The following is a 144,179-nucleotide window of genomic DNA, read 5'->3' on the forward strand; positions in this document are numbered from 1 at the left end:
TGCATAGCAAGAAATTGTATAAAAAGTCCATAGCAAAGACATATTTTCATCATAAGACCATCAGCAACTCAGTCATGCCCAAGTTCTGTTCAATTGTCACACAGGTAATGAAGAACCAAACCCATACTATGGTGCAAGGGTAGATTAAGATATGTGTCTATATAGATGATAATAGATACACAGCTTAAATATGTTGCCTTGCCAATGTGTTATTTTTGAGTAATGAGGTACCTCTGACTTTCTCAAAGCAGAGGTGGCAGTGGTCTCAGGAGAAACTGTCAGTGTCACCAGTGAATTAAAATGCCTACACTTCTCTGTGTACCTGGAACTGTACCATTACTTGATCTGGTGAGCTCAGGCTGTATCACTTCTGGTGCACCATCCTAGAAGTATTTGCACCACAAGAAGAATCAGTGGGAGTCATTGTAAATCCCATAGTATTAGAAATCCCGTGGCATCACCTGGATAAATAAAATGGTCACAGAGGAATTGATGAAGAGCTGATCTCATAACAATGTGTTACCTCTCTTGGAAGAACTGCTAACATAAAATAGATTAAGATACTTCTGTCATGAATCCAACAATGTGTAGAAGTGGATGAACTGCCCAGTTCATGATTTGGCAGTAGAGATTAGTTCTGCACAACCTCTGTGAGTGTCTGACATGATATGGTGCTGGTGCTGAAGCAGTGGAAATGGTCTTGGCCTGACATTACCAAGGAGAAGGATGAGGACCCAAGGTGCAACACAACTGGAAATCAGACTACCCTGGGCACCAGGTCTCACTCTCAACCACTGCTTTGCACGTAGGTAATGCACATGGTGTGAGCCCAAGAGCTACAGTGCTGTTACTGTTAGTAATAGTACACTTGGTTGGCATAGTAGCATTTGCTGTTCAAAGTATCACAGAAAGCTGGAAGAGCAATTCTGCCTCACTTTAAGTTTTACTGAGTGGGCAACGCATCCATGCAGCTGCCTGGCTGTGGTGTTCAACCAGGATGCTGACCTGGGTAAGTGACAGCAGTTATCAGCTGATGTGCAACATGAATCACAGGAAAAAACCCTAAAGCTGGGAAAATAAAAATAGCTTAATTATTAGCAACATAACTAAAAGGTGAAGAGCATATTTGCAGAGGGCACAGAAGTTTGCCTTTTTTCTGATTACTTATAACTTCCTAAGCCATCTAAATGGGCTATGCTCTCTAAAAAAAAATTAGCAACCAGGGAGGAAATCTAAACAGAACAATTAGGAGTTGAAAACTAAACTAAAGTAAGTGGGGAAAAAAACCTTCCAGAGCAGAATTTTTACACTATCTGAGAGTCTGACCTCTGGGGTCAGGAAATGGTGCTATATTTGTTGCCAGTAACTGGTGAGCATCATACACAGATTATAATCTAACACAAAGATTTAAACTCCATTGTCATGTGTGGCAAAACAAATAAACTGAAAACTAAATCCAACAAACAAAATAAACAATAAACAAACAAACAAATCACTTCAGTCATTTGCAAGGAAAAAAAATAAGCATAGTAAAAACGCTTCCTAAATTCTAATGTGTAGTTAGTCAACTGAGATCATGTGTATGTAGGGGATTTATATCAAGCATTGGTAATATCTAAAAGAGCTGTGCTTCTTAAAGACACTAGTAAGCACTGTCCAAGTTGCCACTAGAGAGAAGCACTCATATCACATGTTCCTTTTTTCTTGCATATACATTTGGACTTGTTAAAGGTCGGAATTTTTATTTCAAACTAATTTGAGAGAAATTTAAGAGAATATTACTCTGTCTAAAGAAAAATAAAAATGCAGCATTCAATCTGGTAAAGTCTTTAGGATCAGTATTTTATCTTGCTCCACAAACTAGCAAGCATGAGAATGACATTTTTAAAGGCTATTTCTGAATCTGGCCATCCAAATGCTTGTATTGTAGTAAGTTACTGAGACTTAGTAAGCAGTATGTCAAAGTTACTTGTCAAAAGTAGTAAGATGTTAAGTGCCTCTGTTCTTTGCCAAGAAGGAATCTAAACTACCAGTTGAACCTGAACGTTCAGGAAGAAATTATAATCTTTCCAACACAAGTGCTTATTGCATTTTTAGTAATGAAAGAAAAACTGTGAGTCTGTTACAAACATTGTGTAGGTGGAAGAACTTTCCAGAACAATCAGTGGCATTATTGACTCTATCTTTCAGAAGTGTCATGGGGGAGGGCAAAAAGGTGGGAGGAAGAGGAATTTGAACACTCAGAGCATAACATGCAAAGTACTCACAGCTTTATTTAAGTCAAGACTATTTAGTAGCATATAGGAGACTTCAAACTCTGAAAATAGACTCTGAAATCTTCACTAACCATATGTTAAGGGAATTAAAAAGCCAAATCTTCAGCTTTCTCTTAAATAATTGTTGTTTTCTGGTATTGCTGATACCATATTCTGTGACTATCGTGGTAGAGGTTTGCACCTGTAGCAGATACATCATAGCTATACAGAACAAGTGATTTTGGTATTGGAGGCTTAATTGCCATCAGCCTGAAATTATTTTCCCAGAATCTTAGGAGACTTTCAGTAAAGCCTACAATATTAAGATGCTTACATCCCACAGAACTGCCATAAGGACAGTTGCAACAACTTCATATGTCCCACAGGAAATTCAATGTCATTTTTTTTAACTAAAGATTATATTTTTATATGTTAAAGGTACTGATGCAGTTCAAAAGTTGCAAGTATTATTTTGTGTTTTAGTAGAAATAAGCACAGAATCCTGGGTAAAATATGCAGTCACACTTGTCTTGAAGGCTATAGCAGCAAAGGGGAAGATAGGTTGAAAAACAGATCCATCTCCCCTTAACCTGCATCATTCAGGTGTGACACCACCACAAATACACTCTTCAGCTTAAAGCAGGCATAATAATGTTAGGGTTTCAAGAATGAATGCTATGAGACTGACTTACCCAAAAGTGAAATAATGTGCAATATGCATGTCACAAATATTATGTCAGCATAATTAAATTAGAAAATTTAATTAATCTGGCATCTCAAGTAAATCTGAACGGATAATTTTAATTTACACCTGTCCAATTTCAATGTAACAACAGCCTACTAAATAGGAATGGTAAACTATTTGCCTTTCACATTGGTTTAAAGGTCTTTGGACAGATTACTTACAGATTTACTTCAATATCCTTTAATACTGCTGCTAATTCATCTGTAACAGGTATGATTCATTGAAATATTTGTGAAGAGCAATTGCTTCAAAGTGGATTTAGTCCAGATGATCAGAGATGAGTACATGAACCTTACTGAATGGGATACAGCATGGTGCTCTACCTGCTTTGTCTGTAGTCTAAAGACAAGCTTGGGATCAACACCTTGAAATTTAAATTCTTAAAGTGTTAAAAAATTTATGTGCCTTTCATTACACATATCAAGTATGTTAATTCCTCATACAGCTAAGAAAAAAAAATTTGGTTTAGACAGAAATGAATATGTACAATCTTTCATATGTATCCACTATGGTAGGGACAGGCTGAAACAAATTAGGATATTAATAATTTTTTTATTATGCTAGTGCATGGAGGTATTTCTTGCAGTCTTTAACTTCCTAAGGGACTGTGGTTTTATTGTTGGTTAGGAAAGGACCTGAAATGCACTGCAATTATTTTTCAGTTCCCTTATCTCTTATAACTTTCCTGTTACTTCCAGAACATAAACCATGTAATTATTGACAGTTAAATTTTTAAAAAGCAACCCAAACCAATAACTGAATAGATAAACAGAGCAGGTAAGAGTATGAGAGTTAGGTTGGGTATGTCTGATATTCTCAAAACCAGTGAATTCCAAGCTTCTTTTCAGAAAGGTGTCTGTTGCCCAGTCTGTGGAACAGAGCTAATGGAAAGCAAATGCTTTTTCCTATTGAAACAAAAGAAAGAGTTAAAACACTCAACTTACAAGAAAAATTATTTCAGGTGAGACCCCATCTGAACTGAATTCAGCCTTCTCAGTCTTTTCAAACTCGCCATGTAGATAATACAGTTCAGCATATTGAGTTGGGGTTTTTTAAGTGAGACATAATTATAATAGAAACATATTAAAATAGGACTGAATATTGTGAAATAACTAATGCAGTTCTGCTCTTCTGTGGACAAAATAAACTTTGGGTACCATTTTCCACTTTTGAGGACAACTTTTAGTTGTGCTAATACAATTTCCAGTAGTCTCTAGGACATCACTGTCTTAACATTTTATTTATATGGTCTGTTATTTCTACAAACCTTCCAACTTCTTGTACTTAGTGCCTCTCAACAGTACACCCTTCTTTTGAGTGATGTGTCATTTAGGTTTATGCCCATGTATGTGTATGTGTGTTTGTGTGTGTGTTGGAAACAGTAGTATCAGCCAAGCAGCCAAGGTCTCTGCCCTACTGTCCTTATATTTTCTAAGGCAAACCAATTTTACCTATTTACAATGGGAGTCCAAGAATCTCTGCAAAGAAACATTCTTGAAACACAGCTGCTGAACGGGTGAGACTTTGAAATGAAATTAAAGTACCTTGTTTTAAAAAGCACCCTTGACTTGCACCTGGTTAGAAGTAGAAGGTCTAGTGTGAAGTGTATGTTCAGGCCTGTGCTTAGAAATATGGTGCCATATATTCACTGCAGGAGCAGTTTAGTAATTTTACCCTGAATGTTTTTCTTCACAGTTATTCTTGTTCTCATCTTTTTTGTTACAATTTTGTTCATGACAATAAACTAGTAAGCTCTTCTGAAAGGTAATCCCCTGTTAGCTTTGCAGCTTCTATGTTAATCTCTTGTTAGCTTTGCTGCTGGTATTCCTGAAGCTGATTTGCATTTCCTAATCCAGAGCTGAATCTCTTTGCTCTGGGTACTTACATTTATATGGATATGTATTAAATAATTAGCTGAAAGATTGTCCCCATAGAACCTAACACAGATTGAAGACATTTTGTGTAAGACGATGTTTAAACGGCTTTCAAATCAAATATGACTTTTTTTTTTTCTGATTTATCTTTTGATCTGGGAACAGACAAACCATGGAGAGACAGCTGTGCCTCCACAGCCCACGGAAACCCACAGTGGAGCAGAGATCCACCTGCAGCCCCTTGCCAGAGCAGGTGGAGTCCCAGAAGAGCAAGATCCTGGCAAGACCTCTGGACCCATGGGGAGAGGAGCCTGTAGCTGAGCACATGGGAGGGATCTACTCAAGAGTAGCTTGTGAATAACTGCAGCCTGTGGGAAGGATTCAGGTTGGAGAAGTTGGTGGAAGACAGTCTCCTATGGGAGAGTCCCCATGTTGAAACAGGGGAATACTGTGAGAGGTTCTCTCCCTGGAGAGGAAGGAGCAGCAGAGATAGTGTGGGATTATGTGACTGCAGCCCCCATTCCCTGTTCCCCTGTGACACTGCAGGGAAGAGGCAGAGAATTTAGGAGTGAAGTTGAGCCCAGGAAGAAGGGAGGGATGTCAGGGAAGTGTTTCTAAGAGTTGGTTTTATTTCTCATTACTGTACTCTGAATAGATTGGTAATAAATTGAACTAATTTCCCTAAGTCTAGACTGTTTTGCCTATGACAGCAACTGGTGAATGATCTCTTCCTGCTCTTATTTTGACCCCTGAGCCATTTGCTATAGCTGTGGAGGGCAATAACAGCGGCATCTAGCCAAGGTCAACCCACCAAAAGCATAAAAAGTTTTACATTTTAAGCCTGGATATGTTCTTACACTACACTGATTTGGCTCTCATAAGTGTCTTTTAAAAAAAAATTGTCCAAAAAGGTCAACAGACACTAATACACCTCTTGATACTTGAGGCAGTAACACCACAGTGACTTAGAAAGCAGATTGCTTATTAGACTAGCTATAAATTACACTTCTTATATTTCTATGTGTACCAGAAAATATAGTACTGATTGAGAATATAATTTGTGATGATTAGATTAATTAGACTGCCGGGATTAATTTTTCAAGATATTCTATCCTTTTCATGCTTATAAACCCTAATTTGTGATTAAGCTATCATATTAATACAGAGCTAAAGAACACTTGCATTTCAAATTTTTGAATACCCCCTAATTGGAAGAGATGATTCAATCTAAAATTTCCATTAAAGTGCTTAATAAAGAGTGCAAATTCTTTTCATTTGCTGTGATAATGGTAAAAGCATGACATGATAGGTACCTTAAGTATACACCCACATGAAGGTTTAAATCTTTAAATATAATATATATACTAATAAAATTCTTGGTTATGCTTAGATTGCTGTTTTAGTTTCCCTGAATATATGGATTCTATTCTGTATGTGTCTGTTTATCCAAGATAACATGCAATGCATTCATCATAATATTCTGAAATTCATTTATGAACAAAGCAAAAGGAAAGTTTACAAACAAACAAAAAAAAAATAATGTATGATGTGTTGGTGTAGATGCAAATTATTTCATGTTGAATATCCAATTCCAACTATTAATCCCTTGTATAATATTTCTTGGAATCTTTGTTAAAGTCAGTGAAATAGGAGGATAGAAATATATACACAAATAAGAAGTTTACTAAAATTAAATGTAATGGAAAATACTGAAGCAATGTTGCTACAAGCCTTTCTAGTCAATCTGGCTTCATGGTACTTATCTTTTATATAAGGGGTATAAAGCATGCTATTAAATTTATATGCAAAATAAACACAGTGTGCTTTGTTGCAAATACTACAGCTGTATTCCCAAGGAAGAAATTGGTGTATCTTTTTCAAAAACAAAATACTATGAAAAAAATTTGTTCTCTGGCTTCAGTTTAGGATGGTGTTTTTCAGTATTACCAGCCTGGGCAACTGTTGCCTTTCTTTTGGTTTTTTTTTTTTCTAATTTGTTTTTGTTTCCTTTTTGTCTTGGCTTGCAATACAGTACGTGGCCAGAATTGTGTATTTTATCACCACCTGTTGAAGCAGATTGTTGGGGCAGTGATCCTTATCTCTGTAGCACATACCATCTGCTAATGAGCCATGTTTAAAAACAGGTGGGGCAATCATCTTTATCTTTTCCGCAACCCATCCTCCCTCCAGGAAGATATCATCTGCTAATGGGCCACTGAGTCCCACTGTATGGCTGATAAAATTACATCATCCCATTGGGAAATGCTCCACCCAGGGGGAGGAGCCAAGCCTTTCCTACCTAGATAAAACTGAGATTTTGGTCAGCAAGATACTTTCTTTCCACTGGATTCCAGAGAGGAAGTCAGACCTTTCCACATCATCCCTGGACCTTCAGAGGAAAACTGCACCTTCTACAGGAGCACTGCTTCATCTGAACCACATCTGCCACTGCAGGGGGACTGCAGCCACCATTTAATGGGACTGCCACCAACACCCTGACTGACAAGTGTCAGGTTGTATTCTGACTCTGGCAGTGTTTTGGGGTTGTTATTTGTAATACTGTACTTATATTTTAATTTTCCTAGTAATTAACTGTTATTACTAATTTCCATATCTTTGCCTGAGAGCCCCTTAATTTCAAAATTATAATAATTTGGAGGGAGGGGGTTTACATTCTCTTTTACATTTAAAAGAGAAGCCTCTGCCTTTATTGGCAGACACCTGTCCTTCAAACCAGGACATTTTCTTTTCTTTCTCTTGCTTCCTTTTCTCTTTTCTCCTTTTTCTCTTTTCCCTTTTCTTCTTTTTCTTCCCTCTTCACTCCTCCCTCCCCAAAAATACCCAAACAAAACAGAGGGTTGAAATAGGTCACACCATAAATTGATAAGCTGGGATGGCTGACACGTAGCTAGGCAGTTTTATCTTATTTATTGAGAGTAAACAAAGTTCAGAACAGAAATCAGCAGTTGCTACACTACTGCCAACCATATGCACGAGCAGGTTTTTTTCTAATGGCATGCATCAAGATCTGTGCAGTGCCAAAACCCTAGAGCCTCAATATCTTGAAAAGCACATCTGTGAGAAGTAATAGTCCTATTAACGACAGCAATTGATTAATGGCAACTTGTCTCTCTGGGAGGCAGCTTCTCTCAGCAACTCTTAAGTTTTGTTTTGCACGCTTCATCTTCAACAGCAGAAAGAGAATATATAACTCAGTACACCACCCTTCAGACCTGAATTGGATGTGATGTGGCTCATTGGGTAGGGAGAGATCAATGGGGCTTGAATGAAAAAGGGCTCTTTGAAGGTTGATGGCTGAAAGCCAAAAGAGGATATCTTTACATTTTATTGTAAGAGTAAATCCATTTTTCAACATTAAAGTTTGCAACTTCTGACTTGTGACTGTTAAATGACCATATAAAAGTAGTAAAAGATTTTCCTTAAGAAACTGTGTTTGTCCAGTAGTTTGCAATATGTTCTCCTGAAGAAGCCCTTACTACCACCTTTTACACTTCACCTGCATCATTACCTACACCCACGCTTATCTCCTTAGGAGCAGGATTATACTAACTTGGTGCACTTTGCAAGCCTATTGTCTCCACAAATTTCAGATGCAGGGATTAGAACAGAAGTCTGAATTTTTTGCAGAAAGTTCTGACACATTATTTTGATCCCAGATCACGATGAAATTCATAATTTTTCTTTCCACATCTTTGCAGTCTTAATGCAAAGCATAAAAACATTTTAGCATTGTTAGTTTTAAGGAAACACATCAGCATTCCCAGAGCTAATATGGTTCATCATAGTTCAGTAAAATGATCAAATTGTATCATTTCATGTCATTTAAATGTTAACTTATGCCTGACAAATGCAAATCTTCTTTCCATGAAGCTGCAGCATATATTTTTAATGTGACATTTCTCTCATTGGGTAAGGCTGCTACTGTAAGTAAATAATCCATAGATGGTCTTCATAAAAATGAAAATGTCTGAATAAGTTTGATGTTTTGGAGCATGTAATGCTGTATTGGTGCAGAAAATATTTGTAGGGTAGTGGAAGTTTTTCCAATTGCATTTGTAAAATGATGGCACCTGACAATCAGAGCAGTAACTTTTTTTAATATGTCTAAATATGGCTAGCCCTAATTCCTTTAAATCTTCTGCAGGACTTGATTGGTTATAACAAAGGTCAGAATTAAATTTAAGGCAGCTACTTTAAAAGAAAAAAAAAATACTAGCTTGAGTTCCACCTATAAACATTTGGATCATTATATTAAACTTTCCAGTTCTGTGAGAGCTGATTGTCTTCACTCATTAATCAATAAATATTCTTATTAAATAAAAAAAAGACAAAAATTATACACGCAAGATAGGAATAACTAATTTTCAAAGCCTTACTACAATGCTTTTAAACAGTTCATGTTTTTTTAATTTTTTCTCCTAGGCAAGTGTTAGGCTAATATTTCCCCTTCATGCAGCTATCTTCAGTCTTTAAATTTTTTTAAATGTTTCTGGATTGCAAGGTCTGATCTGAGTTAGTTATCTGTGGACTTGTCATGTTCATGTTAGCTGCTTCTCATTTCATTCTCCCTAGCCAAGCTTCACAATACTCCTTGTCTCCAGAGCCACATGTCGAGCACCTGATTACTGCTGAACCTTCTTTTCATTTGCTGTTGTTTCAGGTACCCTCACTCCATTACCTGCTCCTTCATTCTTCCTTTCTCTGCTATCTGAGCCTGACATTTCCTTTTTTTTTTTTTTTCTCTGATAACCCCCCTAGGCAATCCCCACAGCTCTTCTCTGGTTATTCCATCACATTTTAGGAGGGCTGTGTGATACTATGAAAGGCAGTCTTCCACCTCACAGGAGGCTTTTAAATACTTTTATTTAACACATCTCAAAGGAAAATTTAAGTTCTCAAGACATGTAGATCACATTGTTTTCTTTATTAAACCTTTAGAGACTTTTACCCAAACTGTACTTCCTTGGTTGTCCCAGGGTCATTTGCATTGCATTTGCATTTCAACACCCAAAAATGTTCTATTTTCTAAGGTAAGAACACCCATTCCCCTCATTTCTCTGTTAACAGAGCTAATTCTCAAAACCAATAACACAGCAAATGTAAAGCAGTCAGGGTTCATGTAATCCTTCACATTAATCTCACCTTCTCTAGAACTGAACCGCTTTCCAAGCTTAAACTCCTTCCTCTGTCATTCCTTGAGGTAAGAATAGAGAGATATTTCCTTTCACTTAAGGCCTTCCTCCCCAGGTCCATGTTCATTCACACCATGGTGCAGCAGCTGAGCTGCACACAGCATCTGTGAGGTTCATTCTATTGGCATCAACTCCAGACAGCCCCAGAGTATCCCATATGTGGGAAAACACTTTGCAGTTACAAGTTACCTGGATCACTTTTGATATCCAAGTGCATCCTGGTTACTGCATCAATTGTGTGAAGTCTTCTTTATCCAGTGAGCTAGACAAAAACAGCCAGGCTATGAAAGTTCTGCTCTATATGAAACTCTGAGCAGAAAAGAAATAAAACAAAAATAAAACAAAAATGTCCATGTTGCTGCATCCTGCTTAAGGTATGAACTTCAGGTGCTTGAAAATTGAGATTACTGATTGAAAATAAATATAAGAAATTTGGCAGTTAAAGTTTTGTCAAATGAGTTTTGTAGTCTTTTCAAGGAATTGAGAGCTCCGAGTCGTTTTCATATTCTCAGTAGTTTTAATGCTCTTTTCATACAGTGACAATGTGAAAGGTCCATAGTTTATTAGTGAAATCACCTTCTGGATTTAGCAAGAGTGGCCTGAGATTTTTCTAATGAAATGTTATTTTTTAGTGCACTAATTCCAGTGCAAAGTTTCCATTGAAATTTTATCTCCTACCTAAAAAAAGACAAGGAAAAAAGTGTTTTTAAAACACACAGTGCTGGTCAATACATACATCCTGTCTCTTTAGAGCAGAGATCTTAGAAATCTCTGTAATCCAATGTCATGGTTGCATACCATTTTATGGTTGCTACTATTGCCCAACAATAGTTAGAATCTGATGGATGTGGACAATAAATGGTCTGAACTCTCTTGAACTTATTAAGTGTTTGGTAGTATTTGAATATGTTCTATTATTATAAAACACATAAAACTTTCTAATGATACAGCAAGATCTCTAAATAAATGAATAGTTCTGCTTTTCTGAATCTTCAGCACAGCTGTGAGTAAATAACTGAGGAAGCATAGAGACTGTACTTGGAATTCTAGGGAAAAAAGAAGTATGTACTCATTAATTTAACATCACCTATCCTGTGCACTGCAGTGTGCACTTTCAAGAAATACACAATCACTTATTTGAGGACTGTATCATGAATCAGACTATCAATTTAGAGCTGCACAGTCAATGCTCTGGGAATTAAATACGGAATAATTGTATCAGCATATTGCATTAATATTATTTTCTGCAAAGATGACTTTGTGTGTGCATAGTGAAATACGAAGAGTGTGTGCACTTAAACGTGTAAGAAAGAAACCTTTATAGTTTGGATGGTTTTTGGTGCGTTTTTTGGTGTTTTGCCTTGTTTTACAGCCCCGATTCAGGATTGCACTGTGCGCTGCAGGCAGCCGGGAGCTGGGAGCAGCAGCGCAGCTGTGAGCCTGGGCCGGGCAGAATCCCCCCGGGACAGGCAGAACCCTCCAGGCCGAGCCGAGCCGAACCGAACCGAGCCGGGAAGAATCCCCGGGACGGGACGGGCCGAGTCGAGCCGAGTCAAGCCGAGCCGAGCGCCATCGCTGCCCGCGGCACCCGCGCGGAGCCGAGCGCGACCCTCCCCCGCAGAACTACATTTCCCAGGCGGCGCCGCGCCGCGGGGCGCTGCGATTGGCTGGGCGCGGGCCGGCTCGGCGTGGCGGTGCGGTGCGGCAGGTGCCGCCGGCGGGGGCGGAACATGGCGCTGGGTGCCGGGGCAGCGCGGTGGCTGCCACACCTGCCGGCCGGGGGCTGCCTCCCCCTGCTGCTGCTGCTCCTGCTCCTCCTCTGCGGACAGCTCGGGGGAGGACAGAAAAAGAAGGAGGTAGAGACGTTCGCTTCTTTCGCCATCGCGCCCGGCCGGGGTGCCCTGTCGCGCTGCCTCCCTCCCCGGAGTCCCCGTGTCCCCGTCCGCCCGGCGCCCCCCGCCCGGCCTCCCCCGCGCTCCGCCGGCCCCTCTCCCTCCCAGGCCCCGGCGGGGCGCCGGTGGGGCGGGAGGCGCCGGGCAGCCGCTGCTCGTAGCCCTGCCCTGCCCTGCCCGGGAGGTGATGGCCGGCGTGGCGTCTCCAGGGCAGCGGCAGCGCAGCGCCGGCATCGCGGTCCCAGCGCGCTGTCCCTGCCCAGGCCCGTGCCGTGCGCTGTCCTGGGCCCGGAAATCACCGGTTCCGAGCACGGGGGCACGGCCGCTCTCCTGCGCCGGGCACGGCTGTGCCGGGCTGCGCTGGGCTCCTGTCTGCGCCGGGCCGAGGGGGCCTGGCGGACAAACCGGGCGAGGAGACGCGGGGGATTGAAGTTAAACCCGGTGTTTGTGGTGCCAACGGAACGAAATGCCCAGAGTTAATAACTAGCATCAAAGCGATGGCAGCAGGTGTGTGTGTGAGTGCCGGTGTAGGTGATGGTCCTCTCTTCGAGGTGTCCTCTGGGTGAGAGAGACCTGGAGGAAGGAGCAGTTTTAATTCAGATTCATGTCTATCAACAGCTTATCTTCACCAACTTTTGTATTTAAATAGGGAAATGTACAAAAATGTGTAGTGTACATACTTGCCTTTTCCAGATTTCAATGCTACTGGAGCTGGCTACACTTCTCTTCCTAGGCTGCCCTAGATTTCAGGCCAGGCTCTTGTTATCAAGTGCTAGGACACCCAGCAGTGTTTTCACCATTTCACTCTAACTTTGTTTATGGGTGGAGTTAGCATTTTACCAAGTGTAGACGTTTTGGTTTGGTTTGGTTTGGTTTAGGTTTTTTTGTTTTTTGGTTTTTTTTTTTTTTTTTTTTTTTGTTTTGTTTTTTTTTGTTTTGTTTGTTGGCTTTGTTTTTTTTTCCATCTCTTAGTGTTTTGGGGAGGACTTGGTTTTGTGGTGGTGGAGGAGGAGAAAGGAGCAGTTTATGTACCTGATTCTTTCTCTGAACTACCAGCTCAGGCAAAGAGAAGGATGGGCAAAACTTTTTAGGTTTTGCTTGTTTTGTTTTTCTTTAAAGAACTATGTAGGTTATTAAGGCCAAAAATAGAAAACAACAGGGATGTCTTCCCACTGGTATCCAGTGACAATATTGGAAGGAATGGCTGAAATCTACTTCAGGGAGAGTTGAGATGTGGTATTAGGAAAGAGATCCTAACTGAGAGAGTGCTTGGGGACACAGTGAGGTACCCAGGGAAGAGTTCATTGTCCCAAGCCTGGAGGTGTTCAGGAGATGGATGGACAACATTTTTGTGTATATGGTTTGACTTTTAGATTGCCCTGTGTGGAGGAGGGTGTTGGGCTCAATGTCACTTACGATGTCCTTTCCAACTCACAGTATTCTGTGATTTTACAAGGCCAAAGTTAGTATGTAAAATTCTTATTTAAGTATCTAAATAATCGTCTGACTGTGGTCTTACCAAAATAAGTAATCTGATCATTGAAATAAATCCCTTGGGCATCACTGTGAATAATGAACACCTTCTCTCTAGGCATTCATTGTCTTTTCCACTTTTTCTAGAATGAGTAAGCAGTAAATGTGTTGCCCTGTATTTATGCTGCTGTATTTTAACTTATTTTCAAAACTTTAGCTTATTAGGTTTTCTTAATAAAATGAGTTTAATCTTTGACACTTGATTCTCTCTTGCTGTGATGTGCTGGCACTGCAACTTTTGTTGACACTTTCATGTGGAGTACCAGCTGTGCTACAAAGATAGCTGAAATCTTTCTTTTAAGTGAAATCCTTTTCCTAACAAGTAAATAATTAAAATGGACATGTACAACTGCTTTTTAGAAAGTTTCCCAGTTCTGCTGTAGAGGTGGTACATAAAAGGATGGAAATGTTTTTTTTTCCCAGGGTTTTATATGTTGTATATATCTGTGTTGTCTATGTTCGAGCTAAAGTCTGAATCTTCTCACCTATAACCTTCATGTTAAAAGCTGTAGTAGCTTACCCAATATACAATGAGGAAATAATAATAATAATAATAATGAGGAAAACATGTCTATGTGAAAAATGAAACATGTATTTACAGTAAGAAGTTTGGAAATAAAATTTTTAAATTGTTCTGAGGAAAATTATGTGAATTAAAAGAGTGCATCAGAAAATTGATGTTCACACCACTGTCCAGAAAGACAATGGTAACAGGTAAAGGTGATGGAAGTTAAATGTATAAAGTGAACTGAATATTTTCTGTACAAATACTGATAAGGTTGACATAGCTTTTTTTTGAAAGTTGGAAAAATGATTGAACACACAGATAATAGTTTCAAAGTGAACAGTGCAAGAGAAAAGCTAATGTAGTAGGGTTGAAATGTGTATCTCATGGGATAAAACCAACTCACATCTCAGTTTTCTCTTTCCTCTGTGCTTTGTGTATGTCTTTGTTGACATTGTTGTGCAGAAGGTGAGGTAAAGGACTAGAGAGAAGAAATTGCTTTCCCAATCAATTTTATTTTAAAAAACTTGGTTAATTGAAAAGCGCTTCAAAATTGCAAGAACTTGAGATACTGAGATCTTAAGGAAGGAAAGTATTCTTGGTGAAGACAATGATTTAATTTTTTTATTAATTTATCTTTTTAAGTGTTGACTACATAGAAAAGTATGCACAAAGTCTGAAGGATTGAAGGGGTCTGGATTAGTTGTATGAGCCTGAGAGAGGTAGAGATGACTTTGCAGGAAAGAGAGGACTGAGTTAAGATATTAGATGTTTCTGAAGGACTTGATGCTAGCAGAGAAAATAACCAGGGAAACTGGAAAAGTTGTAAATTTCTGTGTTGGTTGTGAAATACTATTAATACTAATTAAAGCTATATTTAGAAACTATACATATTCTTAAATTGCTAAAATACATAGTCCTATATAGTAATATATTTTTAATGGTATCTAAAGAAGCTGTCTTCTCTGACACATTACTGAGAAGTGCTGTTTGGTTTTAAATTTTATTAAATCTGCAGGAATTTAAAGAGCTATTTGAAAATAGATTTTAATTAGTAGATTATTAGTCATATGATTTCATGGAAGCTATTTTTAGAATGACTTCATGAATTCATAAACACACAAACAATCCTATTGCTTTGCTTTAATCTTGCTTTATCTTTTCCATATGATGGACATCCATGACAGCCTTCACAAATAAGGAGATAAATAGGAAACATTGGAATGTCTAATTTGAAAATGAGATGAAGAACAATACTGCAGCTTTACCCCATAGCTCACACTTAGAAGCTAACTGGACGTGAAAAGCCTGCTTTTATGATTTTAGTTATGGTGCTGAAGAGTGCCTTTACTTAAAGTGGAGTAAAGAAAAGTTCCCAATTGTGAAGAAACAACAAGAGACTGGAGAAGGTCTATTCTTTAGGAAACTGTATGCATAGTAAGAGAAAATAATAATTGACTCTTTCCACGGTATTTGAGATAATATAGTTATATTAACACACATGCATTTTCTGTTCCCAACCCTTTCATTGCTTTTTATATATCTTATACAAATTTGAGGTGGGTCAAACTATTAAAAAAATAAAAGGAAACAGAGTAATTCACTTTGAAAGATACTGCTTGGTTTTCTATTATAGATTTTTTGTGACTGAAACACATAGAAAGAGGACATTTGGTTTGCAGTATTAAAAGCATTTGTCATAGATGTTAATGTTTATTTTTGAGTTTTCAGGTGGGTGGCTCAGAAGCTTAGTTAAACCACTGATATGCAATTGGAGTAACTTTTTCTGTAGATAGTTTGTCATTGCTGCTAAATCTGCTAAATTACAGGGAAGGTATCTGTTTAGATCAACATAGAAGCTTTCTTTTTTGAACCTGTCATTTCTTGTCCTCATCATGACCATAAGGAAGAGATTATTGGTTGGTTGGTTTTAAAAGATAAATAGAAGCAACTGTTCATTTTTTAAGGCTTAAAGTATTAAATATGATAATTTTTCTGGGAGAATATTCAGAACCTGAATATACTTTTCTGTTTTGTTTGAAATTAACTAGGATAGATTGGCACTATCCCCTTGTTTCTGCACCATGTGTTTTTGTTTTCCTTTAGGTTTTCATGGTGAGCCTGTTGTGTTTATTCACAGTTGCTATTACCATGTTGTAGCCAGAATGGCATCTTCCACTTTAAAATGTCTTTCCCACCTAATTTCTGGTAGTGGTTCACCATAAAGGTAGCAATTCTAATCCATTTAGAGCTAGAGCCAGCAAAACCTGCTGTCCTCGGTCTTGCTTCAAAATTAAAAGAATAGTACTTAGTTTCTTGCTCTATCTCTTGGTGCTGTTTTCAATGATCTGTAACATTCTTCTGATCAATGTTCTGCATGCATATTTAATCAAAAGAAATATTAAGAAACATGGTAGAGCGAGCAGAGAAAAAGAATAGAGGAAGAAAAATTTGTGATGAATGGGGAGTGTTTAACATATATTCAATTTCTCTTACAGCTTAAAAAAAAAATTTTTCCTTTTTCAGGATCTTTGATACTATTTAGAAAACATAATGATAATTAAAACTTAAGTTTCTTCTCTTGGTCTACTAAAATTCTGTTTAACATTAAACTTGAATATAAAGCCTTCTTGTTTTTATAATTGTGAAAATTTTGGGTTCTCCAGACCATGGAGCACTGCAGGTTTTTGACACAAGATGCATGCAAGCATTTGGCTGTTATACCAGTTACAGACTCCTCTTAAAAAACTTTATTAAAAATTGAGATGCGGCAAAGGTTGAATATCTGGAGGGAGACTCAGGCCTGACTGTAGATTTGCCTTATTTTAAATGTAGATTTGATATGCCTTTGTGTAATTGGACATTTTAACTATTGTTACAGTAGAGAGAGGTTCTTTCGAATAATGCTTAAAGCTTTAAATAAGTGTTCTAGATTTGAAGTGAAATAACAGTTCTAAGCCATGCCTGAAAATGTAAAATTTGTTAAATGCAACTCTAAATGTATTTCTCTACTCTGTCCTAAAATGAATGGGGACACTGTAGAGGAAAAAAAAGTTACAAGAATTCCTCATTTTCTGCTGTTTTCTTACAACCCCATAAAACATCCATATCCCTCTCTCCTTTGTTTCTAGTTAAGTAAAGTTTTTGCAAAAACTTGGCAGAATTGATGAGGAGTTCTGACTTTAACCAATCTGTATAAAAAACTGCAGTAGCTGCATACAATACATGAAATAAAGGATGCTTATTGTGGCCTGATAGCATTTTGTGATTAGATTCCTGAAACTTTTCTGTCCCAGATGTCTCTGTTTGGCATCCTTGCTGTCATAAGACAGATCAGTGACATAATTGATCTTTTTCCCTGTTCTGTTCTATAACCATTTATGCAGCACATCCTGTGCAACCACATGGAAAATACAGATTGTATCTGCTTGAGTTCTACATGCTCTGGTCAAATCAGTCAGTAAAATTGGAATGGGAAAGCACAGGATTTTTTGGATATTGATTTGGGTCTTCAGATTTATTCTCTTAATTTTTAAAAGTGTTTTCAAGGTCACATTTTATTGGGTAAGATAATGGTCAAAGTTAAAGGTCCTTTGCCTGGTATTTGGTTTAGGCCTCGTTCTCTTGCCGTGATAAATCTGAGAGCAGCTAAAATTACAAAAAAAAACCCAGTGTTTTCTTTCTGTCTAATGCTATGAGGTTTTATAAAAAGATTCATTTTTGTACATATAAAATGTAATACCTTTCTTTTGTTACAACTTTTATTAATGAGGGCTTGCCATTAACCAAATGGAAAGATATTTTATACTGAACCTGAAAGCTACACTTCAGACAGGGAAACTCATATTTTGATGTGTGATTATCACAAGTCATATTCCAAGGTAGATAAACAAATTCAAACATGCATTGAGCGGATTGCTTCTGACAAAATTAAAACAAAGGCCTGACAATAATTTGGTTACAGAAAATAGTTCTGTGACATGGAAAAGGTTTGCGGGCTTCTTCATGAAAACATTCTTCTTCCTGATTGCTAAAGCAGTGGTAGGACTTGAAGCATTTCTCTGGACAGGCTGTTCTACCACCTAATAGGATTTGCTGTTAGGATTTTATTTCTTCTCATGATTGTATCTGATAATACCATTCTGGAATACCCCAAATTCATAATCTGTTCTTAAGCAGTTGCAGTCCTTAGTCTAACTGTGCCATTCCATTATTTTTTGTCATTCTTTGCTGCTGAATCTAAAGCAGCTGATTTTTGAATTTCAGATGAACTGGTCATTAAGCTTAGCAGAGTTTGGCTGTGTTGCAAAGAACATTTTGTATATCAAGTTCATAACATAGGTGGTGATTACAGTTATGCAGTCCCTCCGGAATGACATTTTGAGTTCACAGAGCTGCTCAAGGTTACAGGCTGTAGCATCTGCTGGTTGAAGGATAGAAGCAATTTTCTATTCTGCTTTTACTTTGGCTTTTTAATAATTTTAAATCACTATTGCTGTCTACTATTACAAAATTAGCTTGTTGAGCTGCTTTCGTTCTCCAATTGCCATAAAAAGGCCAATTATGGCAGTCCATTGAATCTTGGGTATTGACGTTTCTGTTCAGCTTTTTGAGATTTCACTGTGTATGTATTCATGTCTGAACCATGTAAATATCTCTTCAATGTAGATCTTTAAGCTTATCAAGCAAAAGTTTAGGTAATACTGTAAAAATCCCATTTTTAGTTTAAGATTCATTTCTAGGGCTTTTTAAAAATAATTTGTACTAAGTACTTTTGTCAGCTTGATTTTTTTGGGAAGTCTTTTGATACTTATCCTGTTTTTAATAAAAATTAATTGACTGTTGTTCAGGTAATTAATTAGCTAATTCCCTTTATATTTTCCTATTTTCATGTCATACATACACATTCATGCTTTTCTCATATATTTTGTTTCTCAGATCTTGTCAGTGGCTGGGGTGCATTGAATATAAAGTAAGGCCTTTAACTCAGAACTTTGCTCTCCTGCAAGTGTCTGTTTAGTATAATGAATTGTTATATTGCAGTGGTTTTTCTGCACTAAGCCAAGGAATATGGTTATTTTAACTATAAAGTAGGTGAGGTGGTTTTGGTTAATACTGTTTTAAACTTTCCTCGGTAATTGTAGCTGCTTTGTCTTTTGCTTCAGTGGTTCAAATTGTACTTTAAAATATTTTGTTCTTTTTACTTCTCTTATTTATTGATAGCAGTCCACTAACTTCTTTACTGGGCAATTTATTAGAAGAAAATGTAAAGTTATTGATACCTGCTGGACAGACTGTAGATATTATAATTGCTTTTTATTTCCTTTATGCTTTTATTTGATTTTGGGTTGATACTGAAATCAGCCAGATAATAATCTTTCTAGCACAATTTGAAGTATTAGAAAGCAGACATTTTTTATTACAGTGCTGCCCACATTCTGAGGTTTTTTTCCTTTATTGAATGTGTGTCATGGAATTTTATAACGGGGTATTTATTCCATCATGACCATACATAGACAATACAACATACTTCCACACTAATACATAAACATGATTTTTCCTAAGATGAATTTACATGTCTCTGCCCCTTACTGGAAGTCATTTTGTGGTCTTAGAGGGTCATCTAAAGGTGGTATTTGCTGAGAGCCTCCAAATTGTAAGTGACCTTGCCTTGAATTTTTCTTAGGGCATGCATTGTTTCTTATCGATACATGACTGCCACAAAACCACTTGGGTTCCTCATTATCTCTATATGGACTGGTTCCAGCTACATTTGCAATCTGCTGTCTACTTTTACATTCTTTTAACCTAATTTCCTAGCTACTTTTTAAGCTTTATTTTGCAACTTCAAGGGATCTGAAAATTTTGCCCTATAGGCTGTCAGGGGCATTGCTAATAATTTTCTATTTCAAATGCATCATAAACTTTCCCATTTTTCTGTTTCCTGTAAGCTGAATAAATCAGTGATATGGGGATATGTGCCTGTATATGCATGCACATTGATTTGCCCTGGTCTAGATGAAATAGCATTTGACTTGGTGTTGACATCTTTGGGTTTTTTGTCCTATAACTCTTTTGCTATAAATTATCAAGGTGCTTTAACCAGATTTCATGGAGAATGTAGCTTTCAGAGTAAAACTTTTAACTAAAATGCATATTGGTTCATGAGGCTGCTAACATAATGCAATTTCTTTAAAAGTAATAGTTACCTGAAGTTCTACTTGAGTACATAACGGACAGTCCTCATCTGATTTGACATCTTGTGTTTTAGCCCATCCTGTGCACAAAAACTAAGGTCATTGTATTCTATAAACTTGTAACATTCACAACAGGAGTTAAATTTTCAATTCAGTATGACAACTCAGTCTTTTCTACAGTAGAATTACGGTTAAAGCATGTCTGGGAAACTGATAAAGTGGGAGCAATTGATATTAATTTGATTTCTGGGAAATTTTATGCTGCTTCACATAAAGCACCCTGAACACTTGTTTGTCTTTTCCTTTGGGTGCTTGGATCCTCTTAAGATGTTGTTCATAACTGTATTAATTCAAAAAGTTCCTGCTCTGAAGTGTAGCCGTTGTTTTCCCTCTCTAGAGTATTGTTTGCACTCTGAACTGTCCTCTTACACCCACACAGATTTGGAGAATGTTGCAGAATTCACTCGTCCACAGAGGAGTGACAAGAGGGAAGATAATTTTTCAGCTGAATGATGATCATTTGAAAGAGGAAAGTCCTGGGTTCCCACAGCTATGTATACATTTAATCCAATAACTGTTCCATGTAAAACATTGTAATACAATCTGTTCAAATAGGTTTACTTGTCCACCATCTGGACATGATACTGCCTGCCAAACCAGTTGGGAGGGCAGTGAAAGAAATCATGCTTCCTTTAAAGTAGTGAGGGATTCTCAGGATAACCTCTGTACACTTGCTTTCTCTATTTAAGCAGCTGTCACCTTCCCAATTGTAGCTTTCTGTGACAGCCGAGGTGGCTGAAGGAGCTAAGTACAGAGTGCACTATGCCTAGCACTCAAAAGAGCCAGCCCTGGAAAATTTGAAGGTAAGAGGTCGTGGTGGGAACATAAAGTTATCAAATCTGCATTTTTCTTTCTATATTCCACACCATTTTCATATTACAAAAATGTAATATCCAAGCAAGGGGAGATTACACAAAATCTATGTATGTTTTGTAAGTACCTGATGGCAGACAGGAAGAGCTTGTTCAGCTTTAAAATTACCCACTCTGGTTTCTATTTGTTTGCTGTAGATCCAAATTTATTCGATTACCTGCTCTGTGTGGATTAATCTAAGTACCTCATTACTTCTACAGATACCAAGCAAAAGAGTATAGCACAAGATTGTAATGATTTCATCTATAAGTGGTTGAATACCATGTTATTTCACTTCATTTTAATGAAGTTATAAATGAGGAGAAGCATTAAAGCTGATTAATTTTAGTGCAACATTTTTTATACTGTAGAAAACATATTAGCAAGTGAGCTACACCAGAAAGTAATGAAGCCTAAAGTCACCCCACTCCAGAATTCTTTTGTGTTAAATATTGGAGCTTTAACCACCTGTAGGGCCATCAGTAACAGTGCTGATGAAGATGGTCCCACCTGTGTAAGAACAGAATAGGTCACACCTTAGGTGTGTTCAGTTTACAAGAGCCTCAAGGTATGTTAGGTTGTAAATTCAAGTATGCATTCCACATTCAGATGACACTTAGAATCATAACAAATAGAACTTTAATCTTTCCTTCCATTTTTTTTTGTATCACCATATTAAAGTGATATAGCAATGGTTATGTTAATGTATTTCGCTATTGGCATGTGTCTTAAGTGATTGAAAAATCTAGCTGAGGCTGTTTAGTTATAATGACATCATGTTTTTTGAGCAATGAATACATTGTGCTGTCATGCAGAGCTCATTCTTGTTTGTTTGTGAGAGACAAAATTATGAGTTAATTAGCTGATACAGCAGCTTTGTTTTCAAAAGTAATCTGATGTCTGTACTTCTCCCAAGTGAAAATGGAGCTTTCCCTGTATCTAACGAATTATTTCGATAGTAAAAATGTTCTGGGGGAAACACATTTTTACTCAAGTCTTTACACTAAATCTTGACTCTACAAAAAATTTCAAAAATGTGCTTTCAAATGGGCTTAGAGAGACACTTTTATCTGGTTTCCATTATTTGAACTATAGTCACTTTTTCTAGGAATGAAAAATGCATAGAATTAGAAATTTGATTTTTTGTGGATTTTAGAAGCTAATTTCAGAAGGTAAAAATTTAGAATTCATGGTATTATGAGTGTGAAATGTAATTTTGGTAAGCGCATCATATTTTTATGTTTCTAACATAGCCATCAATTCCACTTCCAATTTCCTCAATGTGTGTTACTGAGTTATTCACTGTAAGGTACCTGAATTTTTAATATTCAGCTTAGAAAAGAATGCTGAGTATTAGTGTTTAAATAGCACTTTCTTAACATATTTAAACCTTTAGGTTTTGCATTAAAACTTTTGGCTGCTTGTACTGTCATGATTTAATATTCCACAATGAACTTCTGCTTTAGTCTTACTAATCACTTTTTTTCAAATTTAGATAAAAATTATTTGCTGGTATCTTTGAATAGTTTTTTTCCTTAAACTACTCAGAAACAGATCTAAATTGCAAAGTAATTGTTTTATATTAAAAGGATTAAGAGCTTTATCTGCCACTGGAGATTGTCTACCTCCTGTTGAACCACTGAATCCATTCATTAACTTAGCACCATACTATGTCCTTTCTCTTCTAATGAACTTACTGGGAAGGTGGTATTCTATCTAAAGGAATTCCTGCACAGGAAGCTGTGGTGCTTCTGTTTCTTAATGTATGGGTAAGTGGCAAGTGTGCTAGAATCTCATGTGGATGGCTGAGAGAGGTAAAAGGTTTTGGTGTTTGAAAATACTAGTACTAGGCATGAGGAAAAATGCTAAACTTAGTCTTTCTGTCATATTTATTTGTGTGCTTTTACCTCCTGAGAAACAGAATTTGCTAGGGTACTCTGACAATAAAGTGTCAGGAGAGTGAATGTCAGAGGTGGCAAAGAATTTATGAATAATCATTAGCAATCAAATGACAGTGAAATAATGTGAGAGTAGATGAAGCTTTCTCTCACAATGACCATGAGTCGTGATGAAAAGTTTGAAGAAAGTATTAGGAGGCATAGTACCAGAGTACTATGTACATTAAAATAGGTGAAATGGCTGTAATATACAAATTACCTGATTTTTAAAAGTGAAACTTACACTCAATTAATTGTGCTGCCTTCAAAACTTTCTCTACTGCCTACTTTTCTAAATTTTAAAAATTGCTTGTAAAATCTCTTTACTGAAATGTTTTATCATTAAAAAAAAAAAAGGAAAAGGATGGTTTTGCATATCCTGAAAAGAAAAAAGGAAAAATCAACAGTTTGAGCTTGCATCCAAATTTTAGTGATTAAATAATTGTGTCATAACAGCATTTCTGTGTTACAATTTGTCATTTCTGGCAAGAAGAGAAAATGTGAATTTTCCTTAATATGAAGTAGGATTTTTATTAGTTTCCATGCTTTCCTTTGGACTTTTCTGGTATGATAGGAGGTTGTCCATTAAACTGACTAGATCATGTTGCTACTATTAACCATCTAAAATGCTGTATATATTTTTGTTTTTCCTTGATAACTACTGTTAATATCCTGAAATTGTATATCTCTTTAGAGAGGCAGATTGACTGATATTTGGAGAAAAAAAAATTAAAATAATTTCTTCATCCTGGAAGAGTCGACCTTGAAACCAAAGTGGGCATTCATTAATTTCATGTAAAACAGTGAAACAAGGCTGTACTTTGTGAAATCCTTGTAGAAGAAAAATTTGCTGTCTTACCTTATCAGTTTGAGAGACAGAGACATTGGTAGGATAGCCCCTAATGCTAAAGTCATGTGCAGACTTCAGGAATTTTAATTCAGTTGTTAGATATGTAACTGGTTTCCTGTGTAAATTCTTTGGTTGCTTGTCCATTTTATAAGCTCTAAAGGTTGGTACGTCCCTTTTTTCTTGCTTTTTAAATTTCATAGAAAAGAAAGGGTTATACATTGTGTTTTTTTTTTTCTCTCTCTTTTCCTTGTTATTTTTGAGGTATGGCAGCATAAATTGTTTTCAGTTCTTCTTGGAAAAAGTCTTTATGTGCTCTGTGCTCATGTTAATAGCAAATAATATGTCAAATTTAGTAAGCTTAATTTTGGAAAAAAATTGCTGTAAGTGTCCATGATAGATTTTATCAATCTGCAAAGGTCTGTTAGACTTAAAAAGATTTATGAAATTTAGTTCTGTATGTTATGATATTTTCTGAAAGCAGAGCAAACTGAATATATAATAGAAATCCATCAAATATTTTTGGTTGCACATGGTCAAAAAAACCCAGTTCCCTGGTGTCTTTTGAAACTTTGACAATGCCACCATCATATGGTCTTGAAAAAGTGTGGATGCAAGGGTGCATATTTTTCTAATTTTATGCAACTCTAGCCATAATACTCATAAAGTAAAAGTATAATAGTAGGTCTGTCTCTTACAGTCTTGTATCCTTGTATTCTGCAGATTTTTGACATTTGTAGTCATCTTCATACAGTTTTTCATTGCCTTTTCCAGCTATTTTTTTCTTTTGTTTTTCAAGGTATAACTTGTTTTCCAAACCCTCTGGGTTTTTACAAAATGCAGATTCACCAGCTGCAAACTCAAGTTGGTACAGGAAAAGTTACTTTTTTTCTTCTTTTGACTACACTCATATTCTGTTTAACATAAGTCTCCTTATTTCCTTCCTGTATCCCAGATGGTGGGGTTTTTTTATTTGTGTGTTAATTGATTCTTATAATTTAGTTCCTATTATTTTAGTTTTTGTTATTATCTTAGCTTTTTCTGTTTTCTCTAGAAATAGAATATTCACATATATTGCTGCAAACTTAAAGCCTCTTCAACTCAGAGAGCAGACTTCATCCTGGAACATTTGTGGCTGCCCTGGGGAAAGTTATGAATGTATTTTCTGCCAAAAATAGTTCTCTAGTCTGTTCAAAGTCAAATTTCAGAGTGCCTACATTCACTTCCTGTATTAGGTTATATGTCTCTTGCCCTCAGTGTAATACTGCATTATTTTTTGTCCAATCTGTTTATCCATGTTGTAACTCCCTGTGATTCTAGTTTTTCTTTATGTAATGGTTTTCCTTCATATGTTTTTTCATCATACTTCTTACACAGTGTCACACTTCTGTGATTATCTAGATATTTTTCCTTATAGCCTATAGATCTTTTCTACAATATTTGCAACATTCTTCTCAAGAATTTTTGTATTTTTTACTTTTTCCTTCGTTTTGATATTCCACTCTTCTTATATGTACAGATGGATTTTAAAAGTATTCCCACAATCTGTTTTATCTGTTGTTCTGAAATAGATTGTCATGTTTCGTTCTCCACTAAGGAGAGAGATGAATGAAATGCAAAAATAGGTTGAGTAAAATTTTGATCTCTCTGAAGAGATCTGTATTGTTTAGAAATTTTTCTTTTGTTCTTTCCTGTAAAACCCTCTGGATTTCTTTGGCGTGGGAGAGGAAAGCACATCTCTAATCATTATATCTGGTGACAAATGTAGAAAGGAATCAAGGGTTTGATTTCATTATTTGGTACTCATCTTTTCTCTTACCTTCTGATTTGTATGATTTATTCTAACTGCTGGTGTTTATACAAATATATCCTGTCAGGACTCAAATGGGTTCAGTTGACAACGTTCAAGAAAGACTAGATCATACTATTTTCTTCTTCCTCCTAGTTGCTATCAGCCTATTTCAGCCACTATTTGAGTTCCTCCCTACTGCTGAGTTTACTGAATACTGTATTCATTTTGAATTCAGTTATTTGCCTCATGTCAGCTTTCATTCCAAGCCTATAACCCTTGCAAGTAAAAATAGAAATTTAAGAATTCATTTTTTATTTATTTTTCAGCTTTTAACTTTTTGAACTTGCCCTAAAATCAATCATTCATTTGCTTCCAGGTTGATAAATCTTTGTTTTAGAAAGTTATCTTGCAGCTCACAGTGTGGAAGGAAATACTCAGTTGCCATTTCATGTGATTCAGGTTTTCTCTATGAAAATTCCTACTGATACAGTTCTCATTGTTGGCATATGCTTAAGTGTTATGTACTCTCCTCATGTTTCCAAACACTGCAAAGTTACAACAAGGATAAATTCCTCAGATACCCCAATTACTATTTCTAACCATAAGATACTAAAGGGCATTTAGTTCTACAGATATTCAGCACAGATTGTTATTCTGTTGAACCTGACTTGTCTAATCGTGGCATAAAGTGTAGTGGTTTTCAGAGACTTAGCACAATTCTTTTTCTCTGTTACATCCTTTTGTCTTTGAGATTTAATAAGTTCCTTGCTTTTGGCTTGGAGGTCTTCATTGTGCCTTGTAGGTTTTGAGTTTGCAGTTCTTCCCTGAAAATTCGAACTAGTCTGCATGAATTAGCTCTATAAACTCTTCGTACTTTGCTACACTTGGAGAAGAAAAATGGGATGACATGGTGTGAAATGCTATCAAAACAGATATGATCTCTTCCCCAGACAGGGGAAGCATTGTCTCCTCACCAGCCTGTAATCTTCCACCCTTCTACTGTTTTCAGCTTTGGTTTTCTTGAGCTGTTTTCCACTAATGGATATCTTCATGAGGAATGCTCAGTTGTGAGTGGTTCATCAATCCTAGGTCTTGCACCACTCCTTCCATGCTTTACAGAATGATGATGTTAAGGAAGATACATCTGTAGTTATGACTGCATTGGGAGAGGATTGACAAGTCTTACATTTCATGCTTTGTCATTTTATTAATCTTCTTTGCCAAGTATTTTGCTGTCAAAGAAAGCAAGTGCTTTCCATCTCTCCTACTATCTAAAGTAGTATTGTCCATTTGACATAATTCTGCATTTACTGAGTAGAGTTACTGTTCAAAAGCTACCTTGCTTCATAGTTAATTTGTTCTTTTACAAGAGCTGCTTCTGGCCTGAAGTAGATTTTTTTTCTGTCTCTTAGCCATGAATAGTGAATGAAGTGAAACTGCCAAATCAGTTATATTCAAACTTATTATGTCATCGGACCTATATTTTGCCATGCACAAATTGGATTGCAGTGATGATTTTGCTGTCTCTTTTGAAGGGGTTTGTTTACATCTTAACCAGTGTAGTATGGAAGCATGTTCTTCACAGTGGGTCAGCATTCTTAAAAGTAACATTCTCATTTTCCCACTGTATACTGCACTAAGACTCTACCAAATCTTGGCCTCTGTTCTGCAGATGCTTAAGAGCCCATTCTCTTACTGTAGCACATACTTCTTTAATGATAATTGGGTTGATGTCTGGACCTTTTATTGATGATGGTCTTAGACTGTGAATGCAGTTTTAGCTTTCTGGGACTGAGAGTAATTAAGTAACATTGACCTAAGAGTGAATCAGTGATTGTTTGGCCTTTAAAATGGACATTAGCTGTCTGAGTTAGAAGAGATTGAAATTTGCTGAACTGAACTTGTATGTTACTATGATCATAAACATGTTTGGTTCTTTCTATGCACACAAATAGCTGATAATGGCATATCATACTTGATCAGTTTTTCAGATCATATAAGTTTTATATTGTAGGTGCTTTGAACTGGGATTCTTCCATTCTGTGGATGACTGTCATTATGTAAATCACACAGTTTCTGAATTGGTGAAAGATTGGAGCTCTTCATTTTTTTCTTAAGTTTTTTTTTCCAAGAAACATAAGGAATGGATGTGCTGTTCACAATCTAGTACTTTGCATAGTGAAATGACAGAGAGCTGGATGGTGAAGGAAGAAGGAAATTTTCAGTGGTAATTAAACAGAAAAAAATAATTAATAATGAATAGAATGCCTATAGAAGTTGCAGAATCTCCATCCTTGTAGACTTTAAAAACTCCACTGGACAATGCCTTTAGCAGCCCAGTGGAACTCCTCAATTTAACCAGGATTTGAGGTGAACGTTGAATAGGATGACCTCTTCAACATTTAAATTTGTAAAAACAATAACTAACAGGAATGTATGATTTTTTAAAAACATTTTAATTGAAACGACATTACATCTTAATAAAAAGAATGGTGCTGCAGTGCCTAGTCATTAGATCTTGGAAGTAATTAATGAGATGCTTGTTTCACATGACTGTTTTGAATGAGATGATTCTAGAAGTCTCTTTTCTGTCTAATGTATTGGTCATCTCCCATCAGTCATTTGGAGAGAGACAAGTAGGTTTATGCATGACATGGGTTATTTCCTGTGATTAAAAACTAATGGTGCAGTATTTCTCTGTGTTGTACTCACGCACCTGATTGCTCTGTGTTCTTGGGAACAAAGTGTGAAGGTCACTTCTATAAGACCATCCTGGAATACTGAGATGAGAGGGGATGAGGGAAGAATGGCAGCCATTTGAAAATGAATGCCAATTCTAAGCTGATGAGGAGAGGGCAATTTTTGAACAAAGAAATGAGGAAATAATTAGCTGATTATGTTATTACTCATGCTTATAGTAGCACGGGATAGACCATCAATAGGTGATAATAACCATTTCTTATATCACTGCTAAAGAGCAAAACATGCATTGCAGAGTGATAGACTATATTCACTATCTTGTTAATCATGGGCTTTGGGTATTTGAAAGGTGGTTGGATACAGTTATATTAGCCAAATGTTTTATCAGAGTGCTCAGCACTGAAGTTTGGTGCTGATGTTATAAATGCCATTTGTAGATCTCAGAATTAGACCAGATGAATAATGCAAGTCATGCTTTCATAGCTGTTAAATTTTCCACAACCTGAGGAAATCAGCAGTGTGCAGATGTCTAATCAATCAATTTATAGGGTTTCATCTCAAGCTTCAAAGTTGGAATTAAGATCAATTTTAGTGGGGTTTTTTAGAACTCATGTAATTTCTTCAAAACTAGTGCAGTTTTTTAATTCTTTGGAACAATTGAACATTATTTTGTCCTCCTTGGTCCCCTGGATGACTTAAATATGCTAATATTATTTGAAAGTAATATTTATTCTTAGGATAACATTATTTGTATGCATGCAGCCATTAGTACTCAGTTCAGTGATCTGTCATATCTATATTATGATCTTTGCTTGTCAAAGAGATCTAATGAGTTACCTGAAGTAACTGTATTGGAATAAGTATTTCTGGAAACAAACACCAGAGTTCATATTTATATGTTGGTAACACAACTAGAATGTCATTGGTAACTTCCTCGATGATCTTAAGCTGCATTATATGCTACAGTTTGTGCAAGAATCTGAAAATAAGGCTGTCCACTTGCTGAGGGTGGGTAGATTTCATGCTTAATTTCACACAATGATTAAAACAGCATTTTAATCAATTACCTGAGGAAATGATCAGCTGTGGGGTTGATACCAAGTTCTGCAGACTATATTCAGATGCTCTGTAGTACCAAGGTCTCTGCCCTGAGAACTAACAGATGGAATTATTGCAAGAAAAGAAATTGGTAGGTAAACTGAAATCAATTTTTTCCATACCATTAATTTGGGGAGAAATGCTTTAGGGTTTGAAGAAATTTAATAAATATGCATAAGGTGATATTTTGTTTTCCACATCCTTTACATTTATACTAGCTTATTAAAGATTTAATTAAGTTTTCTGAAAAGGGAGAGGATGCAGTCTTGCAAAAAAATGTAGATGACAGTGTGGGTTCATAATAATTAGGGCTTCGGGGATAAAATAAAGATTCTCTACAGTTAATGAATATTAAGGCAATGGCTGCTTTGAAAATTTGCAAAAATGACAGTGTTTTACTTACCACATCTGTCTTCTGTTTGTTTTCTAGCCCTAGTCCATCAATATATGTGACAGATTACATATCATTTACTTCTGCAAATATGAATAGTAAACAAACGTTACAGAAGATATTCTGCTTTTCCCTTTTTGTGTGTAAACATTTTTTTTTACCAACTTCTTCCTTTTCATTATTCTGCATTTTCTTTGTTTTACTTTCATTTAAATCTTAAAAACAAGTATCTCTGGATTAATTTTATTAATATTTTCTTATTGAAACATCACATAAAAAGCACTGCTAAAGCTGTTTTTTTTTAAATCCCTCTTTTAGTCCATTTTGTTGTCAAAGTTCCAAAATATTGCCAATCACTAGACAAAAAAAATGTGGCAAAGCAGCTGTAGACCATGTTAGCCCATGGTCTTCATTAGTCTCTTGTATTCTGTGTGTTGAAATACATAAAAAAGCAAGTGATGTGTTTTGTCTTCTTTGACCTGTAGCTTCCAAACTCCAGGGGACCACAGCTGTCTCTAATGTGCTTCTCCAGTAACATACAAATTCTCCTTAATCAGGATTTCTTAGTGCTCTGATTACATAAATAACAAAATACCAAAAGCATAATTCCTTTGCAAAACTAGTTCAGTGTAAATAAAACTATAATATTGTACTTGAACGCTGAACAATATAATTTGGCCTATAAATTCTATGTCAATGTAATACCAAGGCAATTCATTGTTCTGCAGTTCAAAGGTTGTATTCAATTGTGAGTTCAGTACAGTTGTCATGGATTCTGTAATAGGCTTTTGTTTAACACCTTGAAAGTAACTTCTTGCTTCTTTCAGCTTTGTAGCACATATTAGTGTTCAGCCATATGTTATACATTTGGCAGAAATCTTGCATCCTTTATCCTTGTAACTCAGCCATTTTCCAGGTCTGCTTTCCTCCCCCTATCATTGTTGATATCCTGTGCTCCTTTTAGAGTATCTCTTGGAAATCTTCCTAGAAGAAGAAATTCAATTTCTTTTCCATTCTCTATTCTCCTCTAAGTGTTCTGGTGGCCCAATCTGCCATCAGTAAGTCAATAGTACTTACCTCTCTTTCTTCTCATTAATATCTATGGGAAAAGTGGGTATTTTCCTGACAATGGGTAATGAAAAAGGGGTTTCTATGTTTTATTGAGGAATTGAATTCTCTCTAGGATAATTTTCCTTTAAAACCAGCCTCTCTGGAAGCATTGCCATTTTGCATTAATGTTTTAAAAATATACCCTTTCCTGAAACTTCTTGTATTCATTGAAATTTTGAGTTTTAATTGTCTGAAAACTGCTTTACTTGTGTATTGCTACTTCTTCTTAATGGTCTGTTTAAATGTCTTTTGGAAGTACCAGGAGAGTAAATTTTTCTCATTGGTTAGCTCTGTTCTAAATGGGAACTGTTAATGTGCCTCAAATAGGGTATTTGATTTTGTATAAATATGAAGCTTTACTTTAATGTTACAAATTCTTGTAACTTATCCTGAAGACAGAACTGTGTATCTGCAAATTGACTTAGTCATGCTACAGATTATTTCTCCCAGCCCCTTTTACAAGCAGCTGGTAAAAAGCCATCTGGCTCACATGCCATGTCTGTTCTATATTATGAAATCTTTAAGTACTTGCCTTTCTGCACTCTTACTTGTCTTTTGAACCATTCATTTACACAGTTTCTGACAAAGCAGTACTTTTTAAGAAAAATATGGTCCCTTCTAACCTTGTACCCCAAAAATAAATTACTGGATATTTGGCCAAAGCCAGTGAGTCAAACTAATAGTAAGTCACTTAGGCAGTCAGATGATTTCAATTAAATTGGAGTGTGATTTTAACCAAGAACCCATTTGTGTTTTGGTTAATAATAATCCAGTTTCAGTCTTGCATATGTAACACCATGTTACACAGTGCAGAATATTTAACTATGTTTTTTTTTTTTTTTTTTTTTATTGTGTTCTATATACATTGTTTTGCAGAGTAAATTCCATTCAGTTTAGCTGCATTCTTGGAGTGGGAGATAAGGACTTGTGTACCAGCAAAGTAAATTGGAAAGTAATGCCTCATGCTTATTTTTAAATGTGATTCAGACCTAAAACTTTATAGCAAATCATGTTGTGTTCTTGTATAAGGATAGGTTTCTGTCAAATGGAGATAAAGTGTATTCTCAGTCTTTGTGTCTGTAGGGATTAGGGCAGTAATTGCATCTAATTTCTGGTGATGCTTTCTCCTCCCTGTGGTCACTGATGTATTATTTCTCTGAAAGTGTTCAGGGAGGAGTTGAAATGTCTGCAGTGGATTTCTTGAACCTGAATGTAATTCCTATTACTTTACTCATCTCTAGGCTTGTCAGAATGAGAGCTTTTCGTAAGTTTTCTTCTAAATATAGAGGGGGCAAACTAATTGTATAAGTTGAGAATTTTAGTTAGGGACATGCACATATTTCATGCAAGGAAAAGGAAATTTTGGCAGAATGAATAGTACAGTTCTGTAGAAAATGGGGTTTTTTTGGTGATTTTTTTGGGTTTTTTTTTTTTTTTGGTTTTTTTAATGTCCAGTTCTTGAACTGTGAAACCTTGACTCCCTTGAACAACATGGAGTGTAAATTGTGCCAGATGAAAACTGGAATGAGCTGATAAGTACTATCTCCTTTTTCTCTGGCATGTTTTTAAGACTGCAAGAAGTTTCTGTGATGAAAATCCAGACTGACTATATTTAGAGTGGTGTAACCAATGTCAATATTCCTGATCGGAACTTTTCCTTGTGATGAGGTGATTTACTGTTTGTTCTTGCATGTTCTATGAATATTCACCAATTTTCTTGCTAAGCATATTGATGTGCTTTGCACTTCCTTATCACTTATAATTGGTTTCAGGGCTATCTAATCTTCCTCTCTAAAGCAATTATTCTTTATGTATCAGAAGATCCACCCTCTTATTTTACTTCAGGGAGCAGGAGGGGGAGTGAGCTTATCAAAGATTTTTTCTCACTTGGTCTTTCAAGTTAACTCGCCTCTTAGGGTTAATGTTAATGATATTGTCTTGTTAAATTGAGAAGTGAACAGGTCAGAACCATTCTGTGCTTTTGGGTCAGTCACTATTTCAGTTTTCTGGGATTTTCCTTCCAGTAGCACCTTCTTCAGCATAAACCATTCTGCTAAAAATCAGTTACAATGTATCTTCTAACTGGAAAACTTCATTAGTTCTTTATTGTGGCTCCTGTTGTAGCATTTGTAAGGGAACTAGGGAAGTGGCTGTCTTACAGTTCCATGGGAGAAAGTGCAGTATTGAAGACCTTCACACTCAAAAAGGAAAACTCTTTGTAAGGAAGCAATTTCTATTGATTCCTCAGGCAATAAATAAGCATTTCTTTGGTGCATTTTTTATTTGCCGAACTGACTTCAAAATCTAGGTTGAATGGGAGTTGAAATGAGGGGTGCTGGAAGGTGGTGTGCTTAACTAGTGTCTAATATTTACCTTTAAGAATACAGATACCAAAACTAGAATATTTAAGTATAGGATAATATATTGAGCTAGCTATGTTGAATCTTTTTCAGCTAGCTTCAGACCAAGACAGGACAAGAATGTGTGTAAATTTTATATGGATTGTTTGCCTTTTATAGGTTATGTAGCCTTTAGCTTCAGTAATTGTTCAGTCTCAATTCCTTGTGCAGTTATTTTAAATGCAAAGATATTTTTTTCTACTAAAGGATGTCCCTGAGATGCAAATGGTGAGGACTGGGAAAGATATATACTAGTGTATCTAATATGTTTGCTTAGTACCTGCAGCGTTCTGTGGGAATCTTCTATTGCACGTAGACTAGGCTGCCTTGTGGCCTGAGCTGGTACTGCCTCTGTTATGTTCTTACAAGGATGGACTTGGGATCTAAAGAGCACTTGAGAATATATCTGTGTGCATAGGTAGTCAGGAGGAGTGATTCTTGGGAAAATTAGGAGAAGTGTCTTTTTCAACTGAGAAAAAATATAGGGGAAGTGCTTCTCTGATTTATTCTTCTAATTGTTTTCAAAGCAAAGCTCTAGGATAGGTCTGTGGAATGTCAAATTTTATAGTCATGCTTCCTTTCCCCTTTAATATTTTTCATTATTCTATTTCAATAGACTCCTTAAAATCAACCATAGAAAACAAGCTGCTGAATATTTTTTTCACTCTGTTTTTTCTCTGTCCTTGATCACCATACACTTCAAAAGTGTTTACCTTTAGATGCAGAATAATCATAGGTTTCTACTTGATCTGTTACAGAATTGAAGCTTATTATTTATTGACTTGTTTAGTTATTGAAATTATGTTCCTCTTTAGCAAAATAATAATGTTGGTTTTTTTTTTGGCTAGTGGAGTTTTTGTTGTTGTTGTTTGTTTTGCTTTGTTATAAAGCTGCAGTTGTTTTTAACTGTGATAGGTCTTATATCAGCCATGTCTGGAGTTATCTTTTTGGTTTTTTTAGTGAGAATAGTAATATTAATGTTATTAGTAAATTATATAAATTATATAAATCAGTAATATAGGTATTTTGCATAAGATTTCTTTTTTTTCTACCGCAGGAGGTTTAATCCTATGGGTAGTTGGGTTAATGGGTAAAACATAACATGTGGAATTTAAAGGAAGAAGTAAAACTTGTATCTGTAGTAGGTAGTTATGTTTCAGTGCCTTTGGTAGTGTAACAACATTTTCCACTCTAAAGATTTATTATTTTTTATATAATTTTAATTATAATTTTTTTAATTCTTAAATTTTACACAGACTAGTTTGTGCATAGTTAGATATCTTATATCAGAAAGTACTTAAATGCCTTTTCACAAGATAGAAAGTATTAATTACTTATCACCACGTCTTTTGTCTGACATTACTCTCTTGATTTACTTGCTGGGAAGAGGCAAGTGAGAAATTAAATTCTGGTTTTTTAGCTTACCAGCATACTAATCAGCAAGATAACCTTTTGTATAAACATTAAGGTGCCAATAAGAAATAAGTAATTGAAATTTCTCTTAGTAATACCGAAAGGAGAAATTCATGCTATGTGTTGGTTTTGGGCATTTTTGTTGCTGTTTTTTTGTTTTTGGGGTTTTTTTTTTTTTTTTTTTGAGGGTTTTTTGTTTGGTTTTTTTTGTTGGTTTTTTTTTGTTTTGTTGGGTTTTTTTTTGTTTTGTTGGTTTTTTTTTTTGTTTTATTATGCAGTTTGGTTTGGTTATTTTTTTTTTCATGTTTTGGAAGATGAAGAAACCAGAGTACTCACATCCAGAATATTTTTCAGCTAGATGCTGTATGAATTCTCTGTATGAAATTGACTAGTTGTTCTTTGCTTGTATTGAGAACTCTGCTGATTTGTTGATTTTGTTAAAGGTCATTTAGCTTCTTGTAAAATTCTTTTATATTATATTTTAAATGTCTATTCTATAAAAACAAATAAAATTGAGGTACTCTTGTGTTCCTTGTTGGAGCAATTTTTTTTTTAAAAAAAAAAGAGTTATCCTTAAGGAAATGCTGTCAAAATTATTTCAGTGTACTTGATTGAGGTCTCATTGCTTTCCTGTTCAAGTAGTTAAACTGAACAGTCCTTATGTGCCTGGGAACAATTTAATTTCTGCCTCTTCATTCTGGTATATTTTCACTCATAGAGCCAAATCTTATCTGATTTCTTCAGTATTTACTCTGCATTTTGCATTTTAAATGGTTGTCGATTTGTTCTTAACTTACTTTCTTTTAACAGTAGATCCTACTACTCCTTCCCAGTCTCACTTACAGTGTAATTCACTTTAAATTCTTGATGCATTCCCTGTCTAGCCTTTCATAATTTTTTTTTTCATAAAGCTTCTTTTTGTTGTAGCAGTTTATTCATCAATTCTCTACTTCAAGGGATTGGAAACACAGCGTATGTATTTTAACCTAGTGTTTGGAGTAATATAGAAAATTGAAGAAGAGGAAGAAAGCTTTTGGTTTTTTTTTTTTTTTTTTTTTTTTTTTTAATTAGCATTAGCCATAGTTTGGTTGTCTGGGTAATTCTTCAGTGTAGCACAGTGATTAAGGGCTTTGAGGGATTACTCTCTATGTGGTGATTCCACTGAGAAGAGAGCTGAGTTATCAATGGCTTTGTAAAATGTCTCTATAGCGTGCTTGTTTACAGAGAGCAAATACAATCCAGATTCTATTTAAGTTTTTAATTTTTTGGGGAGAAAATCCAGTATCGCTTTGAACTTTTGTTGCTCTTTTGGCTTTTTGACCTCTTTCAAACTATGATTTATTGGTAGCATTCCACCAAAGTCAAAGCAACCTGAAATTCTGAGGTTAATTACCGCTTTGTGAAGTTACTATCATCAGTACTTTAACATCTTTCGATATAAAATCTTGTAATTACATAAACATATGGAGAAATGGGCAGTAAGAGATAGAAAGGGAAAGATGATTGGCAGTATTTCAGTTCAGCAATTCAGTTTGTGAATTACTTTATTGTGAAACAGGGAACAAATGCACTTAGAGCAAAGGAATAATTTTGTTGGTATCTGTCCAAATCACCTTTTCTCTAGATGCTACTTGCTCTGTAAAGTAGCATTTACTTCGCATTCATGAAAAAACAAAAAATTAGGATGGAACCACTCTTCAGTAAAGTGATGCATATCCTTTAAATATCATGCTTTCCATCTAATGTTCTGAAATTGAAAATATTCTGAGGAAGGACCGAGAGAGTTGGAAATATTTCTGCTGGAAAAGCAAAGGTTTAGGAGGTGTTGTATCAATGTAAATAAATGCCTGAAGGAAAAATGTAAAGGTGACAGCCAGAATCGTTGGTGCCCAGGACTGGAGGGCACAAAAACTCAGAGGTTCCATCTGAGCATCAGTGAACACTTGTGTACTGTGAATATGACTGAGCATTGTCAGGAGTTGGCCAGAGGTTAGCAGTGGCTGGTTGTTTTGTTTGGGTTTTGTTGTTACTTGTTCTGGGGTTTTTTTTTTTTTTTTTTTTTTTTTTTTTTTGGTCTGGTTTTTATTTGTTTTTGTTTTCTTGTTTGTTTGCTTGTTTTCCCTAAGGAACATACTACATAAGTTGTTTGAATTTTTTCCAGGGCAGCATGTCCTCATTTGGAGTATATGGGGTACTAGAGTACGTGCTCTGGTATGTACAAAACTAGTGTATGAGCAGCCTGATCGTGGATTACCAGGTTCTTATTTTGTAACATTTCTTTTTTTAACAGTTAAAAAGATTCAGCTGGAAAAAATTTTGCAGTGAAAAATATTTTGCAGCAGAGTTGAGAGGGAACAGCTGGTCATATATGGCACTGTATGCAGAACGTTCATCTTCTCATACAGTGTTTGAGATAATTTTCACGTTTTCAAAGACACCGTGGACTGTAGTTTTAGAATGAAGAGAAAGGAGGAGAAATACCTTGTGTCTTCCTGTAGTGTCAAACTTTTGCTTGAAGTAGAGAAATATGATTTCTTCAAGTGACCTGGATTGAATAAGGCCGCCTGCTGATTTCAGAAAACACTGAAGAAGTGAAGAGTTACTTATTTTTAGATGTAAACAAAATGTTAACAATGTGTTAAGAAGTCAATAGTCCTTGTAGCAAGGAAGAGGTACACAAAGTATGTATTAGTTCCTGAATGGCTTTCAGTAGTTAATTCATAACTCTGTGCTGTAAATTGAACCAGGCTGCTAAATAGTCTGAGATGATTCTTGCAGAAAGCTGAACTTAACAAAAAAAACCCTTGGGTCCAGAAACTCAGAATAGCAATATAAATAGCAACTAGTTTAAAATGCTGGCTTAGCTAAGTTTAATTTTACCTAAAAATCAGAAATATTTAAAAATGGCAGGCCAAATAAATTGATATTGAACATCGTGATTATCTGTAGCTTTGAGATATGTTCCTGGATTTAGAAATAGTTTTGATTTGTGGAATAATAATTTGCATAGAGTTAACTTGAAGTATCTGTTTAAAATCATAAACTTAGCACTCTAAAAGGTATGGCTGAATGAAATTCCAAGGAATCTGAAGGTTCTGAATATTGAAAACAATTATAGTAATTTAGAATTAGGAATTTGATTCTAATGAATTGAAATATATGTGCAGAATTAGTTTTAACTTTTTTGTGCATAATTTTAATATTTAGCTAAAGATTTATTCTCATCTTTAATCAATTTGCTAGGTCACCCTGAATTGTTGTCCACTGAGAGTAAATGGAGTTGTTTTAGCTTTTGTGTATAACAAGTAGTCTTGGAATCATCCTGGATGTCCTACATTATGCTCTCCTGAGACTAATATCCTTCTAGTATAAAGGTGACCTAAGCAAAATGTTCTTTGACGTTTAGCTGGTGCTTTTGTTGTAGAATCTTTTCTCTAATTCATAATTCAACCTTTTGATATTTCTCATTATATAATTAATTACTTCCATGCTTACAGAGGAAAAAAAAAGTAAAATAATAGGGGGAAAGCCTATAAAATGCACCTAGGCTTGTTTCTATAAAACTTAAATGGTTTAACTTGTGTTTATTTAATGCAATGCAGTAGGTATTATTTTTCCTGAAATAAGCTGTTTGTTTACAGTACTAGTCTCTTATTCATACTGCTGATCTTACAGGCTTTATTTAAATCAGATGAACTTTTTTTTCCTAATGCATGCAAGTTACTATAAAGTTTGTGACAAATTGTGAAAATTTTGAAAAGTATTAAATACAAAGCAGGGTGAATTTTTTGTATTTTGAAATCAATTGTCAATTTTTTATTTTATTCAATGGAAATGACGATCTTTGTAAAATCAATTGGACAAAATACATCCATGTAAACCATTATGCAGGTTATTTTCAATGTTACATTTTAAACAGTGTAAAAAAATGTTTTTGATACTTCTATGATGTTCAGAAAATGATAGCTACATGTAACAGGAAATCAATCAGATTTTTCTGGAACTGTTAATAGAACAGCTTATGGGCTAAAATGAAAAAAAACCAAACAAAACAAAACCACAAAAACAAAACAAACCAAAAAAAAGCCCCCAAAAAGGGCAGTAGTTTTGGTTCTCTGTTAATTTATCTACTCAGCCTTAAGGGGGTATTTTTAAGTATAATGCTACAAAATGTAGGCATTTTACATAAAGATGAAAATCTGTGTCTCATTCCAAAAAGCAAATCCTCAGTCACATCTAAATGACTTTGAGTCAATGGAGCATAATATTAAGTCAGTCATACTGTGCCAGCTTACATGGCTTCTCAATTATGTTTGGGCAATGGTTTTTTGTAAATAAATAAATAATCTGAGAAGGAAAAAAACCATCCAAACAGATTTCTGTATATCTTAGTGGTTAGTAGTATTTTCATTAACTCATGCTCCTGTTTTCTTGCAGAGGAGAAGTCAGAGAAGAAAACATTTAGTCCTTCTCAACAGAAGAATTAATTTATGAGTGTATACCTGCAGAATAATGTGTTGCTCACTAGAATACTTGCATACTCAATCCAGGAGCTTTCTGTTAGGCCTAGGGCTGTGAATCAAGAAATTACAGTTTGTAATTTTGACATGACCCATACTTTCTATTCCTGTTTTAAGATATGTTCAAAATAGGGACTAAGTATTTTTGATAAATCTATTGCTTGCCTTAATTTGAAGAACAATAAATTTTGGTAAAAGTGAAATATATTTAATTTCTTTTTCTTGAAGTTTTAGAATAGCCTAGAAAATCTTAGAGAGAAGAGTGAAGATGTAGACAGAACAAAGAAATTACCTTTCTTAGCACTTTCAAGTCCATGAACTGTTTGAAATCTTGTTTAGAAGACTTAGGCAGAAAAGTAGCCTTCCCTTTTTGTTTGTAGAAAATATTATATGAAGTTATCTAAATATCTAAATATATGCTGTTACTGTGTGCTGAGTTTTAAAAATTATAAAAATATTTTTTATATGTTCAAAGATACTGATATGTTGGTAGCATAAATGACATTTTTATGCAGGCATCAGGTGACCAAAGGACAGCAGAGGAATGAATGCCTGTAAGAACACTTTGAATGTTGAATCCATCATCTTTCTGCCACCAGTTTAATGGGGTCAGTAATTGCATATTTGTGAATGTTTATCAGACACATTTTTAGAGAAGTTAACTGTTCTTACAACATACTGCTGAAATGTGTTTATTAGTGCAATTAGTTTTCTGTACTGTTAGTGTAATTAAAGACTAAAATGGAGACTGTTAAAATAAATTGGAATTTAAGCTACATGCTTTAGATATATTTATGAGATACTTTACATGCAGTTTCTATGCAACCTTGTTTTGTGGTTTATTTTGGTTGTTTTCGTTTGTTGTGGTTTGTTTTGTTTTGTTTTATTTTTTGTTTTTTGTTTTTTTGGGTTTTTTTGACAAGAGTGTTGTCCTGAAATAATTGTGTACAGAGCTAGCATTTCTTGGGGATTTGATGCACCTGAGTGGACAAAGCAGAATTTTCATCAAGGCTGGATTTTCAATCTCCTTAGCTAGTGTTGGTAAAATGCACATAAAGGAAACATGGAAGTCAAGCTATCTATTTTTTTTTTTTTTTAATTTGCAGCATAATTTCAGAAATACTAACAAAATCTGTAGTTAACTCATCTCCAGTAGCAAATGTGGTATCAAATCATTAGTTAGAAACTCTTTATTTCTTTCACCACAGAAACTGAAATTTGAGGTACTGGAGTGAATTTGAATTTTTTATCATGAAAGAGGAATAGTTCGGTAACAACCAATGCTTCCACCTTTTTAGTCAATTGGGTCCCTGGCTAATTTATACTTTCCATATTGCTGCTTTTGACCCAGTCTTTCTAGAGCTGAGGTCTTAGTCTTCAGATTCACATATTGTGCAGTATTTGGGACCCTATTACATCAGGAAGACTTCTGAAACCTGTAAAATGCAAAGTGTTAGAGCTGGTGTGTTCCAAATGGAAGGAGTCTAGTTTGAGCACTGAATCGGGTAATAGGGACTTAGTTCTTTGCTTTTTTTCAATAGCCCCTTATGCATTAATTACTTGTGTCAGATTACTCTAATGGAAAGCAAAGTAAATGAAAGGAAGTCTGAAGAAGAAATCTTGAAAATATTAGGGACAGACAGAGCAAGCAGCACTTAGGAAAATATGTGTGGTGTTTTGTTTTTTTGTTATTTGGTACTTCCTGCCAAAACCAGAGACTTATTTGGGCCAAAGGAAATTTAGAAAATCTGGGCAAGAAAGATTAACAGTCACATGAGGCAACACATGTGTATACAAGGTAATTCTTGTTGTTTATGCTTTGTTTTGTAGGCACTGTGTTTTGGGAGTGTGAATAAATAAAGCTGTGCTTTCAGTAGCTAATCTGCTAGTCACAGAGTATGAAAGGGAAGGCTTGTAGATGTCAAGCTCTATTGGGTTAAGAAGCAGAGAGGAGATATGGGGGATCACTGGGAAGCAGTCCCTAATAGGGAATTGCTTCAGGTGCAGATGCCAGAAGCTTGGCTTACTAGCATCTTTAGTTTCATAACTTGTCACACTTCGCTTCTTGACAGGTAGCTTGGTTGTTTCATCACATCACTGGAAACCAAGATCTATAATAGATGAAATCTACCTTTTTTCTTTTGCTTTCTTCATGACTCAGTAATAGGGACAACTGCAAATGGAAAAATATTTTATTAGCCTTAGGGTTAAAAGAAATATTTTTTAGAATTGTTTTCTCAAGCAGGTGGTCACTTCTGAAGTGATCTCATTTTCTAAAAAATGAGTAGCTTTATTTGTTGTGTAAGAGAATTCCTGGATTTTGGATTCTCAGATTTGTAAGGATTGTTTAGTTTTATAAAAATGTTGATGTGCCATATATTTTCACTTGTTACAAAATAGTGTAGGAGTAGCAAGTAATGTTACAGTTCTGTTTGTTTACAGAAATTAGCATTCATTTGGTTTCCACACATAGATCATACATGCTATTGTATTCTGCTTGGGGCATCAGCTAATGAAAATAAGTAAATGATACATGTGTACTTCTTCATCCATTGATTTAATGTTCTCAGTGCTTTTTCAGACTGTTCTCTGTTGATTCTTTTGTAGTTATTTGCAACATCAAACCTGGAGTTTTCTGTATACAGGAAGAATTTCCTTTCGCATACTTTTTGTTTGTTAGTTTTTTGAGGTTTTTTCCTCTGGTGTTTCTACTAAAACCCTTTCAGGTATCAGCATAAGTCTGGTAAGATCTCAGAGGAATTCTGTAAATGAATAGGTTTAAATATATGTAGGGTCTTTAATTTTCTGCTCTTTTCCACAGTCTATAAGAAATCTGGAAAATGAGATGGTGTCTCTTGTTTTCTGGATTTGAGTTACAGTTGTTGTGTCTCTGTCATCACAACATGTATTTTGTTAGATTTAGTCATTCTCTCCTACTTCCAGATTTTCTCTGTCGGAAGACTTTTCCCAGGGGGTGGAAAGAGGCAAGTTAATAAAATTTGTGTATGTGTCTAGAATCCTAATGGGAATTCATTTTGGCAACAGTTGTATATATGGATTGTATAGTTGGATGGTAATGGGTACAAGAAAACATGTTCAGTTTCAGTATTCACAGACACTAGGGATAGAACTTTGAGAACCTGGAATAGACCACTGTCTTTTCTAACAGTGTTTTCTAGGATATTAGTTTTATTAGAGTAATATGAAAAATTTTGCCTTTTCGTTCTACATGATTTTCTGTTAATTTTTCTTCACTTTTATCACTCTCCTTTCACACAGGATATTTTTTTTTTTTTTTTACTGAGGTAGAGCTCATGCTTTTATTCAACAGTATGTTTTTCTGTTTTCTACTCTTCTATCTTAAAAAAAAACCCACATCTTAGAAAAGTATCCAAATTAGATTCTGAATTATGAAATCCTTAAGACTGGTCTGCTGGCTTCAGTATACTTAAAACACACTTTCCCCTACCCCCTGCCTGTTAACACCCTGACCAGTTTTCTGAGTGTAGTATCTGTTAAATGGGAGCCTTTATTATTCAAAGCTGAATTAGACACTTGGAATTTTGAAATGTGCCGTATTTCCTTAAGACTCAGGTTTAAAGTCAAATAATTGGCTAAAATTGAAACAATTTCTCAGATTTATTTCTTAAATTTAATTTATTATTAAATGAAATGAGGAGAAGATTGCTAACATACTCAGGGGCATATATTGTGAAAATATTTTCTAAATGACAAAACCACTATCATACCTCTTTCTTTTTCTAACGACTTACAAGTCAGAAAGACTGCACTGTGAATTCTAAAGATATCAGTCCCAAGGTCTCTTCTATCAATTACTCTGCAAAAGAAGTCTTCTGAAATAAAATGTACAAAAAATTTGGTAGAATATTGAAGTGCAATCAGTTACCTAAGAGAAGTGCAGCCTATAGCAGAATGTTTTATGATGCAAGCCACTATCTGCAGTCTCTTTAATAACTTTCTATTTGAAACTATTTCAATGCAGTGAAACAAATATATTCATTGTACCTAATGGCTGCACTCCTGAAATATTAGCTTGGTTTTACCTAGCATAGTAAATATACAAAGTTAGTTCACTTGTGCATATAGGAAAAAACAACCAGCAACAAGAGATAAAAGTGGTTGAGAACATTATAGTGAATATTGCACAAGAGCTATGTAAAGGATAGAATCAAAAGGAATCAAGACTATTTTTATTGGCAGCTTGCTTCCAAGTAAAACTAGAATTGGGACTTCTTTAAGATTCTTCCATATAACTATATGTTATAGAAGCAAATTATGTAGCACTAATAGAGCTGAATTTTTTCCCTCTCCTTTTATTTTCTTTCTGCCAAGATCGTGCTTTTGCTTTCATGCCCTTAATGCTATTTCATGGGTTTCTTTTCTTTGAACAAGGCCTAATCTAAAAATTATTTGTTTTGCTGTACCAAGTAGGATATTATGCATCATTCCTGTGCTAATATAAGTTGCGTCTTTTTATTAGTTCTCTTTGGTTTATCTTTTTGCTTGAATAAATAAAGCCTTTGGATTACTAGTATCATCCTGTTTAGCTCCTTGTATTTTATTCTGCATTATGGGCTAGAGTGCCTGATGTAAAACAAGTGAATCCTTTGAAATGAACAAAGATTTAATCTTGGCACTGCTAATTGAAGCAAATCTTACAAATGTGTAGACTTCATTTTTATGTAATCTACTTTATGATTCCTTTTAAAGAAAAGAACTTACATAATACCTTCTTGAAGCAAAACCACCAGAAACATACATCTTTCAGAAGAAGAAAAATTATAGTTTGAATCAAATCATTGATAGTCCCATGAAAAACAGAGTTGTATTTATTCTTTCACATTTATGATTACAAATACCAGCTAAACTCGTGAGAACAGGAACAAAAACCTAACGGATTTTTTTTAATAGGGTCAGGTAAGTGTGGGTATTTCAGAACTGTTCATGATCCACATTCATCAGAGTTTCTTTTGGACTCAAGCCTTCTGATGACCTGTGCCGAAAGGGGCTCTGATAATTTTGAAGGTGGAAGTTCTGACAGGCAAAATAAAATTTTTCTTTTACTTTGCAATTCATTCCTTCCTTCCCCTTATCTCTCTCTCTCTACTCTCATTCATTGCATTACTGATTTTTCAAAATGTAACTAGATGACCTAATTTTTCTACTTCATTCAGTTTTTTAAAAAACTCTCAGAAAAGCTACCTTGCTCAGTTGTTGTTGCAGTGTTTGGTTTTTATCCATGCTTTACTTGTCATGCTCTCTTTTCTGAGGGTGTCCCTATTTCAATATATTTTTTAAGCCAGTTTGTTCTACCTTTCCACAGTGGAGCCTAACCAATTTGTAAGTCCTTTCACTAATTTATGTGTATTTTAACAGAGGTTTTGCATATTCAAGTTTTCTGAAGATAGTTTCCTTTTGTTTGGTGTGCCTTCCTCACTTTGTTCCTCTCTGTCTGCCCCCTTCTCTGTCTTCTCACTTTCAGCACTCAGTTTCTGAGTTGTAATATTCCAGTCTTGTCCATTCTTTTTTCAGTTTTTATGTGATACAGGCAGCTTCCATAGGGCCAGTGATCAGGGAGCTGAAGACTTAAGATAGTTTCATTAATCCTGTTAAGGTGTATGCAGTAATCCACATGGTCAGTACAACCTTGCTGAACCTAGGTAAATTGGGAAACTAAACTTTCTTCTGAGCATGTGTGGAATCAGGCTTACTGGATAAGAAACAAACCCTAAATAGGTTTTCATAGGAATATTTAGATAAAGAGGGCTGTCTTTTAGTATGTCTTATAGCTTGGTTTTAAATCATTCATATGATGGAATGCTTTCAAGCAAAAGACAATACATAAGCAGATTTTTCTTATGCAATGGTAGTTCAAACAAAATATTTTGAGCTTCTTAGTCTTGAGATCAGCTTGAAACTTTGGTCTCATAATGGAATGTACCTAGATGAGTTTATATGACAGTGCAGTGTTGTCTGTAGCAAAATATGAAACTTGCATGGATTTAAATTCAGTATGATACATTTGTAAGAAATTCTAAACATAGTAACTATTTCTTTCTGTATATGTTTTTCTTTCATCTTTATGCTCAAGTGACTGACAATATCCTACTGTGATTTTTTACTAAATAGAATAAGTACAAAATAAGGCTGCATTTTTTAAAACTTCAGTTTTTTAAATGGAATAAATGATTGCTGTACTGGTAACTTGTATTTAGGCAGTGATTCTTACTTGATTCCTTTGCCTTTAGTAGCAACCTGTTTGATTTTATTTTATGTATTCTTTCTGTTGAACATCACATTGAGTTATTCTTTGAAATGCTTAAAATCTCATTGTCTGTAAGAAAGACTAAATTATGCTATAAGCTAAACTCTGCTATGTGCAGCTATATATAACTTCTGTCTTGAGCCCAGAGGAGTTTGGAGGTTGCAAACACAGAATATAGGTACAAAACACTTAAATTTTAAGTTTAAACATTGCTCATGCTTGTCCTCAATTATAGAATCTTTTGGCTGAGAAAGTGGAACAGCTGATGGAGTGGAGCTCAAGGCGTTCGGTCATCCGCATGAATGGAGATAAATTCCGAAGATTTGTGAAGGCTCCACCTCGGAACTACTCTGTGGTAGTGATGTTCACTGCTCTCCAGCCACAGAGGCAATGCTCTGTTTGCAGGTAATTTATACCTTAGTGACCTTTCTCATCTTCCTTACGTCTGTTTTCAAGTGAATGTTGGAATCAATGTGCAATACACTGAGTAGGGTTGTTCTTTGCATGGGATAGATGCTCACTAATCAACAGACTGATGTGCATATTATAGCATCTTTTCAGCTGCATTTAATCTATATGTCACATTTTAGAATTCTTCCAGGTTTTGTTTTTTTGTTAAATTACATTTGAATAAAATGTACTGAGGAAGACTTTCTCTATATCAGCTTTATTTTATTATCAGTTAACCATGATCTTTCCAAAGACATTTTGTGACAAAAGTGATTCATTACCATTTAATAATATGACACTTCACTGATTTCTTCAGTTAAGAGATGCCCAAGATGCTCATGCAGATGTGACTTACCCTCTGATTTCACAGCTTTGAATAGTTCTTACATGCAAGCACATTTTTCCATGAGGTCATAGGTTTTGTGGAGTAATGTCTGTGGCAGCAATTTGGTGTGTTCTGGTAGCTCCATTCTGAATATGTATTATAGTGCCTCTGGTAGTCTTCTAAGTAAAGGATCTCTCTCTGCAAGTTCCTAGTGCAATAAATTAATCCAAAAATGACTAATGATAGGGAAATAGGGCCAAGGCACTGAAAGGTAGTCATGCACTTAATTACCTCACTAAATCAGAAACTGTGCTAATAAAACCTTCTTCAGCCAAAATATGCATTAGAAATTACTGTGTTTAGCAATAAATGGGATTATTGAGCAGGGAGCTCTAAACAGTATTTAAATAGGCAGCAAAATTATTTTGTAGAACTATGAAAAATGTAGGCTGTATAGGAGGTAATACTATTTCTTGTTTTTAAATATATGTATTTAAACTATATAGGAAGTTGATAAATGTAACAGCGTGTAAGATTTCTAATGTGATGTAATGTGACATTTACAACTGAAACTTTGACTTGGGTATCTGTAATCGTATAAGGTTTTTATTAGGTTTTTGGTTTTTATATATTAATTTTCTGTCATTGAAGGCAGTTGGTCAGTTTTGAGGTAGAGTATATAAATTGTCTTTGCACTTCACTCTCCATATATGAACTGTGAAGCTGAAAAATTAGGTACAGAAGTTCTGCCACATTCTTAAGTGAAATGAATTTTAAGTTCAGCACTTTTTTTGCTGTTGTTTCTTCTTTATGTTGCTGGAACTCAGCTTCAGGATATGATACAGGAGTTGAAAGTTTACTGTGTTATTTTATATCATTCCTTATTTACTGATTGGGTAAAGCTACAGGAGATGCACCAAGTTTAGCTTTATAAGGTTCATGGTATTTATCATTAAAATGGCCATGGCAAATTCTTCCCCTGTTATACATGCAGGTCTTTTGTGGGGCAAGTTAAAAAACATAAATATTGCTGTTATTAAGGAAGTTAATTTTGCTTGCAGCTGTATACTGTTCACTGTACCGAAAAAGAGCTTGTAAACTTCTTAGAAAAGATCAGACTAGATATCTTGTACAGAAGCAACTGAAAATCTTCATGCATAAAATGAAGGAAAAATCAGTATACTACTTTCAGTTAGGTTTGTTTAAATAATTGTGAAGTTGCAATCCACTTGTTCATGTGAAATAAAAGGAATTTAGTGAGGTTGATCATACTGCACATAAAACCATTTTCAGGAAAATCGACATTTTCAAATCAATGGCTAATTAATGGACAAGAGTGCTGAGAGGATATATAGTTCTGAAATGCATGCATTACTTGATTGTTAGCTATTCACTAGCTGCTTTGCCTAAAGGAAAAGTAGATTTTTTAACTTCATCTGTAATGTTCTGTGAAGATGTTCTTGTCCAAGATTTAAGTTTACTGCTACTTGTCAAAATATTTTTTGAATAATTGCATAAAAAATTAATGTAATATTTCAAATACGAAAAATCATCTAGTCTGAAATCTGAAATTTTTGAGTAACTTTGTCACAAGTTTCCTCCTTAAAAATTGAGTGTGGTTGGTTTATGCATGTGCTGTTTTCACGTGGAAGGGGGGAGGAATGGAGCTGCCTGAGGGAAAGGTGCACGGGGCCAGGGAGTGGAGGGGCTGTCCCCTCTCTGGGAGCTTCCCCTGTGGGATGCGGGGACCAGTCAGAGGCTGGTTTGGTGTTGGCATCCCAGGTGGCCAATGAGAGAGTTGTTTTATTTTCATAAATCACATTGGTGGGGGGTGGGCCGCTCTCTTTCGGCTCCCGGCCTCCCTGGAGGTGCGGTGGCCTCTGGCCGGGCCTGGCTCTACGGGGCTCAGCTCGGCTCAGCTCCTCTCTCCACGTGGCGTGACCGAGCAGGGGGCAATGGGGAGCCACCAAAGGCTCTCCCCCTGCTCCCCATTCTGAGAAGAACGGCCCCAGATGATCCATGTGGCTCAGAGTTTTTCCAGCAGTGGCCTGGCCCGGCTTCTTCATGTCCTGGATGCAACTTTAACCCTTTTAATGCCTGGATAAGACTCTCGCTCTCCTGAGCTCCCCTGAATGAGATGAAATAAAGCATGGCGACTACAGAAGTCAGCGGAATGACGATAAAGCTCCTGATGGGAAGAGATTGAAAAGATGCAACTGATGAGTAGTTGAAAACCTTTTTTGTGGGTCTATAAGGGGACTGTGACTTCACTAAAATTCCTTTAAAATGTGAAATATACTTGGGGAGGTTTAAGTGCTTGAAAAGAAGACCTTTTTGCTTTGAGGAAATGGGGCTCTCTGTTTTGGGACTGGAAATATGGACAGAGACACTTAATAGAAAAAGAGATGAAGAGAATTTTATTTTTCAGCAGCCTTCCTTTAAAAGTGGTACCCCTAGTGTGTAACATAACCCATAGCACAGCTCTGGAAGGACTGTGGAGATTGCGGGGGGAGTCATAATCTGCAATATTTTCCCAGGCGGATGTAGACTGTGGAAGTGAAACACTCCCTAAGCCTAAAACAAAAAAGAGACTTTTTTCTCTAGAGTGAACTGAAATGATTATTTAAGTAGATAACTGTATGTTGTTGTTAAGAAATGTGGAATGAAGGAAGGGGGGAGGAGGGAATACTCTGGAAAACTTATTCTGAATTCCTTTTGTGTTATTAATAAATTTCTTCTTATATCCTTTTAAGTTTTAAGTCTGTCTTGTCTCTGCTCCTAAATCCTATCTCTAAAAGAAATTAAATATATTAAAATTGGCAAAACTCAAGTCACACCGTGACAATGCACCAAAAGACTATTAAAAAACCTTATCTTTTCCTTTTGGTGTCTAGATTTGACACTTCTGTATTTTATCTTTTTATCATATATGTGGAAAGCTGACCAAATTTGTCTCAGACAATTTAAGGATTTTCTGTGCAGCAAGGAGGATGTTACAACATCAGTCACACAAATCACGATTTGTGCAGGTGTATGCATATCTTATCAACTTAGTGTTAAAATGCCACATACAAAGAAGTCCTTGGGACTCTAGATATTTAAAGGTTTTGTATGTAAAAATAGCCCTTCAGTCAATCCTGTCTGAATAAATCTAGTCCTAACACATGAAGGCTTCTGAAAAACAGCAGCTGTGTATACATATTAGTAGAGCCTCTAGTCATGCTTCTAGATTTTTTTCAAAGAAATTTTGTCTTTATTCAAAAGCAGAATTTGGAGCTCTTTCATCTAGCTTTGTGGACAAACAAGTTCCAATTTTCTGATCTAAAAGAGTTTTGAAAGCTATCTGATGCCTTCACAACTATATTAGTAGTAGCATAAATGTCAGTTTTCCTGTTGTCCCAGTTATTTAAGTTCAATATGACATAGCTGGTGTTGGGAAATGAAGTAAGAATAATTGATTAGATATTCAACGTGGTCTTGAATGGGGATGGAATGTGTTTCTAATGGCTTAGGATGGCATTTTTCATGCATGTTTGGAAATGTGTTTGATTAAACTGTTCTAGTTCCAGTAAATTAAACTTAGTTAGTTTTAATTGATTTACCTGTTACTGCTGCTCCTGGTGTATACATTCTTCAACAAAACATTGGAAGCAGATACGAAAAGGCCCTTTAATGCACCATAATGAGGAATCAGTTTGAATGAGCAGTCAGAAATAATCTCACTCTAAATAGTGACTCCTTGGAATGTAAGACTAGCTTCCTTTTCCTTTTGTCCTCACTCAGCTAGGTAGTTTATCTCTGTAACCCACATCAATCACACTACTGAAAAAAATAACTTAGGTATGTAAAAAGGAGAAAAAAACACGGTGACTCCAATGGGAATATTATCACAGATATCAGGGGACTGTTCCTCAGCCTGTACTTTGTATTGCATACAGACAAATGGTAACTACTGGACTAGCTTGAATGCATTTTTGGGTGAAAATTTGTTGTCGGCTTCTGTGCCTTTCATCTACTTGCATCTCACAATCTGTTTCTTAATTTTATTATCGCTACATTTTTCAAAAATGATCAGCACCTTTTTACCAGTCAGAATTCAGTGAACCCCCCTACCTCGATTATTAGTGTTTTGATTTTCAGCTGCAAAAGGGCTTTAGCTCAAGCCTGCTGATGCTGACTGCTCCTCTGCATCTTCCATTGTTGTGATTAACTCCTTCTTTTTTTGTTTGTTGTTGTACCATCTGACCACTCCACAAAAACATTATATGAAGTCTTTTAGTTTGCTTTCTAAGCTCTGCTTCTCTCATCTGACTGGCATAAGCAACCATCTCTGCTTTGAATACATGTTCACATTTTTTGTCTGGTTCATTTTTCAAATTCATTCCTGGGATATTTTCATTTAGAAAGGGATATCTGGGTCAGAGGAATGAGACTGGTCACTTGAGGATTTCCCCAGCAGCTGGAGCCCATCAAAAGATGCATATTTTGTGTTGATTTTTTTCTTAGTGTTCCTTGAAAAGATGAGAGCACTTTCAGAGGCTAAAGATGCTGAGTTTCAATGGGTAGTCTCTATACTTTGACCTGTGCCACTGGTTGTAAATTAGACATACATGTCTCTCTGTGAATTTACAGCTACTTGAAACAAGCAAGAGGATTTATGAAGAAAAAAGACAGAAGTGGCTGGTAATGGAGAGGAGTTTGGGTAGCCTGTAATTTTCATCAACCCTATGTTGATGATACTATTGCATTTTTAAAAGTGTCGTAAGTTTTGTTATACTGAAACAAACACTGATAAGCTGAAGTATGTATATAAATACATGTGTGTGTATAAATGTATATGTAAGATGTATATAGAAAAAAATATATAAGACATCAGGGAGATTGGTTCATTTTTCAGGCCGGGCACATGTTTTCTAAAGACTGCTTTGGTTTAATTTGAGTGACAGGACGGAACTCTGTTAGAAATTATTAATAACATATTTCAAAACAAGCTTGTAGTTACTGCAGAAAGCATGCTGCAGAATGAGCTCAAAGTAAACTCTTTTTGAAGTTATGCTTCCTTGCAGAATTATCTATATGGTAATTTATAATACAGCATTCAGTTTGTGTTTTTTAAGTTTTCAGCTTAATGTTGTAGTATGTTGTTTTTTAAAGGGCAGTGAATGTGACTTCTGTTGACACTGTGCGTAGAAGTAAATGGCAAAATACATAAGAAGAGATTCCAAATACTTTCATTAGCATCTACCCAATCAATGAGACCTCAAAGAGGAGGTTTTCAAATTCTGAAAAAAGAGGAATTTTTTTTCCCTGCATAAAAATAAAATCTCAGAAGAGAGATGTTTTCAAGTAGCTGATGCAAGAATAGGTCAACAGCAAAAAGAATTGTGACAGTCAAGGAGCATCATCAGAAAGAAGAAACGGGATCCAATGTCTTTCAGTTTTTTGCTGGCTGGTAAAGAGCAGATAATGAGAAAATTGTTGACTTGTAGTGAAAGGGAATTACCATTTGAACTTTTGTTAAAGAAGGAACAGGAAATTTGGAATGAGCTGTTGAAAGTTCTACAATTGCTTTTCCTGTGCACTTCAGATAGAAGCATTGGTGAGTCCTGCTTTAAAAGGCAGTAATTTTATACTTGGATCGTAAGGGATTCCTTATTCTTCCTGAGATCACATTTTTTTATTCTTTTACTTTGCAACCTCTACCAAAGAGGACCTCGTTGCTTCTTTTCGTCTGCAGAATATTGAAAATTTCATGGGATGCTGTAAATAGAATAGCATGGATTTTAGCTTGTTTTCCCCTTTTATAGATACCTAGGTTGCAAAACCTTTATGGTTTTCAATGAGTGTTAGTACTCTCTGTTGAGTTTCGTGAATTTTCTGGACACATTTGTAGATTTTTAAGTGCTTTTCATCACGACATTATGACTCATCCTAAACAAAATCAAACAAGCTTTCTGAATTTATTGTCTTCTTGACTCTGAGATGATGTCAAAATATGCATTTAGACCCTTGTTCCTTTAGTTTTGGGGAACACTATTCCAAATAAAAGGCAAAAGTTGTATTGGAAGTAAATTGCAGCACTGATCTCTGTTTACTTTAAACAGGTGTATAAGAATGTGTAAGTAACCTGGTGCATTCTGTGACAACTGTACATTTTTAAACATTGTACATAGTGTGCCAGAAAAATATGCTTCACTGCTTTCTTTCTCAAATAATTCCATGCTCTTTTATTCTTTTCCTAATAGCGTGTTTTGCTTACTGTAATGTCAGACCAATAGAATAAAATTAATCTCATTAAATATAGCTCAAGTTATATAAATCTGATTAACTGCTAACTGATTAACACACACATAATTAATCTTTTTAAATAAAAGTTTTAATTTTAATATTTCATGAGCACCTCTTGCATAATGGAAGAATTTCTGTAGAGCATATGCTTAGCAGCTTACTTTCCAGTATATTGAATTTTCTGAGTAAATCTAATAGTAGCATTCCCTTTTGATCTGGCCACTATTTTCTGGCAGCTGGTCAATATTACTGTTGTTGTTGCTAGCTCCTGTGTTGCTATTATGATGAAATTCTAAAGGTGACTGTAACAGCAATAACATTCAAATCTTCTCCATCTATCAAAAAATCCTGTCAAGGAAATGAGCAGTGCTGACATTATATTCTCTTGAGTTCAGAAGGGTAGTTCTTTGCTTTTATGTCTATAGATTTTTGCATAACTATTATAGTAATTTTGTATAATTAACAACCTAGAAACAAGCTGATAAAGTGGGTGTGAAGTAATGGTAGAGACAGGTAGATAAAAACTGGACAGTTGATATTGTCAAGTTGATAATTAAAGACAATTTTTTCAGTCAAGTGCTTATGATTTTTACTGTTATTGTGTCTGAAAAGGAATGAACCAGTGCTACAGAGATACTAATGTTATTCTATCAGAAATTTATCAATTGGGAATTGTATAGTAGTGTGTAGGATGATCTTCATTTCTGTGTATGTGATAATCCTTTAACTATTCCTGCTGCTTCTTGTTTCATTCTTCTCCACACCCTTCCAGAGCTGGTGTGAGGATGCATCATAGAATGATTTGCTGTTTTCAGAGTGAGGAAGCAATTGTGCTTTGAGTCTGTTACAAAAAATGCAGCCTTTTGCAAAATAATGCTTTAAATGTTACCCATTAATTCAAAATAGTTTAAAGATGTAAAATACATGGAGATCAATGGGAACAAGAGTCCTCTCAAATAGTGGGGCCATAAGTTGAGTCTCTGAATTTCCTAGAAATAATTTCATGACAAGTGAAAGGCAGATAAAGAAGAATGGTGGCATCAATTGGAACTGATTTTCATCTTGTTCTTATAATAAAAATGGTTCAGCTTAAATATAGCAGGTTTAACAGAACAGTGCACTATGGATATTGCTTAAGATTTTACAGTATTCCTTTGATGTTGTCTGACTGCCCTCTTCAGGATGACAATGAATATGTTGGTCTGCTTAGTGATGATATCTGTTTCTAGAAGTAACCAATCTAATGTCTCAGTTGCTTCTTTTCTTTTTTTAAATGCAAACTGCCCATTGAGTAGGGTGTTAAGTAGCAAATTTTGCCGAGTCAGGTAATAAGGGTGAAAGTTGACTTTTATTGTGCTTCATGTTATTTAATTCTTTGTGAGAGTAAGTGATCATCAATTTTTGTTTTAACTCTTAGCATTTTAAGATTTTTTTTTCATTTTACTTAATACTCCACAACTGTGCTGAAGTTTATGTGTAATATATTTCATGTCTAAGATTGATCTCAGTTATGGAGAAATGGGGAAGGTCTTATGATATCTGTGAACCTGTAATGCTCTTCCCCTTCTTTGTTCTCTCTTAAATATGTTCAATGCAGAGTTTCTCTTGCAGCAAACAGATTTTTGCATTTACAACTTTTAAATAGTTCTGCACTGTGAAAAACACTGAACTGTTTTTCTAGAAACACTGTTTTGAGAAAAGCAGCAGAACACATTTATTTATACTACTTCTGTATTTTACCATATGCAAAGATGAGTTGTCAAGTGGTAAAACCCTGGTTTGGACTCTACAGTTGATGTGATTAAACAGTAATGCAGAAATTAGCAAAGGAGTCTGTCTAAATCAGAAAGTACTGCAAGCATTCCTTATTATTTTTTCCCCCACTGAATTTTTCTTAGTATAGATGTGTCCTGTGGAATAACCTGTGCTTTTATGGCACTCTTTTTAGAGGATGTTTCTGCTAATATTATTCTCCTGGAATTCCCTTTGTCTTTCACTTTGTTTTAGTGAAGTAAGGGCAAAGTTGTTTGTTGTGGTTTGTGTTCTCTTTGGGTTTTTTGGTGGGTTTTTGGTCTGTTGGTTGATTACTTTTTTGTTTGTGTTTGTTATTTTATTTAGGAGGATATTTAGTACCAAATCGCCTTCAAATGCTGAAAAGATTATATGTTGTACCACATTTAAAACAGCTTTTAGAGAAATAATTGGGAGTTTATTATAGTGCTTACAATCCTACTTTTTATTCAGTTAGGATCATTTCCCCAGTGCTTAGCAGTTTCTTTGGCTCTCCTATGGCTCAGCTATTTTAGGAACACACTACTTTCACAGTTGTGTGTTATTTGTCCCCTAGTTTCAGAATTCGTAATGCATAGCTGTTTCTAACAAGTATATCCTGATAGCACACTCAAGGGCCACATAAGCATCTCCTTGCATGGATCTGTTAGCAGATTTATTTGATACTTGCCACTCAGACCAGTTCTGTTTGCTGAGACTTTTAAATATGGAAAACATCCCTTCCTCTTAATATCATCTTGAGATTTCTCTTGTATAGTTTAACTTAACACACGTCTAATTTTGGAGATGACAAGTTTGAAGCAAAAACGTGCATAATGAGCTGTAACTTTTTAAATTGATAGTGTGGATGTGGAGAATGATACTGTAAATGTAATTCATCTAACCTTTGCAGCTGATTATAGGATTTTTTTTTTTTACAAGTGAATGGCACATGGATATACATTTGTTTCTTTTCCTTAACAGGCAAGCTAATGAGGAATATCAAGTGCTGGCTAATTCATGGCGCTATTCATCTGCTTTTTCAAACAAACTGTTTTTCACAATAGTGGATTATGATGAAGGGGCAGATGTTTTTCAGCAGGTAAATGTTGAATAATGTAAAGCATTGTTAATTTTTTAGAAGTACATGTCAATTTGTCAAGTAATACAAGATGAATTTTTTCCTATATGTAGGTGTACACTGTTTTGTGTACAATTTCCTTCTGGTTAAAAACACAGCAGTTTTTGTGACATCAGTGAGTAACCACTTTTAGTATTGTCCAAATGTAGTTTATAATCTTTGTTTATAGATTGCATTATATATGCATATATATATATTTATTCATATATGTATATGCAACTTTTTTCCTAAGCAATTGTTTAGGCCATTTGTAGAAATAAACACATTGTAAGTAACGTTTTCATTTAAAGATTTCTTTTATTTTCTCTTTAGAGAAAAAAGGGTACTTTAGTAAAATAGCCTTTTAATTGCTTTTATGTAATAAAATATTCTTCAGCTTCAGTAATATTTAGTCTGAAAGATCTTCAGGGAAAAGAGAAGCAATTATTTTACATTTTATTTGTTGGCTATGAAGAGAAAGTTGGAGAATAGTTCTGCTCTGAAATTGAGAAGTCAAGGAAAAAAGCATCCCTTGAAAATGAATACTAAATGCTGACATGCTTATCTTTGATATTTTTCCATTGATTATAGCTAAAATTGTAGATTAGGAGAAGTGAAAAATTTTGAAGTTATCTGTTTATTTTAAATAGCTTTTGGTGAAGTGTATGACTTAAAATGTTCAGGGGAAAAGATTATTATGTATTTTTAAAATACTTGCTTTAAAAAGTTTAAATAGTGGGTTTAATAAATATTTTTGCTTCCAGTTGAAGTAATAGAATGCATTGTGTAAAAAATGGTTATTGATGGCTTAAGATTTTTCTTTAAAATTAAAGATTTTTTTGATGTAACCATTAAAGGCTAAATAAACTATAGACTGTATAGACTGTAGAACATTATATATGTTGTAACCTGCATGGTTATAATAATACGAAGTATTTTGTTTTATCTTGCCTTAAGCCAATCAACACGTTAGAAGAGTCCAGTTCAACTTATTCATTGTGTAAAAAGGCACAAATTCAGTTTATGTCAAATGGTATGCATTTAAAGTCATGTTTACATTTAGACAAAGTTAGGCATAAATATATGAGGTTTTTTTAAGAAACAGAAGACTCTATAAGAAGTTATATATATAAGAATAAGTTACTCTATAAGAATAATGACTAAGGCTAATGACTATGTTAAGATGGATTTGAGGGAAATGCAGTTCTGATTTTACATTAATGTGTGCAAACTCATGTAATACTGATGCCATAGCAAATCCCCCCAAAAGTAATGTGGTTTTTATTTTGGCAGTATTTGCCATGTTTATAGAGAAGTGATAAAGCAGTTCTAGATCAGCTGTCTCCAACCTCTGTCTGAATGATTCTGTATCTTATAAAATATTTTATTTAACTATTTCACAATGTGTGTTGTAGCCTGTCTTGGAATATTTTTTATTTTCAAATAATTTCAGTCAAGAAGAGGGCTATTTTTTTGCTTAGATAGAAAATAATTTAATAGTTGGTAATATCTATTGATAAATTCAGTTCTGTACTTAATTCAATATAAATTTTTACTAATGTGGTGTGAAATTAATTTTTCAGGAAGTAAACATGCATACTTCTTTATTTAAAGAGCTCAATATTGCATCACCTTTCAGCATTACCCCTGATTTGGTTCATGTTAATTTTCATTTTTTCAAGTGCTTTATTGCATGATTTCAGAGATGACCTGAATACAGAGGAATTTCCTATAGTGAAATTACATTTTGTTATATCACCTTGCAAAGCTGAAGTAAAAATTTCAAGTAGCAAATGTATATGTAGATCTATTTGTATATCACTTTTGAGGATTTTATAATATACTGGGAATAGTTCCAATGGTGTAAACACATGAATTAACAGTAATTTCTAGGGCAAGTTACGTAGTTTTAGTTAATTATCTACTCCTTTTTGGATTCAAGAAAACCTAGTCACTAGTGGTTAGGCTCTTGTAGCCAAACAATGTCAAGCTACTTTCCTCCCTTAGAATTATATTTTAATATATTTTAATAGATTGGTTGTGTGCAGGATCTCTGTTTTACCAGTTACAGGAAAGGTCTTAGTGTGTATGAGAACTTAAAAGCATAAGGTACTTTTATATAGAAAAGCTTGGGGAAGAAACATTCTAAATAAACATCCTGAAGAATCTACTAGAAGAAATATTCTGAGCACTCTTGGAGCATATATGAGGATGTTTCAAAAAATGTGATCTGTGGAGTCAAGTGATATTCTTATGCTAATTAGATTTGTGTTATTGAGGATGCTGTGGTGTTATATTTTGAGGATAGAGTTGCTAATATTTTTCCTGCTGTTTTTCCTGGTTTTGTAGCTGAATATGAACTCTGCTCCGACTTTCATGCATTTTCCTCCGAAGGGCAAACCCAAGAGAGCTGACACATTTGACCTGCAGCGAATCGGATTTGCAGCTGAACAGCTAGCTAAATGGATAGCTGACAGAACAGATGTTCATGTAAGTCTTTCAGCAATTTTAAAAGTTGAAGGCAAATGTATCTCTGTGGTTTGAGACAGATTGATGATAAATTCCATCTTTATAATTTTCTTTGTCAAGTGAGGAGTCTACAACACATTAAAAAAATAACATTTTTGGTACTTGTGAGAACTTCTGCTGTCTGCAGATTATATTCCATTCTTGCTTTGTTAAATTTTATGTAGTCTAATTCTGGATAAAAACAAGCAGTAATAATTAGTTGTTAAAAATAAAATGTGCTTTGCAAAACTGTATACAAAACACTTAGATTTGAAGGTAGCTGCTTTTAGTTCAGACACAACCTGCAAATCTGTCGAAGAAATAATGTTTCAGAGTTGCATGGTCCAAAATTGAGCATTAATTTTATCATAGGATGTGCTAATTAAAGAAAGTACTATTTTTTCTTATTAAAGTATATTTAGACACTAGTCTTGCTGACTCCAAAACCAGATTTCAGGTGCTCCATTATGTTTACATGGAAGATGTATGTAAGCATTTGTTGCAATCTGTGTTTGTATTTTTACTTCCAGATTAGAGTGTTCAGGCCTCCTAACTATTCTGGTACAATTGCACTGGCTCTTCTGGTATCTCTTGTTGGTGGCTTGTTATATCTGCGAAGAAATAACCTAGAGTTCATCTATAACAAAACTGGCTGGGCCATGGCAGCTCTGGTATGCAGATTTTCCTTACTAATATGCTTTTTATTAATTTCTTAACATAGATGTTTTCATTAGTTACATGGTAAATTAGCGACCATTGCAGTAGTACATTTCTGACAGTTTCATTCTGAACAAAAGATTAATCCAGAGTTTGGGTCTAATTTTCATAAGAAATATCAGTTACTATGAGTAACTCACTGAAATTTAGCAAATTCTTTGATATCTGCAGTTTTTTATTTGAACTTTAATATGGAAATATTTCCAATAATTGCTACTGATGTTCATGGCTGTGGTTCAACTTGCCCTTTTTGATGAAATCCAAAATGTTGGTTTTGTGTAGATATTGATGTCAGACTATATCACTAGAGTAATGAAAGGTTAAGAAATAAACAAGTGCTTATATGTTTGTAAGATAGTGATAAAGGATCTGAGAAACAAAAAAAAGAGGGAATTGTTTCCAAAACTGATTTCAGTAGTACTGACCTTAACATTGTACTGTTAACCTAAATGAGAATAGGATAATCTTGTTGTTAGCTCTGAGGAAACACTAGACAAAGCCAAGTCTGTTTGAAATATTAGTCAACTAAATCCTCAAAACCATAAATAATGAGTGAAGCTTTAATTTGCTTAATAGTGTATTGCAGTGTGTTTATTCACATTTGTTTTTCAAATTACTGAGTAGACTGATAGAAAATGTGGGATGTGAAACTTAGCTGTCTCAGTTGTAAACAGGAAATAGTATTCAGGGATGGTACATATTGTTAAAGTGTATCAATAAGCACTCATTTCTCTGACATTGTGACTGACAGAAGAGGAAAAATCTGAGGAGCAGCATCAAGGGATTAATTTTCAGAGACATGGCATGAGAAGCATGGGTTTCAACATTAGAATAGTCTCTGTAATTATTGAGTCAAATCCATTGTTTTACTGCACTAGTAGTTATATTAATGTAGAACAGTCCTTTTTAGAAATTAGTTTCTGTGTTTTTTACAAAATAAACAAAGCTTTTATTATTTTGCCATTTTTAAATGATTATTTATTCCCTTGATCATTTTAAAGACTTTTCCTCAACTTGTATCAATATGAATTAACCTTTCTTTAAAGGACATGGCTAGGATTGTAGATGGAATATGAATTTTGTTTGTACATCTGCATTCATATTTTATTTCTCATCTAGGCTTCCTTTCCCAGGAAAGCTTGCACCAGGTAGTCTTTTGAGGTCTCTTTCAACCTGGGCTATTTTATAGTTCTGTGTGTTTTAGTTTTGCTAGACTTAGGTTATCCTGAAACTGGTTTTTCCTTTTCAATTATCATATTACTGGTTTGCTATTCTGCGATTCAACAATATGAGAAGGTATCTTCTCTTTGTGGTACTGTCAGCTTTTGCAGCCTTTATCTTGTAATGCTCAAAGATAAAATTACCTAGTATCTGGTGAGTTCTAATTTTTATACCTAGATATTTAGTAAGATCTTAAGAAAATCTCTTTGTTCTGAATCCTTTAATATTTGGCATTAATCTTGAGTAATAGCTACTGATAATTCTGTTTTCTCTCATAAGCTGTCAAAGCTTTTCTTGCTAGTGTAGGAAAACATCTTTATTTGAGCAGTTTGTTTATCTACACTATACATTGAGGAAAGAATACAGAGCAAATTTTCAACTAAACCACCACTATTTTTTAAGTAAAATGAAGTTGCCTTTTGATCTAGAGAGCCAGGATCAAAATGTCTTCTCTGATCTAGGATGTCATTTGGAATATCCTGAGATTCAGTACAGAGTTTTAACATTTCTCTCCCAAAGTAATTAATTTGTAGTTCAATATGTATTTCTAGATTACCATTATTTTTCAATGATAATACTTTCTAAGGGTGCTCTTCCATCAGAAATCTCTCATTTGATATGTATCAATCACACTTTTTTTTATTTCTAATCTTTAGCAATAAGCTGACTAAAACAATAATTATCACACAAAAATAGATACTTGTGTCAAAAAATCAAATAAAGATATGTAGTCAGTGGTATTTCCTTTGTTTAACCATGCACTCTATCTCTGGAGACAGCAATTTCATCTCAATTTCATCTCTCAGACTTTTCAGATGAAACGTTTGTGTTAATTCTTTTGTCGAATTGTATTTTTTTTGTCTTGCAGAGGTTAAAAATGAATTGTTCTTCAAATTGTAGAATCATTCTACTACAAGCTGCAATAAATAGTTGAAGATGTAATTAAATTCCTAATTAAATTGAGAAAATTAATACATTAATTTTTTCTTAGATGGTTGCTGTTCTTTTTAGCAGAAGCTCAACAGTTCCCAACTGAACATAACTGTAAATTGCTGTGTAGAAAACCTATAATGACATTCAACTGGACTCTTAAGGAAAGGTCCAAATGTAATCAAATATTTTAAGAAATGTATTAATGTCATTCAGTAATTGTCATCCTGCTGATTGTATTTACAAGCAAGTAACTAAAATGGCATTAATGCCATATATTGTTGCTAATACTTTTTCCTGTAAAATTCTTTTACTTCAGAAATTAATAGCACTTAAAGGATGTTTTAGAAAATGGTCTTGTATCTGAAAGTATATCATAATTAATCATGTTATTGAGCCAATGCTTCACTATTTTAATTGTTATTGTTCTCACTTCACAATGTAGTAAAAGCCCCATACTCTGTAAAGTGATGGTTTAGCAAAGATCATGCAGTTATCAGGAGTCTCTGGTTTTATTCAGACCTGCACAAGCATAGGAGTTAATTTTATAACTGCTTTTAGGTGGAATCAGCAGGGACTCAGATTGTAGGCTTTTGGACAGATAACCTCAGTTAATGACTAACATTTGTTATGATTCATAAAAGAAAATGGACAATTACTAATATAATAATTCTATTTAATATTGTATAGTAATGATTCTCTCATGTAGTGCTTTTTTTCCTACCAATAAAACTTAGTTCTTCTTTTTTTAATAAAGCCTCATTAAAAGGAAGAATTGATAAGATGGTGTCTAGTTAAGGAGGGAAAGTAATGCCTAGGAAAATGCTTGTTATGAAGGGCATAAATAAGTAATAAATATTTAATACTTAATTATTATGTTTTCATGAATATTTTTTCCTTTTTTTAACTTTCAAAACCAAATTAAACAGAGAAATCCTGGCAAGATGTATAAAAGCTACAGAAAGCCCACTTTTTCAAAAGAAATATTGACAATTATTTTGTTCCTTATTGACAGTTGTTTTTTTTCAGATGGTATAGAGCTAAGAAACTGAAAAGCACTTTTCTAAAAGCTGCAGGTTTGGGGTTTAAATGCTTTTTGGGTGTACTGCAAGGTAGCTAACAATAATTGAACATACAAAAATAACATTTTTTTAATTTCCACTGAGATGATGGTATTTGGTGGCTGAAAACTATCATTATAAATAGAGGACTCTCTTGTTTTCTTTTTCTTTTTTTTTTTTTTTTTTTTTTTTTTTTTTTGGAGCTTCTCAGTTTGCTTTGAACTGTTTTTATGTTCCCAAATCTTAAAAAACAAACAAACAAACAAAAAAGTTGGATACTTTTTATTTAAATTCAAAATGGGTAGTGTCACTCTGCCTGATTGAATGATCTGTTGCTAAAAATTAGAAAAAAATTCTCAGCATAGAGAGTCTGTGCCAGAGAATCCCAGAAATGTTAATTTGATATCTCCACTGATATCAAAATGCTGTGTCTCATAAACAATATTTCCAGTGGTGTTTTAGAAGAATATTTAGTAATGCAGTTTTTAATGATGCATCTAATAGTTTTGATGGACTTGCAGAAGCAAGACCACAGGTTTCATCTCACACTTTGATTCCAATGCCGGCTCACGTAAGACCGTTGAATTGGTTTTGCCCTCAGCATTAGATTGCGCAACAGCAATATTTGTGGTTTCATTCCCTCATTGAAGCACTGCAGGCTCTGGTAGTATCTTGTATGCCTTAGGCATTTTCACTTGCAACATTACCCAGAAGACTTTTAGGATGGCAAACCAGCATGACTGAGTCCCAGTATATAATATCCGAAAAGGTGTACATGCAAAATTTATCCCCTAGATTATCTTGGGCTTTAATTCCAATTCTGCTATTCATCTATGGATACTTTTCTCTCTAACATGCCAACACAAAGATGATGGACTTCAGTCCTTAGATATTTGCAGACTCCTGTCCTTTTATGCTGACAACAAGAAGCAATTCAGACTCTTCAGGACTCTTCATTTCTTAAGCAGAGAGAAGAGGAGGTCAGGTGGTATAAACTAGGCAAGGTTCTAACAGTTTAGATAAGGGATTACTTCATTTTAGACAACCGTGAGTATGCTGAGAGTTTCTGTTCTGTTGGCTAGACTGTCTTTTGACAGCATTTTCTTTACTAGGCTGTTGTTTTCTGCATGTAATTTTCAGTTTTACTTTATGTGTATATTTCAGATTTGCCAATATACCTGTGGAATCAGGGAAGACAGAATCTGTGCCGAGATTAGAAGTCATCTGCCTCAGAGTTAACTCTATTGAGCAGAATATGACAGGTCACTTGAATGAGGAGACAAAGTGTGTGTTTACTGTTTTTATAACAGTTAATGGGTATGAGAAATGTGTTCTGTGCCTATACACTCCCCAGTACTTACACCACATAGTGCATTCATCCGCAGTTATTGGTCCAAAGGAGCTTGGAGGGTCTTATGGCTTCTGCTGACTTTTTCATCCCTTTCTGGAAATGAGAATAAAAAAAATTAATGTGCTTTATTTAAAGACACAGAGAAAAGCTAAGGTTTCTCTGTATGACTAGGTAGGCAAAAAGAATATCAATAAATTCTGATTGTTAATTTCCTTTTCTTTGTATAGTTAGAGGTTTTAGAGATACACACTAACTCTTTGCTTCTGTGTTGTACTCTGTTCTTTAATTCTATATCTCTTATTGGAGAGTCTGGTAAGTGATGGATTTAGAAATGGAGTACAGATCTCATAGCATGAGAGCCTTCATTGAGTGCAAAAGCAAGGCTAAACTGAATAAGAAAGGATTAAATTTCTTTAAATCAATAATTCTGAAATGGTTAAAATTCACATATACAGAACAATATAGAAATAAGGCATAGAACTAGCTGTCATGTATCCATTTTTTATTGAACCTATGCTTGAATTTAACTAGATTCATAAATTAATCTAAAATTTCATTTTTTTCTTACATTACACAGTATTTTCCATATTTTTGGATCTAAACTTGCAAAGAAATCTAATTATTTGCTTTGTGTAGTATGTGCAAATAGGAAGCTTCTCTTCAAAATTCATACTAAATGACTTTTTAAGTCTCTTACAGTTTTGTTTCATGAACTAGCAGACAGTGTTAAATAAAACTTACGCCTCTGAGAAGGGGATGTATTAAACCCAAATAAATAATTTACTAAGTTTGCAAGACCAAGAACAGTTGAGAAATTCTGCTTATATACCTGTGAACTGTATCTTGCTCACAATTCAGTGTTCTGCTGGGACTCTTGGTGCTTAATTTATCTTGTAACTAGTCTAAAAAACCTTGTGATTTACACACAGATACACCACAGGTGAGCTTAAAGCACTCTCCCCCTTAGTGAAACTAAGGATGGATGCCATCAAGGAAGTATTTTGTAATTTGTTAACAAGAACCTGCAGGATCCATCTGCACATAAAGTGCACTCACCTAGAACCCGTAATAGGGCTAGACTGAATTGCCATTGAAGAAATCCTGTGGGCATTTGGTCTTGGAACCATACTGAGTGGTGCAAATCATTGTTCTTTCCCTTTATACCACATTATCCAATACACCAGTATTTGGCTACAGACCCAAATGCTCTGCTTGCTTTTATCCTTTAGATGCAGAATAAGCTACCTAAATCTGGAAGCTTTAAAATACCTTAAACCCTGAAAAAGTCCCTGAAGTCCATTGATTAATCAGGTGGCATGCAGCAATTAATGCTGTTCTTGGAGTCTGACAAGGGGAAAGGGCAGAAGGTTGAAAGGTGTGTCTGTAGTATTCCTCTCTGTAGAACTGCTGAAATACAGATTCTACTATGGAAAAGTGGTATTGTGATCAGAGATAAGTACTCAACTTGAATCTTCTCCTTTACTCCATTTTTATCCTTTGAACTTTGACAAGTTCCAAGAAAATTGCAGAAAGGAGTGATCTCTCTGCATATGAGAGTAAATATGAGCTCATTAACAAGTTGATCATTTGTAGGAATTAATTTGGCAAAGTTTCTTACTGGGAAAAATCAACTCACAGTAGTGGTTAATTTGGAACTTTTGGATCCCAAAGCGTGACGTCCTATGGAAATGATGCCATTTGGAATGGTAAACATTGTGTATCAGTGTGATGAATTACAGATACATGCATCTGTTCTACAAATAATGGTGTGTATTTTACAAACAGTACAAGTCTGTTGTTTCCAATGTTGATGTTTTTACACAGATGATTGCAGTTGGAGAATACAGAGCACAGCAAAATGAGCTTTAATGTCAAGCACTATATGTAGCATACCAAATTCTTGCATAAGGAATATGATGAAAATGCTCTGTTCTTAGGATACTTAAAATAGATGAAGATAGGAAAAGGACAAGGGAGAGCCTGGAAAATGTGTTTTGGCTGCTACAAAAGTAGTTTTGAAAAACACCATAAAAAGGAACATGATGGAAGGAAATCATGGCAGATCCGGTGTGTGGTAGATCAAATTAGTTTTTTTGCTCACTAGCAGCCTGAACTGAAAGAATATGAAAAATGCTTTCAGGTTAAATAACCATATTGTTGAGTCCTTTCTTTTCAGTTGTGTTTGTACTTGACATTTTCTTCTCCCCGCTATTGTGTCTCCTAGTTATTTTTTTGTTAGATATTATACTGCCTCACTGTGTGGTATTTAAAGCATTAAAGATCTTTGGTAATTTGGGAGATTTATAATTTGTAAAATATGTTACTATATATGAAATGGGGTAAAATCTTTTTGATTTTTCCATATAGAAGCAGATTTGGCCCTAGAGAATATAAATTGCAAACAGTAATGTAAAAATGAGAAAAATTGCCTCTCATGGAAAACATACTTTCAGAGAGGCACAGTTTGTGTACTCTATGCATCCATTATCTTTCAATGTTTGACTTTTCAGCTAATTTTTTGCTATTCTGAATATCTTTGACCTCACTTTCGTTACCCATATTTTCAATTTCTACACTTTAGTGCTTTCACATAAGCTGTCTATTATGTGATTCATCACCAAAATTGCAGTATAAATTTCCCTGCTAAAAGAATCTGCAAGATATAGAAATTACTGTGTTACCCTTCTCCTGGTAATGTCACACTTTACTCTTTTCATTGTGTTGCATATTATTAATTAAAACATGATCCATTTGCTAGCAGTCACTACCAGTAGGTCTCAACTGCCATGTTAATTATTATGCTGTTACATTCCATATCCTGTTAAAAGCAAAATTAAACCCATTTTATATTAAAAATAAGAACCTCTTCTTATTGTGGTTCGAATAAAAGCACTAAAAGAAAATTGTAATTAAACCATATTTGAAAATGTATCTTTTCTTTCTATTGCAAGAGAAATCTCAGTAATAACACCATGATTAAATTACTCTGCATTCACTTCTTGGTATCTTTGCCTTTCTCTTATGTCATGGTTACTCTTTCACTGCTTCTCTCTGGATCTGGAGATCATTCTTTTGCTTTGGGGTGATGTGGTATTGTGGTGAGTTGTCAGCATTCCATGATCTTTGCTGGGAGGAGTATGATGCTACTGCTTTCTTCCTCCTTGGTTTAGGGTCCACTTGAGGCTATTTCATGCTTTGTGCTTCTTCTCTGCAACAAACTGTTACATCAGAATTTACAGAGTAAATCAAAGTGGTCTTAAATATGTTGGATGCTTGTCCTTTGTTTTCTTTGATAACTTTGAAACTGTTTTTTGACAAGCTCCCATGTCTGTGTTTCTTTATTCACTATTGTACTATTTATAGGCTTGGGATCTCCAGTGTAATCCTGTGCATCCTTTCTTGTCATTCCATACTGACAATTGTAGCTTACGTTCACACTTTTGATGTCTCTGCTGTCATCTCATCACCACTGTATTATCTCAATATGTTGGTCCTATCTATTTCATCCTAAACAGAATTGGGGGGGGGGGGGGGAAATAATATGCCAATATAATGTAAACTAGGTATGGTCTTTGGAAAAATTGCTGTTTCAGCTAAATCGGTAAACCTCCCCCAAGAACTACCAAACAGCATAAAAAAGCCCCAACCAACCAAAGGAAAAAAAAAAAAAAAAAAGCCCAGACCCCAATTGAAAACAAAACCCAAAGCCAGGAGAGCCATGGCAGATTTGGATAAACCTTGACAAAATTAAACAGTAGGGTCTTGTTCATATTTCTAGAGTTGGTAGTACTGCATTTAGAGGGATTTAGAGCTACACTCACTTATATTTACTTCACAAAGTTGTTACTGAACCTTCTTTAAACACTCTAAATTGTTTTAGTAAGCCCCAGTTTAGTTAGTCACTATGGTATGTATTTTTAAATTCATAATCCATCTGCCTATATTTCTATGACTTTATGATGCTTTTGAGAGTATTGATGTACAGTAAAAATGAGCATGTACTAACTGTACTAAAAATGTAGCTTTTGTAAGGATGATCTATACTGATAAAACAAGACGTATTTAGATGATACATGTTTCCTATTTCTATCACTTGGTAATCAAAAATTGTATATTTTCCTCTTTAAAACAGTCTTAATGACTCTTGGTATGAGTGGTGTTTGTCATGTATATTCTACAGTATGAGCTTCTACAAGAATTAAGGTCTGTTTTTACAGTTGTCACACATTCCTAACCTAAGTTCACACTTGTTTCTGTAGGGAATTTTCAATGTTTCCAACAGATCAACCATTGGTTTTTGTCACAGATAAAATGAATTGTAGTCATATAGAACACACTGTGAGAATTTAATAAAATAGGATTTTTTTTTAATAACTAGATTTTTTCTATTACTTTATATATATTTTCAGACATATGAAAGCAAAAAGGTAAGCTAAATATTTGTGTAGTATTTAGAGGCAGAAATATTTTCATGGAAGGTTGTATAAATCTTGAGTATGAGTTTCCAGAACATTTGCAATGAATGGCTTCTACTATCTTCTTCTTCTTCTACTGTCACATAAATGTGTAAATGTGGTGCATAAATTTAGGATTATTTCAAGTAAGATTTGGAAAATCTGGCTTGAGCTAGCTCATTTTCAGAATGGTAGAAATCATTAAGAATTTTATGAAAGCAATGCATCTGAAGATGCTATCCTAAAATTCAAATGGAGGTAAATACTGTATCTGGTTAGTGAAAAAAAATTACATATCTAAAGCAAGAATAACCACAGAATGGTCTTCTGTTCAGTTTCTCACAGTAAATTAATGATTATATTGTTTCTCTATTTTTTTTCTAGTGCGTTGTATTTGCTATGACATCTGGTCAGATGTGGAATCATATCCGTGGACCACCGTATGCACATAAAAATCCACAGAATGGACAAGTGGTGAGTTGGTTATCTTAATTTTATTTTGAGGGGAAGCAATGTCTAGATAGTCACTGGCTACATTGAGCCTACAATTGCAAATAATTGCATTTCCATAGGTCTTTATGAAAGTCTGTCAGAGTCTTAAATCCAGTTGCAAGCAGAGTCTGGGAATTTCAGATCGTTAGAAAGTGCCACCATCTCTGATTTGAGCAGTGAAATGGATAGTTGTGTTCAAACTTTGCTCTCTGCAGCTGTAGTGAATGTGTTAGAAATTGTTCCATATCACACAATTCCCACTGCCCAAAGATAAAAGTAGATATTGTGTCTTTTTGTAGTCATGTGCTTCCTCACAGTGGAAGACAAATGTTTTATTTCCTCCTTATAGGCTACACAAACCCTCTTTTACACAAACCTTTGAGGTTTGTAACCTCTTGCCTTCTCTCCCAGTCATTTTAGTTAGAAAAGGAAATGCCAAGTATGTTCATGTGCTTTGTACCATTTTCCATCGTGTCTGTAACACTTCCACTAAACTTTACAGAATGCTTTTTCCTGTATCTCTGTGATCCTTCAACTTAAACTCTTTATCAGCTTTACTAAGTAGCTACTATTGACTGTTGCCAAAATTACTTTTATGTCCTGCTACTGCGTTTAAGGGATTACCTTATTTGCTTCTTCCTGCTCACAAGTTAACAAATGTTCATCAGATCTCAGAAGAATAAACTCTCTTTGCCTATTAGGAAAGGAAAAATGACCTTGGCTAGTTCCTTATCGTTTCTCGTTATTTACTGCTTTTAAAGCAATTTCTTGAGATGGAATCTACAAAACTTGCAGTGACCAGGAAGCTTTTATTTTTTATAACTCATGGCCCATTGAGCTATTTCAAGTTTTGTCCATCACTAGTTAAAGGAAACTGTATTACATCTTCAATAAAAGACTTCTTTTAAGCTCTCTTTGTGTCGTATCTTAATAGGAGTAGCAAAAAACGATGGTTTGAAATTAATTAATGATCTGTGTTTTATCAGGAATGAAGCAGAATATTGATGTCATAATATGGCAAGATTTCATCTGTGAACTTTGTTATTTAGAAATAGATTTGATGATACATAAATAATCTCAATAAAACGCTGTTTAAGAAAATTGGGAATTTTTTCATTACTGCTTTGCAGTATTAAATTTATGCCAGTTTTCTATGGAGTGACAGAAAAAATATTCTATACAAAAAGCTCTGTTTGTGACAAATTAGTTTTTACCTTCTCCAGTTTTGCACACACTACCTGTCTTATACCTCTGTTTTGGAAGTATACCCTACATTTAATAATTTTGAAATATTCCTGAATTTGTCCTGGCTTGTCTGAGTTTTCAGAGAGTGAACTCATATCCTGTGTGTCTGAAGTGCTACTACTTTGGGAATGTTAGTACACACAACTAAGTAATGGAATTAATGGTAAGGATGGTTTTAAAGATACTAATCTACTCTAGTGTTCAACATACATTGTTTTCTGCCTTTGATGCATTTTATGACTCCAGGTAAGTTGTTTGTGCCTCTGATTCACCTGCCTCTCCTTGTTAATATATATCAGTGCTCTGACCTCTTTGGAGCTTTGGATGTGACAGTAAGTGAAACCAGTTAGATTCTAAGAATTAAAATAAGAATAAATACAGGATTACCAAGATCCTGCTTTAATTAAGCTATGACTGACCAATATAGCTGTCATTTAAAGCTCTTGCTTTAGAATTGTTAGAAGCTTAATAAGTAGGCTTTAAATCTTTACCGATTTTACTTTGTAGTTTGGGGTTTTTCCTTTAAATAACACTTGAACATTCTCCTATTTTATTTTTCTAACACTTACTTGTGTTTCTGTGAATTTGAAGCAATAAATGTGCTTATCTAACCTTCCGTGAGATTTATTCAACCATGATAATTCACTGTAACACTTAATGAATTGTTGACAGCTACTGTCTTTACATGTGGATGAAATTTAACTCATCACTCTCTTTCCAATGCCCAGCATTTAGTAACAATTCCAAATTTGCATGCAAGGATTACTTGTATGTAATACTCTAAAACTTTGTTGACAGTCTTACCATGGAGTTTTCTGTTTTTAAGAGGATGCATAGAATAGCTCACCAAGCTTTATAGCTTTATGATTAGGTTCAAAATTATGGATTCTTAGTATTTCTTATTTCACAGAAGTTAGTGGTTCAATTCTATACTAGCCTAGATATTCCAGCAGACTTTGAAAACGGTAATACTCTGTCTTCATAAACTGTTCTTTGCCTAAATAACTCCTATTATATGCTTTGTTCTTGCTGTAATTTTAGATGACACTTAATTTGTTCTTAAATTCCTAGGGGTTTTTCAGAAGATGAAAGGACATCTGTTTTCTTTCCTTAGACAACACTACTTACTCTTGCCAGTATCTTGTACAAATCACATCACCAGTTCTTAAAACTTTTGGCTTTTACATTGTTTTATGATTACCTAAGCTGCTTTAACTGCATGATTGCATTTTTTGAAGCTTTGAAACCATATTTTTATATTTTTTTGTGGACTATTCTATAAAGCTGATGCTGTCTCTTATTGTGGTTGTTGTAGGTAGTTCTTTTATTCCCTACTGTTATCAACTAATTTCAGGTTTTGGGTCCACATGGAAGAGCATCCATTTTTATGTAGAAAGCTGAGTCACACAGTAACTTTGTTTGCTATTTCAGTTCTGGTTTAGGTTTGTGAAACTTTGTTAGTCTTCTGTCTTGACACATAATATATTTCTGTTTTGTTTCTGCAGTTCTCCATCTTTTGACAAATAATTTTGCTAGGATTGGGTCCTTACTGACTGTGTTATGCCAAAATCTGAACCTGTTTTACTGGGATTGAGAGTGACAATTAAACATTCTGTTGATGTCTGTGGGTAAAGTCTTGTGAGACTTCTGATTTTTATTCAGAGCTTGATCTGTATAGAGCTGGTGGTGAAAGAAGTAGAAATGGAGAAAGCAATTACATGGGTTTGAATCTTCTGTAGAGGTAGTTCTGCTGCTATTTAATTGACCTAATAGCAAACAATTCTCACTAGATCTTCATCAGCTTTTAAACAAATAGCAGCAATGGCTAAGAGAGCATTTAGGTATATCTGTCCACGAGTTAGCTGCCTTTATTATTATTATTATGCATACAAATTCTACAATTTTTATAGTGTAATATGCTCAAGATTGTGTCTTTTAAATGGTTGGAAGTTTTCTCTAAATGAGAACAGGAATTGATCAAAAATGCTGATTTAACATGGTTTCCAAAGCTCTAAATTTTCTTTTCTTCTCTTAAAAGAAAGTATTAGAAGTTAGAAAAGTTTTTGTGTGAAGAGAAAAATATGGTATTTTATTATCAGATATTAGGTGGTTTTCCTTTGTAAATCGATGCTTTGTGAAATGGACAATGGTATTATTTGCCACTATGTTAATTGGAATTTTTTTTACTGTCTTGTATTTAAAAGGTTGTTAAAATTCCTTAAATATAACTTAAGTTGTGTCCTTAGGAAGCAGTTTGTGTATCAAAAGATCTTTTAGATAAACAAATATTTTTATTTAATGTGATATTAGAAAGTGTTCTAACTGTAGGGCTTATTCATCCTGGTTTTTTTCCCCCTACTTACATTTTTTAGTTTTTTAACCTTTGATCTTTACTCACTTTTCTTGCTGATACAGTTATGTAGTAATCTGTATGTTTCTGAAGTTAAGTAAAGAATATGTTTGAGTGCTGGTATAATTTTTTCATTTATCAATACAAAACAAAGGTACTCTGAAAAATTAATGCTAAGAATATTGGAATTTTTAATTTGCACCCATCCTTTTCTGCTAAGTAGGATAAAATGTCACTTACCGAGGTTAATTTGAAGTACAATTTGCCTAGATTGTCTTTGTTATGCCTGACTTTTCTGAGTGTATCCATATTGATGGTAGTAGTGCAATACATACAAAAGACACTTTGCTGTTTGATATATTATTATGTTTGTCTTGCTTTTGGATAAAAAAAGAGTTCATACAGGTTATTATCAGTACCCAACAAAAGGTCTCCAGATCGGCCTGACTTTTGCCATGGCAGTATTTTTGGTGCATCTGTGGCCACTAATCACTGCCATAATACTGTTGAAAATGCATCTTAATATTTTACTGGAATAGCCAATTAGTTTATAAGGGCATTCTGGATTGAAATTAGTAGTTCATTACTTATGAGTGTTTTTAATTAAATACCTTTCCTGTGGTTATCAAAACAGTGAGTCTATTCTGAAGCTAAAAGAAGTAAAAGGCTTCTAAAGCTTTTAGGTTAAATTTCTGTCATTATATAGTCAAAAAAGTTATCATTTGACAGCATAAGGTTTTGAGATTGCAAGGGCAATTGTATTGGCATTCTTTATAACCTGTTTCTACCTGGACATTAGAAAAAGAAAACCTTACACAATATTTGGTACTTTTTTTTTATTATGGGAAGATGGTCAGGACAAAAGTGATGCTGAGATGAGGAATGAGAATCTCTGTGTTCTTAAATGGTCAGTTCTTTAGACATATATACTGTAGAAGTTCACATAGTACCATTCTACTGATGTTTTCTCTCAGTAAAGATGGAACACATTCTCATGAAGTAAACCCAGATTTCATACAAGTAATCATGTAGTAAGTAATCCATCATGATAGCATTCAATATAATAAAATAAGAATTTTAAAAGCATGTCAGATTTTAATTGCTTCTTGTAAGAACAGAAATTTTAATTGACTGATCCCACTTTCAACTACCACAGTAAACACCCCTTGTCCTTGCTCTTTGCTGTCCTTTTGCTAGGTGTGAATGGGCTCCTAGAAACCATTTACTTTCATTTGGAAGAACTATTTTCTGCAGAGCAGCTCTCATGTCAGAAGTCAGGGAGGACTCAAATACATGAGTTATTGAGGTATCTGAAGATAGAATGATAATGCAGTACAGTAAAATATACTTTAAGGCAGAAAACCAGAATGGCACATGGGAATAACTGGTTCATGTTCTTCTGTTACTAATAGAACAAGAACCATTTTTGTAAAGCCAGCTTAAATACCAGTTAGGGATCTAGTTTATTCTGTCTTCTGGACTTTACTGGTTGTGGAGATATATATGGTAAGGGCCTTATCTATTAAAATAATTTTAGCTGGAAGGTAACTTTGAAGATTGTGTAGTCCAGCTGCTTGCTCAAAGGTTGCTCAGGGCTATATCTAAGAGAATTTTGAATGTTGCCATGGATAGAGATTTCCCAGCCTATTCCAGTGTTTAAACATCCACAAAATTGTTTTAATTTTACCTTTTAATTTATTTGTATCTTTTGTTTTTAATTTGTCTCAGGAACAGTCAAGATAAATTTTATCCTTCTCTTCAGTAAAGCTGATTTAGCTGAGTTCTTAATTAGAATTTAACATTGACTTTAATAAAATTTGGATTTATACCAGTGGTATAGCTTTTCAGAACTTCTGACAGCATACTTTTGCTTAAATGACACTATGATATCACTACAAAATCCACACTGAAAACAAGAAAATATACTACTGGAGTGGTCAGAGATTTTTCTCTGTATAGATTCTGCTCTCTCAATAGAGCCATGTGGATGTTCTTCTTGTACCTATTGAACAATTTTCTTCTGAAATCCTACAACTGGAGACTGGGGAAGGCAGAGAAGAGGCAAGAAAAATATTTTCCATATTGTCCAACACCACCTTTCACTCTTTTTGATGGATTATTTTGTGAATCTTACTGATTCCCTGTATAAATATTCTATGGTACAAGGGTGCAGATATTCTTTTTCCTGAAATAAAATTTCAGCAGTTGGGAATTGTTTTATGAACTACTAGGAAAGTCTCAGAATATTTCCTATAGAGCAGATCCTTCTTGAGCTAGTGTGTTTTTATGTTGGTGAGCTCTTGCCTTTCCTAGTTATTTTGCTACTTAGCTCTAATGCCATCATTTCAAAGTAACAGATTCACTTCTCTTATGCCTGTGTACTATGTCAAGAGAAGGAACTTGCACTTGAGTATGTTAATGTAAATGAAGCAGCATATATCAGATAATCCTTCATGGACTAATTTACCTATAATCTCTGGTTAAAAAGGATACCTTTTTATGGTCAATACTAATTTTTATGATTTTTTTTTTTAATTGGACATAAGGAACTCTTTGTTGGGTTTAGTTTTTGCGTTTTTTTTTCTGCAAGGCAATTATTATTTGCTGTTTGATATTTCATTAAATATAAAATGCTTTTTTTATGTTTTCATGGAAACAAAAATTGTTCTGACATTTTTTTTTGTCTAGCTCTGATGCCAGCATTAATTCCTTTTTTTTTGGCTAACCTTTCATGTTAACTGACTGTTCCTGAAGGAAGATACAGTAGAAGACATAAGGACTAAATTAAAAGGTAAACTGAAAGGTTTTATTGTACATGCAGTCTGTTCTTCTGAGCCTTCAAAGGCAAGTAGGATACCTCACCTATTAGATATCAAATATTTCTGAGTTCCTGGATATTAAGTGGCAGTTAATATGTGTTTTGTTTTTCTGTTCTCTGATCATTCATAAGACTTTTAATTTTTTTTTTTTAATTTATAGATGTTTTGCCACATGAATCTTGCAGGTATATGGGCAGGCATAGACACACATACCTGCTTTTGTTATTTTCCTTGCATATTCTTTTGAAACATTATAAATATTCTCAAGATTAATGATGCTGCAACTACTGTTATTTTTTTCCATTGGGTTTTAGACTTAAAAGAGTCCTGTTCCTGATAATTTCTTTTTTTTTTCTTCCCTTCACTTTGTAGCAACAAAACTGTATTAAGATTAAACAGTCTGAGCCCTGGTAGCTGAGGAATCAGTTTTGACTTCAGCTGGTATGCTCAGATAGGTAAAACCTATTCCTATACTAAAATTAAAATAGAATAAGCTGGTACTTGGCAGGGTTATACATATGAACAGAATGTGAAAGTAGGTGCTCTGGTAAAGGCAGGAATTGACTGTTGGGTTCAACTGTTTTTGTAGTTAGTTGGAGCAGAGGAGGAGTTGGTGGTGTTCGTGACTTTTATAACAGTAGACCTATTCAAAGCAACTGTGAAAATCAACTTGAAGGAGGAACATGTGTGTATTCATTTTTCTTTTGACACAGAAATGTTTCAATACCAGAAAGAAACTTTTTTTCTACCTTTAGAACAAACAATGAGAGTCTTTCAAAAATTCAGGACCTCGTTTCCTTTTTTTCATTTCTCAGATTAATAATTTCTTTGTCTAATGTTCATTAGTTGTTGTTTTGCTTTTGTTTATTGTACTGATTGTAACTATAAAATAATTTGAATGTATACATACATACTTTTGTCTTTTTGTCTTCCACTTCTTGTAGTTGCTGTAAAATATCCTGGAAATCTGAAAACTATTTTGCAGTTTCTATTAAGCTCATGTTATCAGAAATACCATACAATATATGTTAGTAATATTAAAGCTTTCTGCTCTGCTGTTATGTCCAAAGGACACATTCAAGCTAAACTATTGGGATTCTATTCTAAACTATTGGGTGAAAAGTTTGATTTATATTAGTTCTAATTAGATTTTGCTCAAGAATAACTTATAAGGCTGGTACATTATAAATGCTTGCATTTAGAAACAGGAATTGCTAAGTCAATGTAAGCATCAAGCAGTGTTTCTCAAAAAAGTCACCGAAATGTTTGTAAGTGAACTATTGTTTTCAAACTGCTTTGTCTTTATCCTTGGAGTACAAGGAGGGCATAATTTAATCTACCCTGATTTCTGGTCAGCTTTCAAACTTTTTTTATGTCCACATTGTTGAGAAGCAAGTTTACAAAAAGAGCAGGCTTTACACAAGCTTTACAACAAAGAATTATTTTTGTTTTGCACTAGTCTTTAGACACATGCACTTCTGTCTGTCACTTAAAATGACATTGCAGAATTATAGCCCATCTTAGCAGAGTTTACTTGTGCATAACAGCTGTGATTCATCTGCTCTTCAAAGGTTTTAAAGGCGTCTTGTGTCAAGCTAATATTATGTACAGAAGTGGGTTGAGGAGCAGGTTATATGTGCATCACCTACCCTTTGTATTCAGTACTCACAGAATGAAACTTTCATATTTATTTGAAATAGACTGTAGTTCTTCTGCATATGTTTGTACTGCAAAAAGGAGGTATTTTTCACTGTTCCCTGTAGAAGTCCATCATTAATATTTAAGCTAAAGCTGTTAAAGTCTGTGATACTTTAAGTTCAGGTACATTGCTAATTAAAAATAGCTCTGTACTGACAGTCTTGCAGGTCTAGCTTCTGAGCAGTAAACAAAAGCATCAAATAATGTATTTGCGTTTACAGATCCTGGGGTCACTTAGCATAGCAAAATGCTTTACATTAAATAAAAATAGTACTACCATTTAAAAGAAGGAAGTTGTCTTTCACACTTCTAATATGGGTCAATGGAATGAAAGAAAAATTTGGTTCGTGATTTTTTTTATAGTCAATGTCCTTAAAAACATTTCAAGTGGAAAAAAAAATTATTGCATAGTTCATATTAACCAGGGTAATACCTGTTAGATGTATAAAAGTAGGAATTTTTCCATAGTTTTCTGTGTGGCTAAAAGCAGAGCAATTGCAAAAAAAAAAATCAGAATAGGTTTATTATTGATGTTTTATTTGTTTATAAGACAGAGAACACTTCAGTCAGTGTTATAATGACTTTATGAATGCTACCTGGCCTTGTCCAGTACTGTGATTTAAGATATTCTTAATGCTGGAAATGAGGAAATTACCAAAATTTGGACAGTAAGGGAAGTGGCTTATTTGGAGTGTAATTCGCCTGTTGGTGTTAAAACCAATACAGCATTATAGTACCCACAGCCCTTTTGTATGGCCATGTAAAGAACTTGCTGAATATTTAGCTAGAAATGTGCTACAGTAAATGGAGATAATGCAAGCACTGAATCAGCTGCACAGTTTAATAATAGATTTTAAGCATCTATTTAAGGTCAAAATTGAATTAAAATTATGCTATTAGTCACTTAAAAATCTCCAAAATTATTCACTTACATTATTATTGATTAGCTCTGGAAAATACAGAACCACAGAACCACAAAGCTATGATGTAAATGTATATGCGACTTCAGGTATTGCTCACCTGTGGTCTGTTGTATTGCTCTTATGTTTAAAACCCACTGGATTAAATTCAAGACTACAAATATTTTGCCAAACTTGAGAAACCGGAAAAGCAAAAACAGTACAAACACTTTAATTTGTATTTCTTCTCCTGTTTGTTTATTTGCAAATTTCCTCTCTCTGCAAAAATATGAGAAAATGCTAAAATATTGGAAAGTTTAATTTGATGAAGAACAAACAATTGAAATCCTTCCACACAAACTTTTTTAAAGCTGAGGAAACAAATATCGAAGGAGCAGGGTAAAGACACATTCAAACCACTCTTAGTCTGTTGGACCAAAGAGGAACTAGTGTGAAGTAGAATGATTTGAGATGTGTGTAGTATATACATTGGGTTGGAAGAATGGATATGCACTACTTGCTAATTTAAACATAGTCTTAGGGTCCACAGCAGCTCAACATCAGCATCTTTATGTAAGTATTGTGGTGTTCTTCCAGTCAACTTTTGAAATCCGTTCTGATATGAAGAATGATTTTGTGCAAGAGGCTCTAGTTCCAAGAAGATCGTTTCAAACACAGATTTGTATCAGATATGTCTGTTCCTAAGAGAAGGTGTGTCTTATATTTAAGCATATTCTGTTAAAAAATCATTAAATTAATATCATATTATGTGTGATAAATATATGTCCATTTCTTGCTGATATATGTATATATGAACAAAAGTGAAGATACAGCTTTGAGTCCTGTCTGCTTTTATCTTAGTAGCACTGTACTGCTCTTTTCTCTATTTCTTAAAAAGACCAAATGTCTGCTGGCTCCTCAGAATCTTGACTTAAATGCTTTGCTTTCCTAAGTTAAGGGCTTTGTTAGACTGTACATTGATATGAAAATATATTGTCTACTGAGGTTGAAGATCCTTTCTCTTCAATCTTGTAAATTTTTACTGACAGTAAAAATACCTCTTCAAACAAATATTTAGAAAATGAGTATACCAAAGGGTAAACTTCCTTGTTCCACATTTATTAAGTAATTTTGGTGTTTAGAGTAATTTTGGTGTTGAGTAAATGATGTGGTGGAGAATTGGGAGGGTGTCTATGTGTTGCTAACACAAAATCACAATAATTTAAATGAATATTTCAATTTAACATCTTGACTTACTTTAGGTCTTTTATAGACAATTTTGATATAATTTTTGTTTAATTATAAAATTTAATTTCTCAACTGAGAAACTATAAAGCTAACTGAAATGCTATTTATGCATGATAATAATTTTAAAATATGTTGCATCCTTTGTATGTAAGAAATATTTCAGTGTGGATTATCTGTAATTTTTTGAAGTATTACAGTGGTTGAACCCTGGCCCCTTTGTCATATATTCATTTTTCATATACTATGAGGATAACTTGCTTTTTTAACATGATATGAATACAATTTTTCTGTATTTAACAGGTCACACCATAGAAATATTTTTTATTCTATTGCCCCTGACTTTCCAACACAATTTTCATTTAATATTTTCAAAATTCTCTAAAACTCTATGGAAATTTGAGTGAATATACATATTCAAGTTGCTACTTAGACCCTAGATATATAATCAGTTTTAAAAGCTTAATATTTTAACATAACTAGCAAACATTCTGTATGCATAGGCATATTTCCTAATCACAATGCTGCTGCTTTTAATTTTAAAGGTCAGTTCTATTATCCTGAAGTTTTTATTTTAATATAGAAAGTTAAAAAAAAAAAAAAAAGTGAGTAGAATACTTTCTGTCATGCAGGAGTTGCCTTTTAATATCTGCCCAGAAAAAGTGCATTTCCAAAGAAAGAGTTTCCCAGAAAAGGCTTGCTAGATGGTATTAAAAATACCAGTTTCAAGGGAGACAAAAGAATGACCTTCAAACTTTTTCTGACTTTGTCTCTTATCAGTCATGCAAGTGTCAGAGTCATAATGTGAATACTCAAGAAGGCTTTGAATTGTCAATAGAGGGAAGCTTCTTCTTTGAGGTTATATTTGCTGGAACAGAAGAGATAACACTATTATCAGTGCTTTTGTAGTGTAGCCAATTTCTCATTGCATGTACTGAAATTCACTTTTTAATACAGTTTTGATATTAATGTAATGATAAATATGTCAAACTGTTAAAATAAATTCTGAACGTTTCTGTCAGTCCTGATATAGTATGAAATAACACTCTGGTGTCTTTCGGAGACTTTTATAAGCATTTCTGGGGAAACAAAAGTAATTTTCAAACACATTTCTAACCTCTTCTTTAGTAAATTGACATTAAATATGAAGTGTGTTGAATTACCAAACACTTGGAACTTCAAAGTTTAGCTGTGGAATGTGAAATACAGAATAAAAACTATCACACTATGTAATATACAAATACCATTACATGCCATTTTTGATCACCATCATAGGAATACTTTTTTAATTAGACATTCAAGCCATGTCTCTGAGAATTGATTTGAGCCATTCTTGATGGGCTTGATACTTTTATTTCTTAAATAATATATATTTTTAATGGACTAGCTATTGTACAAAATTCAAAAGTATCGTGCAAATTTTGCATGGTAATAAAATTGTGCTAAACTTTCATGTGGCCCACTTCAATACTGTTAGTATTTACACTGAAATTAATCAAGGCCTTAACCACTACTGATGTGCTGTAGATAGCTTTGAAGACTGTTTTCATTTCCATTGACTTATTGATCATTGTTAGAAATATTTTACTTATTGAGATAATTTCTACAAGAATTATGTGATATCTCAAAAGATATAGGTAGTCTAATGAATAATTACTGGATTTATATATTCTCAAGTAATATTGGATTTTCTTAAATGAAATTCTGATCTTATGTATAGATTAGCAAATAGAGATAAACAGAACTTAAGGTTTTACTGGCAATCTTGGATATTTCAAGTGGAAAATAACTTAAGATGTACTAAGTAATTCTTACATTCTTATCAAATATGTTAAGTGCCTGGAAAATTCTGTGTAGGCAGAATTGTGGCTCTGCTGAAAGCTAGACCTTGTTAATATCACTACAAAATTGACTGTATTTTGTGATGGGTGGAACTTTTATTACTGAAGATAGTTCTTTTGGTGTGTTAGCAGTATTACAAATCTTACAAAGTTTCTTGTTTTCACTGTTAGCATCACACAACAGGCTGATAACAAACATGTTTTTGACAGGAAGATTCCAAATTAATTCATACAATGGCTTTTAGATCAACTTTGGATGTTGTGCTAAGAACTCTGCAAGTTGGAAACTTCTGTCAGACTATTAATGATTTTAGCAAGGTACATGATTGATAATACATATTTCATAATACATGAAAGGCTGGGCTGTAGTATTCATCCTACAAAATGCAGCTAAATTTGGGGTTACTTTAGCTTTGCTTTTCTTAGCTACCTTATCTCTTCTGCCAATCTAGCTACCTTCAGGAAAACAAAAATGGTTGAAGCAGTGTTAAGTGAATCTTTTTCAATTTTCCTGTTCCTGATGGAGTAGTTAATTGCCCTTAAAAATGATAGAAATATATAATGTTAAAATCCTATACCTAAACTGATATTATTTTCAAGTATATATTTTCATAATTCTCTTCATACCTTAGCAGGTTGAATCTTAGTAGATTTTGTAGTTCTAGAAGGTTCTAAAATGTAAAAAGAAAGTAAAGACAATTGAAAGAAATTAAAATGAGAGATTAAATGAAGATGAGATGAAAAATACTTCATTTATTATCCAACTTTTAATTATTTAGTTCATATAATGATAAAGAACAGTGTTCTTTGAAGATGCTTCTGAAGACTCTCATCTACTAGAGTAATTCAGATAGGAGTAGTTCAGTAAAGCTTTTCTGCTATAGAAGGTAGTTGTTTTGGTTTTGTTTTTTTGTTTTTGGCTTTTTTTTTCAATGTGTATGCAAAAGACTCTTCAAAGTTCCAGGTACATAGGGACTAAAGAAATTTTATTCAAAATGCTCTGACAACAGCACAGGCTTACTGGTAATGTTTTGCTTATGATATCACTAACTTTCAAAAATAAAGTGATTGTGTCTTTAAGATAGCTAAACAATTGGCATCCATATTTGAAGCTCTTCTTAGCTTTTTGTTAACCAGCTTTCCTGTTTCAAGGGACAGCCTAAATCATTTACATGATGTATATACTAATTCATGTTCTTTGGAGTTAGCAAAGTGTAAAAAGGAAAGGAAGAAAAGATCTGGACTGGTAGGGAGCAATACACGGTTGTTGCAGTGCGTGTCAGCTGTTCAGATGAACTTTTGAGGTAATATAGATCACTGGAGACAAATACTTAGAAGCAGAAAAGATGTCACTAATAGGGGGTTGTTAAACTGCTTAATTAAAGACATAAATATGTACTTTCTGGTGCTGAAAATAGCTTCTATTTTGGAGTACTTTATCAAAGCAGATGCTGCATTCCATATCACTTGAAGAAGTTTTAGGACATGTCAATTGGAATTGGCAGAAACTTGCCTCCTGCTAGCAGGAGTTGAGAGATAGTAGCGGTCCTCTAAGTACTACTACTGTTTTCTTCCTGATGTGTGATCAGACCTTCCTTTCATAATCTCTGAGAAAGGTGAGCACATACATTGCATACAGAAGCTTCTAGTCATCACTTTTCCTTGTTGAGTTAGACACTGCCATACAAGTCAGAGCTCCATCTGTTAGTTGCTTTTGGAGTAAGCAAATTATATTCACTCATGTTAAAAAACTATTCTCATAACAAGCAGAGGAAAAACCTCACCTCAGAGAAACTTCAACTGCTAAGTGTGTGATATCAGATTGAATGTGGAACATTAGGAGGATGGCATTAAACTTTTCTTGCATGTTTTTTCTTGTCCACTTGCTCAATGTAAGTAATATTTTGGTTCACTAAATAATTAATCTCCAAGTCAATTTAGAAGGAACTTGTGAGAGAGGCATTTCTAACCACCAAAACTGTGGCTGGCACTTTACCTGCTGAATCTCTTGCCCAAGGTTATTTGCAGGACCTATTCTTCTATATTGAAAGCTTGATTTTTCTTGTGACAGCCAGTTTATCCTTCTGCAGCTAAATGTTATGTAGAAATAAATGTTATATTGAAATCCTTTAATATAAAGTAAATGGTTTTACTTTATAGTTTGTTCTATTCAATTAAGTAGCTTACTCAATATTATATATCTTTCTAAATATTAATGCTCTGAAATTCTATCAGCAGTAAACCATCAGAATGAAATATTGGCTCGTTGAAATCAATAGCAAAGTGCTTATTGACTTCTTTTGAATCTTTATTTCATCCAAATTATTTCAGGTACAAAGAAATTTCTTTGCACTTCTACAAATATATGGGACTGGGAATCTGCTTAGGTCAAAGTCACCTTGAGCTGTTTTAACTAGAGCTTCATACCTTGTATAAACTAAAGAGGTGTGTGTTGAAACATTTTTTTGTATTTTTGAAATCAGCATTTTGCCTTTTTCTTGTTAATTAATATGCTGTTCTTATAACCGAACCATCTTAAATTTTTTGTTTTTCAAAAGCTTTGCCCAAATTGCAAGCCATGATCTACTAAAGCCATGTAACTTCTCTTGCTGCAGAGAAAGAGAATTGTTTATCATGAGGTATTGTTTTTGCTCTCAAAATTCTGCTTAGCATTTCAATATTTGTTAATGCAATTCATTACATAATCTTTGCCTTTAGCCTAAAAACTTATTTGTCCACAGTCACCTGTTTATTTATTTTAAAACATTGTGTTGAAAAGTACAACTTCATTATTTCATGAATTGAGGCACAATAATTAATCACTAAATAACTCTGACTCTGATATTTGTAGAATATAACTAAACTTTTTCTCTCCTTTCTCAGCTAGAAACATACTGCAGTATCACAATGAAATACTTGTAATATTCTCAAATTCCTTGCAAACTGTAGTCCAAATATCAAAGTCTCACATGAATAAACCCTTAAAATATCTTAAGAGATTATTTAATTTTATATCAAATAATTCCTAATTTTCCTTGTCCCAAATACATGGACATTCAGTGTTGAAGTAATTTCTCCTCTTCTAGGTATTAATGTTACTTCTTTAGTAAAACTAGCATTTTAAAAAATTCAGTATAAGCTGGAATGTAATGATAATTCTGGATGTCTATAAAACTTGGGTTGCTTTTTGCAGTCTTGGAACCTTTCAGTGCTTGACTATTTGGGTGTTTTTCTTGGTGACAGCGGATGGAAGAAACTTGAAATGCAGCTTGCCTTGCTGACAGCAGTATTTGATTTGTATTCATTTCAGGCTGGAATGCTTGCTAAGGATAATACAGCAAATAGATCTGAGGTTTTGTGTCATAACATAAAACTTTTAGTTACTGGTGTTTAATGTTATATTCGGTGATTGCCTGACATCATAAACAGAACTTTATAAAAGACATCATCACAAATGTGGTAGTTGCTGAAGTACAAGATGTTTAATGGCATGCACATCCTTTGAAAAAAATGTTCTCACTCATTATTCTAATAATTAGGAAGCATCTGCCAGTGCATTAAGCAATGACTTTAAATAAGTGACTCTTATAACTGCCCTCATAAATAATGAATTCAAAGAGTTTGTTATTATGAAATTAAGGTGTGCCTACTCTCAAACTTTATAATCTAAACATGGAGTGATTGCTGTATTTTCAATTTATCCTGCTAAAGGCTTCGTTTTACTCAGTTGCTATGTCATGTCAGCAGTACTTCTTCCAATTTGCTAACTAGACCTAATATACCATGCAAAGAATTGCTCTGGGCAGCACTGAACATTTTTTAAGTAATAACTCAGCTCTACAATTCAGATTAGTATAGGCTGATTCCAGCATACTGATAGAAATTAAGATAAAGTGCAGCAAAACTTATTAGGAATTTGGCTTTGACCCCTTTTTTTAGGCATTCAGTTCTAATTTGAATTTTTTTACAATCATGTTAAGCCTGTATTTTTCCTTAGTTCTTTTCTCCAAATGACTGCTTCTTTGTGATCTTAAGAATTAATTAGCAAAAAACAAAGAGCAAATGAGAGAGATTGTACTGGGAAGAAGATAATAAGCTGTTAATATCCAGTTATTGAAAGATGCCTCTATTTCCAGAATTAAGGTGCAAATGATACCACGTGCCAAAGTCAATGGTAGGGATTTTACTTACCAGTAAAATGAGAGGTAGAGAGATTAGAAAGAAATAGAAAAGAGATGAGAGCAGGAGAGAGGCCAGGAATTGGGGTTAACTGCTTTAAGGCAATCTTCAGTTTGGAGTGATCAAAAGGGGAAAATTGACAAGGAGCCGTACTAGTTAAGGATTTTGTAATTCAATACATTACTTGTAATAGTGTGCCTTCAACAAGACTGCTTATGCTTACAGAGCTTTCATACAAAATGCAAAATAGTTCCCATGTAAGATGTTTTCATGCAAACACTTCTTTACATTGGACCTATACTATATTCTCCAGATATCAAGTACAGCTCCATGTAATTTAATCCTGACACAAAACAGAAACTCTGGCTTTACTATTGGTGGGGTAATAAATGAAATTACTATCCTTTTTAAGTTTAGCTCTATTATCCCAGTTTACCAGCTTGTTTTTTCTTTTCTTATTTTTTTTTTAATTTCAGCGAGCAAATCACCTTGATCACATTCTTTTACAATTGCTGCCACAGTAAGTTGCACCCACAACTGAGAAACCTGTGTGGTGCAGAATGTGCTATAGTTCCCATATTAATTAGCATAAATTAAAGAAGTGAGGTCAAGTTACAAAACCCTTCTGGAATATATGGTATAAAACCCAGTGGTACATCAGGCATGTTCAAGCGAAAATACAACTCTGATATACTTTGGAATATCTAATGATTGATAATACATTTAGTTGCAAAAATGGCTACAAGTGGAGTTGCTTGAGAGCTGGTAAAAGGTGTTCCTGTATTTTATCCATATCCCATTTGTAATCTGTGGCTGTCCCCCCTTCTAGTCAAACATTTTGTATGGAACATTTTATTCTGTTAAGATTATTCAGTTCACTTGTTGATATCTCTGTAAAATTTGGTCAAACCATAATAAATCTAAAGTCTTCCAAGAAAGAACTGGAAAGCTTAATTCATTTTCCTTGATTCCAAATGTGAATTCTTGTACCAGCTCCCAGGCTGAATTTGGTTGAGACAAAATTATATATCCATAACATAAACGTAAAAATTCTTGTCGCACCATTTTTTTTAGTAAAAAGACAAAGTTGGCAAAAATCAAACTAATAATACATAAAATGTGCAGTCTTACTATTTTTTGTCTCCCAAAAAAAGGTGCTTGTGATGAAAACACAAATCACAATTACATTAATAAACTGGAAATATAGACAGTTATGGTGGCAACTGAAAGTTTCATCCATTCGTCACAGCTGCATTTCATCTCTTAGCAGATTCCTATAAAAGAATAATGATCATTTGGGCTACTGTAGACTGATAATTAAAAAAAGGAATGATCCTTCCACGTGTCTACCACAAAAGTAACCAAAAGGTTAAAAGGGCCTAAATAAAAGTATTTATCTCATCATCTTGGCTGGTTTTTGTGAGCTTTGTCATGTAAATTGAGAGAATGGCAGTTCCCTTACTTGAAATTCATTCCTTTGGTCTTCAGTGAGGGTGTTTCTGGCTTTATTCCTGGAATAGGAAAACAACAGAAGTCTCAGAGGGGTTTGTCCCGATAGATTATCCTTCAGTGTTTCGAGCTGTTTAACTGCCTGAACTTGATATCTCTCAGGGTGGAGTTATAACTTTTATTTCATTAAATGCTTGCTACACTGCTAGTATTGCATCTCCCATCTTTTCAGGAGGGTCTTCCTTCTTTAATTGCATGTCTGGAAGGAGTGAGATAGCTTGTAAAAGTTGGGCAAGCACAGTTTGTGTGCAGTCATGGGTGAATGTATATACCTGTGCAGGAGCTATTAAGGGTGTATTGTCCTCCCTTCCAGATAAGCACCAGTTGAGCCTTGCCATGTTCCACAGCATTGGCATTAGAATTAGGAGAATGTGAAACCACCCCGAGTGCCTGTATTGTGGCTGTTAGGTTTCCTCTATTTGGGATTGAAGCTGTTAGTGGCCCCCAAACAACTATATAACTTCACACATTCATTTTGTGCTGCAGCAAAAATGCAGCAGCAGTTCTTGAATTAGAGTGCAGGCGCCACACGGAACAAGTGCGCTTCAGTCACTGGATTTCTTCTAGGGTTAAGATGAGAAGACTTTTATTCCTTTCCCAGGAGTCCAAAATTAACCTCAGCAGTTTGGCAGTAACACTTCTTGCTCCATTTACTCCAGTGATTTTAACTCTTTGCCATCTGTGTTGTACACCCAGATTCTTGGCATCCCACTGCACTAATATTGGATGTTGTGCTCCCATATCTATTAGAAATTTTATTAACTGGTGACAAGACACAACTGGAATATGAATGTATGGCTTGCATTGATAGGATTCACCTTGCTGGATTTAAGTCCCACCTGATTTATGGCCAGACTTGGATATCTCTGTAGCTGTATACAGCACTGTTTTAATAGCATTTTGCTGACTCTATCATCTGTAGTTTCAGTTGTAGTTAAGGGCCATAATGTTACTTCCTTATCATCATGTCAATGCAAATGATAAGCTCTTTATTCACTGTCTCCCAATGTCTCCATCCATTGTTGTTAATTGGATTGTAACTTTGAAGTAATTTGGCTTTTACACCTGCTCTTGCTTCTGCTACAAAGTAAACTTTTTTGTTTGTGTTTATCACACCCCTTTGATTTCAGCATATTTTGAAACTAGTGTTACAGTAATCTGTCTTCATTTCTGCTTGCAGCACTTCAGTATTTAAGTGAAACTACCTTCTATTCCTCACAGCTTGAAATCCAATTGAAATAACATTTTGAAATTTTGAAAGAGAAAATATTGCAGGTCCTGACTAGGAAATTAAAAACGTCTTTTGAGTTATAAATGCTATGAAAAGACATGAGGTTATGCTGAAGGCTTTATCCAAAGTGGCTGTAATTTCTTTGTCAAAAGAAAATGTTATTACAGACCCAGGAAAATATAATCTTAAAGGTACAATTTTTTTTTCACTAGTCTTAGATTTGAAACCATAATTTAAATAATGCCAACAATGTGCACTTAGATGAATGGTGTTTTCAGCTCTTCCATCTTTATAGTTTGTAAGGAAACTTTTGTTCTATATTGTAGCTCTTCTTCCTGTTTTCCCATGACCATTCTTTGTCAGAACACCAATTTTGTGAAGATCCTCACACTTTCATGCTGTGGAATAGATACATGGCAGAATCTAGGTGCATACTGTGGGAAACAGAAAAACTTTAGAACTCTCAGAAAGCTGTATGAAAGCAAATCTTAGGATGGAAAAATGCAAGAATGCTGAAGATGTAGGTTTTTCCATTGTTTTAAGCTATTGCAAGCAAGCACTGTTCAAAGCAAGATGTACCTGTGACTTTATTAATTGGCCCAAGCAAATGCATGTCAGCTTTTACTATTATGCTATTGGCTAGAAAGTTGTTAAAAGATTGTAACAAAGCAAACTTAATCCAGCTGAAGCTGTTCCATCTCCCTTGTTTGGTTCTGTAAAATGAGACTGATGATTGTGATGGAGTAAAGCTTCGAGACAGCTGCTCCAGCATTCCCATCTTCTTGTTAGTGTACATAGATATATGTAAATATAAAAAACCAGAAAAATTATCCCAGGAAAACCCAACACATAGTGTGCCTTTAGGGGTTTGGTTTTTTTTTTTTTTTTTTGAGACCAAGGAGATTTAACCCATATTGTGCTCAGCATCAGAGGGTAAAAAGTAAAGAGATATTTGTGAGTTCAAAAAATATTTGTTATTACCCATATGTTTGTGATTTTAGAGAAATACTGTTCATGAAGAACATATCAATTTATTTTGTTTCTTAATTAGAAGTATCATGGTTTGGTTTCCATGCATTATGCAAGCAGTCCATATGCCAGAACAACTATTAACAGTTGAACTTCAGTCACAGCTTTACTTTCAGTAGAGTAACTGCTTTGGTTGTCCAGCTGTAATGAAATGTGCAGGAGCATCATTTTCCTCTGAGATTTTTTTGCCATTTTTCTTAGGTTGATTAAGAAGTAGTCAAGTTGTTAAGCAAGGCATCACAAAAAAATTTATTTCCATAGGCAAGTAGTCTAAGCCACACCTCTCCAACTTCCCCAACCTACCAACATGCTGTGTCAGAGGTCCTGGAAATCTTCATCTCTGTTGAAGTGTCTCACCTGGGTTCTGTGTCATATTGCACATTTAGAAGGAAGACATTTGTTGCATATATTCCATCCATTATATAACATGGGCATTAAGGCTGTAAGGGTAGCAATGTTTTATTCCTAATGAGAGGTTCAAGTTCTGTGTTCTTTCTGAAATCCACAAAGTATGATTCTTTGAAGGCTTGCTGCATCTTTTGTTCTTTAATTATTTTGTGATTAGCAAATATGGAAGTCCCTCATAATTAATTCTTACTCAGCAGCTTATATCAAACCCTCTGTATCTCTGAGTGGAGTGTTTGCATTTTCTAGATTTGTGAGAGAATCTCTACTAGCGTACTCCTTTGATAGTACTTCTAGAAACCCTAAATAGCTACCCTTTCCAGCCTGCTAGTCTTCAAAAGTAAGGCAGCATTTCTCCACTTCGGTTCTAGGGCTGGAAACCCAGATCATATTCTGTGCTTGGTGGCAGATGGACTTTGTGGAAGGCAGCCAGCACAGGCTGTTTCAGCCAGCCAGTCCTATGAAAACTATTTGCTGTCTCTTGACTCAGTTTTTGGTTTGAGCAATGGTGAACACAGAAATTATCTCAGGCCTGGAAAATGTAACTCTCTATTCATTGAATTTAAAAAAGAGTCTGCATGAGATTGTTGTGTGTATCTGTATTACATAGATTCTTTAAAAAAAACCCCAGCAGATATTTCTTTAAAAGGGTTGATTTCATCCATATTTATTAAACTCACCTATCAAAAGTGGCTGATATGATTTATGGTCATATTCAGTAAGGGAGTCTGAACACTTGCACTAACTGTTACACCAAGGATGCTGAAAAAATAATAAACACATGGAGTTTTGTTTGAGGTCCAGTTGATTTTTTTATTGTAGTAATTTTTGGAGTAAGGTGCTTGAGTAAAAGGAATAAAATTACTGAAAGTACAGAAGTACATCTAATAATTCTGTCTATTCCTCACCATTTTGTATGTGCTGGTATATGCACTTCATTGTTTTGTTAGTCCTGGATTTGCTGGTCTGTAACTGAGCTAGCTGGCATTTAATATAGAGATGTTGCTTAGAGAGATTGCTTGCTAGCATTATATAACACATGAAATTTTAACCAGACTGGTCAGCTTTTGGCTTATATTTGAGTTAGAAATGCTTATAAAGCTAGTAACTATTCAAAATAAATTATTTATTTCAGGTGGGATAGTGCTAAAGTTTGTTGTTTCTGTTTATTGTTAAATAAAATGAAGGATCCAAGAAAAAATATTGTCTCAAATAGCTGACTGCATATTTCTTATTGTCATATATTATCTTCATTTTACCACAAATGAAAATTAATTTATTTAGTATTTCTGTTAGAAGTAAATGAGTTTAGATTTATTTTGTGTTTAATACTACATTAATTTTTGAAGCCATTAAGCATAATTTCCATATGCTTCTTTTATATCTGGCTATCTCCAGTAAAGCAATTGCCCTATTAAATACTTGGACATTTTCCTAACTATTGAATATATGTGATTGGACTAGTCAGAGGTTTCTTTTAGTAAATAAACAAGCTTCAAGACTTCCTGTCTTTCTTTAGTTTTTGAGATGGGATTAATATATTTATTTACTGAGATTCAGTGTTATGTTCTCTAAGATAAACTCAAACCCATGTTACATCCCTCTGTCCCAAAAAGAAGTTTATTATTGATCTGGCAAATCACATCCATATGCTAACAAATGGCTTGTTGCCATTCTCACACACATGAATAACTTTGGCCCAAACCAGAATCACCTCGTGGTTTTTCACATCATTGGTCACAAGAAGAGCTATTGAGGGTTGGCTGCTACAGGGAAAATAGGTCATTGAACCTGTGCTATCCCCAGCAGATGATAGTATCTTCTGTGATGGAAAGAAAGCAGGGAATTAGATTAGGCTTCTATTGGGAGATTTTCACAGACCTATAACTTTGTAGAAACCTTATTGGGTTTGTAGGTAAGTTAAAACTGATTTGCCTGTATGAACTGAACAAATATTACTATGTAGGAGTTAAAATAGCATATTTGGAGTGAATGCTTCAAGGGAAGATATGTGTAACTGTACTGGTTTTAGAAAGCATAGTATTTAAATAGGTGGCTGCGATAACAGAGTCACAAAGCTTGGGCTTTTGAGCTGTATAAGATTTTATTCTTAATCTTACTGGGTTGTTTAAGTTGCTTTTGAAGTGTTCCATAGTTTGCTTAGAAGAAAACCTGTCTGGAGAAATGCAGTGTGATCATGAAATCACACTGTAAACCATTTATTTATATACCTTGATGTTTGGTTTCAAAGTGTTTGCTTTACTGAATGAATCATTTGTCTCCATAAAATGTTTAAACTTTTCCAGCATTCATACTTAAAATGAAGAGGTCTTAAAATGCTATCATGAGACAATATTTTAGAACTTCTGCTTTTTAAACATTTAAATACTGCTGAAAGTCTTACTATTCCTGGACTTGGAAAATATGTAAAATCTGAATTGATAGAGAATGTTGCACAGTTCTTTTTCCCTCCAAATTAAGAGAAAATAACGACTGCTTGTGTCTAATGCATGTTCTTGGCAAAATTGGTGGTCTTTAATTAAAATATGCCATTCCAAAGGCTCAATCATAATTAAGTAATCCATGGCCTTCTGTAATGTTCCTTTCTCTGATGAATTTCACCCTGAATGTTAATGTAGGGAAAGAAGACAGATTAATAGTGCTTATCCTAATGGTGTAGAATTCATAACTCTCTCTTTGGGGCAGGTAACTACTCTGTTGCTTCATTGCTTTCTGCATATATTAGCTTGAACTTGGCCTGTTGTCTCCTTTGGGACACAGTCTGCATCTAGGGATTTCTTCAACATACAATCCAAATTCAGCTCACCATTTTCAAGAATAGTTGTTAGGAAAAATGTCTGCTTTTCATCAGTTTTCAATACACTTTTAAATTAGATGTGAGTCATATCTCATAAACTCAGGATGGATGAGTTATTTCTCAGATATTCCAAATTGAACTTCATGAAGTAGCTTTGTATTTTAGGCTAATACTAAATCCAGCTCAGTTTAATCAGCTCTTCACACTAGCATCCTTCCTGTACCTACTAATGGAAAATAAACATTGTGGTGTTTGTTTTTAGAGAGATTACTGAAGCACCTGAGATCATGTTTTAATTTTGGGTAGTCCACAAATTCCTCTTGCCTTAAGAATTAGCACATGACTTACAGAGGCCTTATTTCTTCTTACTTTATTTATGGTTTTTTTACATTGCATTAACAGAAAGGAATAAAAGAGCACAGATTATCCTTAAGTATATTACTGAACCATGACAACTATCACTCCTGAAGGGAAATCACAAACATATCGTGCATGTAGAGAAATTTAAAAGGGTATCACATTGCTGTTATCCTTAAGCATTCTGGTGTGGGATTATATATATATATATGTGTGTGTGTGTGTGTGTGTGTGTACCATCTGCAGTTCAATAACACTAAATATTTAATGAGTTTATGAATAGTAGATAAACATTTAACACAGTTTTGTAAAAAATATGCATGCATTTAACAATTGTTTGTAACTGCCAAAGAAAATGGCTTGATTTAGGGATATGTTTATTTCAGTTCAAAATTCAAGTAGCTTCTTTGAAATAAAACCTGAGACAGGAAAATTCTGGATTTGAAAAAGGACTGGATAAAGAGTGAGTTACTCAGTCTCTGGTTCTCCTATTAGTCCTACCACCAAGACATTTGCTGTTGTCTGTTGTGTGGCAGTTTCTGTCCAGTTTTCTCCTTAAACTATGGTTGCCTCTCTTCTGAAAGACTTTATCTTTACATCTTACCTGGTCCTACCACTTGCTGCCTTTAAAATGAAAGAGAAAATCTGAGTTTATTAATGAATTTATTTAAAACATTTGCCTAAAGCATTTGCAGCCAGATAGACTTAGAGTTTCCAAATCTTAAGTAGATTCAGTGTCAAAAAATAGAAAAGATAGCAAAATCAGAAAACATATTTCTCAGTGTTTTAACGGTTTGTAGCTTAAAATAAAATTTCATGAGAATGTGTGCCATGCTTGTGGATCATTCAGCAATCTTCTTATAGAAGGAAAGAAGTAGTATGAAAATAAAGAAGCCTCACATGTGACCAGTTCCTTTCTTTAGTTTGAGAATTGATAAATAGGTAATTCTTCAATAGTCCTTTAAAAATGTTTCTTTAATTACATTCTATTTTAGGTAAGTATGAGCCACAGATGGCAATGAATTTCAAAACTTGATGAGTCAGTGGCCATTGCAGTATATAGAACTGGTGGGAGGGGGGCTACATTTGCATAAATATGTATCAATACACATATAATCCAGGCTTCAAGTGGCTTCAAAGTATTGTCATGTGCTTGTAGGGAAGGACACAAAGACAAATGCCATACAGTTCTCATCATTTGCTCTTCAAACTGTTTGCCATAATTTTTTACATTAAATATTGTTCTTCTGTCTTCTGAAAATTTCTACTCTTTTTTTTTTTTTCCCAGAAAGTAGGTCTAAAGGTTCATTGAAGAAGAAAAACCCCACCCTGTTTTACTTTTCTGATGTGGTTAATACCCATTCCTTATAAGAAATGGTATGAGGTACTGTCATCAATTCAGATGATTCACAATGCATTGTTGAATGGAAATTATTTTGGTTAATCTTCATCCCTAAAATAGCCTGTCACTTTCTTTACTTCAAGCATTGCTCCAGTTGACCCATAGCTATAGAGATGTGCCATGCTATTGTTTTGAGTATTTGGAGAACAATGTCTTGGGGAAGCAATTTGAGTACCGTATTGATAACACAGGATCTATTGATAGGTAACTGTTAAGAATAGTCTACCTAAGAATATTTGTAATAGAACAAAGAAGTTGATAGTTAAAATTACTATTTGCCTTTTTTTTTAAGGCAATACTGTACTGTACATCTGCCTTATTTAATACTTTAACAGAGTGGGTTTCAACTACTGCTTTCAATTACTTCAACTCTCTCTGTTGGCCTGAGGTCTCTTTCCCTCTCAAAGATGAAACTTCCCTTTTGTGTTCAAGGTGGCTACTCCCTTTGCTTTTATCCAGTTTTACCATTTCTCTGGGAGCATAACAATTGTCTCCTACTAGCTTTTTAATATACACATGATTTCCAGAAGTAAATCAAAGACCCTCCATTCCTTGTAAGCAAGGCTATGCCTTTGGCAACTCACTTTTAAAGAAATACAGTTATAACATGGATCCCTATGAGACATTTAGCCAGAAATTAATATTCTAGGGTTTTATTGTCAGGGTTTTTTTTCAGGTTTGTGTTTGGTTATTTCAAGTATCACATTTGCAAATACACTGCTATCTAGTTCATGTTTTTTTCTTTATACTGAGTATCAGATGGCAGCTATGACTCTTATCTTTTACCTAATTAATATTGATAATATCTTTGTTTTCATGATTTTGTTTCCTAAAGACTTTTATCTTTGGGGCACTTTCCGAATTCTGATATGAGTATTTTGCATCATGTAATAAAACTAATTGCTCTGTTAATTTAACCAACAGGCAGGGAAAGATATTCTGCTCTAAATTCTTTCTTATTATTAGGATTTTATCACAGTGATCTACAATGAATCAGAAGAGGAGGCTCTGGGGACACTAACTGCATTCTTTCAATACTTAAAGGGATCTTTTAAGAAATATGGGGACAGATGTTTTAGACCTCTTGCAATAGGACAAAGGTAATACTTTTAAACTAAAAGAGGGCAGATTTAGACATGATACAAATAAGAATTTTTTATAAGAGTAGTGAGACACTGGCATAGGTTGCCTAGACAGGTGATAGATGCCCCATCTCTGAAAACATTCAGTCCGGTTGAACAGGAGCAACTAATCTAGTTTATGGTCCTACTCACTGCATGGGGATTAAACTAGCTGACCTCTAAAGGTCCCTTCCAACACAGACCATTCAATTATTCTATTATTCTAATGAGAGATTTCTGAGAATGTCTTTCCAACAGCTACATCTGTATGTTATTGTGATACCAAGCCTGCTACTGCATGACATTAAACTGCTATACAACTTCATTAACATTCAAAAACTTGCCATAAATTTTTAAAATCATAATTTCTTCTAATTCTTTTTTTTTTTTAAATCAGAATATTATTTTAAAAGCAGTAACCATCTAATTAATTTTTAAAGTTTTAAGTATTTTCTTTGTGGTGTTTCAACTTTGCATTGTAAGTAGTTCACATGGACAGTATTGCAAACCGGGTTTCCTACAAACTCTGATCATCCTTAGTAGATAATTTTTTAGTCAATTCTTCAAGTGTGAGTAGCCACTGAAAAAATATGTTTGAAATTTTTAGAGATGAGAGCATATTTACTGACATTTTTAAAACCATTATTACTGTACAGGCTTTACAGCTTCATGGTCAGCTTCAACTGTCCTATTTCATTAATAAAATTCTGTGTCGTTACTTTAAATTCCTAAGTGAAACCAGAAGTCACACAAGCTTGAGTGATACTTTTAAATTAAGTTACTATGAGGGGCAATAAAGACCAACACTTAAAATGTGATTCCTAGCAGCATAGAGCAGGTTTTTGTCATCAGAAAGAGTAGCATAAAATTTTTGGAAGTGACTCTCTTCATTCCTATTAGGAGGAAAACTAAACAGTGGAATGTTGAAATAATGACAGAAGGTCTCTATTCACAGGACAATGATCACAACTGAATCAGAACACATAATCTATCAAGTATTTTAACTTTGTCACTAATTTTTATTCATGTGAAATTTTCTTATTTCCTTCCATTCTGTTATGTATATTTGTGCATGCATGTGTGTGTGTGTGTGTGTGTGTGTGTATGTATATGCAGCCTTAGTGAAATTTACAAAAAAAAAAAAATCAAGAAATACAGTTTGGCTCACTGTCATATCAGACTTCAATGAGATATACATATGAGATCAGTGATTTTTATCTCTTTAAAAAAAGAGAGAAATGGAAGCTTTAGCTATGTGAAGGTGTCCCCTGGTTTAGATTTGGTTATTTGAATGAGCATAATGTGATTCAATTTTGAAAGCAATAAATAACAATATACTGAATAAATATAAATTACATGATCTGACACAACGTCAACCAGATTTTAACTAGTATGGGTGAAGACATTATTTTGTATGCTGAAGCATCTAGTTATTCAAATCCGAGTTGTTCTGAATCATGACAAGGATGTTATTAAGCCAGAATTATTCAGAACAAACTGAATTAAAGCAACACGTATGAGTTTAAAAAAATAAACAAAATCCTGCATTCAGACTGAGAGCAAAAGTTTTCTGTTCTTTACCTTAGTAGTGATCATTTTTCTTTACATTTAGTTAGGGTGAGAAGGTAAGAAGAATATATATAAATATATATTCTTAAGTAAGAAGAATATGTATAAATAATTCTTTCAGAACATGGATATATTTAATTTCACTTGGCATGCTATGAAAAACTGTACTCAGTGCTTGTAGTTGATACAGGAGAGGAAGACAGAATCTCCCTCATTTTGTGCATGTTGACAGTCCTTCAGGTTATTGCTTCTTTTATTGCTGTCATAGGTAGTTAACAATAAAAACTAACAGCTTTAATACAATACAGATTCTTAAAATAAATGTATGAAGGGAGCTATTTGGGATAGAGGGCAGTAGACTTAGTTTTAGTATTAACATTTATTTTACAACATTCCCATACAAATAAGATAGTTTATGCATTAGGAACTTTGATGGACACAATTGTACCTTACTGGAGAAAGACAAAATAGATTCTGTGTGAAGAAACTTCACTCAATCTGAGAAAGACTAAAGTAGAATGATTTGTTTAAGGCTTCAGTTTTCACTTTAGTAAAAACCATGCTGTGACATGCCCTTGATTTTATCACCTCCCTTCTGAAAAATGGCATCACCTGAGTAAATAAATGCATGTTCTTATTCCACAGTAGCAGCAGTGTGAAAAAGAGCCCAGCACAATGGTTTCTTGTGTGAAACATTACATTTACTGTATATATGAGCTTTGCCTAAATTTTTAGCATTCCTTTTTACTAAACCTACATACATAAACTGTGCTATTAATTTATAGCTGTTGCTGTCTGCATTTTTCTGCAAAACAGGTTTTATTCTCACATATCTGGCTTGCCATTTTCAATGGATTTCTTAAAGAGGAATGTTTTTCATTTTTGTTTTACAGAGTTACATACATGGAAGCAGCCAAGCTCAGTTTGTGGCAGAGTCACATATTATTCTTCTCCTGAGTATCCTTCAAACTGGTGATAAATATTAACAAAAACAAGATGAGAAACAGTGTGCTGTTAAATAAAATTGCTATGGCAGTGAATATCATTGAACATTTAAGCAGGTATTATATTTTGGTTTACTTATTATATGTTGAAATAAATATTCATTGATGTTGTTATTTACTGCCAAGTAATATTGGCATTCCTTTTCACCTATGTGCACCTTGTTATCTCCTTTGTTAGTTTTGTGCCTGGTTGCTATTCTTAATTTCTTTTTCTTTTCAGTGTTACCTTTCCAGTGGCAAAAACTAATTTTCTTATTTTTTAATTTTTTCTTATAATAATTAAAAATTCAATGAAAGAACAGTTTTATTTCTTTTTACTTACAAGAAAGTCTTACAGAAATTTACCAGCTGTGCATGAAGATCCAATAGTCCTTGGATATTTTTCCCCCACTTAATCTAAACAGTTTACTACTACTTCTTGAAACAAATAGCTCAATCACATTTGTTCTGACATCACCACCTCACAGAGACCAAAAAGACTTTGAGATCTATTTTTACTCTTTCAGTCTTACTAAGTCAGAGAAAATTAAGTTTGGGTTTTCTGGGGGTGGGGGGTGGGTATTTTTCCATGAAAGTTCTAATAAACTTTCATTAAAAGAAAACTCATATTCTCTCTGGGTTTTTTAAACCCTGATTCTTATCAGCTTTATTCATTGAATGAGTACTCTAATAATCATTAACCATTTTTGAAGTTTAGTAGTTCTATCACAAATACCTTTTACTGAGGGGAAGAAGTAAAAGAAAATAATATTTCCCAATCTGCAGTAATTGATGCATCCAAGTTTTATGATCTTGGCTACTCTCTCATTCTCTTTCTGAAGTTATGTTGCCTTGAAATCTTCCCTTCCTCTAACTTCCCTATCTGCCTTCATCTTTGGCATTTCCTATCCAAAGACAACACCATCATTACACCTTCATTACATTCATTTGCCTGGCATCCATTTTTCTACCTGTGAAACATTGCATGCTTCATAAATAGCCATTATTAATTTAGTTTCAAGGTTATGATCATATTTTGCAGAGCAAATCTAATATTTGCAATTGAACTGGAATGCTGTTTTCAGTTCTCAGTCTCCCAGTACAGGAATATTGCCGACTTAATGGAGCAAGTCCTACAAAGAGCCACCAAGAGGATTAAGGGATTATCCTGTGAGAAAAGGCTGGGAGAGCTGGAACTGTTTAACTTGGAGAGGACTCTCAGGGAGATCTCATCAATATGTATAGATACCTGATTGGAGGAAATGAAGAGGAAGGAGACAGACTTTCTCAGTAGTGCCCTTTGAGAGGACAAGAGGCAGTGGACTAAAATTGAAAACCAGGAAAATCAGTCTGAAGTCAAGAAGATTCTTCTTACTGTAAGGATGTGTAGATGGAAGCAGGTTGCCCAGAGGGGCCTGTAGAGTGTCCATCTGTGTAGATTTCACTTGAAAACTGCCAAGTCAAAACTCAGTGATTATTGCTTTAAATGCCATGTTTTTTTAAAAGTACACAGAGACAGCTGTCACATTTCATATGAAAAGTTTCTTATTTATGAGATAAGAGTATGCATCTTACTGGTATCATCTTTATGCTTTCCTTTGTAGAGCTGCAATTTATGTTTTCACGGTTTTCTGCTTTTCATGAACTGCCCTAGTTTAAATCTGTTATCTAAAATAATCCCATTGACTGCTTGAGAATGAGAAAAGTAAACCTCAAAACCAGAGAATATTAGAAATAAACAAAAAATTCATTGATGATATATTTTCTCTGACTCAGGCATGAAAGTGATATCTTTTTGTTGGCAGATACTGTCTTTAAACCAGGAAGTTGGCTGGCTACATTAATGCAGCTGTCTCAAAGAATCCTTTCAGTGATGTTGTTCATTACCACTTGCAGAAAGAATTCTCTAAGGTTTCATTTCATGGCTCAGTACTGTTGAGATGAGTTTTTGGTCACACACAAATTTCACAAAGTGTTTCACATGAAATCTTGTCAGAGTTTAACAGTTACTCAGGAATATTAATATTCCTTTATTCTTTCCATGTTGCTAGTAATTATGAGCTGCTCAATTTCTTCTTCATTTTTTTTTTAATTCAGAAAATGTTGTTAGAAAATGTGAGAAATAGAAAAGAATATGCCAGATTCATTTTATCCTTTAGAAGATGCATTGAATTTTAAAACAGGACATTAACATTCCAGTAATGAACATGTTTCATTTGGTTGCTTCTTTTTACTTTGTAGTAGTAAACTTGTCAGTTCTTGCCAGATGTTGAAATGCAATGTTCTATTTCTCTATAAAGTGAATTTTTAATACCTAAGATGAAAAAACATTAATTTCCTTTTCATTTCTTTATTTTGTTTTAAACAGTGATTCTACCCCATCTGCTAGACAATTTCTATATAAAGATCTGGTTTTCCATGCTGTAGCTACCATAATTAGGACTTGAGTAAGAAGGACTTGTGAAGATGTCAGATACTCAGTTTAAGTAGTTTTATAAAGCAAAATTAAATTCAGTAATATCTATACAAAGTTACTGATTACTTACTAGGTATATATATCCATGTAAAGTGTTCTCACCAAGGAGTGGTAGTAAGGGTGAACTTCACTGGAACTAGGGGTGGGCTGACCCTGGCTGGACAGAAGCACACCAAGGCCACTCTTCAGCTGGTCAGGGGAGAGGAAAAGGCTCATGGTCAAGATAAGGACAGGGAGAGACTCAGGGTAATTAACAGAGCTTACTACGAATCAAATCAGAGAAGGGTAGAGAGAAATAAAAAACAAATCTTAAAACAACTCACCCCACTCCTCCCTTCCTCCTACGCTTAACTTTACTCCTGATTTATCTACCTGGTCTCCCACAGTGGTGCAAGTAGATGAAGAACAGTTCATCATAATTGTCTCTGCCTCTCTTTCTTCCTCAGGATAAGGAATCATCACACTCTTCCCTTGCTTCCTCCTATGGGAGAAAGTTCTCCATGAACTTCTCCAGTGTGAGCCTTTCCTGTGGGCTGCAGTTCTTCGTGAACACATAGCAGAGAACAGTGAAAAGACATGGTTGGATATCAGAGAATCATTAAGGTTGGAAAATACCTCCAAGATATCATGGTGCTTGTATATTATATACTTCTGTGTCTTCCAGGCTATTACTTCAAGCAGTTTGTGTTATGCTGACAAGATGACTCTTACTCAGTTTTGTTCTTTGGCTCCTCTTTGTCTTGTAGAGTTGATTTCAGGAAATAATCATGGAAGTCATGTAAGTGTTGGTTGAAAGGGGTCTTGGAAGACCACATGCTACAATCTTCCTGTTAGTTTAGGATTATCACTAACACTGGAGCTTGTCTTTCTTGGTTTTATCTGGTGCAATTTTTTAAAACTTAAGGGATGGAGATCACATAATCTCTCTGGGCAGTTTCAGATGTGAAGTTGTTTTTCATCCAGTCTGAACCATCCAAACTACAGTTCCCTTTGGATTTCTTTTGTCAGCCTTATAGAATTGGTGGAATAGCTTTAGTGAAGCTTTCAAACAATGAACAGAACACTGTGGAATAGAAGTATGAGATGCATTATGTTTTAGCTTTTTATTACCTAGGAATAAAACAAAATCCAAGGTTTGCTTTTATACATGCCACATTATATCTCATTCTTCACCATAAATCAACAGGTTCAAAAAAAATTTTAAAAAGAAAATATTTTTATCTTTATTTCCAGAGAAAAAGTAACATGGAATAAGAATTAGGCGTAAATTTAATTTGAGTTTATATCCATAAAATTATGCTGGTCTTTTCAATCCGATTTCTTTTTTTTTTTTTTTTAAATTGGCCAATTTTCATATCCTCTCTAGAAACAACAAAACCTTGCTATCATATGAAATTGAGAAGAAAGTTTTATGTAACAAATATCCCCATATCAGCTTGAAAATCAGTGTTTCAAGCAAATGGGTTCAATTAACATACATAATACTTTGGGGGGGGTTGTAGAATTATTTCACTATAGAGACTTTCTGATGAAGTAGAAAATTTTTCGAAAAGTCATTACAGAAATAGAAGTATAACTGCTGTAGAATAAATATGGCAGATGACACAAAGAAAAATTATTTAAATAAGAGTGTGAAATAGATTTTTTAAGTGAATGTTTGTTTTGATAAATTATATAAAAGCAGTAACCTGTGTGGAGCTGTGAACATGGCATTGTGCAGTCTGTAATTCAAGGTTTTGCTTTTGAAGAGTTTGAGCATCTCCAAGGACCCTAGGAGATTGGACTACTTAGTTTAGACAGAGAAATAACTGTTCATAGGTGCAATCCTGGTAAGACAGTCTAATTGTGTGCTAGAAAGCCAATTCAACCTTGCAGAAAGAGCACATATCTAAACACATTTTGATTTAGCAATAAAGTTAAGCATCTTCTCAAGTTATCATCAGTTTGCATCCACAGGTATTAGTGCAGCAATGATTTTTAAGAACATAGGGAAAAACTGTGCAAAACAAAATAATCAAATTAAATAAATGATACAGGGACTTTTGAGCCAGATTGGCCATAAGGAATGTTATAGCTTCTAGTCATCAAATAATAAATTCTTACTTCTTCTTAATCTTTTTTTTAAATTAAATATGGGATAATATTCTATAGCAATGAATTTTCAGTGTAAGTTTCATGTAGTATGCAGAATTTATTTCTTTGGGATATTTTTAGTCTATAATTTGCACAATAAATGTACTTGTGACTTTAGTATATAAGTCATGGGAAATAGTCCATTCTCTCTCTTTTTTCCATTCTATTTGGAGCTTTGTATGGATCTCCAAAGATAATTCTCTTTTCTCCTTTCCAAGTTGAAAAATTCTACTATCTCCCCATGCAGAAGACATTCCAGGCTTGTGGTGTCTATTCTTGCAACATCTTCTGACAGAAAATGGGTCACAGATAAAAGGAGTCAGCAGGAATGATCAGGTACTAATAAAATTTTTTTAAATGCTGAGTAGTGTGACATTCTTGGAGAGACAAGAAAGAGGAACTAAAGACAAGGATATTGAAGTACTGCTAGAGTTATTAAGACATAAAGGTATAAGAGAGATAACTTTGGAATGAAGAGCTGTCATTGCCTAAGAGAAATGACATCCAGTAAACTGCCCAATCAGTATTACTGTTGTAATTAACTACAGTTGAATACAGATAGTGTATATAACTGTTACAACCAAAAAGGCATTGAAGTGTGCAATATTCAGCTGTAAATATTGCTCTGGGTGTCAAGATACAGCAAGAAAAATGGGGAATAATAATGTTGGATAAGCTGTGTTGTATTTGAAAGATTTATTAAATTCTTTTATTCCTCCTTTTTGTAGACACTACTCATTATTTCTAGTGAATTTTCATCAAGTTTTTATGTTGTTCCCTGGAGAAATAAAACTGCTTTGAATGTAATATGTCATAGTTTTTTTCTCTTTTTAGTGATAGTGAATCCTTACTTTAAGGGGTAAATTTAAAAGTATTTTCATTATTGAAGGAGTTTCAGTTATTAAGCAAGCTATTTATTTATATATTTATTGTATCTCCTATACAGGAAATAAATCTAAACCATTGTTATAGTAATTAGCAGTTATGATTAACCTGGTACATTTTCTCATTGTTACTATTAAACTTAGCATTGATGCTGATTAAACATATGCACATAAGAAAAAATGGAAATGTCTTTTTGGTTTCCTAATTTGAATTCCTGAGGCAAAGTTTAAGGGGAAAGATGCATAGGTGGATACAAGATAGTGATTGTAAGGGAACGGGACAAATCTTTTTGGTAGCATTATTATGACACCTCTTATCAAAGAGATTTCCTGTCCTACAGAGGGAATTTAGATTAAATGTTTTAAGTGCCTTTGTGGTATGAGGAAACTTTTCCATAGGATGAGTGTAAAGAGATGACTTTCTTTATGTCAGAGTCACTGAGCATAAAAATCTTGAATTTTGAGTCGAAAGTATGTAGAATACTCACTTAGCTCTCAGTAGTAAGAATCTGTCACTTGTGCATCAATAGGCACAACTAGTTGTGTCTTCCCCAGAAATTATATGGTAAAGTGTATGAGGTTGGTAACTAAAGCAGTAAGACAGGATTATTTTTGTATTCTTGTATTCTTGATTTTAAGGATAAGAAAGAAAGAAGAACATGGTGGATAAAGTTAGAAGTGCAACATTATAGCATATTTAAGCATGCTTCCTAATTAACTTTGGAAATCAACATCCAAAGCAGCAGAACATCCTGCACATTTTCTATTATTTACTTGCATAAGATTTCAGCACTTCCTGTTAACCTTGTAACTTATTCTGTTTCTTCTGGAAGCTGTCTGATTCCTCCTAAATGTAATGAAGCATAAGGAAATCATAGCTAGAAAAATCAAGACAGTGTTATATTACCTAAGTATCCTACTGCTTGACCTTAAAACAATTTGTAATATGACCCTTTCGAAAAGACATTAAGGTCTTTAAATGTGAGGGAGTTATGCAGAGATCTTAAATTTACAGTTGGGCATTTGTTAACACAACAATGAACATAATTTATAATCTTTCATCAGCTAATTGCAGTACCCTGGAATTGGTGAAGTACTTTCACATATGGCGTGTGTCCTCTGCATGAATTTACCAACTCTGAATTTCAGTGATTTTCAACCATTTGCAATTTCTGGTTAAAATCTTCCAATGGAAGACAGACCCCTGCAAAGCTAATTTAGCTGTCAGCTTCTCTGGCAAGTGCCCCATTTTTATTTGCCACGTGCAAATAGCTGACTACTAGTCCATACAAGAGGCATTCACTCACCACGGGCTGAAGATATTTTGAAAGGTTTCTTTAGGCTTCAGTTAATTATTTTAATGGATATTTTAATGGTTAGGAAACATATTTGCTTGGATGGCTCAAAGATGCAGAAATCTAGTCCAATGTTAAATGGTTTACCTTTTGGATCCACACACACCTTTTACTGAATGGAGTAGTCCTCCAGTGCATTCAGCTAAGAAATAAACTATATTGCCTAGGTCGTAGCAATGATGGAGAGTAAAACAACAGCCTAGACTCATATTGATGATGCCTTATGGTGTAGAAAAAGAATGTGTGATATTCTCAAAAATATTTATGTGTTTTTAGGGAAAGCAAGAGAGATTGTGTCTGCATGCAAGTATCAAGTGTGTGCTAACAAACAGATGAGACATACTAGGTCTAGTGTTTGAAATAAAATGCTTGAAAATAAGGTAGATATTTGTAATACAACGTTAGAATACTGGGAGAAAATTATGTTGCCTCATAAATACTTAAAAATAGCTGAAATGAAGTTTGTTTTAGGAATTGTAGCTGTGTTTAAAAACTAAATTAAACTGTTAAGAAATTCCCTCATTTAATTGTTTCTCTAGTATGCTTAACATTAATGAAAGTAAAGTACTGTTATACATCTACCTGTTCTGGAGGTTTTTATAGTTTTGTGATTAAAATATTTATTTGAAACACATATTTGAAAATTTATAGAAGTGGATTAAAAAAATATAAGTAAAGCTAGAAAAAGGTAGTATGGGGCAAACCACACTATAAAAATTTGCAAGATGGACAGGACTAAACTTGAAATTTCATCAGATGTAATCTATACACAATCAAAAAGGTAATAAATAATAAATGTAAAAATCATTTCTCCATTTTTAGTTTTAGCTGATCCTAAATGTGAATAATTAGGATGTAAATCAGGCTGAAAAACTCTGAATGTTTGATTAGAGGTTTAACACAAACTTAATTAGGTATCTCTGTCTTCATTTTGTGACTGAATTAAAAAGAGATCCCAAATCTTTTTTCTTCTGAAGTTTTCATGTGGCCTTTCCATTCTCAGGTGTCTAAGAGCACCAGAAGAGCAATGGTTGCATCAGATTATCTGTGGTTTATCAATTGAAGCTGAAACTAATAAAATTAATAATAAACTTTTTCACTATAAGAAATTCTACATTAGTATGAAATTATTCTCTGCTCTGTTAAAATTATAAAAAAGCATCAAAAAGTTTATTTTTGATGTGGTGTAGTATAATTGGTATTTCAGTGGTTGAAATGCAAGCTTTGAGCCATTTGGCTGTTGTGAGATGCATATTTCAAGGAGTTGAGGAGAGCTCTGGTGCTAAGATTTGTGTAATACTTCCTAAAATTCTTGAAAATCCACTCAGTGTAGCTGAAGCCAGAAGGTTTTAAACAAAAACTATATTCAGAGTTGTTGTTAGTATCATCACAACTGGATTTCAGACCATTAAAAAATACTTTAAATATAGTTTGATTTTGTACAATTGATCCATAAATCCATATTCAAATAAATAATTTTCAGACTGTTCTCCACTTTTTCAACTTCTGATGTAGGAATGATCCATCTTCAGTGAGATGATCAGCATAGTAGCCCTCTTGTAAGAATTTCTAATCATCAGCCCCCAGCAAAAAACCAAACCAACAACAACAACAACAAAATTAAAAAAAAAAGAAAAACAAAAACAAAAGAGAGAAGACAAAATCACTGTAGATCTTTCTGTTGAACATATTACTCCTTGACAAAAAATGTATGTGCTTTTATTTGTTCCATGTCTGATAAATTGAACCAGCAATTTTTAAAGATTGCATGATAATCTATCCCCATTTTAGCTAACAGCAAACTGAGCACAGACTCAAGTGAATGAATATTTTGTTCTCTAGTTTTTCTTGCTCATGTGTTATTAAGCAACTGCATGATCTGCATTTTGAAAGGTAGTTGTTTCTTTATGTGTTTGTAATATTAATGCCAGATTTTGCACCCTTGGCAGAAATACAACTGAATATGAATGAGTCCACCAAATTTTTTTCCATGAAAGTAACTAAATGCTAGCCAAGCTACTTTTTTTCCTTCTTTCATTCTTCACTTACTACTAATTATGAATAAATTTGTGATGTAAAGATATAAATTATGTATTACATTAATAAACTTTGGAATTATCAGGTTTTCTTCCTTTTGGGCATTCTGCAATTAAATTTTCAATTAAATTATGCTAATAATAAGTATCCTAAATTTACTAGCAATTAGTTTCATTTTGCAGGATATCTATAATTTTGGATTTTACTGATACAGTATTTTTTGTTTTGTTTTGTTTGGATTTGTTGGTCTATTTTTTTCCCTACTTCTGATAAAATATCTTGATTTTTTCGGGGGTGATTATTTTATTCTGTTACTGCTAATCATTTTCTGTATAAGCTTATAAATTGTGATGATCTCTGTCTTTTTCATCCTACTTTAAAACGGTTGTTTTTCCTATATCAGAATTCAGCACCTTTTCAAAAGCCCTGTGTAAATAATATGTTTTCAGTTTTTATGAAAAGCATATATCAGCTGGGAAAAGGAAAGGCAGAAGTTTCATATGTAAAACTGTAATAATTTGAGAAGGTATATAACAGGATTTACACCAAAAAAAGTCAGTAGAGGTATACATTTATCAGAAAACATGAGCATCTGAATTTAAAACATTTGCTTGCCATGGCTTATCTGAGTGCCACATTTCCCTCATCTTTTCAAAATAGATTCATAATGCATAGTGAGGCAGATAAAGAGGAATTGGAAAATAAGTACATCTTTGATGCATCATTTTTTTGCAAATGAAAAACTGTCCAAATCACCACTTGTAAAATTTTACATTCTGCACTGTTAAAGAATTGCGATACTGTAAAAGATTATTTTCAGAGCTGGGACTGTTGCTTTATATTGTAGAATATTGAAGTAGTGCAAAGGAATAAAATAGAATGTTGGAAATGAGTGAAAAATAGTAACAAGCTATATATTCTGTAGGAAAAAGGTAATTATTATATCAAAATGACAACTCAGGTTGAATTTTTATTTTAGCATCAGAGAACTGAGGCAAGTACCATGCAGTTTCAGAGTGTGGCTATGAAGCTGGTACCATTGAAGGTAAAAGGCAGCCAATGAGGCTGAAAGCTCAGCAATGATGACTAAAGTTAGAAAGCAACAACTGAAATAAAAATAATGACAGCGTGAGGGAAGCTTTAAGGGTAATGATGTGAAGCTCCAAAAGAGAGGGGAGAAAAAGCCCAGCACAATTCAGGTGGTTACAGATCTATAATTCTCAGTTGCAGAGCAAACAACTTATTTTGTGAGATTGTTGTTCCTGATGGTAAGAAAAGTGAATTAAAGTCATGGTCTGCTAAGAAAATAAGAACTACATTACAGAAGGGCTGTCTCCCAAATGGCTTTTTAGTGCGTGGGTGGTTGGTTTGTTTCTCAGAAGCAGCCAGGTAAGGGAAATAGCAAAGAACCACATTATGTACTGATACTGCATGAGATAATCTAGCAAACAAAAAAAAAAAAAAAAAAAAGAAAGAAAAGAAAACAAAAAAACATTTACAAGTCGTTTCAAAACCTTTGCAAAAAGTAGCACTTCCCCAAGAGGATCTGGTGAGTTACCTTTACATCTTGGGACTGGTTTTTTTTTTTTTTTCCCCCATGACTGTTAAACTAAGGAGAAGAACATTGCTATAAGTCTAAATGAGGAATTGGTAAAATAAAGTTACTAGATAATGCTGCCTTCGGGACTTTTCTTTAATAAATATATGTGGAATTTTTTTCTCAGCCCTTTTTGTGACAAATGTCTCAATTAATTCATCTTTATTTTGCTTTTGTAGCATTGCAAAATAAAGAATTTAATGATTCTCATCCAGTTCTTTTTCCCTCCTGGAACCACAGCAGTAGAACTGGAGATTCCCAGTCTTACATGCTCATGAATCTCAGTCTTAACAAGTAAAAATTTGGAAGTCAAACCTGAATCAGCTGCTCATCTCTGATGAATTGTGTTAGCATTGACAGTTCTAAGCCCTTTTTCTCAAGCTCACCTTAATTAAAATTTTACAATGAAAATTTCAGATGTCTTTGAGCATTTTCTTCTAATTTTGAACATTCCTAAAATAATAAATATAAATATATTTCCACTCGTACAAGTGTAATTTTACAAGAAACAGTTATTACTTATGGATCTAGCATGTTAGAAGTATTTTCTTGAATTGTGTGCATAAATAATAACATCCTATTCTGGAAATTTGTAGCCATCATGCCCTGGGTTAAGTAATGTTGAAAACTCCAACCTTACTTGATCATCTGTAAAGTGTGTTTAGTTTGTGTTTCCTGCTGTTGTGACCTATGGCTCTCATGATTCACACCTGCTTCAGAGTGCCATTCAGGCTTGCCTCTGCTTCAGAACAGATGTTATACACAGTAGTAACCATTCCTTTTTTGTTTATATGGTTTCAAATAAACAATTAGGAGAATGGCTTAAGAGCTTGCTAGATTAGTGAAATTGTTTTATCGTTCTGTACTTGTTCACATTTGTAACAGTTATAATGAGACAACAAAAGACTGAGAGTGACTGAGAACTTTGCCTCTGAGATGTTTCTCTGCTAAACTATTAAGCAATATGACACTAAAGAGGGAGTTAATGTCTTATCTAAATGCAGAGAAAGATAAACCAGTCCAACTGCTTCAGTTTGAATCAAATAACCGGTGAATTGTGTGCAATTGCAGTGAATAATTTCTGGATCTTACCGTTTTCATTTTTAAGAATCCTTTGCTACCAAGATACAGAATATTTTAGAATGCTGGGGAATGGCTATTTCCAGAATTTGCATCCTACTTGCTGACTTGTCCTTTAAAGTGTCTTGAATCCATTTTTTTAAAATCCAGAATGCAGAAAGAAAAATCCTACACAATTTTGCCACAGGTGAGTGTATCAGCACATTATAGATTGTGATATGCAGATTTATATGTCAATACCTTGTTTAGTTTTATGAACTTGAAGTTGTAGTTCATAGATGTACCTTTGTGGCTTTCTGAGGTATCCACACATCTGCTGCTTTCCTTGACAATGGTAATACAGATGCTGCTATCACCATGGGAATGGTGCTCCTGAATGAAGCTGCTACCTCCAAAGGGGATGTTGGAAAAAGGAGAAGTAAGTTGTACTTTTTTATAGCTAAGCTAATGCTTAGACAGTTAGAAGACACTACAAAATTACAAGTGAATATATGATTTCGTTTTCAGAAGGTCTCTACCTTAAACCAATGTTTACCTTTAGTTATTTGGAAAAGAGGAAAGCATAAAAATTCTGTTGATAAAACTGCATTCACATGAAGTAGTAATGGTAAAAATATGCTTTAAGTATTCTCAGCCAAGCTACAGCTTGACACAGTATTTCTACTACATTGCCTAAATACTTTTTAACTCTTGAATTCTATCAGAAGTCAGTGATATAAAGAACACTGTTTTCAAAATGAATTTTTTCACTTAAGATGACAATATCCAAAAGAGTGTGAAAATTCTTCTGTTTGGTACTCTTGCCAGTATTGTGTCTCCAGAGGAAGGTAGAAAGCCAGCAGTAGGTATAATACAGAACGTATTGTAATCTGTAATGTCTAAAGATACTTAGCTTGAAGTACAATTTTTGTGTTTTTCTGAATTTTGTTGTTACTCAGAATATTTGTGAGATTTTCTTGTCAATGAATGACATAAACACACAATATGAATCCAGACACACAATATTTATCCAGAATCAAACTTCCTCACTGTTATCTCAAACAAGGTTTTACTGAGTATGACACAGGTTGAAATGAATATGCCCATCTGCCTTTGCACCTTTTATATCCCCTAATATATTTATCTCATATAAGCCATTGAAGGTCTTTGGAAGATACCAGATTTCCTACACTATTTTCTTAAAAAACATTCTGGAACTCTTAATAATAGCTGATTGTATGACTAGATCTCTCAAATCTATAGTGGTTTGAGGGTGTCCTTCCTTCCACAAGCTGTAGATGTGTCCTTAATTCTGAATATCTTCTACAGTAGCTACCTTTAATGGTGTCAAAGGATACAGTGACGTAAGTTTAATTGGAATATGATCTAGATCTGGGCCTGTGAATACAGGCACAGTGAAATATCAGTGGACTGCAGTAAAAATTCAGGCTCTTTGTGGTCATTATGTGAATGTTTTCTGTCTATCTGCCTTGTACTGTTCATGCTTCCAATTTATTCATCCGTGCTTGGAAATCATATTTGTGAGTGGTGATTTCTTTATAATGAAATGTGTTTATTAGGTTTGTACATAGCTAGTTTTCTCAAAATAACTGTAGAAATTTTATATTCCAGTTGACATATGTCACTTTCCACATGGTCAGTTTTAATGAAAAAATGCATCATTGTCAGTTTCCTTGGCTTCACATTTGCTCATCCTTCGCTCAAAGGCAGCACACATTTGAAGCATGAATATTGCAATTAAATAGCAAAGGGTTGCTAAAGTAGGAATAGTATAAGAAGAGTTTTTTAAATCAATGTAGTTCACTAGAATCCAAACATAATGTTGGTGAGCTGCACCACATTTTGTAATATGTCCCCCTTTTAAAAAAAAAAAAATATCTATACAATAGAGTGGGCTATCACAATCAAGAAAGTTTTGTGGTTTTATTCCACAGGATGCCAAAAGATGTCCAAATATTGTTTCTTAATTTTAGCATTTAGTTTGTTGGTTCATTCTTTGAAAAGATACCTGGAAGACATCAAAAGGTCTACATCATTCTTTACCTTCAGAACCTGTAGTTTTATATTGCTAGTGAGCAAATATAAAAAGTAAAAAGTGATTTGGCTGCCAGCCTTGGAACTTAGAACAATTTTTAGCCATTAATAACTAGATAAAGTAGTTACTAAGCTGCCTTTAACTGCTACTTCAGCCATAGATGGTTGGCTAGGGAAAACATGATTCCATTAGTCAAAGGACATTTTTCTAAATGTAATTTTTTTTCCAAAATGAACAAGCAAATACCTGAAATTACATTATATTTGATATGTATAATTTAATGGGTTATTAAATCCATTATCAGCAGTAAGGTGTTTGCATTTGACTTTCAAATTTCTGCTTTTTTTTCTTGAAAATGCATTTTTTCCTAATAACCATAAATATTATTTCCATATCTGTTTGAAATCCTTTCAGAAGATAGTGGGCTTCAATAGTCAAGGCAGTAACATTTTGTATTTAACTGTGTCAAAATTCTCTATAAATGATTGACATAAATAATATTCTTTGTAGGGATTGTAGTTTTAAATCTTTTATGTACTAATAAACAAAGTTGGTTTTTTTTTTCCAGTAATATGTCTGGTAGGCCTTGGTCTTGTGGTCTTTTTCTTCAGCTTCTTGCTGTCAATATTTCGCTCCAAATACCATGGCTACCCATACAGGTAATCTGTCTTTAAATTCTCATCCTATAGACTGTAATAGCTTTGTAGAAGTTTAAGAATTGCTTTCAGCTAAACAATCTTTAATCTTTACCACTGAAGTCAATGGAAGGTGGTAGAAGCAGAAAGAATGAAAGAAGCAAACCAAAAAGATCTGAAATGCAACTGTTAGCATGGCTGTTAAAGCAGACCAGTTAAAAGGGTTTGAGCACAGATGCATGACAAGCAATTTATCTGATTAAGCCGCATGATTAGTACTACAGCCAGTTTTGTATTCTGTGTTATATTTCACTAAAAAGGATTCAGCCTTGCAAAACCAACTTAGATATAACATTTCAGCTATTACCTTACAATTTTTCTATTAGTTTTTGCTCTAAGACTCCAGAACTATTTTCATTTTTGCAGAGATTGGTCTCTTTAAGCTGTTTTATTGACATTTAGGTTGCTTCAGATTAGTTTGATTGTTTAATAACACTATACTGAAGACAAAGAAATTGCTATTATCAAATTCCATTTACTAGTTTCACAGACATGTAGTTAACTTATTGGGTCCTTTCCAGTGTTAAATCTTTCATGTTTCTGTTGGTCTCTTGGGTAGCTCTGACCCCATTTTCTCTTATTTTAAGTGAACATACTGTTGAATTCTTTGACACATCAGTGGTCTCAACATGTCATCTTCATCACAATCCCATAGAGTTTTTTAGAGAAACAACTTTGTTTTTTGTGGATAGTTCTTACGAATTTTAATGAACAGGCAAAACACTAAGGAGGATCAAGTATATAAACTGTTATTTTCTCTTTCCCCTTTTAATTTAGTATAGTGCATTTTGGCTTCAGTCACATATGCTAAAATACATTAATCTTCTTGTCTGAATTCCCTAGGATCTTCCAAGAAGTTCCATGCCTCATCAATTGATCCCAGTGCAGATATGTCTTAAGATGTGAAATATGTCTATCCTTTTCCTTTCAGTGGTTGTAGATTTCACCTTGAAGCTATCAGTCTTTATGTGATAAATTGTCCTCAGGCTAGTGAAGCTTTGCCTCTAACATTACTAACAATAATGCATACTAATGATCTGTCAGGAAAAAAGTAGCATTATGCTGGCCTGCCTAAAGCAAGAGTTAAAGAAAACTGAAATTGCTTTAATGCTCTATGAATGACCTCAAGCATTAACTTCAACTATCCTACTTAAAAAAGAAAAAAATTCAAATGTCCTAAATTGTTTCTATTCTCTGGCACTGAACAAGCAGTTCAGTCCTTTGTGAAATATGCATTGGTAAAAAGTAAAACAGTAACACAACCTGCTGTGCATCTTCTTTTTTGCAGTGACCTCCATGTAGTGAAGATAAATCAAAGCAGAGGTGGATAAACATAAAGCCAGAGTAAAAAACTGGAGAAAAACCATTATTTCTTTTTCTAATGTGGTTATAAGGTGCTTTTTAGAGGGCATGTATATAGGGAGGGACAGTAATTTTGACAGTCTCTTTTTGATCCACTTCAGGCATTTCCAATTCTGATTTGATTCTTTCACAGGATTTTCTTGTTGAAGGCTAGTGTTGGTCAAAAAATTGTTTGATTAATATGCTGGTAAAACACTTTTATACAGTATAGCATTGACCTGGGAAAGGTGATGCAAAGTGGGGGTTATCATGAAGGTTATTCACTGAGTGAACACAATCATGATGGACGAGCTCACTTGCAGCAAATCTCTCTGCAAGAGCCATTATTGCCATGGCAGGACTGTTTCATGGCTCTATTAATCCACCTTTTATATGGGAACAAGATGAAATTTTTCATTTTGCTGAAACTTCCACTTTAATTGATATCATTAACTATTGAAAGACTATGTAATAATTTTATTTTATACTCTTGAGCATTTTCTCTCTATAATTCCTTCTGGATAAGACAAGTGTGTTGGTAGATCTTAGAAAATTTTTTTTGGAAACCTTCTCACCTTAGTATTTAAAATGAATAAATGATGTATTAAATATCAGATAAGCAGTAACTGAGCAGTAAAATGTCACTATATCAACACAGAATTTCATCTGTCAACTCATACACATGGGAGTGGTGCAGAGACTATTCTTTACTATGAGCCAAAAACATGAACTCTAAGTTGACTTTGCTAGTCAGGAAAGAGTGTGGATCCCTGGAAACCACACCTTAGGCAGTTTCAGCCCAAAAAGCATACAGAATATGAAAAAGAATGAGAGAGGATGCTAAGAACAGAAGATATCAGTACACAAGCACACTATTGTATTACTGACAATTTTAGGCATGTAAATATTTATAACACTGCTTTAAAAGGATTCAGAGAAAAGTGAATATTATTATTATATAATGTATAAATAATATCATATAATTAATATAATTTTACTGATATTAAAAAAATTATTGTTTTTTTCTTTAGCTTTGGCTGCACCTAATTAACTGTCCTATATTGTTTTTCTGCTTTGTTTTCTGAATTAAACTTGTAGCACAATTTTATTACTCTTAACACTTTAAATTGTTCTTTCAAGCCTGCGTTTTATCTTTTGTTTTTTTAATTTAAATGAAATGAACATCTGAAAATTCTGTTTTCATAATTTTTTATTAAGTAGCTTTTTAATTTTTTAGAACCTGCCTTGCAGTTGAATGTTTCATCATCCAATTATCCTTCCTAGCTGTTATATTTCAGTATTATTTACAAGAGTAATGTGATTTTTTTTTAGTGAAATAATAAAAAATAATCAGCCTTCTGAACTATGTATTGATGGAATGGAAAACACATATTCTTTATTGGCTAGGAGAAAAAATGAAGTAAGCTGTGCAAAGCATGATAAATAAAAGATGCCTTATTTTCATCAAAAACCCATAAATGTTAAGTCATACATAAAGTATTCATTTATTGCTTGGGGAAGGATAGTCAATGCAACAGGACACACAAATTGCAAGATGCCCCAGAGCTTGAAAAATCCTCATATTCACTGTATACACATCTACCCTTGTAATTAAATTAGTTTCAGTAAAGAAATACTGTATAACATTGAAATTGAAATTAAATGTAAGTGAATAAAATAGAATAGTTATTTCTTGAAAATATACTGGAATAATATTACTAGGTAGAACAAATAGTATTTACAGACATATGAAATTAAATTTATTAATAAACATGAGCACTACTAACAGCTTTTTAGATATTTCATGCACAATTAAATTGATTCACCTTAAGTTTATGAATTGGTAAATCTACTTCTGATAAATACCAGGATTCACAGTTGATCTATAGTGCCCAGCAAAATTGGCTACTTTCTTTAAAACAGGAGAAATCATGATTATTTTAAAAGACAAGGAAAAAAATAATACACAGTTGTCAAAACAAAGCCCTTACATTTAATATTTTGTATACTACTACTGTTCATGTGGCTAAACATAATATTGTTCAGGAAAGAAACTGCCCATGGAAATGGAAGGCAACACAGTAGATTCTCCTTCTGTTCGTCTAAACTATCTAACAGCATGCTGAATTCCTGAAAATTCACAAACCTCCATATTCTTCTTTATGGGAAGTGTTGACAGCAGTGCTGGTTTCTAATCTTTTAAAACATGGAAGGTCTGAATTCTAGATGTCTGGACCCATAGCAGGTCTCTTAAGAAGGATATGCTTCTTATTGTGGCAAACAATTTGGATGCTCTTCTGCCAGTAGGAACTTCCTTCTGTGGTTATCACCATTCCCTGTAAGTCTTACAGTTTGCCATTTACTTTTACCTGTTTTATCCATTCTCATTTAGTGTATGTCTGGAGGGGCACAGTTTATCCAGGCTTTCCTGTTCTGCTTCACCCTGTTGTGCAAAAGAGATCTGTCTGCAGATCTATCCCAACAGATGCTGTCCAGTTTGTTACTCTTGATTTTTGAGAAACTGCCCATCCCACATCTCCTTCTTTGTGTCTATTCTATGGTTTTTTCATGGTGTTTTGGCTTTTTGTAGTCTATAGAGTCAAAGAATTGTTGGGGTTGAAGTGACTCCTGGAGACGAATTAATCTGCTACAGTAGGTTCATTTATAAAAAGTTGAACAAGATCACTTCCAGGCAGGTTTTTTGATAGAAGAAGCCTCCATAACTCTCTGGATAGCCTGTTCCACTGTTCTCTCATTCTTGAAATAAGAAAGTTTGTCCTCAGATGGAACTTGATGAGTTTCAGCTTTTTGCCCTAGAATTTTTCTCTCACACTTGTTTTAAGACTTTCAGTGTTTGTCTTATCTATATTTTGTATCATGCTAAAGGTGCAGTTCCCTTACAGACTAAAAGTAAAGATCAACAGCTGTGGTAGTGGCATGTTGATCAAACTGCTGTATTGGTATTTATTTGCTGTTACATCATTGAGTCTTTTATGCCTCTTAAGCCTATCAATGCTACCTCTCTCGTTATTGAAATCTTCATCCTTTCCCACTCTTCTCTCCAAACTTTTTCACTACCATTAATACTCTCTCTTCTCCTCTCAGATCCTTTCCTATACATGGTCTTGTACATCTAGAGCTGGGTTATGTTTTTAGTCATATGTGCTCAGCATTTCCTTAGTTCCTTCTTCAGCCCTCTACAATTCACCTCGTCATGAAATTGTTCTTGCTAGTTTTCCCTGTTGTTAATCCCTTCACCCTCCAGCACCCAGCCAGTTGCCATCTGTTCCGCCTTGGTTTGCATGTCTTGCCTGACAAGATTGTCAGCTTTTTGCACCAGTGAACACCTTTATACTGATACAGTTTTTTAAGCTGGTAGCACTTGTATTTATGTTTTGTAATGATTAATTAATTAATACCATGAATGGAAAAACTGGTGAAATTGCTGCAACCTCTATGCTAGCGCACACAGCATATCTAGGAGCTGAGAGACGTACCAGGCAAAGCTAGAGGCAGTACTTCCATTCAGTAGCTCCTTCCTTGTGAGTTTGTATAGTCCACAGTCATGCACAAGTGTCTCTGTGTTCCCATTTCGCAGTCTATGGGACTTGCAAAGTACTTAGAAAGGTGTGACACACAATTTATATCTACACTGTAGAAATACAAAGTTTCCTTCCAGGTGTAAAGAAACAGCAGTATCATTGGAAACTTCTTAATTTATTAAAATGCCAAGAATTTAAGAGTCTGCAGCCCTACAAAGCCTTGCCAATCGCTCTATACTCTCCCAACTCTAGAGCCACTTCAGCAGTAAAAGATGGTTTTAAATAAACCTGATACATCCCCTGGGAGAGATTTCTCATTTCAAGTAGTAAAAGCAGATGCAGAACTTGATTAAAGAGAACAGATGTTTGAAGACTGTTTTGCTTTTTAATTTTTTAAATAGGCAAATTTAAGTTTCAATCACTTATGTTTTATTTGATAACTTTCATGCTTGCTTAGTAATAACTCAATTGAATATAAAAACTTAAGAGATTGTTACACAAATGCCAAATGACTTTTCAAATTAATGTTTTGAAGTTCTTATTATTTTCAAATAATTCTAATGCTATGTTTTATATGCATTTTTCAGCATTTAAACATGTTTTCTTTCTTTTCAGCTTCTTAATTAAATGAATTCAAGCGGGATTCATTTAGAGCTGCTTACCATGAAGATAAGCTATGACTGCTATTTTCAGCCCACCAATGTTACATGTATTCAAGAATCTTTTGTTGGTTCATCTGTTTTTGTGATAATTTATATGGTATGGTGATAGAGAAATGAATGCAGTTTTATGCAATGAATGCGTAATTTGTAGAAACATACAGTAAATATCTCATTGGGAAGTGCTAAAATGTTATGAATATTGTGTGCTCAAGAATTTAAATAAATTTCAGTATCATGGGCTTCTGTTTAAGTCTTTCTTATTAAATGTACTACATGGATCAAAAATTTATGAGATTTTTCACCTGAAGTTTGTTTTGAAATGTGTTTTTGAACTGAACAAAATAGCATCACTTCTTTATCTGCTAATAAGAGATATACCCTGGTGGAAACTATCATTAAACTACTACACCTTAGCCTCACTTTGCTTTGTAACAGAGCATTTATATAGAGTCTCTGATAATCTCTGACATGCTGAGCCATTAACATAAAATTGTATTCTACACATTTTCATTCCTGACTCAGTGTGTAGAGTACATACATTACAAGTTCATCTCTCCCTTATGCGAGGGGATGCAATTCATAATGAAATATGTTGTGGAAACTTGAAGGCTAGAACACTTACATCAGTCAGAATTCAGATCCTTTTAAGCTGAGTCTGTGCTAACAAAATGGGAGGGTGAGGGTCAACAGTGTTTCACAGCCCAAAAAATACTTACTTTGTGAAGTAGCAACAAGAAGAAGGTATTATCCTGAATGATGCTTGTACAGGTGAGTCTATTGGAACTAGAGTTACAGTAGTTTCCAGTTTTATGTGTCCACCAAGCTTTGCTAAAAGCTTATATAGGAATTAGTAATGCATTTTAAAAATGCCATTTTTTAGCTAGTCAAATCTCACATTGTGTGAATTACTCATAAATTCTTGTATACACCAAAATAATATATTGCCAGTGACTCAGGAAACAAGAATCATCACAAGATACTCCACCTCAATCCTACTTCTTTTCCTCCTTGCTGGTAGTTTTCCATCTTGTACTTTTCCAAGTACCAATTCACTGTCTGTAACATTAGGAATTTCTTCATTTATAATATAAAAATGTTTCTAAATATGGGGATAAGATTTTCTAGACTTCACAAAACTCAATCTCATGCTTTTACCTGTTTCTTCTGCAGAAATATTGGTATGCTAAGAACTGGGAAAGATTTTTCGACAAAAAAAAAAAAAAAAAAAAAAAAAAAGGAAAGACAGGTTATATCATACACAAAAACAGAGCAAGACCTACTAGTTGCCCTAAAAGGCTGTAGAGCAGTATTTAAATTAGAAGCCAAGTGAAAACTCTAAGCACCTGGTTCACAGACTGATGTGGGCTGTGAAGGGGTTTGCAGCCTTTTCAGAGGTGCTTCAGCTGTTGCTCAGGAAGGCAGATCAGCTTGCCCATGATTCCAGTTGACTGGCACCTGCCAGTGCAAGGAAGCCAGGGCAGAATTTGCAAGAGCTTTATATCAATGCTAAAAGCTTGAGAAAGAAAGGGGGAAATTAAATTGTATGGTATTGAACAACAGCCCTAGTACAACAAGCATTCAAAGACTTGGTAGGAAAATAAACAAATCAGTAGGACAGTTATCAGGCTCGTGACTTAAGGCACAGGTGGGTGTACAGGGTGTGTATGGGAAAGATTACATAAAGTGCAACAGCACAAACATCTTGAAAACAGTGACTGGAAAGTGAAAGAAGAAAAACTGCAAGTTTCAGAAAGGAAGTAATAGTAAGAGATCTCATGACCTCATGCAAATGAGGCTAAATATTTCAGCTTATGATGAGGTAAAAGCATTCCAGTGACACATGACTGCTATAACAACTAATAAATCTCAAATAGCATCCAAATCAAAACCAGCAGCTTGAGTAGTGCATTGAAGATAACATAATATGTAAGAGGCATTCATGGAATAGCTACTCCATAACAGCAACCACAGTACAGTAGGGTAAATGTTCTTGCAAGACGGGAAAATCAAAGTGAAATCTGAAAGAAGTTGGAGTATATTAGAAACAAAGACAGCTAATAATGCAGACAAACCTACACACTCCCCCCTTAAACAACAACAAACAATAGGCAAAAAGCAAGACACCTACAAACACTCTGGTAGCTGTTTAATACTTCATTAGAAGCACTGATAAAACACGTGCCACAATTCAAAAAGAAATAAGAACACAGCAGCACGCAGGTCAAGTGTAAAAAAAAAATTATCTGAAAATTATGCTTATCATGGTAGCACAAACTTCAAGTAAACCCAAAGCAGGGAACTAGCCCAAGAGTTTATGACAAAGATATAAGAAGAGGTATCCATTGATAAAGACTGACAGAGAAGCCAAATTCTCCACAGCAGCTAAGCCAGAAGATTTAAGTCAACATGGTCTGGCACATTCTGTTTAATTCTTTTAAATAGATAGGCTAGGTGCTGGTGAGATCTTGAGACCAAATGGCATTTATCAAAGAGCTCTGAAAGAAATTGCATGTGAGATTGCAGAACTGCTGAGCAAGGTGCCTTCACCTATCATTGCAGATTGCCTCTATGTCAGAGGACTGACAGATTGCCAACACAGCTGTCACCTATAAAAAGGAGAGTCTAGAGGGAAAGCTAAGCTACAGACCAGTGAACAATTTCCAATCCTGATAGGATGGTTGAGTTGGCAATAAAGAGTAAGCTGACTGAGAGACAGGATAAACATAGTCATCTGAAAAAGTGTAGGACTTGTATGAAGGAGAATTTGAGTTCACAAAGCTTGTAGATAGCTAAAATAGTGTCTAAAAAGCCCAAGGATAAAAATCACTTGGTAAGGATCTATTAAAGAACCTAAGATGGAATTGGAAGATATGTCCTTTTCATGACTTAAAAAATCAATTAAAAGATACCAAGAGAAGGATATTGCTTAGTGGTCACTTTTTGTAGCAGTAAAGTCAGAAATACAACCTTCCTGAAAACTGGTGCTGAGACCACTTGAATACATCTTCATCAATGATGTGTAGAAAATGCATGTGCAGAGCAACCTGCATTGCAGAGAAGCTTATGGTACAAAGATGGGAGAAAAGTTAAAACTTTGATGGGCAAGACTGGGATGTTTTGATGGGTAAAAACTTGGGAATTCATCTAGAGAAAAAAAGAAATCATACCTTGTTCAGCAAACAGGAAAAAGACATAGTGACAACTAAACCTGTTTTAGCAGAGTTGTCAGTGTGCACTAACAGCCAAAGAGAAGATGTTTGATGTCATCAGCTTGGGTAACAAGAGGGGACAGCACTACAACTACACAAAATCTCTATGGATTCCTGTTGAGTTCTGTACATAATTCTGATCCCAAAGATTGAGCTATTCAAGGTACAGGTCTAGATAAGCAAGCAGGGCCTCTTAAAAGAACTTAGATTATAAATAAGCAGGAGTATGGTACTGAAAAACTTAAAGGTATTTTTCACTAGTTTGTGTTTGCAGCAGTGAACACCTAAAAACTTTTAATAAAAAAAATCCCTACTTGAGGATCAAAGTGTAGGAGATTCATAGAAGCAAAACCCTGCAATTGAAATCGCAAATAAAGTGAAAAAAAAAAATCAGTAATCTTTTTTGAATTAAATTTAACTCCAGATACTCTTCAGAAAAGCTGAATAAATCTCTCTCCACAGTGATGTTGAGTGACATTAACAAGGTTCAGTGTCATGTTAAGGACCTAGAAATGACCTCCACATGATGGCAGGTGTCTCATCAAGCAGAGTCACACACAAATTCAGGACCTCATTGTTAAATTTAAGATGTCCATTGAGAAAATCCGGCAGTTTTTTTCCAGTTCTTTGTAATACATGAACAACTGAATATGATTTTGCTCTCCATGTTTGGTAGTGCTGAATAACTATATTTCAGAGAAAAAATGTAATATAGATGTATTCTCTAGTGTGAGCTGAAGATTATATACTCTTGTTGAAGCTTTGGAGGTTTTTTTACTCCCTATATTCCTGTCCTAGAGGATTTTGACCCCCATATCTTTTGTTTCCAGATGCACATACACGTACAAAGGAATGCCTCATTAGGAGTTCTTAAAGAAAAGATTTCCTGTTAGAACATCTCAAATCCAAGAGCAGACATTCCCCTACACTCCAGGTATGAGCAGGAATACTGTGTTTTTCTCTAAAGTGTGGATACACAGAGCTGTGCATCTTCAGAGCTTGTTGTCTGTCATGTGGCAAACTGAACCCTCATCATTCATAAAGGTCAATCAAGCATCTCAAGTCTGAGTTGCTTTGACATTGTCATATGGAGACACAGGAACAGCTTTATGGAATTGTTTTCAATTTTATGTTACCTATGCTAAATTTTTATTTATGCATAAATGCCATGTCCTCCATTTACCCCAGTTAGCTATACTGCTGTGCACCAGGTAGAAATTTGGTGTTGTTTACTCATGTCACCTTTCTTTTTGCAACACAATAAATGCTTCTAAAAAGAAGCATCATCCTGTATTTTCAAGGGATGTTTTTTCTGTGCATTAACACAGGTCTATATATTTTGAGATTAGTAACTTTCATAACATTAGGCAGTGCTGGTCCCTCTAGAATGAAATAAGGAATATTTTCTGGTTTGAGTTTAGCCTTTCTGCCTTGCATTTTAAGAATGCATCACAAGTATAAAAAGTAATGAAGGAACCTTAGAAGTTCCAAAGTTGGAATGCTTTGTTTTATCTTCTAATAGTTACATTTTTGCTCCAGGAGTCTTACTCTAGAGACAAAAAAAGCCTCAAGGTAACTCATTACCAAGCAGTGCTTCAGGCAAAAACAGTGCAAAATAAGAGTTTATACCGGCTGGAGAGTACCACTACCATAAGTATTTGTTTCCCCTCCAGTAGCACTTGGTGCAGGAATTTCATTCTTTGGTTTTAAGAACAGAGAACAGGAAGCTTTCCATTGTATTTAAAAAGCTGACAAAATCCTATTCAGTTTAAGTTTGTTTTGTTATAGTATATATTTTCATTAGCAATGGAGTCATTTAGCAGAATGAAGGTAAACATTCCACTAAATGACTCCATTTCTAATGAAAATACTTACTTCTTTATTTCTCTAATTACTTAGATAAATAAATGTATTTTTTCTGAAAAAATTTTCATTGGTCAAAGGTAGTGGAAGTTATTGTTAGTATTAGAAGAAGGTTGTAGCCAGTTTTTGCCCTCAGGAGGGTTATCTACCACCAGCACATCCAATAAATCACCTCAGTTCTAAGTTTGGATATGACCATCTATCTGTGCCTATAAAAAGTCTTCCCTAGTCAAGGCATTTGAAGCTAGGAGTAACTGCTGTGCTGAACAGCCTTTAGCCCTTTCTTTTTCTATAATTTCTCACTCCCCTCAGCTGTGTTTAACCAATCCTTTCCTCCACCTCCATCCTGGATAGAGCCATGGCAGGTTGATGGCCCCTGATGGCACTTACACCCCTCCTCAGATCATTGCTGTTCAGATGCCCTGTTTTCTCAGGCTTTTGAATCTCTGTCTCACCACTTTCATTCAAGAGCCGCTGAGTTCAACTGGACTGTCCTGTGGCTTCTCAGAGAGTTCCATAAACTCAGAGGTGTCCAGCCCCAGGCCAAAGCTCTCTGTGCTCATGCACACATGCCCCATGACTGCCTGATCTACACAACCTCTTTTCCTTACCATCTTCCCTGCTGGGCTCCTCCTAAGGTGATGCTCTCAGAAGAGGGCTGGGCTGGCCCAATCCCCCTGCACTTCAAAGCACAGTGACTTTCCTTACCACAGCTTGCACATTATAAAATACCAAGTGGAAGAAAAGCTCAAAATCAGCCTCTGCTCTACAGTCCCATCAGTTCAGAGACCTTCCTGCACTCAGCAGCTGATTTGTTTCTGGAGGACAGGCTTAAAGCACAACAGAATAATAGATACAGCTTGGCAAAAATAAAAATTCGCCAACAGTATCTTTCACGTAAACACTGCAACTACTTGCACTTAAGATGTTTGATTAACATATAATGTGACAAAAAACTTGGATACACAGAATATGCAGAAAGAGCAGAGTAAGCATTTCTCCAGCACTTCTCATTCAGGGAGAGCAGGATATAGTCACAGTTCATTGCTTTGTAATGATGCCTCTGTCCTGAAGCCATTGTAGGTTCATTTCAAACTTGTCCTCACAGCTCAAGTTATTTAGGAATCTTTATAAATTCTGGGAATTTTAATGAGCATTTAAAATGCCTCAAGTTAAAACATTACTGACAGTAATGGCACAACTTCATCCTATAGCACTTCAACCACTATAAAATATAATTAAGACAGACAGATAACACTGAAAAATCTAGCTACTGCAGATCTAGAATCAGGGTTTTTTCATGTTTTAAACTGTTGTCAGGTGAGGCAATTCTTAAAAGGGTCAAGAAAACTAGTCTTAAATGGCTACATAGCTAAATATCATAAGGTCCTAGGACCTCTGTCCCCACAGAGACTCCTGTCAGAAGAAACCTGAATATAATACACCTAAAAATAACCTACACCTTTTATTTCCTATGTATTCAGGGACATTTTGACTGCATCTAGAGACTGTTTATTATAAACTTTAGTTTCATGAAAAACTGAAAATACGCATTTTGATCACTAAGAGCTTTTCAAAAGAGGTACATAGCACTACAAGGCATAGCAGGATAAATCAAGGAGTCCAGTATCCCATATTAAACCCGTCTTTACTTAAAATCCCCTAATTTAATGATCTTTCAGCCATCCTTTCTTGCCAGATCTTAGGTATATTAAAAAGTTCTCCAGATTTACTGTTCCTTCAAGAGACTCTCTACTGCTAGCAGTGCACAAGTATCACCATTTGTCTTTCTGAAGTGATTTGATACTTTCAAGTGTCATTCACACTGAGGGATACCTTAAGAAGTGCATTAACAGACTTTGTTTTCACTTAGTTGTGCTTTCTGGGTCACACTTCCTTTAAACACCTCTTCTGTCTGATTCATTTCAGGAAAACATTAACATTTAATGTCATTACAGGCTTAAGTAGATATTTGTCATCCTCCTGAGGGAAGGAATTTCCTTTTTGCAGGCTGCAGTTTTTGTGACATTAATATAAATCAGCAGTGAAAGGTGCTCTAGTGTGTCATGTATTAATAAAGACAAAAAACTAGGCAAGATAATAGAGATATATGAAGATGTATAACAAAATAGCTTGAAACAGACTAGCTTTCAGCACAATTTTGAGATGGGGCAAGGCAAGCAGCATTACTCCCAGGAATGTCAGAAGTCTAAAAGCAAGAGTATTGCTCAGTATTTAGATTTATAATATTATTATACCAGTGGATTTATAGATAAATTACAGGTACAAAATGTACTCTTAATACACACCAGCTCTCAATTATCACATGCTAGCTGCAATTAAATAACAAGTATATCTATGCAAGCTTTCCTGGAGTCTACTTGCCATAATTCCCAAACCAATGCTTGCATTATGAAGAAATAATGGAATTAGGTTTCACTCTCCCCATAAATATTATTTGCATTCAGATATTCTATGTGTTGATAATCCTTTATTTAGACTTCCACAGGTTAGTTACAGACAACAGTATCTGGTATTCAGGTAAGTAACTGATAAGTCTGCTCCTAAATTACATGAGTAAAACAAGAAAACCTATGTATGGTGTAATGCATTCAGTCCTGAAACATGCACAAGGAACCCAACTGTACTATGTTTACAAGACAGGACACAAAAATAAGTTTTTACATAGTACTGATGATAGGAGATGTCGGGGAAGAACTCATTCAGGACAAAGTCTGTAAAGAGAGGATGCTGCATGTGATTTAACAGAACGGTCATAGGAGTAATTGGCTTGTGGATCTGACACGTAGCCTTCCTTCTATGTAATTAGGATTACAGCTTTATGAGATACAAAATAATAAATAATACTTGCTTATAAAAGCAACAATTACATTTTACATTGATCTTTTCTTATGCAAAGTAGCTGTCTTCCTACTTAGGAATAATTGATTGGTTTCTAATTTGCTTCGTTTAGGAGACTGCTGGGCTGAGTTCTTCATGCATGCTACCAGCAGGCACACATTTTTGCTAATTATCAGTCTCATCTTCAAAGTCCTGATAAAAAGTATCATGGCAAGAACAAGAGCACTTAGTGCTTCTGATAAGGAAATTAAATCAAGTCTCATAATAGAAAACAACTTCATATTTACAAGTTATGTCTCCTATACTTTCTATTGCAGTAATTAGTTTCAACACAGGACTACAATAGGAAAAGACATCAGGCAACATAAAAGATAAGAACATGGAAGTTTCCAAGTATGAAAACAAGTTATGGGATCTAAGAAAATCATCCATTGAGCAAGCATACAGTGGGAAAGATAACACTATGTTGAAGGACTCATGTGTGGCTCTATTTTCATTGCAGCTCCACATTCTTAGAGTACCTTCATAAAACTCAGCCCTTAAAAACTGCATGGCCTTTCTCACCTTCAAGGAGAGAATAGCTGAAATTAAATTGTTTCTATCTCTGATCAAGAAAATCAGGAACCTCAGATAGATGCAGCACTTGAAATGGCTTCATATGTCCTGTACAGAAATTCTGACAGGGAGACTTCAATTTTTTCCTGTCGATTTTCAGCATAACACAAAGAGGTCTGAGTCAACAGCGTACACAAGAAATGCTTTGATAAAGTTAACAAACATTTGCATGCATGTTCATATACCCACAATTTTCAGAAAGCAGTGTACCAGTACCATCCCACCACCGGGCTGCAGTCCCACAGCTGCACCTGGGACACTCTCTGCCCTCCAGAAAAGTCCCTCCAACAATGAGAACAGCTTCTATCACACAGCTATTGCTCATAGAATCCACACCATACCCCTCTCTTAGGCTTCCTTGTTCTTTGCAAAGCTCCAGATGCCTCCTCCTGCTCTTTTTTCCCAGCAGCTGAGCCCAGTTCCTTCAGCTGTGCTTTATTCATGAGCTTACCCCTGGCCTTGCCCCCAGCATGTTTGTAAATCCTAGTGGTGCAAGTATAGGTGTTAATTGGAACCCTAACAGAAGTTGAATTGCTGCATGTGTGAGTGTGGCTACCTTTTAGAGTAGCTAAATTAAAATTAACATCAGCTGTTTTAATTTGAAAGTACTTTCTCTAAAATATGTATATTCATTAATATACTATTGTATAATTAGATCTATTATCTTCCTAATTATACTAATTATATTATATTAATAATATGCTTCTTTTTTATGGTTATATTTTGCTCAAATTAGAGAACAGTTCCAGAATTCAAAACACAGCAGCTGTGAAACTATCAATAGGAACATAATAATGAAAGACACTGCTTGCACATCTTTTTTCCTTTTTTGATTGACATCATTGCACTTACTAATATATCTGAGCTATTGTCAGAATCTCCTACAAAGGATGCATTCATTAAATTTTAAAGCTCGGGTGTGCAGTGAGTGACTGCCTGTGAAATGAAAACTCTGTTCTAGTGAGATTCAAAGCTGAATACAAGCTCAAAGGAAAATTGCTTTTCTTGTCAAATCCTTCTTAAAACTTTGAGCAGATTTCCACTTAATCATCTTCAAATTCACTTGCCTCCTAAACTTGTAATACTTATTTGTAGCATGGCCAAGACTATTTTGTATTTACTGTTGAAGCTGTGCATTACTCCCAGGTTGATTGCCAATAAGTGGACACCTTTATCTGAGGCAGTCCTGGAAGGGGTGTTTTATGACTTAAAAAAAAACCCAAACAGGTAATCTGCAGGACTTTAGCTATAAAGTTGAAGCTCCTATTTTTTCAGACTCTGGCTACAAGTGTATGGTCGGATAACACTTTTCACACATTTTTTCAGAAAGTATCATGCCAAGTACTTTAGCATAAATGTATTGGGCTTTTTTCTCCTTTGATCTAGCTCCCTTTGATCTAACAGCTAGTGTTTAATTAAGACTAATCTGCTAATGAAGAGGAAAAAAAATTACAAAAGAGAAAATTAATGGTCATGCCGTCACGCATAGGTCACCCTCTGACAAGGTCTGCAGCTTTTTCAACGTGAATCCTTTTGATGGACTTACTGCCTGCCATTACTGCTCCTGTCCAATGTCACAGGGGCACAGTCCATCAAAGTAACTGCTCATGAAGTATGTTGTACTGGTGCAAGCTGCCAGGATGAGAGATGTAGTTACACTATTGAGCAGTATTGTGGCTGAATCCATTTCCTTCTTTCCTTATTTAAGAGAAAATGCTAACAACTTTAAAGACTGCTTCTATCCTTGCAACTCCAAATGTTAAACCCCTGCATCTTTTTCTAATCACAACGAAATGAAAAAACTTGTGAGAATAAAAATAAAATTATAAATAAATAAAAATAATGCAAGCTGAGCTGCTGAGAGGTCTGAAGCTGTAGGTGACATCCTGCAGTTGTATTGCTCTCTGCAGAACCACCCAGGTGGAAACCCCCTGCCTCCTGTCAAAGCCCTTGATGAGTCTCTGCAGGGATACAGCACAAATCTGGATAGTCACCCCACTTGGTTTCCACTCCCTTTCCCCACCAGTGCTTCCCAAGCTGCACCAGGTGGTGTAGACACCATTATCTGGACCCATCTCAGGGGTCAAAGAGAAGCCACCACACCAGGTCCAGCTGACACACAGAGGGATAAGGAAAAGAGGCAGCACATCACCACTCAGGGTACGTGGAGCACACCCTTTTTCGCACATCACTCTCACAGCTCTGTCTGGGGAGCTTCTGGAGGAGTGACCCCACTTCTCCCCTTCTTACCTGCAGTGTTTCCTGCCTCTGGAGACAGCTCCACTCAGAATGGAGAGCTTGCTCTCAGAAAGCATACTAAATTTCCTATGGAGAAATTTATTTAAGTGCTTACTAAACTACATATCATCTTAATTAAATAAGTAAATAAATAATACCAAAAAACCTTGCGGCGTTTCCTGTACTGAACTCTACAAAGTTGGTTCATTCTATAACTTGAGGAAAGGCAAGCCCTGAAGTTATCTAAAGGAATAAAACATTTTAGCTCTTTCTGTGACCATTAAGAAAATGAATGAAAAGTAGCAGCATCTATGCTAGAGAAATGTGCTAGTCACAATTATGGTTTGTCCATTTAACTTGTAGATGTAATATGGCTAAAGAAAATGATGCCAAAATCTGAGCCTACTTGGAATTATTGGTCAGTTAAATCAATGAAATAAAGCAGAGAATAGAGTAGAATAGAATAGAATAGAATAGAATAGAATAGAATAGAATAGAATAGAATAGAATAGAATAGAATAGAATAGAATAGAATAGAATAGAATAGAATAGAATAGAATAGAAATGACAATAAAATGAAATGAAGTGAACTAAAAGAAACAAGATAAACCAAACAGATGGAACCCCCTCCAAATTAAATGTCATTAGCTGCTAGTCTAATCAATATCTTAGAATTTTATCTAATCTACTGAATCCAGTGGCAGCGTTACTAATAAGCTGGCAGTGTGTCTAATAAACTGTAATGATTGATAAAATTATCCACCATTTGCAATTACACATAAATATTTTATGGGAAAAAATCACAGTTGCAAAATTTGACTGCTAAAGAGAATTACAATTTGTGTAGATATTTAAAGGAAATTAGTTGTAAATTATAAATATATTTTGATTATTTATGTGTTTTTAATGTTTCCTTAAATGGTTGTTGATAACTTTTTCTGCTTAGTTAAGCTACACATTTATAAAATGCATATTACTGTTGGGAATAATCTTCATTCTTCTATTCTGTGTATTAATTTTGAGCAAAATTGCTGATCATTTCATAAAGAAACTTGAACAATTTAAAGGTTCATAAAATCTGATTCTAAAAATCTCTTCACATGCTGATAGCACGTAGAATAGTGTCTGTTGTTTGTTGTCTTATCAATATATTTGTAGTGTAATAATCTGCATAACTGTAGATATTGATGTGGTACAACTCTGTCACCAGGAGTCTTTGCCTTTAGACCTTTCTCCCCTCTGATCACTGTTTGCACAGCAACAACTTCTCTACTTTGCCTTGAGAAGTGTTGTTTCCCAAATAATATAATGAAATATTATTGACTGTGGATTCCTTTTCCCCCACAAAATATTTTGTTTCACTTTTTTTTTTGATCTGTTACTGTTGTGGAACTTAGGATTGGTGACATGCAGTGTCTAAGTGCATGCAACTACTGGGGAAATAGCTGCAGTGTTCTTCTTTTTACCTCAGAGTGCCATAAAATCAGTGCATGAGGTGTGTGAGCACATTTTGATGTATTTGGAAATATTTATGACTAGGTATTTACAATAATGTTCCAAGCATCTGGAATTTGCCATCCAGATTGCTCTGAAATAATAAAAAATACAATGAGCTCAACTACATTCTGTCACTCATTTCACCCTTTGAACCTTTTCAAGTAAATAAAAACTTTGCAGATGTTTATTTTCTAAGCACGTAAATATTCTGACTTAACACACCTGCTTCACTTTGTCTGCACCCCATGGAATCATTACTTTGTCCTATGAAACTCTGCTAGATCCTGAAGGTCTGTGCTTGTTTGACAGACACAATAATGTCTACATGCATCACTGGTAAGGGACCTTGGGAACTTCTACACAAAAGAGCACTTGGCCCTACCATTACCATACTTCCATTATTTTTGTGTTTTTTCAACCACTGATATTGTCAGAATTGTATCTCATTAGTGCTTCTGTCAATGCCTCAAGAGGAAAAATCAATTGTAATGTTTCCACTGATGCATTGAGGAACAGTAAAGCAATGGGGGAAAAGCTATGAATGTACTTGAAGAATGAAGATAAATTTCTCTTCTGATGGTGTTGTGAGATGTTTTGCTCCTGACTGTATCTGCCTCTTAATTTGCATTCTTTTTATTCTGTAAAGAGAATGGGGCTACAATTCATAACTACCTTTATTTGCATCTCATCAAATTCCTTGCGATTTACCCATCAAAGAAAAAGGTTTGATTGCAATGTCAGGATTCATTTAATTGCCTTTTGACTTGAAATTCATTTCCTGGCATGAATGAAAACCACTTAAAAATGATAGGTCCCTTAGGAAAATTATTTGAGTTCTTTTAACAAATACACCGATATTTCACAGCCTAAAAAGAAGCAAAAAAAAAAAAAAATCCTGTAAACACTTGGCACAAAAATTGATGTAAACAATAATATGAGCAAATATTTATAGAATCTGAAAAGGAAGTAAATGTTGCATAAGCAAGAGAAAAAAAAAAAGGTCTTGAGAAGGGAAGGAACTGCCAAAATAAAATAAGCTACTGCTGTCAATAGCTTGGCAAGAGAAAAGCTTCTCCCTGACTCACCATGCTGTCACCAGCACTGGCTGAGCTCTACAGCCAGGATGGAACAAGATGACAAAATCCAGGCAGATCCAAGAAGAGCCAGGAAATGTCAGCAGCAAGGCATGGTAGGTGACTGCCCCCTCTGGTCTGGCTTCATGACCATGTTCTAAGAGAGTTGCATTTATGGAGATAACAGTAGTGAGTGCACAGAAAGCCTCACCTATCTCAAACACTAATTCTGTGTAATCTCTGTCAAATTTTTTCCTCAATTCCGTGTGCTAGACTGGTGGTAGGAAGAAGGAAATGGGTGGTGTCAGGGGGCCTCAAGGTATCCTTGTGAAAATCCAGCTCATGGGACTGATGGTATCTACATTCAAAAACCCTAGGTAGAGAAAATAATTTGTTATATTCTCCATTTAATCAGATTTCTGCACACATTATGTTCTCCAGTCTAATTAACCATTAGGCTATAGATATTCTTTTATATCTAGGATCATTATAATGATCCCTTATGTATTTAACATTTTCAGATACCCAGTATACTGTACTTCCACTTTTAATCCTTCCTTTTTTTTTTCTTTTTTTTTCTTTTTCTTTTTTTTTTTTTTATTTTTTTATTTTTTTTATTTTTTTTATTTCAATCAAGCAATCAGAGAAACCTGGCTAGCTTTAGACACTTTGGTTATAGTTTTTGAACCAAGTCTTTGACTGTTCTTTCTGCTGATTTACAGGAGCTGACAGATGATTAAAGCTATATGTGTCCAATCACCAAGAAGTTATTTCCCTTTCTACATTCCATGATTGACATGAAAGGTGAGAAATGAAAAGTTCAGACAGACAGTAGCAAATGAGATAATTTTAAATTTACCACTGTGAAGAGAAAGCAGCACTTTGCATTACCAAACAGACAAAAAATAGTGCCCCAAATGTCAAAATTTTGACACTGTGAGAGTTTTTATCCAATTATGGTTTTGACTTTCTTTTTGATAGCAGGAACTAAGACATCATTATATTGTATCCTAAGTTTAACAAAATTCATTGCCTAAGTTTTTTGTATGTGTCTTTTGGAGACTTATATGTGTTTTAATGCTATGCAGAATTCAGAAAATCAGTGGGGAAAAAAGGGGAGGGGAGGGGAGGGGAGGGGAGGGGAGGGGAGGGGAGGGGAGGGGAGGGGAGGGGAGGGAAGGGAAGGGAAGGGAAGGGAAGGGAAGGGAAGGGAAGGGAAGGGAAGGGAAGGGAAGGGAAGGGAAGGGAAGGGAAGGGAAGGGAAGGGAAGGGAAGGGAAGGGAAGGGAAGGGAAGGGAAGGGAAGGGAAGGGAAGGGAAGGGAAGGGAAGGGAAGGGAAGGGAAGGGAAGGGAAGGGAAGGGAAGGGAAGGGAAGGGAAGGGAAGGGAAGGGAAGGGAAGGGAAGGGAAGGGAAGGGAAGGGAAGGGAAGGGAAGGGAAGGGAAGGGAAGGGAAGGGAAGGGAAGGGGACTCTTGAAATAGCTGCAAAAATAATTCCAGTCGAAAAAGATGACTAAAAGATGGAAAATATACTAAGAGTAGAATAAAAGCAGAATGGGGTGTACTTGCTCTTGTAACTTGTTGAAGGCTGCTGAAGCAGGAACTGCAATTTAAGCCCTGGGAACGCATTAGACAGGCAGACAGACAGATTCCTTGTAGAAATGGAGACTGCTGTAGCCAGTCTCTCATTGCTGCCAGTACTCAGAAGTTCCACGTGCACAGACTTCTGTTCTTTCATCCCTAGTGGTCCTGAGTTGCCAAATACTGTATTGGGATTATGTGAGTCACTTTATTCCAGACTGACAACCTGTCACACAGATGCCTGCATCATGTATAGATATGGACAAATATGCACACAACTATAATGGAAATTTAGGTGCCTTTGGAAGGAGCACACAGACTCATACTTCTTGATTATGCCTCTCATGAGACACTAACTGAACCATATCCTTTCTCAGACATTATGCTGAAATTCTATTTTAGTGTAAGCTAAACTTATTAAGTTTCCTCTTTCATAGCTAAAGATAGCCAGCAGACAACAGCTTAGGTCAAATTTGGACTACTGTTCTTAAAATACTTAAACTCAATATTTGAAATCATCATTGCCTAATCAAGTACTTCTAGTAATTTAGAGTGCAGCATAGTTGGTTTTCTCATCATGACAAAACAGGTAGCCAGTATTTTTAAGATGTTTAATTTTTTTTGGGTTACTGAAAGAATGTTTGTTCTATGTGAAATTCATTAAGCTGTGACATACTAATACTAGAACTTTGTGCTTTGTCTGCAATATTATATGAATCCATTGGAATATAAATTCTAGTGGTTATCTGTGTCTGCACAAATAATTCATGCTATTGTTGCATTTATACACCAGCAATAAAAAACAAGGAACAAATCCTGATGAGTGAAATGCAAGAAAATTGCTTTTGTCTTCTGCTGTGTCTTAGAGCCTCAATAGGTTGTGCAGCATCCACTCTTTTTCAGAAGTCTCTAGAGAAATCAGGATTCCATGAGATTACATTTCCTGCTTCAGTGAATATTTGGGAATTTATTGACCCACTTCATTTCATTTGGGTTTATTTTAAGACTAGGAAGAATGAGTGAAAGAGAAAAGTAATTAGCAGGCTACACCCAAACTACACAGTGTTGTGATTCCCAAGCAGTGGCAAGCAACAAATAAGCCCTGTAGAGAGAATTATGCTCCTTTGTTACACATTCTCTGAAAACATTGGGCCAGCTTCCCACTACAGAGGACTCATAGTGATGCGGAGAAGAAATTCAATACCACCTCACTTTCAATGTCTCATAGTCGCAGAAATACATAGACAGTTTCCCCAGGGAGACTGTAATGGCTAATGTTGTGTTCTAGGTGCAATTTTACTCCAAGTTTCCAATCCTGGGAATAATTCTTGTCAATTGATTCCCCCATGATTTTGGGTTCACCTGAAAATCCTAAAGTATTTGCTAGCAGAATAAGAAAGAACTTTAATTCTTTGTAATTAGAGATTTTTATTTCAGTCCCAATGTACTTTTATATTTCAAACTATTTGGCTCTTAATTTTGAAGATAAATGTAATAAGATTAACCAAATTTTTATCCCAGCTATTTTAATTTCCATGTACACCATATGCAGGGTTGAATTTGGTCACGTTCCAGGCTCCTAATTGCCTTACAGCAGGACCTTCTTTGAGAGTGGGATCTAGCCTTGAAATACTTGCCTAGTAAGACAGTAATTTTTTGTACCTTTCCCAAAGTTTAGCTACTTGGTCAGACTTTCTCTTTTCTTGATGGCAGTTTTACATCTGCACAGCTCATGGTACAACATGAGTTCACCTCATTTTCCCCATAACCCAGCTGTTGTGGTGAAATTTGAGCACATTGCATCCTCCTGTCTGTAACAAGTTTGAAAACAGCCTTATGTCTCAATATTTAAGTGATCAACTTAATATTTCTTGCCTATTAAAAGAAAAAGTTTAAGATTATGAGGCTATAGGGATTTGTATGAGATTTTCTTTAATATGTCAAATAATTCTTACTTCTAGCATTATCCATGAAAGACAAGAAATCTGAAACATAAGCTCTGTCCTCTGTGGGCAGATTGCCTCTGGCAGCTAAAACTGAAGGAATGGACTTCGTTACCCTACATCTCCAAAACAGCAATAGTTGCAAAAGTCACAATATTGCCTTAAGGTTATTTCTTATCTTACCAAATGCCTTGAGGGGACAGTCAATCTTTGTTCTCCAACACACATTGAAATACAGATCACATTCATTTTTTAAAGGAAAGAGAAGTAAGAATTTTAATATTTTTTAAATGATTTAGAATTTTTTTAGAGTAAATAGGAATAGCAGGCGTCTGGGTGTGGGCAGACACAGAAGATGTCAAATATAATGGAAATATATTATGTTTTGCTAGAAATTGTGTAGTATATGAAATACCAAAGTTAAATGAATGATGAAACACATCTATCTTTATATTTTATTTTTATTTATATTAATTATATGAAAAGCAAATGCTCTGGCCTAAGACAGAAGAGAGTCAAGAGATGATGTGTTATCATTTTAAAAGCATCTAAGGCATCACAAGGCTTTTACAATGGAAAGTGAATCAAGCCAGTGCCTATGCTTTGCAGCTTTATAGTCTACAGGTCAAAGTTTCTCAACATCTTTCTGAAATCATCCCAGTCCAGGACCACTGTCATGACTGAATGTCATGCTTGTATGGCAAATATAAAACATATCAGTGATCTGATGACTTGCATTACACATTCAGTCATTTTGATTTAATATGGGGGTCAAGGTGGAGAGAGATAGCTAGAGAAAAGTATAAAAGATAGAAATGTGCAGTAGGAAGGACTTTCCACCTTCAAGGACATTCTAGTCAACAAGCTTTCTTAAAACTTGAGCTTTTAATCCTAGGAAAAGAGAGTGGGGGAAATGCCTTTGAAGTCAATACCATATCTGCTTCTGTATAGGTAAATGCCATTAGGAAGAAACAATTCAATTGACAGTCAACAGAAGGTTGTGGGCACACTGGAAATGTTCCTGGATAACCTCCAGCTAGCTCTCAGAGAAGTGAGAAATCAAACAATGAGCCAGACTGAAAAAAATTAAAGGGTAAATTACCTTCTGAAAATATGGAGAGAACAAGAAGTACACTGAAAGCTGTTTTGTTAGAAATTTCATCACTTCTCAAGATAAAGTGTGCTGACTGTTGTGCCAGCATATGACCCAAGAAGGGAAAAGTGTCTAATGTGTCCTGTTGTCTGTTTGGGATGTAGCTCTTTCATCTGTTCAGACATCCAAAAAAGTGTCTTCCAAGTACTTTTTTCCTGCTTCCTTTTGTGATCTGCTTGAATGAAGAAATACCTTCTGAAATGTAATTCAAGCTTTCAAAATGTTTTAAGTCCCAGTTCAGAAGGACCCAGGCATAAAACATTTTCCTTTATAGCAGAAAGAACCTGCCACCTTGACAGCTAAGGCTTCCTTGTTCTTTCTGAGCTGTAGGGCTGACAGGAGCCAAGGAGAAACCACCTTTCATAAAGGCTGTATCCTGCTTTTGCAAAAGTCTGTGACTTCCACTCTGCCATCAAGTGATCATTAGGAATACTGCATCCCACAGAAGTAACATCCTGCACCTAGGAATAGGTGCTCCTGTCTTTCTGCTTCCCTTGGATTCACATCTTTGAGTACGGGGATGCAGATTTGGGGTGAGCCTAAACTGAGGTCCAAGATGGGTCTGAGACACTGCAGATCATCAGGACTTTGCAAGTGGGAGAGGTGCTGCTCTGGAGCCAGCCTGCTCCACCTGGAGCTGGATTGCTGCCGCTCCTGGAAGCACACCAGAAAGAACCCCTGTCTCCAGGATCAACCTGGAGACAGGAAAAGCACATCATCAGAAATATTCTCCCATATAGGTGACCAGTCTTTCTCACTTAATTTTCTAGTAAGTCCCATATTTCTAGCCCTACCTTTATTTACATTCTATTTTGCCAAGCTAATCTTGGTCATGAGTAGAGCATGCAAGCACAAATGAGAGTACTTTTTGTGATAAAGGCTGGAGTAAAGCTGGAGCTGTGCATGGCACTGTATGATTTATTTAATGTTTATCCACATCACAGCAGTATTCATAGTGACAGCCATTATGCAATTCTCATTGAAACTAAAAGATAAACTAAAGTGCCCTGATATTTTTCAAGTAATGTCTGATTTCATTCATGATCCTGCTATAAGAAATGCCATCAGCATTTCTTTTGCATGGCTTTTTCACTTAGGGTAACAGCCTATATGGGTAAATACAGGTCCTAATCTTATTTAAAAGGTAATTTCCTGTTTAAAGAACATAATGAAGATGATCAGTAAGTTTCACAGAAGATGACTGTTCCTGTTAATTGCAATTCCTGGATAAGGAAAATATGATAGTACCTATGAATTATATATGCTGTACTATACTAATGGTTCAGAATTTTTATCCTTTTAATCTTTTATTCCAAAAATATCTCTTTGACTAAGAAAAAATAATCAGAAAGTTTCCCAAAAGACAGAAATGCTATTACTAAGAGTATGGCTTTTCTGACAAGTGCCAACTGACATTGCCAATGATTATAGCTGCATACATAAAAAGTAAAAGCATCTTGCAAAGAGTGTGATGTTCAAATTCTGTCATGAATTTTAATCATAGAAAAATATGGTAGATGACTGTACAAAAATAGTTACTTCTATTTGCCTGTGTACATTAGCCTTGTGAATTCTGAGAGACAGTGATTATGTCAATATCTAAATATCAAGGCAACCAACCATGTTCTTCAGTTAGTTATGATTAATTTTGGTGATGAATATTGAAAGTGAGTAATCCAATGCATCTATTGTGATAAAAAACCCAACTTGACTCCATATATACCTAGCATTGAGGCAGGCAATTCTGCTGTGGATCCAGTCTTATTTTTAGTTTGGGGAAGGTGTTTGTTGCATACAAACTTGACTGCATATTAAATGACATGGGATCCCTTTGGGTCAATTAGTTATATTGTGTGTACATTTCCATTAGGTAAAGTTGTTTCCCAGTTTGGCATTGCTTACCACAGTTACAGAGCCTATGCAGGATTTATGCTGCACATGTTTTCAGCAATGACAACTCTAACATATTCAGAGAGATTTTTCTCCAAAAACCAAAATTATAATATTATTTTTAAGCTGCTACTTCTAACTGAGTATTAGGTCCAAACTTACTCTCTTTCTGCCAACAGCATTTATGATGTTTGATGTTTTGAATGGAATGTGTATTAACTTATTTTTGTTTGTGCTGACTTGAGTTTAGAAAGGGTATATGGGTCGTGAAAGGATATATTGCTTTTAATACCTCTAGGAAAACTGGTGGGGGAGGTAGGTGGGTAGAATGCCACTGAAGGACATAATCTTGCAAAAGAAATTACCTCCAGTGACATTAAACCTCTAAGAATGTTTACCTGCAATTTTCACTCCTCCCTGAATCATTTAAAGAAGGGAAAACACTACAACTTTCATTTTCTTGCTGTGACACAAACTTTACAAAATTTTTCAAACTGCAGTGATGTTTTTTTATATTTTATTCATTTGGGGATGCAAATTTAATTAAAGTGGTGAAGCTGACACAGGTTAGAAGGCAGAAACCACAGATTTTATATTTAATAAAATTAAAACATCTGATTAATCACTCCTGACAAGGATCTTCAAAGTCTTCAGAAAAAGGAACTGCTGGAAGGAAAGGAGATAGGAAACTGGATAGGAATGACTCAGGCACTACTGCTTGGACAACTGAAACTGGCAATAAATAAATGCTGACCATGAATGAAGTCTACATGCACAGGAAAAAAAAAATAGCATCTCCCAAGTGTAGGCAAACAGCATCCACTTTAGAGAGTCTTGTTATATATGATGAAAGAAACTTTGGTGAAATAATGGTAGGGGTTTGATTTGTTTTCACCTGAATTGTTTTCAGTCCAAGGAAGTACAGTAAGTGCTGGCATGAACTACTACTCTTTAGGAGTGGTATAGTTCATATTTTTATTTGTACAAATAATCTAGTGAATGGTTATGTGACAGTCTCATATATTATTGTTTCAATATTGATCAAAATTGCAGAGGTTTAGGTGTGCTGTAAGATTAAAAAAAAATCCCACCTTTGAATAGAATTGCCAAAATGAAGCATTAACAAAGAAGTTCTAGATCCCTGGATTTGAAACTGGGTTTCAAAGAAGTGTAAAGATCACACCAGCCATGTTCCATAAATCCCACCCTTTCAGTTTAATTAACTTGCATACTTTATTCAGCTTCAAAGATATTTAATTAAGTATGGCTTGAATATTTTACCTTGATTTTCTGGGATACAATAAATATCTAGTTCTACTTTTATTGTGATCTAGGGTCTACTTGCACTTACTTGAAAGGCAGCAGGATCATACCCAATCAAAAATAATTCCCTGACAAGCAGGGACAGACTAGAATGAAATTTCAGACCATGATGTTTTTAGTCACATCTGATGGGGATGGAGTTAACTTTCCTTATAGCAGTATCACTGTGCTCCTGTGATTTGTGACTAAAATGCTGGTGCTGACACAGTGGTGTTGGAACTGTTGCTGAACAGGACTTGCCCAGTGTCAAGGCTTTCTCAGTTTTTCTCTCTGCCCCCTACAATAAGGAGGCTGGGAGCAGGAGGCTGGGAGTGGACACAGCCAGGGCAGATGTCCTGAGTGGACCACAGGGTTGTTCTCTGCCATCATATGCATAATTAGAAGTAAGGGGCAGTCTTCCCAAGGTGGATGCTGTCCAGAGACTGACTGGACACTGGTCTGCTTCTGAGAGGAGCTGTGATTGCCTTTGTATCACTAGGGCTCTTTTTGGCCTTCCCTTCATTTATTAAGCTGTTTTTATCCCAACCCATTCATCAAGTGATGTTTTCTCAGTTTTGCTCTGCCAGTTCTTCCTCCTCTCCCCATGCTTCCAAAGATGGACTTTTGATCACACACCGTTGCATCTTTGTCAGTGGCTGCATCATTATTTTTCTGTGTATGACTTGCTGCAGAGCTGTACAATGCCAACTGTGCTGAAAAAATTTTTACTCATAACTTGCAAATTCAAGGTGGCTTCTAATTTTATGCTAGAAGCATCAATAACAATGTCTGGGCAAAGGTTATAAGATTTTAGTTTTAGAATTTAATTGTCAAAGTGGCCCAAATACCTCCCCTAAGTTCTGCCTCTGATGGTTTTCCAGTAACTAAACTTTGCCCAAGTACAAATGCAGTCATTTGCTCAAATGCAAATGTGCTTTAAAAAAGTCATTCCATAGTCCACTCCATAATATTATTTCTAGTTTTTGCTTGTACTCTACATTATTATGCTTAAAAATTTATGAGTGCTGTGTAAATACAGAAATCCATACAGGGCTTAAAACTCAACAAGCCTTTAGCACTTTATTTGCACATATTTTGCATTGTTTCAGACAAACAAAACAGTGCCACCTTAAATAATGTATGCTATGTGTATTGGATACACTTATATTTATAAATTCTTACCATATATATAAACATACATATCAGTTTCAAAATTACTGTTGAATCAATGCAACATTTTAAAAGGTGTAATAAAAAACATAGCAGCTCAAGGCATTTGTGTCCAAGTTGCTTTCCATTAAAGGTATTGTTTGATGTCATTCATCTTCACCAAGCTGTGTTTCCTTTGGGCTTTTATTACTATACCTGCTATGTCAGTCCCATTGTAGCAATGACAGTGATTTATCAAGCACATTAAATCTGCAGAATCTCTAGCTAGAAAAGCTAGTTTTTCAAAAATTAAATCTCACATGTGTTGCATTTAACCTGCCCTGAACTCCTGAAACAACTCTGTGCTCCTTTTAAATGATATCAAATTTGATTTTATTGGCAAACTTTTTGCCTCAGTGTAACATAAAACATCAGCTGCTGAAGTTAGATGTCTCACAGAAGCTTAAGAATTATTTACACAAGGAAAGCAAACTTAGCCCAAAGAGTCTGTCCCTCTTAAGCTTATCTTTCCCTTTACTCTCTGATATGTCACTGTCTCTTTCAATTCTCTCTCGATATAAAATTGCCTGGCTGTCTCCTAGGATGATTTCTGCCATTTGCCTCACTGGGCACAGTGTGCCAGGCTGTGCAGGCTAGCTTGTTTTACTTTGTCAAACCAATTCCTGATTTAGAATATCTATCAGATCATCCTGAAGCTTTCCCTTTTTCTGTGATCACTAATGTTGACACATCTAAGAGAGCACAGGGAGGAACATAAAAGACTACAAGAAGATGCTGAAGGAAAGATGAAAAGAGCAGAGCATATTTAGTTTTGTCAGATACAAATGAATAGATGTAAGATGACAGATACAAGTGTAAGAAGTTAGAAGAATTTTTCAGGTTGGTCAGAGGAAATAATCAGCATTCATGGAATAACTGTATATGATGGATGTTTTTAGAATGGTTTATATAATGATGTCAGTGTTTTCTGAACAAACTAGGAAACAAAGTTTTCTGTTTTGAAGAGCTTGAAAAGTAAGGTAGACATTTTCAGGAGTGGGGGAAAGAGTGAATAACCAGGACCTATATGCTTCCTTCTTCTGTATGTTCTGGGGAGTATCTGTCCTTCTGAAAGTCTTTTCTCTCTCCTAACCCCTTTTGTCTGCAATAGATTAAAAGCAATGAAGAGAAACACAACAAAATTAATATTGACTGAACTAGATATACATAGAATTGCATTTTCAGAGGAATAATTCACATTTTCTTTTACATATTGACAGATAGGTGTAAAAGATCCTCACTAGTTTCTTTTTTTTCAGAGCTGATAAGACTTCTTTTTGGGGAAGAGCTGATTTCTCCTTTGAAAGAAAGATATTAAGGCTATAATAACTATCTACCTTTTGAAATTATTATAACATTTTCCAGCAGTGGAATCTCTAAACTACAGAGAGTAGTATAAAAGCTTTGTGCTGACCTGATACACATGGATGAGTTTCAGCATCTAATAATAAAAGATGTATTTACTATATCTCTGGTGTAGCTTTAAAACCTAAAGTCACTTTATCCTACTCATAAGTAATCTCACTCAGTGCCAAATCTCCATTTTATTTCAGTCAATTGAAAAACTCCTTTTACCTGCAATATAATAACACAGACCCAATAGATATAGCCTTTAGATAAGTTATCATCCACTCCTGTTAGGCATGGCTATCATTCTCAGTGTAAGATTGTATGCCAGTGGGCTGAACAACCAGCTGAGGAAGATGAATAATGTTCTCACCAGTGCCAGAGTTTCGGTCCCTGTCCTCAGGGCTTACTGTTATTGATTCATAAAACAAAATGTTTCAAAGAAAAAAATCCAGCCAGGAACAGCCAGAAAATTTTCAGCTTCATCCCGACTACTTCTGCCCTTCAGGCAGGGTTGATAAGGCGAAAATTCTGGCTATTACCACCTTGCCTTAATAATTCTGTAACAGTTTCTGTGTTACCTTCTCTGCATATAGGGGATCAGGAAATTCTTTAATTTCTGTGGAATACTTTTCACAAGGGTGCAATCATTAATAATTTCATATGGAACATAGAAAACAAACATATGATGAGATAGAGAAGGTATAGTCATGTTTTTAATCTTGCTTTATTTGTTGCTCATTTAAAAACACTGAATTGCTGTTTATCTCAGGCAAATAGTGAGAATATTCAGCTGCTGGCTTTTTTCACTGTAGCAGCTCAAGATCTTGGGAACAGTCTTGCATTTTTAGTTTTAAATCCATTCTCTGCAACTCTTCCATTACTATTGGAAGGTGGTGATGAAAAGCAAAATACTATTATTAACTTTCATGAATCTGTTTTCCCTGGACTCTCATATAAGTAGGGCCCAGATAGGAAATGAAGGTGAGAAACCAGGCTAAAGAACTACCATTTGACAAGCTCCAGTGGAAACATACAACATCATGCAACATCCCTGATTCACTTAAATTTCCTGATAATCCTATACTTCTTACTTTTACTTTACAAATAGATAGCATTACATAAAAACACATTTTAGAGCATGCAGGTTCAGAGGTGTCCTGAAGAGAATAAGGTTTCCACCTTCATTAACCTGCCCCACCTTTGGGAATAATGCCTGGCATTTCAGGAGACTTAAAGGACATGGTAGTTTGCATGAAGATCGATTTCCATATTCTTTTCATTCAGTGAGTAAAGTTTGTTTAATTAGATGAGAGCTGTACTCCCAGGTTCAGGATATCAGGACATTTAAGAATTAGAATGGCCCTCTCACCACTTCACTTTCTTGTTCCCTTCCAATTACACATTGGGATAAATTAATGTCTTACTCAACATACAATTTATGAATTTATCTAATTCTCCCATTGTACTAACCTAATGAATAAAATATCCAGATTAATCTATTGTTTTTACAAAAAACACACACAAAAAGAGAGAAAATCAAATGAGCAAAATCATGGTCATTATAGTTAGTTAAATCTTCCCATGAAAAGTGCCTTTTCTACCACTATAATTCTCTCATGTTTGCAGTCTCTGCCAGAAACTTCATTTTAATTTAGGAAAGGAGCAGATCTGACAGACAGGAGCAGAACTAAGTTTGGCTGAACCTTTCTTCTGATAACAAACCCCAAACCTCCCTGAACTCTGGCTCTACACAGGATTTGATTGGGTCAGCCTGTCCCACTATCTCGAGTACAGCAATCAGACAGTTGTCAGCCAGGGAAAGGTTATGCAGCAAAAGCAATGCAAATTTCATAGCACAGAGTAACTGCTAAAACTTTTCTACTTAAGTGTAAGCAGCAGGGAGTTTGGCAGTGAGAATGCAACAGCCACATACACTTTGTGCTCCCTGAAGGAAAGGTTCCTGGGGGTTATGTGAGGACTGACATGGGTAGCTTCAAATATGAATACATTTCCTCATCTCCTGGGTATCAGTGAGAGGAAATGTCTTGATAAGAATGAACATTACTCTCACATATGTTAAACTTGGCATATGCATTAGTTTTAATCTAATTTTAAAAGTAGCTGTAGAAAATGACAAAAAGTAATTAGTAAGGTCAGATAGAGAACTTGTGAATGATTCTTCACCTATTAAGCAAGGTAATCTCTCAAAAGTATGTAACAAGCTTTTAATCTCCAGATATCATTGCCAAGTGCAGAGCTGGACCATCTCCTTTGGACTAAGTGTGGAGTGAATTGGTTTGCAATGAAGCCAGCAAAAAATTGGCAAAGTAGACATTAATTATATGGAAGGGACTCAAGCATTGTGTTGAATTGAGATAGGCACTATGATTTGGTGTCAAGAGACAGTCTGAGAATTTCTGTGAATTTTTGGCATTCTTTGTTAGACAAGTGTTCACCAGCTTTGTATGCACTTCAGAGAGAAATGTCTCTCTTTTTTTTTTTTAATTGTTCTTTTCTTCTTCATGCTGAATGGATTTATTTATTTTGTAATACTGCTTGATTTCATCCTCACATTTTCATTTTTTCACTAAGAACCTTTAAAAGAAATTCAAAATTTTGAGCCCCAAATTTATCTTATAGAAACTGCACTAAAATCTCTTAGACAACAAACTTGTACTGTTTTGTGGGTTTTTCATCCATCCTACAGTTTCTCTGTTCTCTCTTCACCATTAATTATTTCTGTTAAGTCAAATGAATTTACTTATGGAAAAATCAAAGGCAGTTTTAGAAAGAAAGAAAGAAAGAAAGAAAGAAAGAAAGAAAGAAAGAAAGAAAGAAAGAAAGAAAGAAAGAAAGAAAGAAAGAAAGAAAGAAAGAAAGAAAGAAAGAAAGAAAGAAAGAAAGAAAGAAAGAAAGAAAGAAAGAAGAAGAAAGAAAGAAAGAAAGAAAGAAAGAAAGAAAGAAAGAAAGAAAGAAAGAAAGAAAGAAAGAAAGAAAGAAAGAAAGAAAGAAAGAAAGAAAGAAAGAAAGAAAGAATATTAATTATCCCCATAATCTTGTAGTAACTTTTTTAGGCTAGGATTATCCAGCCTTCTCAACTGGCATACACTTTACAGCAGTGAATTTCATCTCCATGTTCATGTGTATGTCTGAATGACTAACACTGTCTGTAACAAACACTGAAGCTAAATATTACCTCAGCTTAGGAACCATGAACTAGCTCTTCTCTCACATATCATCATTATTTAGTTGACTGCGTGTTCTATCCCAAAGACCAAGCTTGTTTTAACACTTCTCTAAGCTTCACTTCTAGTCTGACATGCTTTGCTGATCATTCCTCCATTCCCCCTCTTCTTTCAGATGCTATATATATCTATCCCAAGGTGTTCATGCTGTAAGTGTAAGGTTTTTTCCTCCAAGGATTACTCTGTCTTTTTCTGAGATTTAGATCCTGAGTATGTATAGTGCCTTCAACTGAAATTAATTCTTTCCTTCTAATACACTTCTGTCCCTCAGCAGTTTGTTTCGCCTTCCCCAAATTTTTTAAGGTTT

At 34.8% G+C, this 144,179-nt stretch overlaps 1 protein-coding gene across 1 annotated transcript; it reads left to right on the forward strand.

Moving 5' to 3' along the window:
* The first annotated feature begins 11,783 nt into the window (after positions 1–11,783).
* TUSC3 (tumor suppressor candidate 3) lies at positions 11,784–117,081 on the forward strand. Its single transcript, XM_079306752.1, has 10 exons — positions 11,784–11,943; positions 45,855–46,024; positions 55,437–55,554; positions 57,922–58,062; positions 58,611–58,751; positions 68,199–68,288; positions 96,917–96,980; positions 108,912–108,986; positions 111,172–111,262; positions 116,797–117,081. The coding sequence occupies exons 1-10, from the start codon at positions 11,818–11,820 to the stop codon at positions 116,810–116,812; spliced, it is 1,032 nt and encodes a 343-aa protein (XP_079162878.1). The 5' UTR covers positions 11,784–11,817; the 3' UTR covers positions 116,813–117,081.
* The last annotated feature ends 27,098 nt before the right edge of the window (positions 117,082–144,179 follow it).

The sequence above is a fragment of the Erithacus rubecula genome, assembly GCF_903797595.1.
Source record: "Erithacus rubecula genome assembly, chromosome: 5".
Lineage (NCBI taxonomy): Eukaryota > Metazoa > Chordata > Aves > Passeriformes > Muscicapidae > Erithacus > Erithacus rubecula.

What these genes read in the sequence shown, in the direction of transcription:
- TUSC3 (XM_079306752.1), top strand. Translation starts at nt 11,818, where the DNA reads ATGGCGCTGGGTGCCGGGGCAGCGCGGTGGCTGCCACACCTGCCGGCC. An exon ending in GGGCAGATGTTTTTCAGCAG is followed by an intron (nt 55,555 to 57,921) that starts GTAAATGTTGAA and finishes CTGGTTTTGTAG; the next exon opens with CTGAATATGAACTCTGCTCC. An exon ending in ACATATTATTCTTCTCCTGA is followed by an intron (nt 96,981 to 108,911) that starts GTATCCTTCAAA and finishes ATGGTAATACAG; the next exon opens with ATGCTGCTATCACCATGGGA.